Below are 144179 nucleotides of genomic sequence, written 5' to 3'. Positions count from 1 at the left end.
ACTGAATTCCTCCGTGTAATCGTCCTGACAGCTAGTATTTAGGAGAAATGGAACCTGATCGCGCATAAAAGAAATTGACGACAAAAACATTTCCGTCGGTCGACGTTGTTTGGTTATTAACTCAACCCTTGTCTCCGTGAAGCCGACATCGTCCGCAACGCACAAATTAGATGTTGAATAGAACTCTCTCCATTTACCGAGGCGGGTGCCGCTGAAATACCACTGAAGGAACTGGACACCCTCCACGACAATACAGTCACTTAACTGTACATTGTTCAACGCCTGAATATTTATTCCCTTAACTGCTGAGGCACAATTGCAGCAGAGTGCGCCACCTAGAATATTCACTGAAGTAAGTCATCCAGGCTTTGTTGACAGAACCTTCAAAGCTCAAAGACTGTACCGACTAAAACGACAAGGTTGAAGATGCACTGAAACGTCACCATTTATGAATTACCCCCCAAGGCTCATACCAGCATGACTTGGAGAGGAAGCAGTGGTAAATTCATTGAGTGGTGAAGCGGTCTTGATGGGCAAAGAGTTGTACTCGAGCCCTCCACCTTTTATTTTACAATTTTGAAAAATGTTGATTATCGCATTGACCAGACTTGTGCTCATTCCTTCAGTTGTTTCCGAAACTGGCGTTTGCTAAAGATCGAATATCATTCTCAGACTGTGGTCAACAAAGAGCTTCTCGTACAACTGATCTCCCTGTCCAACAATCTTCAGAGATCTGTGAACATATACTCCAAAATCTCTTTGTTCCTGTACACCACTCGGAATCCTCACTTCTATTGTCTCAACTCCCCAAATTCATTACCACTTATTTGTCTGGCTTCAATTCTATTCGCCATTTTTCACTTCCACCGGATTGACACATCACTGCGGTCCCTGATATTATTCATCACAGTCAACTACATGACCAATTGTTGAATCGTCTGTAAACTTCTAAACATGACTCCTCCAACTAAGTTTGAATTATTGATCTACATCAGGAAACAGTGGTACTCCACTGGAAAAAGGCATTCAAGCATGATTCATTGCTGGATGGGATGAACACCTGCAATAACAACAGAATCGGACCCTTGCTATCATTTGTAAACATGATGGCAACTCTGCAGGTTGGTCTCCTGACTGATTCCTTCTCACATCGGGGAGTGGTGAATGACCTGCCCACACTGTGACTGAACAATTGAGTTCACATTTCAGCGGGTAATTGAATCCCTTCCTACAGACCCCGCCCCCATGGACCTGACTTCATGGAGGCGTGGGTATCCTTGTGTCTATTTAATTTGGATAATCAGCTGAATTTGAGACCATGCTGAGACGATTCGCAATTTTCCCCGTCATCCACGCATCTTTTTTTTATCCTTCCTTATTCTCCCACGGAGTGTGGCCATCATAGTCTGAACAACATTTGTTGTTCATTCTTAAATCTCCTTGAACTGAGTCAGAGGGAACTTATGGGTGAACCGTACTATTGTTGGTCTGGAGTTATATGTTGGCAGGTCTCATTAAGGACAGCAGATTTCCCTTTTGAAGGGACATGAATAAATGGGTTTTCCGCAAAATAAAACTTTTTGTCACTCTTCCTCTGAGCGGGTTTATATTCCAGATTTTATTCATCGAATCTAACTACGAGCAGCTGCCATGCTCCAGTCTCCAAGGGTTGCTCGCCCAAATATCGCCATTACATTTGCAGATGACACAAAGATTGGTGGAATAGCAGAAAGCATAGGGGACTGTCAAAGAATGAAGGAGAATATAGATACGGCAGTTGAGCGGAGAAGTGGTAGATTGAGATGAATCCAGGCAAATGTGAGTTGATGCATTTTGGGAAGTCTACTTCGAGAGCCAAGTATACGGTAAACGGAAGAGCCTTGGGTAAAATTGCTGAGCAGAGAGATGTTGGAGTTCAGCTTCTTTGTACCCTGGAGGTGGCTGCACAGGTGGATCGAGTGGACAAGAAGGCAGATGGCATGCTTTCATCGGACCAGGCATTGAGTGTAAGAGCTGGAAGGTCATGATAAAATTGGACAAGATTTTGGTTCAACGGCATTTAGAATGCTGTGTACAGTTCTGGTTGCCAAATTACCAAAACGATGTGGACGTTTAGGAGAGGGTGCAGAGAAAGATTATGAGAATGTTGCCTAGTATGGAAGATGATAGCTCTGAAGAGAGGTTGAGTAGGTTACGTTTGTTTTCATTAGATAAAACGAGATTGAGGGGGACCTGATTGACGTCTACAAAATCATAAAAGGTAGAGCCAGGGTGCATAGAGATAAGCTTTTTTCCAAGGTGAGGGATTCAATAATGAGAGGTCACGTGTTAAAGGTGAAAGTTGAAAAGTCTAAGAGAGACAGTCATTGGAAGAATATTACACCGAGGGTGATAGGTGCCTGGAACGTGTTACCAGCAGAGGTATTAGACGCAGGCACGGTAGATTCATTTCAGGTGTGCCTGGACAGATGCATGTGTTGGAAGAGTGCAGAGGGATACAGATCCTTTGGAATTGGGTGATAGGTTTAGACAATGGATTTGGATCAGCTCAGGCTTCGACGTCTTAAGGGCGTGTTCCTGGTCTGTAAATTTTCTCTGTTCTTTGTTCTTCTTTATTCACTACTCTGTCAGCTTCATGCTACATTGCTGCATCTCAGAGAATTATATTGTCAATTCTAATTATCACAGAGGGAATGAGAATATGACATGTGGCTGTGTCGGAATGAAAGTGATGTACGCTGGTCTGAAGTGTTTACTGGGAGCAAGAGGCTGATGTGGAGACGATGTGATCAAAAACAGCTCTTACTGTCAAAGTAACAAAACAGCGCATTAGATTAGATTAGATTACAGTGTGGAAACAGGCCCTTCGGCCCAACAAGTCCACACCGCCCCGCCGAAGCGCAACCCACCCATACCCCTACATTTACCCCTTACCTAACACTACGGGCAATTTAGCATAGCCAATTCACCTGACCAGCACATCTTTGGACTGTGGGAGGAAACCGGAGCACCCGGAGGAAACCCACGCAGACACGGGGAGAATGTGCAAACTCCACATAGTCAGTCACCTGAGGCGGGAATTGAACCCGGGTCTCTGGCGCTGTGAGGCAGCAGTGCTAACCACTGTGCCACCGTGCCGCCCGTAAGGAAAATTTAAGAGAATGCTTTCAATTGATCGACTCTCGCTGAAGGGTCCAGCACGCTTCAGCTGAGCCAATCTATAGTGCGGGTTAATGCTGGTGTTGTATCCTAATACAACAATTATGCTCTTCCTCCCCGCCTTTGACCAGGAGCACTCCCAGCTTTGGCATTTCTTGCGCCTCTGTGCCGTCATAGAAGAACCATGTGCTCACCTTCAAGCCAATCAATCCATTACGATACCGTAGTTGTGAGATCAATTCTCATGTAGCAGCTTTTACCACATGCACCAGAGATTATTAGAATATCAGGCTGTGGAAAAGGACACAGGGCAGCACTGAGGAAAAGAAAATTTATTCGAAAATACTTCTGTCTGTGGACTTCTACATCATTTATTTCACTTGCTCAATTAGCTCTGTCTTGTCTATTTTGTGCAGTTCTGCAATTCGCATGATAGCATGGCTATGATAGCACTGGAAATGATGCAGGACAGATTTACCAGGATATTGTCTGGGTAGAAGAGTTTCAGTTATGAAGAGAAATTGGACAGACTGGAGGCGTTTTTCTTAGTGTCGACGAGATTGAGAGGAAACATGATTGAAATGTATAAAATAATCAGGAATATGGATGGTGTACACTGAAATCAATGTTTCTCTTTGATGGTGAGATCGGTCATGGAGGGGGGGCAGGGTGGCATAGGTTTAAGGATAGAAGAGGAAAGATTTGAGTGAATGTGCAGACAAATGTTTTGAAACAGCGGTTGGTTGAAATCTAGAACTCAGTGCATGCAAAGGTTGCAGAGGCAGAAATCCTCAGAACTTTCAGAAGTTTTCAGATATGAATTTGTGATGCCAAGACATACAAGGCTATAGGCCACGTAATTTAAAAAAGGTGTTCGGATAGTTGAGCGAATGTTAATTTCCAGTATTAACAAATAGGCTTCTTTTTGCATAGAATTCCTGGTTAGTACCACCGCCTGTCACTGCGTGAGGTCGGGTTCAATTCGCTTCCAAGGCAGGCACTTGTATTTTGGGAGGGCTCAGTGGGTAGAACTGCGCCTTTCAGCCCCAGAAACCCGTCTTCAATTCATATCTTCTTTGACTGAATGTGTGGAATTTGCACACTCCTCTCTCTCTCTCCCGTGTGAGTTTCCTCTGGCTGCTCCGATTCCTTCCCATAGTGCAAAGGTGTGCAATTCAGGTAAATGGCAAACAAAATCTGAATGGACTGTAAGTGCTGTAAATAAGAGACAAAATTCAGTATTGCAGCTCGGGGAAAACACAATGACCATTTCGGATCAACAGACCCTTCCTCGGAACTGATTTTAATTCGCAATGTTAACCCTGATTTCTCTCCACTGATGCTGCCTGATTTCACTGAGCTTTTGGAGTAATTTCTATTTTTGTAGGTGGATCATAAATGCGGGTTTAGAAAGATAGAGTGGGGGAGTGTGAATTTCTTCCACGGCACAGAGCAGACTCAACTGGCCAAATGGTTTCTGTCCGAACTGTGTCGAATTCCATTAACTCTGAATCTATAAGTTTTTGTCCTTCTTTTAGTCTTTGGTTTTCACATCTCCCCTGTCATGTGAATTGCAGAGCAGGACAATCGACATTTCGGGCATAAGCCACCTACAAACTGTTACCACCTGACGCCTGGAAGATGAAAGCCTCATATTCTGACTTGGGACCCTGCAACCACACGGGATAAATGTGGATTTCAGTGGCTTCCTCATTTCCCCTCCACTCACATTATCACAGTCTGAAACATCCAACTCAGTACCACTCTCCGGGCCTATTCATCTCTCCCCCTCTGACTTATCACCTTCTCCCCGCCTCCATCCACCATTTGCTTTCCCAGCTACCTTGCACCCAACCCCAACCCCCTCCCAATTATCTCTCAGTCCCCATCCACAAGCCTCATTCCTGATGAAAGATTTATGCCAGAAACATCGATTCTCCCGCTCCATGGATGGTGCCTGACCTGCTGTAAGTTTCCAGCACGACACTATCGCCATGGCGAAGATAGACGAGCTCAGCTCACGCTCTTTATCTGGGAGCGGAGAAGGCTGAGTGAGGAAGTGATTAAGGTGCACATTAAAGGGATCGGTACGTGTGATAGGAATAAACTTCTTATGGGAAGAGTTAACAACCAGGCATCTCCGTTAAACGCAAGGGAGAGGACTTTCAGAGGAGATATAGGAAGAACGTTTTCACTCTGAGAGTGTTGTATAATTGGAACTCACTGTTTGAACGTGTGGTAAAGCTATGAGTCATCAAAACAATTCAGGAGTATTGAGCCGAATACTTGAGAAGCGAGAGCACGCATGGATAAGGACCAGGTACTGGAAAGTGGGGTGAAGATAAACAGATGTCTGATGAAAAATCCCAACACTGCACAGAAAATACAGAGCATGAAAGCATGGGAAGGTTAAAGGCATGGAAACTACTGGCAATCTGTTACAAGGGGTCTGCGGAATGCTACATTCATCAAAGGATCAGTGGGGCAGGATGGGGCCGCTGTGGCAGGATGGGATAAGAATAGTGGAATGCTTCTACACCAATTGGCAGAGTCAGACTGAGGCTGAAAGGTTACTATGGCAGGCTGAGATAATAACAATGAGTAAAGTCAGCCTCGCCTACTAAATATCATCATGGCAGTTTGGGAAACATCGTGACAGTACATACTTAGGACATGACTTTAAATAATTAATTGATAGTAGAGTCAGCCTGCTTGAGACACTTGTAGCAGGATATGACATTAAATATCTAATTAGTAGTTAATAGAGTCAGTTTGGGACAGGAAAACATTGTGATAGATGGGGTAGGTAAATATCTAATCATGACAGGTTAGTCGGGGATGGAGGTTCATTGAGCACAGGTAGCAGTAGAATACTTAATAGTGACAGTAGAATAATATTAAGTAGAATTAGGAAAAACCATAGTGGCAGAAGTAAAACGATAATGGGAATTAGCACCATTGGTTTATTGTATAGCTGGAGTGAGGTAATTCTGACTAACACAGTTGGCATTCTGATAAGCTAACAAGACATGATTAAACAAAAGGTATAATGTGATGGAGTTTAATTCAGATACATGTGAGGTGTTCAATTTTGGGAAAGCAAATCTTAGCAGGCCGTATACGCTTAATGGTAAGACCCTAGGGTGTGTTGCTGAAAAAAGAGACCTTGGAGTGGAGGTTCATAGCTCCTTGAAAGTGGAGTCGCAGGTAGATAGGATAGTGAAGAAGGCATCTGGTCTGCTTTCCTTTTTTGGTCAGAGTGCTGAGTGCAGGAGTTGGGAGGTCATGTTGCGGCTGTACAGGACATTGGTTAGGCCACTGTTGCAATATTGCGTGCAACTTTGGTGTCTTTCCGATCGGAAAGATGTTGTGAAACTTGTAAGGGTTCAGAAAGATTTACACGGATGTTGTCAGGGCTGGAGAACTTGAGCTATGAGGAGAAGTTGAACAGGCTGGGGCTGTTTTTCCTGGAGCTTTGGAAGCTGAGGGGTGACCTTATAGAGGTTTACAAATTTATGAGGGGCATGGAAAGGATAAATAGACAAAATATTTTCCCTGGGGTCGGGGAGTCCAGAAATAGAGGGTATAGGTTTAGTGTGAGAGGGGTAAGATATGAAAGAAACCTAAGGGGCAACTTTTTCACACAGAGGGTGGTACGTGAATGGAATGAGCTGGCAGAGGATGTGGTGGAGGCTCGTACAATTGCAACATTTGAGAGGCATGTCTATAGGAAGGGTATGGAGGGATATGGGCCGGGTGCTTGCAGGTGGGACTAGATTGGGTTGGGATATCTGGTCGGCATGGACAAGTTGGACAGCAGTGTCTGTTTCCATGCTGCACATCACAATGACTCTATGACTCTATGCCATGGACCCTGAGGTTCGGGCGAGTCAAAACTTTGCTTTCTGACTGTCACTGTTTTTGTTTGCAAATAAAAGATCTACTCCTTGAAAAACTCTCCGCATCACCTGGTGATAGTCGGCATTTTCTCTACGACAACTGCAACTTTGGGTGCAGTACAATTGTGGTGAGTGCAGCTCTGTGGCGCAATGAAAAGCGTGTTAGATTTCTACACATTTGGTAACTTTGCTATTCAATGTTTGTGGGTTTGAACCGCACTAGAATTGGAGTTTAGTTCAGTTTTCAGCTGAATCATTGAGTGTTGTGCTGATTCATCGCCAATTCCTGTCGTCTGGAGTTCTCATCCCTGCTACCGGCCAGAGGAAATTCATTACCTTCTTGGTTATAAGTTTTTACGGAATCATATCGTTTGAAACATGATCAGATCAGAATCAGATGCTCATCCGCAAAACTTGCAAATTTCGTGCAGAACCCCACTGTGCAACGTGTTCTTTGATGTCGGAATGGTGAAGATTATTGATGAATGCAATATGTTTCATGTTACCTGTATGAACAGAAATTTTCGTTTGCTTAACTGTCTTTATCCCGTTGTACGACAGGTTGCTGTGGATGAGCTGGGCAAAGACATTGACGTGTTTGGTCAGCCATGATCATGTCAAACGGCGGGTAGACAGTGAGAGAATTAATCCCACGCTGTTGGTCTCAATTTTCTCACACACCAGTTCGTCAGCGAACTGAGCTAACCGACTTCCACTCAATGCAGAGCTAAACCAAACAGCTCATTGCATTTGCATTATATAATACTTCATGTAGAATGAGCTGCTGCACCTTCCAACTCCATTAGCTCTTCTTACACTTAACATTTTCAGTTGCAGATGTTATGCAATTTCTTTCCTATGAATGTAAACCACTTCCAGAGTGTTTCCCTTTTGCACCCCCATTCAGGCAGCCCAGAATCACTGACGCTGTTTAATTCACTCGTTGTGTGCCTGCTCGAATATTCTGGAATCACTCCTAAAATGTTTTTATTTCTGAAAATTCATCTCCGATTTCAATAACTCTCAGAATATAAAATGCCTAATCCAAACTTATTTATCGTTCCCCGCTGGGTTTGAAGTTCTAACGTCCAGTTTCCACTCACGTAAACGAGGAAATTTCCCTCATATTTACTCTCAAGATCTTCACATCAGCTGGATAACCTCTATTCGGACACAACTAAGTCTTTCCTGATTTCTCCCGCATTATTCTTTATCTATGCCGTCATCCTATTAACCGCCTCTTTTCGATTCTAGTGGCTTTATCTCCAAGGAAACCTCATTTCCTTCGTTGCTAACCACATGGTACCATGGCCGTGTCATTCCTAACGTCTGTATAGTCCAGTAAACACTGCCCGTGTCTTTCATCATGTATTTATATCCCTGCAAATTTCAACCTGAGAAAGGATGCTGGGTCCAATTCAATGCATGAAAACTCACCACTAAGCTGTGCAATCTTATTACCGACACAGGAAAGGTGGAAGCAATTTCAATTACAGCTGAATGGATTAGTTGCAACAGAATCGGGTCAAATCCCAGTCACATACATGACTGTTGTTCTTATAGTCATTTCTTCTCTACGTGTGCTGAAGTAACACAGTGAGGGATCAATTACTATTGCCAGTCATACATAAGGGGGCGTATGAAATGCTGAAGTTGTGAGACCAGAGCAGTTTTTATTGACATAGGCCATTCATTGTTCGAATATCAGTCTTAGGAATTAGACAGAGAACGATTTTGAGCGAAATTTTAGCAGGGAGGTTTACCCCATGACGTTACAGCAATTTGTGTGGTTACTTTGTTGTATACCTCATTTGGGTGTTTTGCATCATTGAGGATTTTGAAGTTGACCCCCCGATACAAAAGTTCCGTGCTTTTGCACCATTATACAAAAGATGCAGTACAATAACACTCAACGCTGTTTCAGTCTACTTGTACATATATTGACCCCTAGAAACAATTTGCTACATTTCCGCTCATATGGATCTTTTCATTACATTGGCTTCTGTTCTTCACGGAATCCGATTCAGCAGATCTTGTCACTGAGTCATTTCTTTGCATGTGTTCAGATCATGTGAGCAGAATATCACAGTCCATAACCCAGAAGGCAGACCATACTCAGGACACCGTACTCTGCTCTTGATCATTTCATGAACACCAGGAAGAAATGTCTTCAAAATTTACTCATCTGTTTTTCAGAAGCAAGATAAACAATTCCAGGTTTCTGCTTTTGTTGTCACACGGACCAACATTGTAAATGCTGGAACCAATTGTGACTGTCCGCTCTCCCACATCCTTTTTCTCCCCAGGAGGTATTAAGATGATGGTCTGAATCGGATTCTTCTAAAAAGAAGAATCTTTTTATCCATTGATTTCTGGTTTATAGGCCCAGCAGGCACCCGCTGAGTCTCTCTGTTAGCGCTGACCACAGCGGTTTCTGGCAGTGCTCAGCTTTGTGGAGCTTGTACCTTCGAGGATGACATCAAAAGATATTCACTGTTACTGTGTGGTACTCTACCAATGGAGGCAGCTCAGTCCGCTGGGATAGGACAAACAGCACCATCCCGCATGGGGAAATTCTGCAGTGTGTTCTGCGGATCAGATACAGTGAACTTTATCATTCAGATCATACCAGAGTGAGAGCTCTCGAAAAGTCTAATTGGTCACTGGTATCTGTGTCAGCTCGGGAGTTACAAAATATTGGTTAAAGCGGAAACACTGGATTTTGGATCAGGTTTCAAGTGTTTTCGTGTGGCGGGAAGCAGAAAAAGATACACTGTGAAGAGATTGGGATCTGACTACAGGAGCAGCAAATAGGTTGTACAGCGCAGAGGAGAGCTTTGAAGTATTAAATTCTGGTTGATGGGCTGATCATGCTTTCACTTGGCCACGCTGCTACAGAAGATAATATGTCAGTGTCTCTCAGCGTTGTGATGTCACAGGCAAATATCACCGTTACACTGCTGGAAATTCCTTTTTCCAATGTGAGGGCAGTCTGTGTGTAAAATAGCTGAAATATTGAACCCTTTCTCAGAAATAATTCCACTCCATCTCAGTGTGTTGTATTGTCTCCTTTCCACTTTACCTGTCATTGTGCCTGCACTGAAATTGATTTGCTCCTTCTGTGTGTCTTTTACTGTTTGGGTGATAAGATGCAGTTGTACTGATCCACGTTCTGACAGAATATCGCACTTCACTTCAGCCCACCCTAACTTCGGTATCTGGTACCATTCCCGTTGTCTGGGTGTTAAGTGCTCGTCTCAGATCCAGCCTGCCCTCACGCAAAATAAACGCAAAACTCAGTCACACTGTGATCACTGCAATCCAGGGGAATCTTCACTCCCATGTCATCGATTATTCCTAGGAGAAAGTTAGGACTGAAGATGCTGGAGATCAGAGTCGTGAGTGTTGTGCTGGAAAAGCACAGCAGGTCAGTCAGCATCTGAGGAGCAGGAGACTCCACGTTTCAAGCATAAGCCCTTCACAAGGAATAAGGCTTGTGAATCAGGACTGAGAGATAATTGTTAGGGGTGTGGGGTTTGGGGGATGAAGCTGGGAAAGCGATAGTTGGATGAAGGTGAGGGAGAAAATGATGGTTCAGAAGAAGCAGTGATGGAATGGGTCCAGAAGGCGGTGCCAAGTTTGTGGCCTGGGACATGGGGGAAGGGAAATGAGGAAACTGTTCATATCCACACTTATCCCGTGAAGTGAAAGAGCCCGAAGGCGGAAAATACGGCGTTCCTCCTTCAGGTATTGGGTGGTTACGGTTTGGCGGTGAAGGAGGCCCAGGACCTGTACATCTTTGATGGAGTGGGAGGGGGAGTTGAATTGTTCAGTCACGGGATGGTGAGGTTGCTGGGTGCAGATGTCCCAGACATGTTCTCTGAAATGATCTGCAAGAAGGCGTCCTGTCTCCCTGATGTAGAGGAGATTACACTGTGTGCAATTGATGCAGTACATGACATTGGAAGCGGTATACGTGAATTTCTAACGGATGTGGAAGGATCCCTTGGGGTTAGGACGGAAATGCGTGAAGTGGTGTGGGCGCTGGTTTTACCCTTCCTGCGGTGGCAGGAAAAGATGCCAGTAGTGGGGTGTGGGCATATTGGGGGTTGTAGACCTGACAAGGGGTTCGTTGAGGGAATTTCTTTTTCCTAATGCTGATAGGGGTGTGGAGGGAAATATATATCTGATGGTGGGGTCTGTTTGGAGATGGCAGAAGTGGTGGAGTATGATATGTTTTATGCGGAGGTTGGTCAGGTTAAAGTTGAGGACCATGGAGTTCTGTCCTTGTTGTGGGAGGGGTGGGGTTTGAGGGCAGTGGTGAGTGAAGTGGAGCAGATGCACTGGAAGGGGAGAGGGAATTTGCGATTATGGAAGAAGGAGACCAACTGGGACTTTCTGAGGTGGAATTGGTCTTCCTGGGAAAAAATGTGGTAGGGACGGAGGAATTGTGAAAAAGGGATGGCGATTTTACACGAGGTGGGGTGGGAGGAGGTGTAGTATTGGTAGCTGTGGGAGTCGGTGGGCTTGTAGTATATGTCTGTCATGAGTCATTCGCTGGAGACGGTGATGGACAGGTCTGAGAAGGCGAGGGAATTTGCTAAGAAGATCCAGGTGAATTTGAGGTCAGGGTGAAAGGTGCTGGTAACGTTGGTGAACTGTTCAAACTCCTCCTGGGAGCACAAAGTGGTACCAATGCTTTCATCAATGTAGCGGAGGAACAAGTGGAGTGAGGTGCCAATGTAACTGCGAAAGATGAATAATGCCACACATCTGACAAACAGGCAGGCACAGCTAGGTCACATGCGGGTGCACATGGCTACCCCTTTGGTTTGGAGGAAGTAGGATTATTGGACAGAAACGTTGTTGAGGGTGAGGACCAGTTCAAACAGGTGGATGAGGGTGCCGGTGGAAGGGTACTAGTTGGGCTGCGGTGAGATGAAGAAACAGAAGGCTTGGAGACTTTCGTAATGGCAGATGGATGTGTACAGCGACTGGATGTCCAACGTGAAAATGACGCGTTGTGGGCCAGGAAATCAAATGTCTTCGAGGAGGAGAAGTGCATAGGTGGTGTAACAAATGTAGGTGGGGATTTCCTGGACTGGGGAGACAGGAAGGTGTTGAGGTTGGAAGAGATGAGTTGGGTCGGACAGGCGCAGGATGAGAGAACAGGTCTTGGGAAGGAGGCAGAATCAGGTAGTGCGCGGTTCATGGAAAATGAGGTTGGAGGCTGTGGACGGAGATTCCCCAGATGGATATAATTCAATGATTGCTGGGATGGAGATCACAGCACCATTCAAGTGGATCTAGTGCAGGGATCCAGTAAGATGGCTGGGGATCTAGTCCAATGATCACTGGGATCAAGACCAGTGAAGGAAAGGATCCAGTTGGACTGGTGCAGTGATCAAGTGGATCTAGTGCAGGGATCCAGCACAATGACTGGGGATCGAGTTAAACGATCGCTGTGATCATGTCCAGCGAGGTAAGGGACCCAGTTGGACCCGTGCAGTGATCACGTGGAACTAGCGCAGGGATCCAGTACAATGACTGGGGGTCTAGTTAACTGAGAACTGGGATCATGTCCAGTGAGGGAAGGGATCCAGTTTGAGTGGTGCAGTGATCAGTGAATCTAGCGCAGGAATCCTATACAATGACTGGGGGATCTAGTTCAATGATTGCTGGGATCAAGTCCAGCGAGGATGTTATCCAATTGAGCCGGTGCAGTGATCAAGTGGATCTAGTGCATGGATCCAGTATTATGGCTGGATTGATCTAGTTCAAAGATTGCTGGGATCAAGTCCAGTGAAAGAAGGGATCCAGTTGGACCGGTGCAGTGATCAAGTGGATCTAGCGCAGGAATCCAGTACAATGACTAGGTGATCTCGTTCAATGATCGCCAGGATCATGTCCAGTGAGGGAAGGGATCCAGTTGGACTGGTGCAGTGATCGAGTAGATCCAGTGCAGGAATCCAGTACAATGACTAGGTGATCTAGTTCAATGATCGCCAGGATCATGTCCAGTGAGGGAGGGATCCAGTTGGACCGGTGCAGTGATCAAGTGGATCTAATGCAAGGATTCAATTCAATGACTGGAGATCAAGTAAAATGATAGCTGGGATCATGTCCAGCAAGGGAAGTGATCCAGTTTGATTGGAGCAGTGATCAATTGGATCTTGTGCAGGGATCCAGTACGATGACTGGAGAGATCTAGTCCAATGATAGCTGGGATCATGTCCACCGAGTGAAGGGGTCCAGTTTGAATGGTGCAGTGATCAAGTGGATCTAGTGCAAGGATCCAGTACAATGACTGGAGTGATCTAGTTCAATGATCGCTGGGATCAAGTCCAATGAGGGAAGGGATCCAGTTGGACTGGTGCAGTAATCAAGTGGTCCTAGCGCAGGGATCCAGTACAATGACTGGAGGACAGAGTTCAATGATCGCTGGAGTCAAGTCCAACGAGGAAAGGGATCCAGTTGAACCGGTGCAGTGATCAAGTGGATCTCGTGCATCGATCCAGAACAATGACTGGGGATCTACTTCAATGATCGCTGGGATCATGTCCAGCGAGGGAAGGGATCCACTTTGAATGGTGCAGTGTTCAAGTGGATCATGCACAGGTATGCAGTATGCTGACTGGAGGGATATAGTCCATTGATTGCTGGGATCATGTCCAGCGAGGGAAGGGATGCAGTTTGAATGGTGCAATGATCAAGTGGATCTAGTGCAGGGATCCAGTACCATGACTGGGGATCTAGTTCAATGATCGCTGGGATCAAGTCCAGCGAGGGAAGGATCCAGTTCGAACAGTGCAGTGATCAGGCGGATCTAGTGCAAGGATCCAGTATGATGACTGGAGTGATCTAGTTCAAAGATTGCTGGGAACAAGTCCAGATGAGTGAAGAGATCCAGTTGGACCGGTGCAGTGATCAAGTGGATCTAGCACAGGGATCCTATACAATGACTGGGGGATCTAGTTCAATGATCGCTGGGATCATGTCCAGCGAGGGAAGGGTTCCAGTTTAAATGGTGCAGTGAACAAGTGGATCTAGTGCATGGATCCAGTACAATAACTGGCGATCTAGTTCAATGTCCAGTGAGGGAGGGATCCGATTGGACCGGTGCAGTGATCAAGTGCATCTAGTGCAGGGATCCAGTATGATGACTGGGTCATCTAGTTAAATGATAGCTCGAATCATGTCCAGCGAGGAAGGGACCCAGTTTGATTGGTGCAGTGATGAAGTGGATCGAGTGCAGGGATCCAGTACAATGACTGGGGATCTAATCCAATGATCGCTGGGATCATGTCCAGCGAGGGAAGAGATCCATTATGACCGGTGCAGTGATCAATTGACAGTCAACATGACCCCCTCACTCTCACTCCATCATCGTCGCCCTGACCCCCTTAATCTCACTTCATCACTGTCACCCAGACCCCGACATTCTCATTCCATCACCGTCAACCTGAGCCCCTCACACTCACTCCATCGTCTTCACCCTTATCCCTTCATACTCTCTCCATCACAGTCAACCTGACCCACTCACTCTCACTCCATCACCGTCAAACTGACCCACTCACACTAACTCATTCACCTTCACACTGACCACCTCACACTCACTCCATCACCATCAAACTGAGCCTCTTAATCTCACTCCATCATCTTTACCCTTACCCAGTCACTCTCACTTCATTACCGTCACCCTGACCGCTCACACTCACTCCATCACCGTCACACTGATCCACTCACACTCACTCCATCACTGTCACCCTGACCCCCTCACACTCACTCAATCACCGTCACCCCGAACAACTCACACTCACTCCATCACCGTCAACAAGACCCCTCACAATCACTCCATCACCGTCACCCTGACCCCCTCACTCTCACTCTGTCACCGTCAACTTGACCCTCTCACACTCACCACATCACCGTCAACTTGACCCTTTCACACTCACTCCATCGCCGTCACACTGATCCCCTCATACTCACTCCATCACCGTCACCCTGAACCACTCACACTCGCTCCATCACCGTCAATCTGACCACGTCACACTAATCCATCACTGTCACGCTGATCCCCTCACACTAACTCCATCACCGTCACCCTTGCCCCGTCACTCTCACTCCATCACCGTCATGCTGAACCCCTCACACTCACTCCATCACTGTCACCCTGACTACCTCACTCTCACTCCATCTCCGTCACACTGACCCCGTCATTCACACTCCATCGAAATCACCCGGACCAACTCACTCTCACTCCATCACTGTCAATCTGAAACCCTCACACTCATTCCATCACACTCACGCTGATCCCATCACACTCACTCCATCACTGTCACCCTGAAACCCTCACACTCACTCCATCACCGTCAGACTGAAACCCTCGCACTCACTGCATCATCCTCACCTTTACCCCTCACATTCACTCCATCACCATCACCCTGACCCCTGCACATTCATTCCACCGCCGTCACCCTGACGCCCTCACACTCACTTCTTCACCATCACCCTGACCCCCTCAAACTCAATCCATCACGGTCACTCTGACCCCCTCATACTCACTCCATCACTGTCAAACTGACCCCCTCACACTCCCTCTATTACTGTCACTCTGACCCCATCTCACCCATTCCATCACCGTCAACCTGACCCCCTGACACACACTCCATCACCGTCACCCTGAACCCCTCACACTTTCGCCATCACGGTCACTCTGACCTCCTCACACTCACTCCATCACCGACACACTGAACCACTCACACTCACTCCGTCACCGTCACCCTGACCCACTCGCACTCACTCCATCACCCTCATCATGACACTTAATCTCACTCCATCACCATCATCTTGACCCTCTCACACTCACTCCATCACCGTCACCCTGACTACCTCACACTCACTCTTTCACTGTCACCATGACCCTCTCACACTCACACCATCACTGTCACCCTGAACCTCACACATTCACTCCATCACCGTCACAGTGAATCCCTCACACTCACTGCCTCACCCTCACCATAACCCCCTCATATTCACTCCATCACCATCACCCTGACCCCCGCACACTCATTCCACCACCGTCACCCTGACACCCTCACACTCACTCCTTCACCGTCACCCTGACCCCCTCACACTCACTCCATCACCGTCACCCTGACCCCCTCACACTCACTCCATCACCGTCACACTGACCCAATGACACTCACTGCATCACCGTCATCCTGAACCCCTCACACTCACTCCATCACCGTCACCCTGAACCAATCGCACTCACTCCATCATCCTCACCATGACCCTCTCACACTCACTCCATCACCGTTACCCTGACACCCTCACACTCAATCTATCCCTGTCACCCTGACCCCCTCACACTCACTCCATCACCATCACCCTGCCCCGCTCAAACTCACTCAATCACCGTCACATTGACCCCCTCACACTCACTCCATCACTGTCTCCCTGAACCCATCACACTTACTACATCACTGTCACCCTGAGCCCCTCACACTCTCTCCATCACAGTCACTCTGACCCCCTCATTCTCACTCAATCATCCTCACCCTGACCCCCTCACACTCACTCCATCACCGACACCCAGACACTCTCACACTCACTCCATCACCGTCACCCTGCCCCGCTCAAATTCACTCAATCACCGTCACACTGACCCCCTCACACTCACTCCATCACTGTCTCCCTGAACCTCTCACACTTACTACATCACTGTTACCCTGACCCCCTCACACTCTCTCCATCACCATCACACTGACTGACTCACACGACACAATCTCGGTCACCCTGACACCTTCAAACGCACTCCATCACCGTCAAACTGACACCCTGATACTCACTGCATCACCGTCACCCTGACCCAATCGCACTCACTCCATCACCCTCATCGTGACCCTCTCACACTCACTCCATCACTAACACCTGACAGCCTCACACTCACACCATGGCCGTCATCCTGACTCTCTCACACTCTCTCCTACACCGTCACACTCATCCTCGCACACGCACTTCAATGCCGTTACCCTGACACCCTCACACTCACTCCATCACTGTCACCCTAACCGCCTCACTCTCACTCCATGACCGTGACCATGACACTCTCACACTCACACCATCAACCTCACCCTGACCCCCTCACACTCACTCCATTACCGTCACACTGAACCCTCACACTCACTCCATCACTGTCTCCCTGAATCCCTCACACTCACTACATCCTGTCACCCTGACCCCGTCACACTCACTCCATCACCCTCAACCTGACCCAATCTCATCCACTACATCACCGTCACCCTGCTCCCCTCACACTCACTCCATCACTGTCACCCTGTCCCCCTCACACTCTCTGCATCACAATCAATCTGACCCCCTCAACTCACTCCATACCCGTCACTCTGATCCCCTCACACTCACTGAATCATCCTCACTCTGACCCTCATATTCACTCTATCACCAACTCCCCGAAACCCTCACACTCACTCCATCACCGACACCCTGAACCACTCACACTCACTCCATCACCGTCACCCTGAATCGCTCACACTCACTCCATCACCGTCACCCTGAAACCCTCACACTCACTCCATCACCCTCACCCTGATCCCGTCACACTCACTCCATCACTGTCACCCTGAAACCCTCACACTCACTCCATCACCGTCACACTGAACCCCTCACACTCACTCCATCACTGTCACCCTGTCCCCCTCACACTCTCTGCATCACAGTCAATCTGACCCCCTCAACTCACTCCATACCCGTCACTCTGATCCCCTCACACTCACTGAATCATCCTCACTCTGACCCTCATATTCACTCTATCACCAACTCCCCGAAACCCTCACACTCACTCCATCACCGACACCCTGAACCACTCACACTCACTCCATCACCGTCACCCTGAATCGCTCACACTCACTCCATCACCGTCACACTGAAACCCTCACACTCACTCCATCACTGTCACCCTGAAACCCTCACACTCACTCCATCACCGTCACACTGAACCCCTCACACTCACTGCATCACCCTCACCTTTGCCCCATCACATTTAGACCATCACTATCACGCTCACCCCATCACACTCACTCCATCATCGTCACCCTGACCGCCTCACACTCACTCCATCACAGACACCCTGAACCACTCACAGTCACTCGTTCACCGTCGCATTGACCTGCTCGCACTCACTCCGTCACCCTCATCATGACCCTCCCACACTCACACCATCACCGTCCCACTGACACTCTCATACTCACTCCACCACCGTCACCCTGACCCTCTCACACTCACTCCATCACAGTCCCCCTGACATTCTCATGCTCATTCCATCACCATGTTTTAAAAAATTCTCAAGGTCAGGTTCGTAGGAGAGTAGTCTGACACAGAACAAACGACCAAGAGGCGAGACTGCTAGAATATGGGCATTTTATTCCCCGCAGCGTCGCACAACGGGTCTGGCTTATACTCACTCTACATGTTACAAAAACTGGGAGCCGTCAGTTCTCGTAGAGCGGTTGCCAACAACCCACGCTCGGCGGTTAAACGTAACCCCGGAGCAGACTCACCGAACTGGAGACTTTTCCGGCTGATATACTCTTTTCCAGATATAAACATTCATGTGAACAGCAGAAAAACACATTCCATTCTGGTTACATACAGATAATAACAGCAGAGCAAGGCTAAAAAACACATTCCATTCTGGTTACATACAGATAAGAAGATTCACACGGGACTAAGCAACACCTCCATTCCGGTTAGATTCACACATGTATTGGGACATAATTTTTAACCGTTTCACCACATTCCACTGCTTGGAATTTTACACCACATTCCACTGCTTGGCCCAATACATGTGTTACATTATGCTTAATTCAGTTCAATTCGTTTCAGTTAATTTCAGTTCAGTCAATTCAGTGTAATTCAATTCAGCTCAGTTCAGGTCTGTTCAGTTCAATTCAATTGTGTTCAATTCAGTTCCGTCCATTTCAATTCAATTTAGCTCAGTTCCATTTTGTTCCGTTCAATTTGATTCACTTCAGTTCCACTCAGTTCAGTTCAGTTCAATCCCATTCAATTCTGTTAACTCCGCTTCAGCCTTTTGGACATGCCCACATCCTCCGCTGTACCCCAGGCAAGGGGTTCTTCGGCAGGACTGGGATCCTTTCTCAAACAAACTGCCACGTACATGCCCACATCCATGCCATCCCGGGACGGTCGGGACCTCCACAGTTTGTTCTTCTGGTTTCTTAGTCGTTTTCCAAAACATTGTTCTGTATCAAAATCTCTCCTCAATTGCGATTGACCCTGCTCGACTACGCCAAATGTTTTAAAAAATTCTCAAGGTCAGGTTCGTAGGAGAGTAGTCTGACACAGAACAAACGACCAAGAGGCGAGACTGCTAGAATATGGGCATTTTATTCCCCGCAGCGTCGCACAACGGGTCTGGCTTATACTCACTCTACATGTTACAAAAACTGGGAGCCGTCAGTTCTCGTAGAGCGGTTGCCAACAACCCACGCTCGGCGGTTAAACGTAACCCCGGAGCAGACTCACCGAACTGGAGACTTTTCCGGCTGATATACTCTTTTCCAGATATAAACATTCATGTGAACAGCAGAAAAAACACATTCCATTCTGGTTACATACAGATAATAACAGCAGAGCAAGGCTAAAAAACACATTCCATTCTGGTTACATACAGATAAGAAGATTCACACGGGACTAAGCAACACCTCCATTCCGGTTAGATTCACACATGTATTGGGACATAATTTTTAACCGTTTCACCACATTCCACTGCTTGGAATTTTACACCACACACCATCACCCTGAAACCCTCACAGTCACTTCATGACCATCACACTGAACTCCTCACACTCATTGCATCACACTCACCTCTACCCCCACACATTCACTCCATCACCGACACCCTGACACTCTCACTCACTCCATCACCGTCACCCTGACCCACCCTCACTCACTCCATCACCGCCACCCTGACCCCCTCACACTTACTCAATCACAGTCACGTTGACCCCCTCACACTCATTCCATCACTGTCACCCTGAACACACTCGCACTCAATCCATCATCCTCATCTCCACTCACTCCATCACTGTTCCCCTGACCCCCTCACACTCACTCCATCACCGTCACCCGGACCCCTTCACACTCACTCTATCACTGTCACCGTGACCCTCTCACACTCACTCCATCACAGTCACCTTGAAACCCTCACACTCACTCCATCACACTCACGCTGATCCCATCACACTCACTCCATCACACGCACGCTGATCCCATCACACTCACTCCATCACTGTCAGACTGAATCCTTCACACTCACTGCATCACCCTCACCTTTGCCCCCTCACATTCACTCCATCACCATCACCCTGAGCACCTCACATTCATTCCACCGCCGTCACCCTGACCCCCTCACACTCACTCCTTCACCATCACCCTGACCCGCTCAAACTCACTCAATCACCGTCACGCTCACGCCCTCACACTCACTCCATCACCGTCACCCTGACCCCCTCACACTCACTGCATCACTGTCACTCTGACCCCATGTCATCCATTCCTTCACCGTCACCCTGACGCGCTGACACACACTCCATCACCGTCACCCTGACCCCCTCACACTTTTGCCATCACGGTCACTCTGACCCCCTCATACGCACTCCATCACTGTCACTCTGACACCATCTCACCCATTCCATCACCGTCAACCTGACCCCCTGACACACACTCCATCACCGTCACCCTGAACCCCTCACACGTTCGCCATCACGGTCACTCTGACCCCCTCACACTCACTTCATCACCGACACCCTGACACTCTCACACTCACTCCATCACCGACACCCTTAACCACTCACACTCACCCCATCACCCTCATCGTGACTCTCTCACACTCACTCCATCACCGTCCCCCTGACATTCTCATGCTCATTCCATCACCGTCACCCTGACCCTCTCACACTCACTCCATCACCGTCACGCTGACCTCCTCACATTCACTTCATCACTGTCACTGTGACCCTCTCACACTCCCTCCATCACTGTCACCCTGAAATCCTCACATTCACTCCATCACACTCACCCTGATCCCCTCACACTCATTCCATCACCATCAGCCTGACGCTCACACTCACTCCATCACTGTCACCGTGACCCTCTCACACTCACTCCATCACTGTTACCCTGAACCCCTCACACTCACTGCATCACCCTCACCTTTACCCCCTCACATTCACTCCAGCACCGTCACCCTGACCCCCTCACACTCACTCCATCACCATCACGCTGACCCCCTCACACTCACTCCGGAACCGTGACACTGACCCTCTCACCACTCAGTCCACCACCGTTACCCTATCCCCCTCACACTCACTCCATCACTGTCACCCTGACCCACTCAAAGTCAAGGCTGAAACTTTATTGCTGGAACAGCACAGCAGGTCAGGCAGCATCTAGGGAACAGAAGATTCGACGTTTCGGGCACATGCCCTTCTTCAGGAATGAGCAGAGAGTGTTCAGCAGGAGAAGATAAAAGGTAGGGAGGAGGGGCGTTGGAAATGTGATAGGTGGAAAGAGGTCAAGGTGAGGGTGATAGGTCGGAGTAGGGTGGAGGCGGAGAGGTCAAGAAGAAGACTGCAGGTCAGGAAGGCGGTGCCGGGCTGGAGGGATTCGGCTGAGATAAGGTGGGGGGAGGGGGGATGAAGAAACTGGTGAAGTCCAAGTTCATCCCCTGTGGTTGGAGGGTTCCCAGTCGGAAGATAAGACGCTCCTCCTCCGACCGTCGCGTTGTTGTGGTTTGGCGGTGGATGAGTCCAATGACCTGCATATCCTCGGTGGAGTGGGAGGGGGAGTTGAAATGCTGTGCTACAGGGTGATTGGGTTGGTTCGTCCGGGTGGACCAGAGGTGCTCTCTGAATTGCTCCGCAAGTAGGAGGCCTGTCTCCCCAATATAGAGGAGGCCACACCGGCTGCAGCGGATGCAGTAGATAATGTGGGTGGAGGTGCAGGTGAATCTGTGGCGGATATGGAAGTTTCCTTTGGGGCCTTGGAGAGAAGTGAGGGGGGGAGGTGTGGGCGCAAGTGTTGCACCTCCTGCGGTTGCAAGGGAAGGTGCCGGGAGTGGAGGTTGGGTTGGTGGGGGGTATGGATCTGACAAGGGAGTCGCGGAGGGAGTGGTCTCTAAGGAAAGCTGATAGTGGAGGGGAGGGAAATATATCCTTGGTGGTGGGGTCCGTTTGGAGGTGGCGGAAGTGACGGCGGATGATGCGCTGTACATGGAGATTGGTGGGGTGGTAGGTGAGGACCAGTGGGGTTCTGTCCTGGTGGCGGTTGGAGGGGCGGGGCTCAAGGGCGGAGGAGCGGGAAGTGGAGGAGATGCGGTGGAGGGCATCGTCGATCACGTCGGGGGGGAAATTGGGGTCCTTGAAGAAGGAGGCCGTCTGTGTTGTGCGTATTTTGAACTGGTCCTCCTGGGAGCAGATGCGGCGGAGACGAAGGAATTGGGAGAATGGGATGGCGTTTTTACAGGGGGCGGGGTGGGAGGAGGTGTAGTCCAGGTAGCTGTGGGAGTCGGTCGGTTTGTAGTAGATGTCCGTGTTGATTCGGTCGTATGAGATAGAAACAGAAAGGTCTAGGAAGGGGAGGGAGGAGTCCGAGACTGTCCAGGTGAATTTGAGGTCGGGGTGGAAGGTGTTAGTGTAGTGGATGAACTGTTCAACCTCCTCGTGGGAGCACGAGGTAGCGCCGATACAGTCATCAATGTAGCGGAGGAAAAGATGGGGGGGTGGGGCCAGTGTAGTTGCGGAAGATGGATTGTTCCACATACCCTACGAAGAGGCAGGCATAGCTGGGGCCCATGCGGGTGCCCATGGCTACTCCTTTTGTTTGGAGAAAGTGGGAGGATTGGAAAGAAAAGTTGTTCAGGGTGAGGACCAGTTCAGTCAGTCGAAGGAGGGTGTACCAGTTCAGTCAGTCGAAGGAGGGTGTGCACCACTCAAACTCACTCAATCACCATCAACCGGATCCCCTCACAATCACTAAATCACCGTCACACTGACCCCTCACACTCACTCCATCACTGTGTCCCTGACCCCCTCACACTTACACCATCACTGTCACACTGACCCCCTCACACTCTCTCCATCAGAGTCACTCTGAACTCTTCATACTCACTCAATCATCCTCCCCTGACCCCCCCACACTCACTCCATCACCGACACCCTGACACTCTCACACTCACTCCATCACCGACACACTGAACCACTCACACTCACTCCATCACGATCAAACTGACCCCCTCACATTCACACCATCACAGTCTCGCTGACTCCCTGACACTCACTCCATCCCCGTCACCCTGACCACTCACATTCGCTCCATGACTGACACTCTGACCACATTTCATGCAATCCATCACCGACAACCTGACCCCCTCACACTTACTCCATCACGGTCACACTGACCCCCTGACACTCACTGCATCACCGTCATCCTGTTCCCCTCACTCTCACTCCATCACCATTAATCTGACCCCCTCACATTCACTCCATCCCCGTCACTCTGATTCCCTCACACTCACTCCATCATCCTCACTCTGAACCCCTCACACTCACTCCATCACTGACACCCTGACACTCTCACTCACTCCATCACCGTCACCCTGACCCATTCACACTCACTCCATCACCGTCACCCTGACCCCCTCACACTCACTCCATCACCATCACCTGGACCCCTTCACACTCACTCTATCACTGTCACCGTGACCCTCTCACACTCACTCCATCACTGTCACCCTGAAACCTTCACACTCACTCCATCACACTCACGCTGATCCTATTACACTCATTGCATCAATGTCACCCTGAAACCCTCACACTCACTCCATCACCGTCAGACTGAATCAGTCACACTCACTGCATCACCCTCACCTTTGCCCCCTCACATTCACTCCATCACCATCACCCTGAGCCCCTAACACTCATTCCACCGCCGTCACCCTGACCCCCTCACACTCACTCTTTCACCATCACCCTGACCCCCTCAAACTCACTCCATCACCATCACACTCACACCCTCATACTCATTCCATCACCGTCACCCTGACCACCTCACACTCACTCCATCACTGTCACTCTGACCCTATCTCATCCATTCCATCACCGTCACCCTGACGCCCTGACACACACTCCATCACCGTCACCCTGAACCCCTCACACTCACTCCATCACAGTCACTCTGACCCCCTCATACTCACTCCATCACCAACAACCTGAACCACACACACTCACTCCGTCGCCATCACCCTGACCCACTCGCACTCACTCCATCACCCTCATCGTGACCCTCTCACACTCACTCCATCACCATCACCTTGACCCTCTCACACTCATTCCATCACCGTCACCCTGACCCCCTCACACTCACTCCATCATTGTCACACTGACCATCTCGCACTCACTCCATCACTGTCAACCTGACCTCCTCACACTCACTCTCTCAGTGTCATCTGTACCCCTCACTTTCACTCCATCACTGTCACCCTGACCACTTCACACTCACTCCATCCCCGACACACTGACGGCCTCATACTCACTCCATCACCGTCACCCTGACTCCCTCACTCTCACTCAATCACTGTCACCCTGGCCCACTCACACTCACTCCATCATTGTCACTCTTAACCCGTCACACTCACTCCATCACCGTCTCTCTTAACCCCTCACACTCACTCCATCCATGTCACACTTAACCCCTCACTCTATCAATGTCTCCCTGACACCCTCACACTCACTTCATCACCGTCACCCTATCCCCCTGACACTCTCTACATCACCGTCACACTGACCCTCTCACACTCACTCGATCTCTGTCACCCTCACCCCCTCACACTCACTCGGTCACTGTCACTCTACCCCCCTGACATTCACTCCATCACCGCCACCCTGACGCCCTCATACTCATTCCATTTCAGTCACCCTGGCCCCTAATAATCACTCCATCACTGTCAGCCTGATCCACTCACACTCACATCAGCGCAGTCACTCTGACCCCTCACACTCATTCAATCACCGTGAACCCTGACCTGGCACTCTCACTCTATCACAGTCACCCTGACCCCCCCACACTCACTTCATCACAGTCACCCTGACTCCCTCACACTCAATTCATCACCGTCACCATGAAACCCACACATTCACTCCATCACCGTCACACTGGCCCACTCGCACTCATTACATCACTCTCACCCTGACACCCTCACACTCACTCCATCACAGTCATCCTGACCACGTCACACTCACTCCATCGCCGACACACTGACCTCCTCACACTCACTCCATCACTGTTACCCTGACCCCCTCGCACTCACTCCATCACCGTCACCCTGATCCCCTCAGACTCACTCCATCACCATCACACTAACACCTCACACTCACTCCATCACTTTCACCCTGACCCCCTCACACTTACTCCATCATTGTGACCCTGACAGTCTCACACTCACTCCATCAACGTCACCCTGAAACCCTCACACTCACTCCATCACCGGCACACTGATCCGCTCACATTTACTCTCTCAACGTCACCCTGAACCCCTCACACTCACTCCATCACTGTCACCCTGACCACATCACACTCAGTCCATCACCGGCACACTGACCCTTTCACACTCACTCTCTCAACGTCACCCTGAACCCCTCACACCCACTCCATCACTGTCACCCTGACCACTTCACACTCACTCCATCCCTAACACACTGACGGCCTCATACTCACTCCATCACCGTCGGCCTGACTCCCTCACTTTCACTCAATCACTGTCACCCTGGCCCACTCACACTCACTCCATCATTGTCACTCTTAACACCTCACACTCACTCCATCACCGTCACCCTGAACCCCTCACACCCACTCCATCACTGTCACCCTGACCACTTCACACTCACTCCATCCCTAACACACTGACGGCCTCATACTCACTCCATAACCGTCGGCCTGACTCCCTCACTTTCACTCAATCACTGTCACCCTGGCCCACTCACACTCACTCCATCATTGTCACACTTAACGCCTCACACTCACTCCATCAATGTCTCCCTGACCCCCTCACACTCAATTCATCACTGTCACCCTATCCCCTTCACACTCTCTACATCACTGTCACACTGATACACTCACACACACTCCATCGGCGTCACATTGACCCTCTCTCAATCACTCGATCTCTGTCACCCTCACCCCCTCACACTCGGTCACTGTCACCCTAACCCCCTCACACTCACTCCATCACCGCCACCCTGACACCCTCAAACTCACTCCATTTCAGTCACCCTGGCCCCTCACACTCACTCCATCAGTCAGCCTGACCCCCTTACACTCACTCTATCACTGTCATCCTGACTGCCTCACACTCACTCCATCACCGTCACATTGATCCCCTCACACTCACTCCATCACCGTCATCCTGACCGCCTCACACTCACTCCCTCACCGTCATCCTGACCGCCTCACATGCACTCCCTCACCGTCACCTTGACTCCCTTACACTCACTCCATTACTGTCACCCTGACCACTTCACACTCACTCCATCACCAACACACTCACTACGTTACACTCACTCCATCACCATCACCCTGACACCCTCACACTCACTCCATCATCGTTACCCTGATCCTCTCACACTCACTCCATCACTGTAACCCTGACTCGTTCACACTCAATCCATCACTGACACACTGGCCACCTCACACTCACTCCATCACGATCAAACTGACCCCCTCACACTGACTCCATCACCATCACCCTGACTCCCTCACATGCACTCCATTACTGTCACCCTGACCCCCTCACACTCACTCCATCACCATCAAACTGACCCCCTCTCACTCACTCCATCTCCGTCACTCTGACACCCTCACAATCTCTCCATGATCATCACCCTGATCCCCTCACAATCACTCCATCACCATCACCCTGCCCCCTCACTCTCATATGTCACACACTGCCCCACACCACCCTCACTGTCTCGTTCACCACCACTCACTCCACCACCATCACTCACACTGCCCCACACCACACCCAACTTCACGCTCACCACCTCACACTCCACCACCATCACATACACTGCCCCACACCACCCCTTCCGTCACGCTCACCCCCTTACACTCCACCACATCACACACACTGCCCCACACCACCCCCACCGTCACGCTCACCCCCTCACACTCCACCACCATCACACACACTGCCCCACACCACCAGCACTGTCAAGCTCACCCCCTCACACTCCACCACGCTCACACACACTGCCCTACACCTCCCCCACCGTCACGCTCACCACCTCACAATCCGTCACCATCACACACACTGCCCCACCCCACCCTCACGGTGATTCTCACCCCCTCACACTCCACCACCCTCACACACACTGCCCCACACCTCCCCACTGTCACACTCACCCCCACACCATCTACCAACATCGCACGCACTGCCCCACACCAACCTCACCGTCACGCTCACCCCCACACTCTCTACCAAACTCACACACACTGCGCCACACCATCCCCACCGTCACGTTCCCACCACACACTCCACCACCAACACACGACTACCCCACTTCACCCTGACCGTCACACTCACCACCACGCACTCCAGCAGCATCACACACACTGCCCCACACCACCCTCACCGTCACTCTCACCCCCTCACACTCCACAACCATCACACACACTGTCCAACACCACCCTCACCGTCACACTCACCACCACCCACTCCACTACCCTCACACACACTGCCCCACACTTCCCCCAACGTCACGCTCACCCCCACACACTCCACCACCATCATACACACTGCCCCACACCTCCCTCACTGTCACGCTCATTCGCACACACTCCACCACCCTCACACACACTGCCCCAAACCACCCCCACCCTCACACTCAACCCCACACACTCCACCACCATCATACACACTGCCCCACACCACCCTCACCGTCACGCTCACCACCACACACTCCACCACCCACAGACACACTACCCAACACCACCCCCACCGTCACGCTCACCCCCTCACACTCCACCACCATCACACACACTGCCCCACACCACCAGCACTGTCAAGCTCACCCCCTCACACTCCACCACCCTCACACACACTGCCCTACACCTCCCCCACCGTCACGCTCACCACCTCACAATCCGTCACCATCACACACACTGCCCCACCCCACCCTCACGGTGATTCTCACCACCTCACACTCCACCACCCTCACACACACTGCCCCACAACACCCTCACCGTCACGCTGACCACCACACACTCTACCACCATCATACACACTGCCCCACACCTCCCTCACCATCACGCCCATCCCCACACATTCCACCACCCTCACACATACTGCCCCAAACCATCCCCAGCCTCACACTCAACCCCACACACTCCACCACCATCGCACGCACTGCCCCACACCACCCCCACCGTCACGCTCACCCCATCACACTCCCCTACCTTCACATTCACTCTACTGCACAGTCATCCGCCATCACACTCACTCCACCACACAATGCCCCACTGTCATGCTCACTCACCCTGCACAAAGCCTCACCATCAGACTAACTGAAATACACTGTTCCCCACTGTAACATTCACTCCCGCACACACAGCACCATCCTCATTCTCAGACCCCTTGCATTCCTCCCACTACCACGCTCATTCCCTCACACATTCCCCCAGCATCCCGCTCACTATCCCACACAATCCCCCACTATCACGCTCACTCCCTCGCACACTCCCCCAGCATCACGCTCACTCTCCCACACAATCCCCCAACATCACAATCACTCCCTCGCACACTCCCCCATCATCCCGCTCACTCTCCCACACAATCCACACCATCACGCTCACCCCCACACACTGCACCACACCACCCTCACCTTCACGCTCACCTCCACATAATCCCGCATTCTCCCACACACTCCCCTACCGTCGCGTTCACTCTCCTGCACAGTCGCCCAGCATCACACTCACTCCCACACACATTCCCCCACTATCACGCTCACTATCCCACTGAATCCCCCACTATCACGCTCACTCCCTCGCACACTCCCCCAGCATCACGCTCACTCTCCCACACAATCCCCCAACATCACAATCACTCCCTCGCACACTCCCCCATCATCCCGCTCACTCTCCCACACAATCCACACCATCACGCTCACCCCCACACACTGCACCACACCACCCTCACCTTCACGCTCACCTCCACATAATCCCGCATTCTCCCACACACTCCCCTACCGTCGCGTTCACTCTCCTGCACAGTCGCCCAGCATCACACTCACTCCCACACACATTCCCCCACTATCACGCTCACTATCCCACTGAATCCCCCACTATCACGCTCACTCCCTCGCACACTCCCCCAGCATCACGCTCACTCTCCCACACAATCCCCCAACATCACAATCACTCCCTCGCACACTCCCCCATCATCCCGCTCACTCTCCCACACAATCCCCACCATCACGCTCACCCCCACACACTGCACCACACCACCCTCACCTTCACGCTCACCTCCACATAATCCCGCATTCTCCCACACACTCCCCTACCGTCGCGTTCACTCTCCTGCACAGTCGCCCAGCATCACACTCACTCCCCCACACATTCCCCCACTATCACGCTCACTCCCTCGCATACTCCCCCAGCATCACGCTCACACGCCCACGCAGTCTCCCACTATCACACACCTCACACACATTAAACTGAGCTCCTGCCTGTGACTACTGACCCAGTTGATCCCCTCTAAATGGCCTTTATCCCATCCCCATTCTATTCCCTGAGTAACCGACAGTATGTCCCACACAATGTGTTCTGTTTGTGATATCCTGTTGTACCAGTCTCAGCCACAGCCTACGGTGCCACTCCACCTGTTACCCGCTAGTAACGGCTCGTGTTCTCACACCCACGATATCCCTGAGCAATGGCGTTTGGCCCAAGCTCCGTACAGTTGCCCTGGCAATGGCCTGATATGTCGTCCCCATCTCTGTTCCCTAACTTCGGACTGAAGAGCGACAACACTCTTCTGTTCCCCCAGCACCTAAGGATTCGATGAAGACAGTAACATTGGGAGGTTATGATGGCAAGATGGAGGGAGAGTGAATGAGATTGGGTAAGGCAAGGGCAGTGGAATTGAGTGTATAAATGGGAAAAGGAGAGAGAAATAGCGGCGCAGTGTGAGAGTGGGAGGGATAAATAGAGTGAGAGGGACGAAGGGAGCAAGGTGAATTCTGCTGAGAGCCAAGTTAGATTGGGAGACCCAGCAGGAAAAGTAAGGACAGAGGGAGTTAAACCCAGCTCCTGAGCTCAGGGCGCGGTGCCCTCCCATTCCCTGAGGACCGGGACTGAGGCGGCCTCTCTCCAGCTCAGCTTCTCCAACACACAGACACACAACAACATCGGTCACTCTGCTGCTCGTCACACTTTAATGAACATTTTTATTGTTTACAAATGGAAGTGATGGCAACAGTCAGTGGGATGGTGCCTTTTCTCACAGGCCCGTAAGTTGTGAAAAACATTGAAATGTTTCCCTGGAACACCCCTGTGGGATAAGGTTGGACAAACCAGCGCTACCCTCAGTCTGTTACCATAGAGACAGGCTGCTCCATCGATGAAACACTGAACTGAAATGAGAAAATCCCGGGTGGATTGATTAATGAGGGAATTTGATGGATGGATGGATTTGGGTGAAGGGATATTTCAGCACATTCTTCAGCTGCTGCCTGAACTTAGCCTGGGTCACGGCATAAATCGCAGTGTTTGTGCAGCAACTGAGGAGCTGCAGCATGAAGCCCAATTCCTGCACAAAGGGATGGAGAAACACAGACCCATACCCAATCCAATACATCCTGCCCCATACAGAATACAGCATTAACGTTGACCATAACAGGATGAAATTGGCCGAGATCACAAACAGTAAAATGATGGATTTTTTTCGGTTTCTCATTTCAGTGTCAGACTGAGTCTCCCCATTGGTGTGAGCGCGGAGTCTCCTGCGGGCTCTGCTGGTCACTAAAATGTGTCTGACGGTGAGAACATTGAGCAGCAGAATCAGGAGAAATGGGACACACGGGGTTAGAATGTGGTGGAGGAACTCGATTGTGACCCAGACAATGGAGACTGCAACAACGGCTGTTCCTTTACAAAACCAGGGGCCGTTCCTCAGCGAATACCGAGCCGTGAGCATAAAATACCAGAAAATGTTCTTTAAACAGCTCAGCACAGTCACTGCTCCCAGAACCACAGCCGCCGTTTTCTCACTGCAATATTTACTTTTCAGCCTCTGGCAACAAATGGCCACAAACCGATCAAAGGTGAAAGTGACGGTGAACCAGACAGAACAGTCAGTGGCTGCATAAAGCAGGACGGCGTGGATATTACACACGGGGACCGAGTCCATCAGGAAATAAAACCGTTCCCAATAAACAATGGGAATGCGTCTCAGTATCAGGTCGAGGATAATGACCAGGAGATCCGCCGCTGCCATGGCCCCCAGGTAACGTCTGACACATGGAGACAATCCACAATCTTTATAAAGCAGGACGTAGATGGTCACTACGTTAACTGTGAGTAAGGAAAACAAACCTATTATCCATCAGCCTGGAGGCAAAGGGACCCGTTCGATCGGGGACCCAGTGAGATTTTCAAAAGTGTCCCTGTATTCAGGGATTTATTAAAATAATTGGAGCTGGAAGCACAAATGGGAAGGTCGGAATTATTGATGAAAATGTGACATGAAAGACAAGAAACCCTCCCTCTCCAAACACACAGAGACACGTCCATAAGGACAGATGGTTTCTAGAACATTCCCACACACTCGATCACTCGCGAGCAGACACAGGTCACTCCTTCCCAGTTCCTAATATGGAGGGTGGAAACGTTGCTGTCCTGAAGGATTCTCTCCCAGTTTCCTGAAGACAAACGGAATTTGGTTATTCCTGTATTTTGTTCTAAATTGTCGTCGATCCTGTGTCGTGGAGAAATGTAAACGCAGGGAAAACGTATTCACCCTTTTAACTGCCTGAGGGTCCTTCGGAACAGTGTCTCCTTCTCTCTAGAACGGGATATTTTCCCTCGGGATCTTAACTTTTGTTCAGTTCACTGACGTCCGGCCGTTCACAAACAATGTCAGGGATGGAACGTTCCGGGGAATGTCAGTTATAGAATGCCGGGGAAAGAACGTTCCGGGGAATGTCAGTTATAGAATGTCGGGGACAGAACATTCCGGGGAATGGCAGTTATAGAATGTCGGGGACAGAACGTTCCGGGGAATGTCAGTTATAGAATGTTGGGGACAGAACATTCCGGGGAACGGCTGTTATAGAATGTCGGGGACAGAACGTTCCGGGGAATGTCAGTTATAGAATGTCAGGGACAGAACATTTCGGGGAATGTCAGTTACAGAATGTCGGGGACGGAACTTTCCGGGGAATGTCAGTTATAGAATGTCGGGGACGGACCTTTCCGGGGAATGGCAGTTATAGAATGTCGGGACGGAACTTTCCGGGGAATGTCAGTTTTCGAATGTCGGGGACAGAACGTTCCGGGGAACCCCCTTACCTGTCCATCACCTTTCCGCCCTTCCCATCCCACCAACATGACGTACTGTGCCTGGGCACACTGTAACATTAATGGGGTGAGTGACGGAGGGTCCAATCACAGGAATGGGAACTAAAGGCATTGCCAGATCAGCTGAAATGGTTAGATATACCACACTCTCAATGCACCTCACAGAATCAGCCCAGACACCATCAACCCAGTGGAGATACCTGTTCACCGTGGAACACTGCAGACCAGGCTAGTGTGCTGATCAGTACAACCCAGCAATCTGTCCAGATTCATCCATTGCACTGGTCAATACAATCCAGCGATCTATCCAGAGTGGAACACTGCGCAGACCACAGCAGTGCATTGATCTATAAACACAGACCATATATCTGTCCAGCACCGAGAGCTGTGCAGACCACAGCAATGCATTGACCTATAAACCCGGACTAGATATCTGACCAACACCGGGAGAAGTGCAGACCACATCTGTGCATTAATCTATAAAGCCGGACGAGATATCTGTCCATCACCGGGAGCTGTGCCGACCACAGCAGGGCACTAATGTGTGAACCTTAAACAAATATCCATCCAGCATGGGGAGATGCACAGACCACATCATTGCAGTATCTATAAACCTCAAACAGAATGAATGACCAGCACAGCGACCTATGCAGTGATCACCCGTGAATTAATTTGCAAACCTGGAGCAGTCACCCTCCAAGTGAGTAGGACTGTGTACACCACCCCAGTACATTGATCTGCAAACCATGAGCAGTTACCCTCCCAGCATGTAGGACTGTTTACACCAACCCAATGCATTGTTCTGTAACCCAGGAGCAGTTACCCTCCCAGCATGTAGGACTGTTTTCCCCACCCCAGTGCATTGATCTGTCAACCAGGAGCAGTTAACCTCCCAGCATGTAGGACTGTTTACACCACCCCAGTGCATTGATCTGTGAACTAGGAGCAGTTAACCTCCCAGCATGTAGAGCTTTGAACACCACCCAAGTACATTGATCTGTAACCAAGGGGCATTTACACTCCCAGCATGTAGGACTGTATACCCCACCCCAGTGTATTGATCTGTAAACCAGGAGCAGTTACCCTCCCAGCATGTAGGACTGTGTACACCACCCCAGTGCATTGATCTGTAAACCAGGAGCAGTTAACCTCCCAGCATGTAGGACTGTGTACACCACCCCAGTGCATTGATCTGTAAACCAGGAGCAGTTATCCTCCCAGCATGTAGGACCGTTTACCGTACCCCAGTGCATTGATTTGTAAACATGGAGCAGATACCCCCCTCCAGCATGTAGGACTGTGTACACCACCCCAGTCCATTGATCTGTAAACCAGGAGCAGTTACCCTTCCTGCATGCAGGACTGTGTACCCTACCCCAGTGCATTGATTTGTAAACATGGAGCAGATACCCCCCTCCAGCATGTACGACTGTGTACACCACCCCAGTGCATTGATCTGTAACCCAGGAGACGTTACACTCCCAGCATGTAGGACTGTTTACACCACCCCAGTGCATTGATCTGTGAACTAGGAGCAGTTAACCTCCCAGCATGTAGAGCTGTGCACACCACCCAAGTACATTGATCTGTAACCAAGGGGCATTTACACTCCCAGCATGTAGGACTGTATACCCCACCCCAGTGCATTGATCTGTAAACCAGGAGCAGTTACCCTCCCAGCATGTAGGACTGTGTACACCACCCCAGTGCATGGATCTATTATCCAGGAGCGGTTAGCCTCCCAGCATGTAGGACGTTGCACGCGATCCCAGTACACTTATCACGAAACAGGGAGCAGTTACCCTCGCAGCAAGTAGGACAGTGTACCCTACCCTAGTGCATTGATCTGTAAACCAGGAGCAGTTACACTCCCAGAATGTTGGACTGTGTACACCACCCCAGTGCATTGATCTGTAACCCAGGAGAAGTTAACCTCCCAGCATGTAGGACTGTGTACACCACCCCAGTGCATTGATCTGTAAACTAGGAGCAGTTACCCTCCCAGCATGTAGGAATGTGTACACCATCCGTGTGCATTGATCTCTAATCCAGGAGCAGTTACCCTTCCTCCATGCAGGACTGTGTACCGTACCCCAGTGCATTGATTTGTAAACATGGAGCAGATACCCCCCTCCAGCATGTAGGACTGTGTACAACACCCCAGTCCATTGATCTGTAAACCAGGAGCAGTTACCCTTCCTGCATGCAGGACTGTGTACCCTACCCCAGTGCATTGATTTGTAAACATGGAGCAGATACACCCCTCCAGCATGTAGGACTGTGTACACCACCCCAGTGCATTGATCTGTAACCCAGGAGACGTTACACTCCCAGCATGTAGGATTGTGTACACCACCCCAGTGCATTGATCTGTAAACCAGGAGCAGTTACCCTCCCAGCATGTAGGACTGTGTACACCACCACAGTGCATTGATCTGTAAACTAGGAGCAGTTATCCTCCCAGCATGTAGGACTGTGTACACTACGCCAGTGTATTGATCTGTAAACCAGGAGCACTTACCCTTCCTGCATGCAGGACTGTGTACCCTACCCCAGTGCATTTATTTGTAAACTAGGAGCAGTTACCCTCCCAGCATGTAGGACTGTGTACACTACCCCAGTGCATTGATCTGTAAACCAGGAGCACTTACCCTTCCTGCATGCAGGACTGTGTGCCCTACCCCAGTGCATTGATTTGTAAACATGGAGCAGATACCCCCCTCCAGCATGTAGGACTGTGTACACCACCCCAGTGCATTGATCTGTAAGCCAGGAGCAGTTACCCTCCCAGCATGTAGGACTGTGTACACCACCCCAGTCCATTGATCTGTAAACATGGAGCAGTTACCCTCCCAGCATGTAGGACTGTGTACACCACCCCAGTCCATTGATCTGTAAACATGGAGCAGTTACCCTCCCAGCATGGAGGACTGTGTACACCAACCCAGTCCATTGATCTGTAAAACAGGAGCACTTACCCTTCCTGCATGCAGGACTGTGTACCCTACCCCACTGCATTCATCTGTAAACCAGGAGCAGTTGCACTCCCAGCATGTAGAACTGTGTACACCACCCCAGTGCATTGATCTGTAAACCAGGAGCAGTTACCCTCCCAGCATGTAGGACTGTGTACACCACCGCAGTGCATTGATCTGTAAACTAGGAGCAGTTACCCTCCCAGCATGTAGGACTGTGTACACTACCCCAGTGCATTGATCTGTAAACCAGGAGCACTTACCCTTCCTGCATGCAGGACTGTGTGCCCTACCCCAGTGCATTGATTTGTAAACATGGAGCAGATACCCCCCTCCAGCATGTACGACTGTGTACACCACCCCAGTGCATTGATCTGTAAGCCAGGAGCAGTTACCCTCCCAGCATGTAGGACTGTGTACACCACCCCAGTCCATTGATCTGTAAAACAGGAGCACTTACCCTTCCTGCATGCAGGACTGTGTACCCTACCCCACTGCATTCATCTGTAAACCAGGAGCAGTTACCCTCCCAGCATGTAGAACTGTGTACACCACCCCAGTGCATTGATCTGTAAACCAGGAGCAATTACCCTTCCTGCATGTAGAGCTGTGTACACCATCCCTGTGCATTGTTCTGTCAACCAGGAACAGGTTCACTCTCAGACTGTAGGACTGTGTACCCCACCCCAGAGCATTAGTCTGTAAACCAGGAGCAGTTACCATTCCAGCATGCAGGACTGTGTACACCACCCCAGTGCATTGATCTCTAAACCAGAAGCAGTTACCCTCCCAGCATGTAGGACTGTGTACCCCACCCCAGTGCATTGATCTGTAAACGAGGAGCAGTTACCTTCCCAGCATGTAGGGCTGTGTACCCCACCCCAGAGCATTGATCTGTAACACAGGAGCAGTTACCCTCCCAGCATGTAGGACTGTGTACCCCACCCAAGGGCATTGATCTGTAAACCAGGAGCAGTTACCCTTCATGCATGTAGAGCTGTGTACACCATCCCAGTGCAATGCTCAGTTACACTGTGTTAGATCACTTCCCAGCGTGGGGAAACTTGCAGCCCATGCTGGAAGTGACGGGATGTACAGCTCCCATCCATTTACAGCTCCATATCTCCATTGTGCCATGAGAAGGGGGTGCTGTGGGAGTGAACATCACTGTCAGAGAGAGATGGCGCGGGAATGAGTTTAAATATCACCACATGGGAGGGGTTTGGGAAATAGACAGAGAGGGCGAGACTGAGAGACAGTTTCATGGAAGAATGTGTTCCCAGGTTGCCGAATGCTGATAGGTCGACACTTTGATAGCATCCTGTAACATGAGTCTGTCTTCCCAGGAAAGATGCGAAAAAGGTGTGAGGTCAGATGATGGAGAGTTTTGGATAAGTATTTTTCTACAGCTTTGTAAATGTAGTCCTTCATGGCTAGAGATACACACCATCACCCAGATGCCCCTGGATATTCCGTGATCCTTGACACTGATGTCATCTTTAAAAGCCCAATGGGCACAAGATTGAGCTTTCTCAGCTTGGAGCTGCCCTGCATAGTTTACCCCGAGCTAGTACAGAGGGGGAGAATTCTCTTCCCAGAGGGGGCGACACCACCAGACCCACTGAGCATAGTCTAAACTCACCACACAGCTCAGTGCAGTATCTGCAGTCTGAAGAAATGTCCAGCAATACAGGACAAGCATCAATAACTTTCCCCGCTCTGTCAGGATAAGGGTCACCATATTGTCTTTGCTTCCTCACACTCACTGTATATCTGTTATAGCACCGACCCCGAGCAAGGCTCATGGTCCACCACTGTCACTGCCGCATGCTGCACCTTCTCTCTCTGTCTCTGTCTCTCTGTCTCTATCTCTCTCTCCCTCTCTCTCCCCCCGTCGCTCCACGTCACCCCCACACTAATAGCACTGCATGGATTCAACACTGTGGACTGACTCCCTCCAGTCACCTCACCATGACCTCCTCCCCACCTACACTAACCTAACAGCAGGACCACCCATTCCCACCCTCCCTCCCTCCCCTTCTCCCATTCCTGGAGAAACAGCCTGGAATAGGAAAGAAAGGGCCAAGCCGGGTGATGGAGTGCCCGATATCCCACCATGTGGGGAGGACCCTGGTACGAGTCGGAGAGGACAGGGACACCTCATGTGGAGATTCTGAAACACCCACGTCCCACCGACCGAGTAAGGAGCAATGTTCAGTGAAGGGTAATTCTCACTTTAAACCCACTGGCAGCTCCGTTTCCCCCGGCACAACTTACAAGCCATGGCCCTGATGCCATCTTCCTTTTGTGTTGAGCTGGTACAAATGGAATTTCCACGGTCTCGGTGGGCAGGAGGGTGGACTCACAACGTCACCCCCACCTCCCAGGAAGGGAGCACCGAGACTCCCTCCTACACCTCCCCCTGTAAACAGCTCAGATACTGAAACTAATCAGTGATAGTTATTGCCCTCCCCACTTGTCCTGACATCTTCATCAATCTGTGCTCATATACATGCAGCGCCCTCTGTTCCTGCATCCCCTTTATAATGGCACAGCCTGTTTTAAACTGTCTTTCCTTGTCTTTCCTACCACAGTCCATCACCTCACACTGCTCTGCATTGATCCCCATCTGCCATAAACCTGAACATTACACCAACGTGTGATTGTCCTTTTAGAGTTCCACACTGTCCTCCATCGACTTCAGAGTTCTTCCAGGTTGGGTGCCATCTACAAACATTGAGATTGTTATAGCGTCACAGACCCCATGAAATAACTGAAATCCTGCCCCACATGCACGAGTGTGAGCAAGTGAAATATGGATATATTCCTATGGACAAAGTCGAATAATGACATGCTGTCAATAGAGCAACAAAAGTCCTGACACACACCAGACGGAGCAAATGAAATATTGACAAACCACAGAGCAAAAGAAATCCGGATAGGTCCCACTTATCAATATTCATCAGGGTATAATGTGATGAAGTTGAAAGTGTGTACTATACCTTCAAGAGAGAGGGAATGCTATTTTGAACTGAGAGCTTACAAGCACCTCTGGTATGAGATGATAGCAGACCCAGACACAGTATATTGTTATAGAGCTGGAGTCGGGTAATCAGCAGTTCAGAGAAAGAGGGTCCCAGAGTTGTGCATAGTTAATGTCAAATGTTCACTTTCAGAATGAAAAAATAAATTGATGTTTTTATTTAAATAGTGGAATTTGGCAGACATGTCCCTCATATTTTAACAGTTTACGAGGCGAATTGAGCATTTATTTATGTTTCATTTAAATTACCAGATGAGCTTCACGCCGTGTCCTCACCATCCCCGTGTGTGTATCTGTACGTCTCTGTGTGGGGCAGGTCTGGCTGTCTCTGTGGTGCTTCAAGTGATGCAATGTCACCCTCTGCTGGCCTCCACACGCCACTGCACAGGCATTGGCAGAGGGTGAATACCAACAGGAATGGGGAGGGAGAGGGCAGCTGCTCACAGCACCATCCAAACTGATATCTTATCCATGGACTGATCTAAATATCCTTTAAACATTGTCCCTGCTTTCACCAATTCCTCTGGAAGTTCATTCCACACACAAGCCAGCTTCTGTCTAACATAATTACCTCTCACGACTTTCATAAATCTTTTTTCCTCGCACATTAAAAATCCCTCAGTTTTGAATTCTCAATCCTAGAGAAAAGACATCAGCCCTTCAGCTTCTCTGTACCCCTCATTATTTTATAAATCTCTGTAAAGTTACTGCTTAATCTCATATTCTTCAGTGAAAAAAATCCCAGCCTATCCAGCCTCTCCTCAGAGCTCACTCCCTCCTTTCCCAGCAACAACCAGGTTAATCTCTTCTCAATCATCTCCAGCTTAATAATATCAACGTCAGTAATATCAAAGTGAATAGTCAAGGTGTTTTCTAAGGGTACGGGGAGTCCAGAACTAGAGGACATAGGCTTAAAGTGAGAGGGGAAACATTTAAAAGTGACCTAAGGGTGACCTTTAAAAGTGACCTTTTTCACCCAGAGGGTAGTGTTCCTCTGGAATGAGCAGGCAGGACGACCAGACTGGACACAGTATTCCAGAAGAGGTTTCACCAATGTCCTATACAACCCCAAGATGACGTCCCAATTCCGATACTCAAAGATCTGTCCTATGAACACATGTGTGTTAAACACCTTCTTAACCACGCTATCTATATGAGATGCAAATTTTAAAGAATTAAACCTGACGGCCTAGGTTTCTGTACTACAGGACTGCCAAAGGCTCTACTTTTAATTGTATAGGTCCTGCTGTTGTTTGATTTACCAAACCCAGTACCTCGCATGAATCCAAACTAAACTCCATCAGTCATCCCTCAGCCCAGTGAGTAATATTACTGTCACTTCCCCGTCCCCCTTCAATTTTCAAACACTCGGCCGTCTCCAGGATGCCTACACACTCCGTCCTTGATTTTCACAAAAACCCTGAGCTTGGGTTGCCTTGTATGGTTAGGGGGAGGAGGGACAGATTGCACACCCAGTCAGTGGGGAGGAGAGGCTGGACAGTAATCAGCGGCCTGGTGTCATTTCATGGTTTTAGGAAAAGGAGAGTCGCACGTGAGAGTTGGGTAAGAGTGATCGGTGTTTTGGGGTCAGAAATTAAGCTCTTCCTTCGTCTCTGGTGTTCAGTAATAAAGATCTATTTGAGACCCTTCATTGGGCAGACTGTGTCTGCAGGATTACTTTCCTTAATATTGCATATTACAGATAATAGCAATTAAAGATGCTTATCGTTAATTTCGATGGCACAGCACGTACACTCAATATCCTACAGTTGAGACAAATATCTTGCATTTGTTTAATAATACAAAGTGTTGTTTGTAATTCAGTAATGGTCACCTGATTATAATAAATCCACACCAAGCTGAAAGTGGGCACTAAAATATGACCCAAAATCTGGGTATGGTAGTGTGGTGGGTAGTGTCCCTGTCTCTGAACCAAAGCTCTGGATTTGATTCCAATTCCTGAACTAGTGTGGTAGTGTTCCTAGCTCTGGGCTCGAAGGCCTGGATTCAAGTCCTGCCTATTGCAGAGGTATGTCACAGCATGTCAGGACAGTCTGATGAACAAACACGTAGGAGAAAACTGTTACAGCTTTATGGGTATTGCTGAGTGATGCTCGTGTCCCGACCTCCGGGCACAAAGGTCCAGGTGTAAAGCCCACAGAATTGTCTCAGGATACATCTGAACAAATTGATTAAAATGGATTCAGAATTGTGACTTTATGGAGAAGGAAGAGATGTCAGTATTGCATTTCAGAATTTAGGCCCAGGATGACTGAAAGTACAGCCATTCGTGTTGATTGGGGTCACATTTTGCAGCAGTAAAGGTTTATAAAATCAAAATGGCCATGGATAGAGTGAGTCGTCAGGGGTTTTTCCCCAGGTTAGGGGCGTCCAAAACTAGAGGACATTGGTGGAAAGTGAGAGGGGAAAGATTTTGAGGAGGCCTGAAGGGCACCATTTCACCATTGTGCGTATGGAATGAGCTGCCAGAGGAAGTGGTGGAGGCTGGTACAACTACAGCATCTGGGTACTGAGAGCCCTGGCGAGCTTTTCCAGGAATTTCTGTATTTTTTTTAAAAATGCATTCAGTTTAACACAGGTTTTCTGAATAAATTAAACATTTTATTTTTTAATGATGCAGGGAAATATAAATTTTATCTTCAAATTGACCGAGATCATTTTCTGCGAAGGGTATGGCTGTGTATGACTGCAGCAATGATGCACCTACATGGAACAGGGAATGTGATGGAGACATAGTTTGGATAATGTACAAGGAGACCTCACATGGTCCAGTTTGGGAGAGAATGACATTACTGCGTCATTCAACTCAGAGAGAGAGAAAATGTCATCTGCCCGAGAAGGAACGGCCGATTGCACTCTTTCTCCTTCATTGTCCCTCATCACAGCAATGCGTGCGAGCTTAAAAAACCTCTACAGTCATCGTTACCATTCTTATTTTTATGGAATCCCTGCAGTGTTGAAACAGGCCCTTCGACCCAACAAGTCCATACCAACCTTCCCAACCCATTTCCCTATATTTACCCCTGACTATTGCACATAACCTAGAAACCCCTGAATACTACGGACCATTTAGCGTGACCAATCCACAGAACATACACAGTTTGTGACAGGAAACTTGATCACCCATTAGAAGCTCACACAGACAAGGGGAGAATGTGCAAACTCCACACAGACAGTCACCCAAGGCTGGAATCGACCCTAAGTCCCTCATGCTGTGAGGCAGCAGTGCTAACCACCATGCTAGCCTTTGGGTGATCCCTAACCAGAATTCACTGGAATCTACTCACTGCCTAAAACAAAGGGAATTCAGCCAAATCAAAACTCTACCAGGATGAAATCCCATTGCTAGTAGCTTGTGTGAGTACGATGTCTTCAGAAGCAGAATAACGTTTTGGACAATCGCACAATTTTATCCTTTGTCATGAGTTCCAATAATATTTGGACCAAGTTCTTTCAAGGTAAAATTGCAGAGAGTGTGTGTGTGTGTGTGTGTGTGTGTGTGTGTGTGTGTGTGTGTGTGTGTGTGTGTGTGTGTGTGTGTGTGTGTGTGTGTGTGTGTGTGTGTGTGTGTGTGTGTGTGTGTGTGTGTGTGTGTGTGTGTGTGTAAGTATTGATTATATACTTGCAATACCCAAACAGTTTGCCATTCATGTTTCCATCATTGTTTGTGTAACATTGCTCTGGATCATAAACATGTTGTTTTCGCAGATTAAAGAAACTATCCTGACTTGTCCCTAAAACTGACCCTGACCCAGTCTGATACCGATATGTTCGTTTATATCACCGACCTGGTTGCATTTAACATCTGTTGTGAGCAGTGGAGGAGTGGGGCTAGAAAACAAAACAGTGACCCAAAAAGCTGGGCAACTATAAACCGGTGAGCCTGATGCCAGCGGTGGGTAAGTTGTTGGAGGAGATTCTGGGGGATAGCATTTACATACATTTGAGAAGGCAAGGGCTGATCGGGGTAGACAACGTGGCTTTCTGCATGGGAAATCATGTCTCATTAATTTAATTGAGTTTTTTGAAGAGGTAATAAAGAAGATTGATGAAGACAGTTTGGTTGACATTGTCTATATGGACTTCAGCAAGGTGTTCATTTAAAGAACAAAGAGCAAAGAAAATTTACAGCCCAGGAACAGGCCCTTCGCCCTCCAAGCCTGAGCCGATCCAAATGTACTGTCTAAATCTGTCGGTCAACTCCTAAGCATATGTACCCCTCTGCTCCCCACCTACTCATGCATCTGTCCAGACGCATCTTAATGAATCTACTGTGCCTGCCTCTACCACCTCTGCTAGCAACGTGTTCCAAACGCTGACCTCCCTCTGTGTGAAGTACTTACCGCGTGTATCCCCCTTAAACATTCCACCCCTCACTTTGAAAGCACGACCTCTCGTTATGAATCCTTGACCCTGGGAAAAATGCTTGTCTCTGTCCACCCTGTCTATACCCTTCATGATTTTGCAAACTTCAATCAGGTCCCCCCCGCCCCCTCTCCTTTTTTCTAGTGAACGCTAGTATTTCATTCTGATTGGTAGACAGATTAGTAAATTTCAGTCATATGGGATACAGAAGAAGCTAGACACAATTGGCTTGAAGAAAGCGGGATATTTTTCAGACTGGAGGCTTGTCAGCAGCAGTGTGCTGCAAGAATCAGTACTGAGTTCACTGCATTTCATCATATATGTAAAGATTTAGATGTGAATATTGGGGCCGTAGTTAGTAAGTTTACAGATTACATCAGAAATGTGGTGTCGTGGATTATCTCAGAGTACGACGAGATCACAAATAGATGGGACAAAGGGGCAAGGAGTGACAGATGAAGTTTTCATTTGGATAAAGACGAGGTTTTGCAATTTGAGAAGGCAAATCAGGGCAGAAATTATACACTTAATGGTAAGGTCCTCCGGAGTGTTGTGGAACAAAGGGACCTAGGGCTGCAGGTACATTGTTCCTTGAAAGTGGAGTCGCAGGTAGACAGAGTGGTGCAGAACCCATTTGGCACATTTGCCTTAATCAGTCAGAGCATTGAGTATAGGAGTTGTGGTGGTAGGTTGTATCTGTACAGGATACTGGTGAGGCCAATTTAAGAATACTGCGTCCAACTCGGTTTTCTGCAGAAATGACTTACACGGATGTTCCAGGTCTGGAGGTTTGAGCTTCAGGGAAAGACTGATTAGTTTGAGCTGTTTCCACCTGGAGTGTCAGAGGTTCAGGGGTGACATTGTAGAGGTTTATAAAACCATCAGGGGCATGGATATTCTGAACATCCACGTTCTGCTTTCCAGGATAGTGGAGTCAAGAACAGGAGAGCATAGGTTGGAGGGGCATGGGCGAATTATTTAGAAGAGTCCTGAAGTTAAATGTTTCACACACAGAGTGTTGTGTGCACAGAAAGTGCTGTCAGAGGAAGTAGTGAAGGTGGTTACAATCGCACATTTAAAAAATATTTGAAAGAGGAGGGATATTGGCCAAATGCTGACAAATGGGACGGGATCAGATTTGATATCTGATCGGAGCGAACAGATTGGATGAACGGGTCTGTTTCAGTTCTGCATGACTCTCTGATTCTATAAGAGGGACGACGAAAAATTCTGAAAGGGCCATTCAAGTCGGAATTCTCTTCACTGGAAGTTTATCATGTCTCTAAGTTCACATTGATTGAAAGCTGGGTTAGGTAAATATTTGACAGAGAAATGAGTCATGCACAATGGGATGCATACAGGGAAGTGGGGTTGATCAGCCACAATCTTAGTGCCTTGTGGAGAAGGCTCAAAGTATCTAATGACCCACTCCTGCTCTTCAGTCCCATGTTTCTGTGTTCCATTCAGCCCTTCATACCTGCTAGACAGGGACAGTTGGAGACTACGTACTCCTATAATCTGATGCAAAGAAACAGAGGAGACCATTCAGCCTCTCAAGACTGTCCCACACGCTTTGAGGTGATTTGGGAAATGTAATTGGAAAACACAGACTGGGTATAAAAGAGGCCTCATCTCTCTTTGCAGAGATACCCCTCTCTGAAACTTGTGCTTCATTTGTCGGTCATGTTGTAGACCCAGATTCACTGAGAATGCAGCCCCTATACCGCATCCAGCGATGGTTCACAAAATCCTCTGGGCATCCTGAATGCAAAATTCAATAACAAACATTCATTAAAATAATTCCCACTGACTTTCCAATAACAGAATGTGAGTACATAAGAAACATGGGCAAGTCGTTCACTCCCCAAGCCTACCTTGTCCTTCACTAAGATTGTGACTGATCTGCTTTCGGTCTGAAATCCTCTTTAATGCCCACTTCCTCATAGCCCTCACCTCTCTGACAGGTCAAAGTCTATCTACCTCATCTCGCTCCCCGAACACTCTTGAGAACAGAAATCCTGACATTCAATACCACCTGTTTGAAGAAAACACTTGCTGCTCCTATATCATGGCTTATTGATATGAACAAAAGAGGTGGACACAAGGGTTTAGGTAAAAATGACTGCACCTGATATCAGGTTGACTTCTGTTGACATCAAGGAGCTTAACAAAACTGGACTTAATGGGAATCAGAGTAAACTCTCCAGTGTTTGGAGTCAAGGAAGATGTTCATCATCTCAGTCCTGGGTCACCTCTGTGGGAGATCCTCAGGGTAGCTTCCTCTTCACAAACGTCTTCAGCTGCTTCATCCATGTTTTCCCGCCACCACCCCCATCCTCACCCTCCCCACCATAAGATCAGAAGTGGGTATGGTCACTGAAGATTCCACAATGTTCAGAACATTTTATGCCCTGTCAGCTCCTGAAGTGGTCTGTGTCCATGTGCAGCAAAACCCAGACTCCATTGAGACTTGTGCTGTTAAAGTGTCTGTAACATTCATGTAAAAGCACTGCCTGACACTGCATATTGCCACAGTAAAATAAGAGTTCATTCAGCACATAACGTTGGTTTCACAGGAATATGAGGAAGCCATTCAGCCCATTGAAATTATTGGAGAAGAAGTGGGACAGCCGATTCAATGGCTGCAGCCTATTACTCACAAAGAGAAGGAGTCTAATTTGATGGGCCACACCAGAGCCCCACGAAAATATGTGAAGGCGGTAGCATAGATTCTAATTAGATTAGATTACTTACAATGTGGAAACAGGCCCTTTGGCCCAACAAGTCCACACCGCCCCGCCGAAGCACAACCCACCCATACCCCTACATTTACCCCTTACCTAACACTACAGGCAATTTAGCATGGCCAATTCACCTGACCTGCACATCTTTTGGATTGTGGGAGGAAACCGGAGCACCCGGAGGAAACCCACGCAGACACGGGGAGAACATGCAAACTCCACACAGTCAGTCGCCTGAGGCAGGAATTGAACCCGGGTCTCTGGCGCTGTGAGGCAGCAGTGCTAACCACTGTGCCACCGTGCTGCCCATTTAACAAAAAAAGTTTTCTTATTTTAAAGGAAATGTAAACTGTCTGTTCCAGATGCAATGTGACTGGTCAAACTACTCGGTGGTAAGCAAAACACCTTCTACTTAAACACGAAAGATGAAATAAAACCAAAGAAAGAGGAATTTAGAATAACGTAATTCTATTGGAAAGCTTAACAGAATCATAGATCTAGGAACAATTACTAATGAATTAGTCCAACATAGAAAATTCCTATAAACACAGCTCTTAGCAAAAAGGAAAATTCAGGAATTGAAAACAGCATCAAGAGAAAATTCAGAGAGTAGCAGCCAGGAGACACTCCCTGAAGCTTCCAACTCTGTGGTGATCCCTATAGTTTCTGATGTTACTGAGAAACCAAAACCCAGTGATCTTAATCTGTGAGAAATGGCCACACCCATTCAGGATGCATTAAAATAAACCCAGGGCCTTGCTAGCTGTTTCCTCAAGTGGTCTGAACTATCCTGCTTGGTAAAAATCTTTTAATCTCTCTCTTAAAAGAAACCAGGACAAAATAGCCTCTTAAAGATGCAGCATTGTCACACTTGACGGCAGATCGAACTGTCAAACAGGAACCAGGGCTAACCCAGTCAGGCCCCTGTCCTTGTCAAATCGGACGAGGAAGAAGCCAGTCAGTCCCTTGAGCCACTTACACAGGAATAGTAAGAGGCCATTCCCACCTCAGTGCACTTACACGGGGGCAGAATGAGGGAATTTATGCTGATTCCTGATGAATGTCTTATGCCCGAAACATCGGTTCTCCTGCTTCTCGGATGATGCTGCTTTTCCAGCAATCGACTCTCTACTCTGATCTCCAGCATCTGCAATCCTCACTGTCTCCTAATTGATGCTCTAACATGATGAACAAGTGGAGCAGAGGCTGCACAGACAGACTGCTCCACGTTGTCCCTCCTGGCTCCATTGCTCATGATACACACGTGGGACTTTAACATGGTTTTCTAGCGTGAGCAGGGAAGCCATATGTCTTGTATGAAGTCTCAAGAAGGCATATTTCATCTCCGAGAAGCCAGCCTGGTGTTCTCTATGTCGCGCGGAAGCTGATGGGAAAAGCTACCTGTTTCAGATGGAAGGTATTGTGGCTGCTGTTGGGGATTGTGAGCAACCTGATGTTCAGTCCGGATTCACACGCCGACTGCACAATAACGTGTGGAGAGTTAATTCAGGCATATAAACTATTAGGAAAGCCACGTTAGACTGATGAATGAACTCACTAAGTTCAAATAATGCTGATCTTGTTCATATTGATCTTGTCTAGTGCACGTCCTGTTCATTGTAACCTGTGTGCCTTACTCTGTTCAAGTCTATTTCCACCCTGTGATCTGCCTGTCCATGCTTCCTATGATCTGCCTCCACTGCTCATAAATAAAGTGTTTCCCTGTACTGAGGTACACGTGGCAATAAATCAAACCAATCAATCCTGGGTAAAGTATGGAATTTCTCTCCCTGTCAATGTCTCTTTTGGAAATAAGTGATCGCTGCCACTCCTCGTGTTTCAGCATCACCATTTCTTCGTCTCTCACAGCTCTACAGATTAAACACTCAGCTTCTTCACTTTATTCTCATGATACCATCACACATGTCTGTGGTAAGGAGATCATCCCTTACAAAGGAGATCAAATCTGTAGAGAGTGCCTCAGCAAGGCTCTACAACAGCCGGAACATGGCTTTACTTATGTACTCGAATCATCTTACAATGAAGGACAGGATACCATTGTCTGCACCTATTACTTACACAGGGTTTGATTCGGAGCAGTCAGCATAAACTTGTGAGTGGGAGATCATGCTTCCCAAATTTCCAAGAGTCCTTTGATGAAGTGACCAAGAAGGTTGGTGTGGGCAGAGCAGTAAATGTAGTCTCTATGGATTTCAGTAAGGACTTTGATAAGTTTCCACATGGCAGGCTGCTCTGGAAGTTTTAATCACGTGGAATGCTGGGGGATTTGGCCAATTGGATACACAGTTGGCCTGTTGGTAGGAAGCAGAGAGTTGAGTGGAAGGATGCTTGTTAGACTGAAGGCTGGGTCCATAGTTGTTTGTTATCTATGATTTTGTTGAGAATGTACAAGCCATGATTAGTAAGTTTGCAGATGAAACTAAAATAAATGGTAGCGTGATCAATGAGGAAGTTTATCAGAAATTGCAGCAGGCCCTTTATCAGGTGGGCAAGTGGGCCAAGAAATGGCAAATGGAATTTAGTATAGAAGTGTGAGGTCTTGCATTTTGGAATCTCAAATCAAGGTGGGAGTTCCATGCTGCATGGGAGCAACCTACGGGGTATAGTGGGCAGAGAGACCTTAGCGTTCAGGTGCACGGTTCCCTGAGAGTGGAGTCTCAGGTAGACAGGGCAGTGAAAAAGGCATTTGGGACACTGGCCTTCATAAGGCAGGACATTGAGTATAGAAGTTGGGAACTTATGTTGCAGTCACACAGGACTTTGGTAAGGCCGCACTTGGATTATTGTGTTCAGTATTGTCATCTTGTTATAGGGAGGATGTTATGAAATTAGAAAGAGTGCAGAAGAAATTTACAAGGACGTTGCCAGTACCCAATGGTTTGAGTTATAGGGCGAGGTTGGACAAGCTAGGACCTTTTGTTTAGAGTGTAGGAGACTGAGGGGGAAACCTTATAAATCTGTAGAAGATCATGAGGAATATGGATAGGGTGAATGCTGTCAGTCTTTTCCGAGGTTTAGAAAATCGAGGACGAGAGCGGATCAGTTTAAGGTTAAAGGGGAAGGAATAAAAGGGAACCTGAGGGGCAACTTCTTTACAGAGGATGGTGCGCGGATGAGCTGCCCGCATATGTGGCTGAGGGGGTACATTAACAACATTTCAAAAGCATTTGGATAAATATGTGAATCAGAAAGGACTGGAAGGATATGAGCCAACTGCAGGGAAATGGGGTTAACGTGGATGGACATTTACAAAGTGGAGTCAAACCCCTCTGTTAATTAAAACCAAAGCCCCAGAAAAGCTCGCCTCACTTCGTAATCTGTTAAAATATGAGTGGCACAGACCTCCTACATTCCACTATATAAACAAACATTAGCAAGTTATTTTCTTAACTTTAATAGTGAACACTAAACAACAACTATTCACAAATACAAGCCCCTCTTGTCTTAGCTACTTACTATCTGACTCCAACTTGTAACAATATGCTGTTCCAACAACCCACATATTAAACATTACAATCTCAAGACACACTGTCTCCATCTTCCCCGCTGTGTTCACTCTTCCAGCTGCTGGTCTCCCTGGGTCATGTTTTGTTTACTGCAAGTAGGTTTGACATGCCCATGTATCTTTGATAGGGTGTGTTTGAGAAGGCCAGTTAGCACTTCTGCTCGACAGCAGTTACTCTTTTGTTAGATAGCAGTGGCTGTCCCTCTAGTGTTCAAAATGCTGGATTTATATATTCCCCATGATATAATAATTCACATAATTTGATTGCTTTCCAGTTGTCCAAACAATAATATTCATAAACTGTTGGCTTCTGGTATCCTGGGCGTTAGTTAAACTCTTTGGTTGTATTTGAATTGTTGTCAAAACAGCAACCAAAACTCAGCTATCCATTTCCTAACTAATTGTTACATGTGGAACAGGCTGACCTTTAGCTGGCATCTATGGCTGTACTTTCTATTCAGCAAAACCCATTCTGTCTTAAAGTGACCTGACATGCTTTTGGCTTCATAACACCTCCCCACTTCAGGAAAAGAAAACATGAACCAGCAGAATGAAAAGTCGGTGTCATTTCTTTTCTTCTAATTCTTAATCCCATTATTATGAAATACAAAAGTATTCATCTCAGCTATACCATGCATATTAATTCTGCATACATATATAACACTGCAATAAGTCAAATCTTATCTCAACTTTTTCCTTTAAATCCGCGATAACGCATCTGCTATCACATTTTAGGATCAACAGCATGTACATTTTGTAAGTTTAAAGTCGGTAAGATAAGACTCCAATGAAATGGTCTTGTATTCTGGTCTTTAAATATTCCAGAAAATGCGAGAGGTTTGTCGTTGTCCACGACCATCTCCGACAATTCCTTTGTCTTATAAACATTAAACATTATTGTCAGTCCAGAGCAAAACTTAATCATTCTTTTTCAATAATGGAGATTTTCTATTTTTTTTTTCTGGTTGATAGAGTTTTTTCGACAAGTAGCCAATTGGCCATTCAATTCCATGGTCATTTTTCTGTATCATTACATCTCCGACCACTATATCGTGAGCATCAAACACAATTATCAAAGGGTTTCAAAATATTTGGTGTAGCTAAAACTGGTGCAGTGATTAATCCTGCTTTAAAATTCTCAAATGCTTTCTGCCATTGTTCTGTCTACCACAATTCTGTGTTCTTCTTAAATAAATCCATCAGTGGTGCCAATATGCTGCTGAAGTTTGGAACAAACTTCCGATAGAATCCACTAAATTCCAAATATCATGCACCTCTTTCTTCAAGGATGGTCGTGGAAATACCTCAAAGCGCTTCGTCTTTGTGTTTCATGGGGTCAATCTTTCATGTCCAATGTAATGTCCTGAGAACGTCCTCTCTGCCTTCGTGAATTCTGTTTTCTTAAAGTTTATTACCAAGTATGCTTCTTGTAATCTTTCAACATGCTCTGCCAACTGTAACATGTGAGCTTTCAATCACTTGCTCAAGATCACTACATTATACAGATAAATTGCACAATTTGTTCATCTGGCCGCAACTCGATTCCTGAGTCTTAAATGTGGCTGGAGCATTATTCATTAACATGACATACTCGATAAAGTTTTTGTCATATCCGGTATCTTTACCAGATAGTTTAACTGACTCAACATTTTTTTAATTTGAAATGGGCCACGAAACCTGGCTTTGAAGGGATTTTCTACCACTGGTGGCAATACTAATACGTCATCCTCACAGGAAATCGTCAAAGTTTCAGAGTTTTTTATCTGCCACCTGCTTCACTCTATACTGTGCCCTCTTCCGGTGCTGTTTAGCTAACTCACCTACTTCATCTAATCTCTCCCTCAACTCACATACATAATCCAAGTCTGAGTTATCTGGCTTTGGTCCTGTTAATTTATATTTGATTAATTTCAAAGGACTTCTCACTTCATGTAAGAATATTAACTCAAAGGAAGTAAACTGAGTAGATTTATTTGGGGCGTCTCCGATGGCAAGCAAGTTAATGGAACACCTTGATCCCAATCATTCAGGCAATCTTGACAGTACGTTGTTAACATGCTCTTCAGTGTCTGATGCTAACTTTCCAAGGCTCCCTGGTATTCAGGATGGGACGCCCTTGATTTGAAGTGCTGTATGCCTAAGCTATCCATGACTTCCTTAAAGAGCTGAGCGGTAAAGAGAGACCCTGGGTCTGACTGCATTTCTCTGGGTAGCCCACAGCAAGTAAAGAAAGCTGCCAACTCCTCCACCTCCCTGTTTGCCTTAACACTCCAATAATAGAATTGCCTCTGACAATCTGGTGGACAGATCCATTATGGACAGCAAATATTGGTTTCCACTTTTATTTTAGAAAGGGCAGCTATACAATTAATCATAACCCACGTGAAAGGTTATTCAAATGCAAGAATTGGCAACAAAGGTGCTGGTTTTAATACTGCCTGTGACTTACCTACGATTTGGCATGCATGATGTACAACAAAAATTAACCACGTCCTTGTGCATTCCAGGCCACTAGAAATGCTTCCGCACCTTAGCCTGAGTCTTCTGTACACCTAGGTGACCACCTGCAGTTAGTTCTTGTGCTAACCATAATGCTGTATGCTTCTGGTAACACAATCTGGTGCACTTCAGTCCATTTCCCTTCTGCACTGACCTATCGTGGTCTCTGTTTTAATATTAGGATTCTATCTTGAAGTTAATAATATTCGACAATACATTCTGATTCCTTCTCTCCCCCCCCTCTCTCTCTCTCTGTGTTTATATGTTCTACGTCCATTAGCCTTTCGGTATTAAACACCACTGCCTGACCCTCTGCCTGTTCAGGTTTTTCCGCACCAAACAGGGTGTCAGGTAACTGAACATCGACTCCTTTGTTTATTTCTTTCATTTTTCCTTCCTGCTGTAAATTACGACAGTGGGATCTTGTTACTACACTGTCTGGAAAAATCCCTGTTTTTTTTAAACTCCCCAGCTCCTTAGTATTCCTTTGCCTTCTCCACCACAAGGGGTGCCTCTCCCGTCTTGGATCCCAACTACAAGAACAAACTGTATTCTTGGAACTGACACTGTCGCTCACTGTCATTGTTCCTTTCCCAAACTTGATTTGGCACTCCAACCTGATGTTACACAAGGGAATGCTTAATTTCAGTCCCCATTCCACAAATTATCACGCCCTTGAATAATATGTCACAAAGAGTGATAATACTTCAATCTCTTACTATGAGAGGCCGAGAGAAAGTGAGGACGGCAGACGCTGGCGATCAGAGTCGAAAAGTGTGGGGCTGGAAAAACACAGTAGGTCAGGCAGCATCCGAGAGCTAGGAGAGTTGAAGTTTCAGGCATAAATCCTTCATCAGGAAAGTGGGGGGTAAGGGAGGGGCAAGTGGACTGAGAAATAAATAGGAGTGTGGGGCTGGAGCTGGATGGATGGGACCTTGGAAGGCGATAAGTAGATGCAGGTGGGGTGTGATGGTGATAGTTTGGAGAGGAGGGTGAAGTGGAAAGGTGGTAGGACAGATGGAAACTTCAAACTATACAGCATTAACATCAAATTCACCAATTTCCAAATCTCCCTTCCCTAACTTCCTCACAGATCCAACCGTTCAAATTACCACCGCCCTCTTGAACTGTTCTAATTGTCCATCTTTCTTCCCAACTATCGACTCCACCTTCCACTCCGACATGTCACTATCACTCCCACCTACATCTTCCTATCGCTCTCCCAGTGACCCTCCCGCAAGTCCTGCTCCTACCCTCCTATTTATCTTTCAGCCCCCTCCTCCCTCCCCCACCCCCCGCCACAATCCTGACGATGGGTTTATACCTGATATTTCGACTGTCCTGCTCTTCGTATGCTGCTTGATCTATTGTGCGTTTCTGGCACCTCACTTCTCAACTATTAGAGACTGAGCAGATCCCGTATCTCACAAAATTATCATTTATTGTCCTCCCTCCTCCCTCCCCCCAACACCTTCTGAGTAAACTTTATCCACAGAGGCGAATTCTTTATAGTGACCAGACACTGACTCTATACCTAGGCTGTACAGTCTCCTGTAGCTCCTTGGAGATTTGGGGTCTTCTTTACCAGGTTTACTAATGCCACTGGCTTAACCTCTTTTACCGTATCTTTTCCCAAAGTGTCTTCCTTCAACGCCCAGCACGGTGTGTCCCAGCTTACTGCAGTGAAAACACCTTTTCCCAGTGCCCTTCTTAAACCATCGGCACTGTAATTCTATGTGTTCCACTCCCTTATAGTGAGAACACATGAGGCTTTTCACCACTTTTCAACCCCCTTGAGCTTATTTTTCACCTGTGGTAAACTATTACCAATGTGCTTTACTCTATGTTTTGCAGTGTAGGATGTCCTCTTCTCCCAATTTCTATCCCTCACAGGATGGAAATCTTCCCAGAAGCTAAATTTCATCTCATGCACCAATGCATATTTACCTGCCATTTCTACCGCGCTTCTCACTTCTTGACCTTTCTGTTAATTCACATGAATTCTTACCATCTCTAGAAGTGAGTCTTTAAACTCCTCCAGCAGAAGAATCTCCCTTCGAGCCTCACAGGTCTTATCCATTTTTATGGCCGTCACCCATCTATCAAAATGACTGTGTTTAATTCTATCAAACTCAACATAAGTCTGACCTGATTCTCTCTCTATTTTTCTGAACCTCTGTCTATATTCTTCTGGTACTAATGCACAAACACTCAAAATAGTTAGATTTACATCTGCATAATCTCTTGAGCCGTCATCTGACAGCGCTGCACATACATCAATAACTGTGCCCACCAGCTTAGTCTGAACTAGCATTACCCACAAGTTCACTGGACACGCCATCTACTGAGCCATTTTTTCAAACAAAATAAAAGAGGTTTTGATTTTTTTTCACTGAAATCTGGCAAGGTATTAACATAGTTGTATACATCCCTACGTTCTCCTTTCATCTCCATCCTGTTAATTTAACTTTCTTGTCTACTTCCCAACTTCTGAATTTCACATTCGCTCTCTCTTTCTTTATCCTCTCTTTCTATTTCTTCTCTCTCTGTTTCCGTCTCTTTCTTTATCTTCTAACTCCAGTTGCCATATTTGCAATTTAAGTTTTTTCTAACTCTACTGTACTTGTCTCTTTCTCTGATACACCAAAGTGCTTGACCAACTCCATTATAATTTCAGATTTCTTTTGTCCCTGGTTAAACCCAATTCCAACCTATTTGCTAATTCTAAATATATTCCTTCTTCTTTCTTTGTAAACTTCCTTGGCAAATTTGGGAATCTCTTTAGTAATGTTAAAAGCCATTTCTCTCACTTTTAATTTAACCAACCACAAGTTAACAAAATTAAATGAATTTTCCTACCAGTTTTATTTGAAGATCTCGGTCACTAATTGCCAAGTGTTGGAATTTGCTGGGGCCTTTTGTACCCCAAATCTGTTTAATTCTGTCCAAATCCCATACGGCAAAGCCCCAAACTGCAATGACATCAATGTCGAACCCCTCTGTTGATTAAAACCACACACCCAGAAAAGCTCACGTCACATCGTAATCTGTTAAAACATGCGAACTCCCAAATTCCACTAATAAAAGTAAAATAGCAGTTTATATGTTTGCAAGTTAGCTCGTTGTGCTTGAAGGTTTGTTTTCAGATGTTTCGACACCACGACTCGGTAACGTCGTCAATGAGAGTCTTCGCTGAAGCACTGGTGGTAAGTCCCACCTCTCTATTTATAGGTTTTGGTTTTTATGGTGGGTGATGTCATTTCCAGTCCTTTTGTTTTACAAGAGAAGGTAGATAGGACCTAAATTTATGTGTTTATTGTTGGACTTCTGGTTGGAATGCCATTCCTCTAAGAACGTCTTTGCGTGTCTTGGGATGTGTGTGCATTTTTCCCCAATCAAAGTGGTGCCTTTCTTTGCCTGTACGTATGGAACATAGTGGAAATGTCGTGTCTTTTGGTGGCCAGTCGGTGTTCATGTATCCTGTTAGCACGACAACAGGACCATTTCAATGGCGGAAAAATAATGTTATACACAGTGTTTAATCAATGTGTATGTGTAGGTAAGTAACATTTTTCATATGTGCACAACAGTCTAAATGAACAACGGAGGTACAGCCAGCGAAAAATGATGCACATACCAGCACATGATGTATAAAATTTATAAAACATTATTTGATGCTCATCTAAAGTGATATGTTCCGCTTCTCTCAATGTTCCCTTCTTTTCTGGAATTCTCGACTCTAATCTCTCATTCTTGTCAGGATGTGTGTCATAAATTCATGCTTCTGCTGTCCCAACTTATTTCAGTTAATCCAATTTCTACCGGGAATTCAACATATTGGTCTTCTGGGTTCTTTCCAAAATTAGTGTCTGTCATATCATTGGAGATAAAAATTCTGCCATCAGACCCAGCATTTGAACACATTCCCCTGTTGTACATGCACTACACAAAGGACCACCGCACACAGGCAATGGCAAAATATTGAGGGATGTACATCTAAACCTTTCAATAATCAAGTTTTCTCATTTTTCACATTTCCTAATCTATATCCTCTCTCTCGTTTTCTCTTTGTATCTAGTTAAGAAATTTACCAATTTCCTTCTCTCAAAACTCCTCCTTTTGGTTTATATCTATTTCTCTCTTCTTGATGTAATGTGATTATAATTGAACAATGTAACGACAATGACATGTGGGGGGTTCTGGCCAGAGTTAATTGGTAGGGGAGCCGATCAGGAAAGACCATGGAGCAGCAATGGCAGGAGTTTCTGGGGATAATTCGGAGGATATCAGAAATTCATCCCAAAGGAAATGAAACATACTCATGGGAGGACAAGGCAGCCATGAGTGATTAGGCATCAAAACAAAAGAGGAAACATACAATGTGGTGAAGATGATTGGAATTCATTGGCTCTGAAACTACATAAGGCTGGCGTCACTGACACTACAGAGCTCTGAATCATGGTCAGGAAGAGATACAGAGGGAAACACATTCACCTCAAATACAGAAGATGGCATTACTGAAGGAAAATTGCAGATGAATTAAATAATTGCATTAAAATCAGTTAAATGCTTTTGTAGAATGTGTCAGATTGAAAGCATGACACGGGGAGAGACCCTCAGCAGATCGAGAGTATGAAAATGGAAGTATTTCCACATCAGAAACCAGAGTAGGTCACTGAGTACAGGGATGATGGGTGAATGGGTCTCAGTGAGAATTGGGGAACAGACAGCAGAATTGCACTGCAGATATCTCATGTGGGTGAACATGTCAGGGTGAGAACCATGTGAACCTAAACCTGATGCTAACTCATTAAAGCTACCACACTTGACCAACAGATCTGATAGAAGCTCTGCAGTCCTGCCACATTCAGTCATAAATGGTGATGGAAGATTTAACAAATGACTGGAGGAGAGGATTCCATAAGTATCCCCATACTGCATAACAGAACTGCCCTGTACACCAGTGTAAAACACAAGGATGTCGTATCTGCACCATTCTCAGCCAGAAGTGTTGAGTGGATGATCCACCTCACTCTCGTCATGATGCCCACAGAATCACAGATGCCAGTCTTCAACCAATTCGCTTCACTGCACGTGACATGAAGTACACATTAGATAGAACAAAGGCAATGGGCCCTGACACCATTCCTGCAATAGGACAAGCCGTGTCCCTGGGGAAGCTGTTTCATTCCAGCTCCAACTCTGACACCTACCTGGCAATGTGTAAAGTTTACTCAGCTATGTCCAGTCCCCTAAGAGGAGTATAATTACAATCTGACCAATTCCCACTCCCTCAATCCAATCACGATAGTCGCATTGGCGGGAGTTCTTTTTGACAGAGCTGTCAAGCAGCACAGAAATAACCTGCTTAATATGGTTTCTCATAGGTCCACATTTGGAGATGGTGCTGTTGTGGAAATGTCACTGGATTACTAATTCAGAGCAGGATAATGCTCTGGCAGCTGGTGCAAATAACAAATAATTGAAAAAAATATTAAGATGCAAAATCTGGCATCAGTAACAGTGACCTTGAAGCCAATGTCGAATGTAAACACCAATTTCTTTCCTCAATGTACTTTCAGGAATTGAGTCTCCCGTGCTTTCCTGGTCTGGCCTAAACGTGACTCCAGACACAGAGACATGTGATAAACTGTTCAATGGTTTCTGAATCGGCCAATCAAGACACTCTATTGTCTCAAACTGCTTTGAGTTTTTAAAGGATAAACCTGGACAGAATTCCCAGCCCCAGCCGGTATCGGAAAAGGGAACAGGAAACACAGGCCTGTTGACGCTGCAGAGACCTCCTTCCTAACATCTGAGAGCTTGTGGAAACATTTACAGAGATTTCCCACAGACGGTACAGAAACATCGGGAAAGGAGTAGGCCATTCAACACATTGAGCCTTCCTCACTGTCGTTCATGTTCAAACATCTCCACAATGCATTTATCCCACACAATGAATATATCCATTAATGTGATGAACCTTGGGAAGCTATAAAATAGGAAGTGCAGTAGTCCCTTTTTTCTGTCGAGTTTGCTACACAATTCAATATAATGATGGCTGGCCCTTTATTTCCACACCATTCTCCTGCTCTCCCCTCATCCCTTTACTGCCTCTAAGTCCTTATTTATATTCAGTGCCTTGACTTCCAGGTTCGGGCGCATTCGCCAGGTTCACCAGTCTCTGAGTGCAGACATTTATGCTCACCTCATGCAGAATGGCCTATCTGGACCTAATACTGTGGCCCCTTGTTTTAAACACCATTGCCTGGGGAATTATCATCCGTGCTTCCAATCTGTCACACCCTGTCAGAGTTTTATATATCTCACTGAGATCTCCACTCATTTTCCTCAACTCCATGGAATACAGGCCCAGTCGCCCCAAACTCTGCTCCCACAATAAGCCTGTAATCCCAGAGATCAAAAAAGAGAAAATTCTGGAAAATCTCATCAATTCTGGCAGCATCTGTAAGGAGAGAAAAGAGCTGACATTTCGAGTCTAACTGACCCTTTGATAAAGGGTCAGTTAGACTCGAAACGTCAGCTCTTTTCTCTCCTTGCAGATGCTGCCAGACTTGCTGAGATTTTCCAGCATTTTCCCTTTTCTGGTTTCAGATTCCAGCATCTGCAATAATTTGCTTTTAATCCCAGATATCAGTCTGGTCATCCTTCACTGCTCTCCTTCAATGTCAGGTTTGCCCTTTATGAGGTACGGAGATCAAAACTGCACACAATACTACATAATATTTGAGATGGGTTCTCACCAACGCCCTGTAGAGCTGCAGTAAGGCACCCTTACTCCTGGATTCAAATCACCCTGAAATGAAGGTCAGCATGCCATTTACCTTCCTAATTGCTTTCTGTTCCTGCAATATTGCTTTCAGTACTATTCTACAGGGATTTCCAGATCTTTTGCAATGTTGCAGCTCACCGCTTGGTGGGTCTATATATACTGGTCAGGGTGTCAATGCCATTCACAGTATTTACTTCTGGGTTCAGAACTCACTGCACTGCAGGGACCTCGGAGAGCTGCGCAGAAGGAAACAACAAAAAGGAGCAGGCGTCCCTTTGTAGGTCAACATGTTTCAAACAATCCATTTTTAAACGATAGGCTTCCAGTCTATTGTTTCTACTAAAGGGCACACCGTCACCTCTACCCACCTTGCTCTCCATCTGCCACGTATATACCCATTCACTCCACTTGCCTTAGTCAGCGAGAAGCTTTTGTGCAACCTCCTCACTCACTCACAATCCAACATCCATTAGTGCTGTCAGCAGGTTGGGATATATTGTATTTGATTCCCGCAGCCAAATGTTTAATGGGTATTGTGAACAGTTGAGACCCGAGCACCGATCCCTGTGATACCTCAGCAACCTTATTCTGTTAAAAAAAAATGTTGTTTTTCAATTTATTTATTTCGTGAATTTGGGTGTGACTGGCTGAGCCAGCATTTATTGCCTGTCCCTGGTTGCTCTTAAGAAAGTGGTGGTGAGCTGCCTTGTTGAACCGTTGCAATCCACTGTGGATTCAGTGATAGTAGCACCATTGAATTTCAAGGGGCAGTGGTTAGATTGTATTTTAGTGGTGATGGTCACGGTCTGGCATTTGTGTGTCCTGAAGATTACTTGCCACTTGTCAGCCTGAATACTGACCAGATCTTGTCACATTTGGACATGGGCTGATTCAGTATCTGAGGAGCCATAAATGTTGCTGAACATGGTGCAATCATTGGCGAACATCCCCACTTTTGACCTTTTAGTAGAGGGAAGGACATTGATAAAGCAGCCATGAATATGTTTGGGCCTAGGCCACTGCCCGAAGGACTCCGACAGACTTGTCCTGGAGCTGAGTTCACTGCCCTTTATCAACCAAAACCATCTTCCTATGTGTCAGGTTTGATTCTAACCAGCGGCGAGTTTTTCGCTAGTGCCCATTGATTCCAGTTTTGCTAACACACCTTGATGCCACACTTGGTCAACTGCAGTCTTGTTTCAAAGGGCTGTCACTCTCATTCCACCTCTGGAATTCAGCTCTTTTTTCCATGTTTGAACCAAGGCAATGAGGTCGGGAGCTGAGTGACACTGGTGGAGCCGAAACTGGCTCTCATTGACCAGGTTATTGCTGAGCAGGTGCTGCTTGAAAGCATGGACACCTTCCATTACTTTACTGATGATCGAGATTAGACTGATGGGCTGGTAATTAGCCGGATTGGATTTGTTCTGCTTTGTCTGTATAGGCGATACTTGGGTAATTTTCCACTTAATTGGGGAAATGTCATTATTGAAATAATATTGGAACAGCTTAGCTAGGACAGTGACAAGTTCTACAGCACACGATTTCAGGACTATTCATGCCAGAATGTTGTCAGCATGTGTCCCCTTTGGGTATCCAGTGTCTCCAACCGTTTCTGGATATCGTGTGGAGTGAACCAAATTGGCTGATGACTGATAACTGAATTGCTGAGCACCACTGAAGTAGGCCGAGATGGACTGCTGTGAATGCATCAACTTCATCTTTTGCACTGAAGTGATCGGCTATTCCAGCATTAAGGATGGGGATACTTGTAGAATCTCCTCCTTCAATGACTTGTTTAATTGTCCATAACTATTCTCAACTAGAAGTGGAAGGACTGCAGAGCTTAGATCTGAACCGTTGCTTGTGGGATCACGTATCTCTGACTATCACTTACTGATTATGCCAATTGGCACGTGAGTAGTCCTGGTTGGTAGCTTCTTGTTGACACCTCTTTTTCAGGTATGTCTGGTGCTGCTCCTACCCTCCAACACTCTCTATTGATCCAAGGTTATTTCTCTGGCTTGATGGTAATTGTTGTGAGGGGGTATGCTAGGCCTTGAGGTTATGGGGGAGTACAATTCTGCTGCTATTGCTGACCGATAGCACCTATGGAAACTCAGACTTTAGCTTTTAGGTCTGTTTAAGTCTGTCTTATTTAGCACGGTGATAGTGCCACTCAAAATTATGGAGGTTATTCTCAATGTGAAGGTGGGACTTTGTCGATACAATCACTCTGCGCTGGTCAATCTAACCAATACTGTCATGGACAGATTCTTCTGCAACTGGCAGATTAATAAGGATGTGGCCAAGGATGTATTTTCCTCTTGTTTGTTCCTTCACCAGCTGCCACAGACCCAGTTTCGCAGTTATATCCTTTCGGACCCGAACAGCTCGATTAGTAATGCTGCTGTCGAGTCACTCTTCGTGGACATTGAAATCCCATCACCCAGAGTACATTTTGCGCCCTTGCCACGCTCAGTGCTTCCTCCAAGTATTGGTAAGCATGGAGAAGTACTGATTCGTCAGTTGAGAGAGGCTGGTACATGGTAATCAGCAGGAGGTTTCCTTTATCATGTGTAAACTAACACCATGAGACTTCGTAGGATACAGAATCACTCTTGAGGACTACGAGAGCAATTCCCTTCCAACTGTAGCCCTCTGTGCCGCCTCATCTGCTGTGTCCGTCCTGCTGGTGAGACAGGAGATATCTGGGGAAGGTGATGGGAAGTCTGGGACATGGTCCTGCTCACAGAATCATACCTTACAGAAAATGTCAGGCTTTTGCTTGACGAATTGGTTTATTTCTATTCACTGTTTCCTGCCAGCTGTCCCATTCTAGAAACATGTCCATATATTCGCCCCAATTCACTAAGATTTGATTTTGCAAACTGGGCTTGGAGCTTTACCAAAACAAAATTCTGAAAATCCAAATGTTTTACACCCATTGCTTCTATTTCATTTGTCTCCCAGTCTGTTTCTCAAAAATAATTCCCATTTCATAAATCTATGTTAGTGTTTTCTATGATTATTACTTCATCCCTAATAATTTCTCATGAATCATTTATTTACTATGTTTTATGTTCCATGTATTATATCGTTTTCTATACCAGACTTGGTTTTCCTAGTATTGTTAGAAAGTTCAGCAAAGACAGAACTGAAGTAGCTGTTTCATAGTTCTGCCATTTCCCTGTTCCCCATTCTTCATTCTCTGGTTTCAGACTGTAAGGAAGCTGCACTTGTTTTCTGTTATTTCTCACATTGACATAATTTGACAAGCTATTACAATTCAGTCTTAAAACCCTCATGAATATACTCTTCATAAACACATCAATTCCTGCCTTAGCTGCTCAATAATTGACCTTGTATAGCCACGCACTCACAGGAGTATATATTCTGTACTGTCAGAAATACGGCTGACAGAAATAAAATAGTCCCACTTTCCTACACCAGGCCCATAGCCAGGAATGATATGACTCGTTCAAGCACTTTTTAATGGTTGTGAGGATACCCGTGATAACTCTCCTTTCAAGAAGTACATTCCTGATCCCAACATCCTCTGGGTGAAAAATAACAAACTTTAAATGCTCACTAAACTTCAAACCCTTCACGATAAAAGTGTGCTCGTTTGTTCTTGACACTCTGACGAAAAGGAACAGCTGCTGTCTATCCACTCTGTCCATGCCCCTCATAATCTTATCTTTGTTAATCACATCCCCCTCTGTCTTCTCTGCTCCAAAATAAACAAACCGACCTTATCCAGCCTCTCTCCACAGCTGATATGCTCCATCCCAGGGAACCTCCTGGTGAATCTCTGCACCCCCTCCAGTACAATCACATTCTTGCTGTAATGTGGTTCTCAGAACTACACACAGCATTCCATCTTGGCCTGCCAGAAGACCTGCATAACACTTATAATGTACGCCCCAATTAATAAATGCGACACCCAAGGTCAGTGAACAGTTAGTGTCCACCAATAATCAAGGGGGCAATCTGTGTTATAAGCTGGAGAACACTGAGAGATTGTGACATGAGAGCTTCTCGTGCGTTTTACTTGGGAGAAGGAGGAGGCCGCTACAGAATTCGAGTTCTTTGAGGACGTAACGAGAAAAGTTGATGAGGGTCGAGCTGTGGATGTGGTGCATATGTACTTCAGCAAGGCATTTGATAAGGTTCCCCATGGCAGGCTCATTGCGAAGGTCAGGAGGAATGGGATACAGGGGAACTGAGCTGTCTGGATACAGAATTGGCTGGCCAACCGATGCCAGCAAGTGGTAGTAGAGGGAAAATATTCTGCCTGGACGTCAGTGGTCAGTGGTGTTCCAAAGAGATCTGTCCTTGGGCCTCTACTGTTTTATTACTGTAATTTTTATTAATGACTTGGATGAGCTGATTGAGGGATGGGTCAGTAAGTTTGCAGACGACACAAAGGTTGGAGGTGTCGTTGACAGAAAAGAGTGCTGTTGTAGGCTGCAGCGGGACATTTACAGGATGCAGAGATGGCCTGAGAGGTGGCAGATGGAGTTCAACCTGGATAAATGCAAGATGATGCATTTTGGAAGGTCGAATTTGAAAGCTGAATACAGGATTAAGGATAGGATTCTTGGCAGTGTGGAGGAACAGAGGGGCCTTGGTGTGCAGGTACATAGATCCCTTAAAATGGTCACCCAAGTGGACAGGGTTGTTAAGAAAGCATATGGTGTTTTGGCTGACATTAATGGGGGATAGAGTTTCTTGGTCCGAATTTGCTAGGTCCTACATTTCTCTGAATCCACTGGCTTACTACAACACTTGGCATTTTTTCTAAGCTGCTTCATTTGATCGAATTGGTAGATGGGGGGATGTGAATGTGATAGGTCAGAGAGGAGGGTGGAGTGGATAGGTGGGAAGGAAGAATGACAAATAGGAACATTCTGGATGGCGGTGTTGGAAGGTTGGACTGGGATAAGGTGGGATTTGGGGAAATGGGGAAATTGATGAAATCCACATTGATCACTTGTGGCTGAAGGGACCCACGGGGTACGATGAGTCTTTCTTCCTCCATTCTCAGGTGGTTAGGGTTTGGTGATGGAGGAGGCCCAGGACTTGCATGTCCTTGGTGGAGCGGGAGGGGGAGTTAACGTGTTTAGCCATAAGGTGGTGAGGTTGGCCAGTGTGGCTGTACCAGACATGGTCTCTGAAATGATCCTGTGGCCCCAATGTAGAGAAGATCACATTGGGTTTAATGGATGCAGTAGATGAAGCGTCCTGTCTCCCTTCATTACCTTTCACTTTCAACCCCTCTTCATCTACCTCTCACCTTCCAGGATTCCTCCCCCTACCATATACCCCTCCCATTTATCTCTTACCCCACCCCCGGTCCACAAGCCTCTTTCCTAATGAAGAACTAATGCCTGAAACGTCGATTCTCATGCCACTAATATGCTGCCAAACCAGCTGTGATTTTCCAGCAGCACATTCGTCGACTCTGACTTTCAACATCTGCAGTCCCCACTTTCTCCTCACAGCTTCATGTCTTGCATGACTCAGATTCATAATGGTTACTTCAAATAAAACAAAAACCGTTGTGTACACAAACATCATAAAACCAGCAGAGACAGCACCGTGCTTCATTGTCGAGCACTGCTGCCTAAAAACAACAGGGACGCCTATTTGATTCCAATCTCGGATGACTTTGTGGAGTTTGCAGATTCTCCCCGTGTCCGGGTGGGTTTCCTTGGGTACTCCGGTTCTCTCCCACAGTCCAAAGATGTGCAGGTCAAATTAATTGACCATATTAAACTGCCAATAGCGGTAGGTGCATTAATCAGAGGGTAACCGGTTTGGGTGGGTTACTCTTTGGAGGGTTGATGTGGACTTTTTGGCCCGAAGGGCCTTTTTGCATACTGTAGGGAACCTAATCTCAAAAAAAAGTTGCGGTCACTTTTCCCAAAAGGTCGTTTACAGCAAGGTTTTTAATTAGCTCTTCTGATCATTCAACACCAATTCCTAAAAAAAAAAATGATTTCGACCTCGGTGATTTCGACCCCACATGCTCATGAAATTCTATTTTCCCAGCATTAGCGTTCAATTGGGTTAACATAGCTTAGATATAATTTAGACAACACATTATTACTGCAGTCCCCACAAACGTGTATATCCCATTCCCTGCTTTATAACACGTCCAACGTTTGTAATGCTGCTTTCACTTTAATATATAACTCCCATCAATGTTTGCTTCTCATTGCTGTTTCTGAGCTCCACCTTTCAGAATTCATTGAAACCTCAGTGAAGTTAGTTCAGGGGAGACTAATGGTAGAAATAATCTCGCCACATCATTTATGATCTTCTCAAGCTTTATTCTGAGATTTTCTCCAGATCTCCCGTTATGCTGGTGAAGTAGAGAAGGAAAATGAGTTTTCAACAATGCTGTGTATTCCCCGCGACAGCTGAGCCTGCTCTAACCTGGGTGGGAACCTTACAGCAGGCTGGTAAACTGTTGCTGCTACTGTACAGGTGCTTAGTGAGATCATACCTGGAGTACTGTGTACAGATTTAATCTCCTCACTGAGGAAAAGATATTGTTACATTGGAAGCAGTTCTGCGATGGTTCCCTCAACTGATTCGTGTAAGAAGCTGTTAGTTTATAAGGAAAGAATGGTCACGTTGATCCAATAAACATTGGACTTTACAAGAATGAAAGATGATCTTATTTTTACATAGATGACCAGAAGGCGTGAGCAACCGAAGCCAATTACACACATAATGGAGAAATCCATGCCATTCTCCAGCCTGTTACACAGGAACAATACAAGGATATTCAGGCTTTCAACACTGTGACACCAAAACAGGACGAGGCTATTCAGACCCTGGGGCCTGATATGCAGTTAAAGAAGGAGGCCAATCAGCCCCTCGAGCCTGTAACACTAGACCCAGAGTAGACCATAACGGACCAGTATCCTATTACACAGTAATTGGATCAGTCCATTCAGCCCCGTCAAGTCTGTTACACAGGAAATGGAAGAGGCCACACAGTGACTGGAGATTGTTATGCTGGGATAACAGGAGGCCATTCAGCCCCACTGAGCCTGTTGCAAGTGAATTGGATAAGGATACAATCTATCTGAGACTTCTCTTACGAGAAAGGCGGAGGTAATTCAGGCACGTGTCTGTTGTAAGGGAGCCGGATAAGACCAATCATAGAGGACCTCGGTCTCATGTCAGGGGTGCGTGAGGAGACCATTCAGTTTCTCCAGCCTGTTACGGAGGAATATGAGAAGTACCATTATCCCCCACCTCTCTACCACATCAACAGGAGGAGGTTATTCTGGCCTAGGAGATGACAACATAGGAACACCCGAAAGACGTCAGCCCATAGAGTTTGTACACCAGCAGGATGATGAGTCCATTCAGCCACACATGGCTCTTACACAGAAATTGGAGCAGATCTCTTAACGCCTTGTGCCTGTTAAACTGGAATTCAAAGAAAACGTAAAGGTTTTCGAAAGGGAAGATCTTATAATAATGGTATACATTAGAGAGTAAAGTTTAACGATAAACTATAGTAATTTAAGGCAAATTGTTAGAATCCATTGTTCAGGACATTTGCAAATTTACACCACACTCCGTCAGAGTCAGCATAGTTTTACGAAGGCTAAATCATGTTTGAATTGTTTGCTTGAGTTATTTAAAGATGTCAAAACACGGTGGATAGTGGGAATTCTGGAGATGGACTATATCTGGTCTTCCAGAAGGGATTGGATATATCGTTTGTCCAAAGAGTAAGCAGTAAAAGCAGAAAACATGGGTTTAGGAGTAATTTATTAGCTTGGATGGAGGATTTCTGAACCAACAAAATGCAGTCAGATGTCTTTTTCTTTTGACAAATGTACCTTTGTAGATTTCAGTACTCATGCCTTAACTATTTGTCATCGACCCGGTTGACAGATAGAAAATACGATAACCAATTTTTCAGATCACACTAACGTCGGTGGAAAATTACTTCGGAATGAGGATGTATGAGTTTTAAAAATGAATATTGAAAGGCTGTTTAAATAGGCTAACATTTGGCAAAGAAAGTTAAAGTGGATAACTTTGAAATTATTCAATTTGGCCAGCGAAATAGAAAGACAAATTATTATCTGAATGGAGAGAAACTTTAAAGTGTTCAGGTGCAGAGGGCTCTCTGCGTTCACGTGCATTTCTGAGAAAACGTGCATGCAGATACAGCAAGTAATGGGAAATGCAAGCGTAGTTTCAGTTTTTATTCGGAAAAGGATAGAGTAGAAAGGTAGGGAGTGTTGCTGTAGCTACGCAAGACATTAGTGAAGCTGCAACTGGAGTACCGTTTGGGTGAGGAAGGATGCATTTGCATTGGAGGTAATTCAGAAGAGGTTCATTAGATTGATTCCAGAGATAAGGGAAGAAGAGAGATTGAGCAAATCCGGCCTGTACTCTAACGTTTATAATAGTGAAAGGAGATAACATTGAGATCTGTAAGATGCTAAAAGTAATTGAAAGCGTAGATGTGGAGTGGATATTTTTTCATGTGTCGCAATATACAACAAGAGACCAGAAGATTGGAGATGGCAGGAAAGTGGAACAGAGGCCGTGATGAGGTCAGCCATGATTGTATTCAGTGGTGGAGCAGGCTGGAGCGGCTGAATTACTGACTGATGTTCCTTGTTCTTATTTAGCCCTTCGAATGTGTTACAAAGGAATGGGAGAGGACTGGTTATAAAACAGGAAGCAGGCACTCCGCATAAATCAGTCTAAATCAGTTTGACAGAACGTCACCAGTGATGCCGACATACTGGGAGATGATGGATATGTCACCCAGTACTGCCTGGAATGTTCCGGATCATAGAAGCTGAATAAAACTGTGACCCTAACAGCCATTAACAGCACCGTTATGCCCCTGGTGTGAAGCTGCAGGTCGTTTTGAAGGAGGTGACACCGCTCTGTGACCAGCTCCTTGTTCAGTCAGGCCCCCTCACACTCTGCTCCTAGGTTAAGTGGAGCTTGGGAAGCTGTTCCTGGAAAACCCTGGGTGGATAGAGCAGATCCCTTTCCCCACACACACTCACTCCGTGGTTTCAGAGCTTCCCCTCTCTGAAGCCTCTGCTCCATTTAGTGTTCATGTTACTGACCCAGATGCTGTAACTACAGACCAAGGCTCCAGCCAGATTTGAATCAGCAAATCATCAGGTCTCCCTGCATGTCTGAGGCAGCTCACAGCACAACCTCCAGTAAACCATCCCCTACCCCTCCACTAACTTTCTAATAACAGGAGTCAGTCAGACGCCCCTGAGCTACGAGAGTTATGGATCAGACGAGACCCCCATAAAGTATTTTAAGCTGGTTGCTCCAGCCCAAACCTTTCCTTATTTTAACCGTAGATATGCAGTGTGAAGCAAAATACAATCTATTCAAACGCTTTAGTGAAAAGTCAATCAAACAAAATAACAATTGGGTTAGTTTATATATTGGAACACATACACAAACAATCGATGCCGTACCTTCCTGGTACACACCACATGGCACAAAGGAAAACTCAAATACAGATTCTTACGTGCAGTTTTCCAATCCAGAAAGAAATTACATTAGAAGAGGTCTCAGAGAGAAGAGCAGCTGGGGATCATGCATTGAAACTTGCATCCTTTCTGTGACCCCAAGCAGCCGCTGAATGCTGCAGCTAAACACAAAACGAGTAGACCTGGTCTCGGAGAGCTGGCCGCTGCCCTTTTATTGTTACCATCGTTTTAATAAAACCAAAAGGCCTCCTCAGATATTTACTTCAGTCGTTCTCAGGCAGCAGTTCGGCATCACTGCCTTTAAGACCTGTCTTCAAAAACGACCAAGAGAAAATAACCGTTTTAAAGTGACAGTATCGTCAAGCCTCCCCCTTTGAAAAAAATGAACCATTGATATATAACTGTAGCTTCATTTTAAGCCCCTTATTCTTTCTCTATTAGTAGACTAAAATACATTTGTATGACATTGACACTAAGCACGCAAACATTCACAACTCCATTCTATTTCAGTCAGTTTACTCCCGCCACAGAATACCTCTGTCTTTCTTCATTCACGTCTCGACAACTTGGCAGCAAGTACAATTTCTTGTCCTGTCACCTGCATAACTTCCAAATTGAATGGCAACAATAGTAACCTCTATCTGAACAGACTGGAAGTATTCTCCCTAAATTTGTCTGAAAACTAATAGACGTTATGATCAGTAAGTAGATTTTGCTCAGGCATGCTATTGACAATGTAATTGCTGAAATGTTGCAACGATAACACCAAGCTCAAGGCCACCTTCCCAATTATGAAGTATTTTTGTTGATGGTTTCACCGGAAACTCGAACCACACGTTATATAATGGAGCACTTCTCATCTCTCTCATTGTCCTTCTAAATGACGTATCTCCTTATGTCTCAGAATAAAAGAATTATATGCTTCTGCACCTGTTAATGCTGTAAACTCTTTACCTGCTCCTCCTGGCCTACAACCAGTAAACCTTACGCTCACAGGTATATTTTTTAAGAAGTTCTCGCACATCCTTCTCAATCCTTCAGAGAAACCAATCTTTGATTTATGTGCCAACTTGTCTTCATCAGTCATTGCAGCTTCTAATCTTGCCATTGTAACTCTCTTCTCTTCCAAATGAGCTCTCACGACTCAGGAAGTGAATATTTGAACTACTCCCAAGTAAAAATCTCTCAAAGAATGTAATAGGTTTGCTCTGCTTTTACTGCCCTTATCTACCTTTCAAAATTACTTTGACTGACTTTTTCAAACTCAATGTATGTTTAAGCCTTTTTTTAGATTCTTGAAACGCTGTCTGTAGGCTTCTGACATAAGCTCATATGCACTTCAGATGGCTTTCTTCACCTTCTCATAACTCTCCCCCCTCGTCAAGATACCTTCCTTGAAATCGATGCAAATACCTCAACCCTGATACCTATTAGCTATGTTTGGATCAACTAAATCCACATAGTCACTGGACACTGCATTCGTTTATCAACTTTCTGAAATAAAATTAAAAAGGCATCTACATCCTTCTCATCAAATGTCGGCAATGCCTGGATATATTGAAACAGATCCACATCAGGTCTTTGGCTACCATCGGGTTGCTCATCCTCACTATTCTGCTCATTTCACCCTACTGTCTACCTTCATCTCCGCCTTCGAAGTCGACTGTTCTCTCTAATTGCTAAACGAATGGATAAATGTATGGTTATCCACTTTGGTGGCAAGAACAGGAAGGAAGTGTATTACGTAAATAGAGTCAAGTTAGGCAAAGGGGCAGTACAAAGAGATCTGGGTGTTCTTGTACACCAGTCAATGAAGTCTTCGAGGAGAAAGTGAGGACTGCAGATGCTGGAGATCAGAGCTGAAAGTGTGCTGCTGGAAAAGCGCAGCAGGTCAGACAGCATCCAAGGAGCAGGAGAATCGATGTTTCAGGCATGAGCCCTTCGGCCCTCATGCCCGAAACATCGATTCTCCTGCTCCTTGGATGCTGCCTGACCTGCTGCGCTTTTCCAGCAACACATTTTCAGCACCAGTCAGTGAAGGCAAGCATGCAGGTACAGCAGGTAGTGAAAAAGCTAATAACATGATGGCCTTCATAACAAGAGGGATTGAGTATAGAAGCAAAGAGGTTCTTCTCAAACTGTACAGGGCCCTGGTAAGACCGCACTTGGAATATTGTGTGCAATTCTGGTCTCCAAATTTAAGGAAAGACATTCTGGCTATTGAGGGAGTGCAGCGTAGGTTCACGAGGTCAATTCTTGGAATAGCGGGACAATATTATATTGAAAGATTGGAGCGACTGGGCTTGTATACCCTTGGGTTTAGAAGACTGAGAGGGGATCTGATTGAGACATATTAAAGATTGAGACAGATTATTAAAGGATTGGATACTCTGGACGCAAGAAGCATGTTTCTGCTGATGGGTGAGTCTCGAACCAGAGGACACAGCTTAAAAATAAGGGGTAGGCCATATAGGATAGAGATGAGGAGAAACTTCTTCACCCAGAGAGTGGCGGTTGTGCGGAATGCTCTGCCCCAGAAGACAGTGGAGGCCCAGTCTGTGGATTCGTTTAAGAAACAGCTCTCAAGGATAGTGGAATCAAGGGTTATGGGGATAAGGCAGGAACAGAATTCTGATTGAGGATTATCAGCCATGATCATAACGAATAGTGGTGTAGGCTCGAAGGGCAGAATGGCCTACTCCGGCACCTATTACCTATTGTCAATTATCTATTGTCTAATATCTTTTGAGGTTGACACTCTCTCCCTTTCTGTTTTTCTTCTTTCTATTTCTTTCTTTTTTCTTCCTCTCCTTCATTTTCAAATCTACTTTTAATCTTATTTTACACTGTTTTAATTCGTTTTCATGTTCAAGCTGCCTCATCTGCAATTGAATTCTAGCCATTTCTAAAGACTCTGATGATGTTTCTACCAAAAATTAAATGCCAAGCTACAGCTGTAATTATCGCTCCTTTTCTCACAGACCCACACAAACCTAACTCCAGCCTGTCTGCCAATTCTAACAGCTTTGCCTTGCTCACCTTTTGTAAAGTCTCCAACTTCACTTCTTCCACACTCAGATAACTCTCAGAGACAGAAGAACCATTAGCAACAAAGCACTGTTCAAACCAACTGAATACAACACTCTGAACAAAAGTTGCTAACAACTACCCAGACGCCGCCTTTGAGCCTAACAGTTTCCATGAGCACATTCTCCCCATGCCCGTGTGGTTTTCCTCTGGGTGCTCCGTTTTCCTTCCATAGCCCAAAGATGTGCAGATTAGGTGAATTAGTCATGTTAAATTGCCTGTTCAGGGATGTGTAGATTAGTTACATTAGTCGGGGTGAATATGGAGTACTATTGTAGAGGAATGGGTCTGGGAGGTCCTCGGTGGTTGGTGTGGACATTTTGGGCCAGATGGCCTGTGTCCACACTGTTGGGATTCTACACCTGAACCCAATTTCGAATTATCGCTTTCGAAGCGATATTACAGAATTTTATGAGACACACATCTGATACACACAGCGGGGGAAGACTTCTATCTCCATTGGACAAGTATAAGGTGTGTGTGTGTGTGTGTGTGTGTGTGTGTGTGTGTGTGTGTGTGTGTGTGTGTGTGTGTGTGTGTGTGTGTGTGTGTGTGTGTGTGTGTGTGTGTGTGTGTGTGTGTGTGTGTGTGTGTGTGTGTGTGTGTGTGTGTGTGTGTGTGAGAGAGAGAGAGAGAGAGAGAGAGATGGGGGATTGTCGTGCATTTGGGATGGTTGAATGTAAGAGAAAATACACTGAAAGTAAACCAGGTTAAATATAAACAGCTGTCAGGGATTTGGATAATTGACACAGAGAGACTGAGGAACGTTTCATGGACAGATGAGCTAACTGCTCATGAATATCAAAATAAAGACATTGTCAGACACAATAGCGATATAGATCAGCATGCATAGGAATGTCAGATTGATGGGTTTTTGGCATGAGTTCGAAGGTTTCAATCCGTGAGTGACAGCAGCAGATTGTTGTTATCAGTAAGTCTGTACTTCACAGCTCAAGGTTCAAACAGCAGGTGGGTAAAGCCAGTAAAGAACATTCTGGAGCAGTGAGTAGTTAAATTTAATAATTGTCAGGGCATGGTGTCAGGAATCAACTCATGGCCAAAGGGATCACCAAACTTTTGATTCGTCTGTGTCAACCACCATCTGCAAGTTCTCATCCAAGCCGCTCACCACCCTGACTTGGAATTATACTGGTGTTCTTTAACAGTCGTTCGGTCAGGATCCTAGAATGCCCTCCCTAATGTCATTGTGGGTCAACCCACAGCAAGTAGACTGCAGCGATTCAAGAGGCCAGCTCACCATCACCTTCTCAAGGGCATCTTGGAATGGGCTATTAAAGCGGGCCAGCCAGCGATGCCCAATTCCCTCAAATGAATAAAAAAAAAGGTATTGGGACGGCATTGACTCGCGGAGTACCATCAAGGAAATGGAGTTTGTAAACATAATAGAGGGCACTATCCTCCATACTCCCAATATTTAAATAGCAAGGGCAGTGAGACAATGGGTCACATCTGAAAGCGAGTAGGTCAACATAGAGACCCATGAGTAACACTGCCAGAATCAAGGAGGGAGCCAGTAATTGAAGAAGTTCCCTGATGCAGTTAGTAGTGGTCTGATAAGTGAATATTTGTATTCAGAGACTCAGCATGAACAATAATAGTGGCAAGAAATGAAGACCACATGAGAGAACAGTAACGCAGTCATAACTGGTTTATAGAAAAAAAAAACGTAACAGGATGGTGAGACTTACCAGGAACACAAACGATAGACAGGAGAAGATAATAAAAATGCAGACTAATCCGAAGGACATATTAGATCCGCGATGATAATGACAAAAAAGCATAATTTGTAGAAAAAGACCAAACATAATCAGATAAACTCCTGTCCATTGTTGGAACATTCCAGTCCAATGTTATCAGATTCTGATCCATTGTTGGAACATTCCAGTCCAATGTTCTCAGATTCTGATCTATTGTTGAAACGTTCCAATCTAATGTTCTCGAATTATGATCTCTCCTCGCCTTCTCCATCGAGGGCTGCAGATCTCTGCTCGTGCTGTCGGTGATGGATCCGCTCACACTTTGAGATAACACTTTGAACGGTGCCCATTTATTGTTAAACGATGGGAACTCTCCACTGGGATAATTATAATCCATGCTGACTGATATTAATCAAGGTCACCGAACAAATAGGCTCAGATAACCCCTTCTTACATAACATTTCATGTCATAATCAAAGGCAATATTTGCTCAGCCGCAATGGAATGGATGAGGGTTACTGACGGACGGACCTTAAATCTTACCTTTATATTTACTTTTTCTTTGTATATGGGAGTGTTGGCAGAGCACTGCAGGACTGTGTATGCCCCGCTTTGTTCAGAAATGATACAGGATAAAATATCAGACCAGCTGCATAAAATGTCTGGTGAGGAATTTTTTGGATACATTAACTCAAGGAAGAAAGTGAGGATTGCAGATGCTGGAGATCAGAGTCGGGAATGTGCTGCTGGAAAAGCACAGCAGATCAGGCAGCATCAGAGGAGTATCGGAGTTTCTTGTGTAAGCCCTTCACCAGGAATGAGACTTGTGGCCCAAGGAAACTGAGAAATAAATAGGAAAAGGATGGGGTTGGGGAAGGTAGCTGATAATGTGATAGGTAGATGAAGTTGGGATTGGAGAGGAGAGTGGAGCAGATAGATGGGAAGGAAGATGGAAAAGTAGGATAGGTCATGGGGGCGGTGCTGATTTTGAAAGTTGTATCTGGGATAACATGCGGGTTGGGGAATTGAGAAAACTGGTGAAATCCACATTGCGCCCATGTGGTTGCAGTGTCGCAAGGCAGAAAATGAGTCTTTCCTCCTCCAGGCGTCGGGTTGTTAAAGTTTGGCGGGGGAGGAGTCCCAGGACCTGCAAGTCTATGGCTGAGTGGGAGGGGCAAGTTAAAGTGTGCAGCCACGGGGTGGTGGGGTTCGTTGGTGCGGGAGCACCAGCAATGTTCTCTGAAGTGTTCTGCACATTGGCTTCCTGTCTCCCCAATGTAGAGGATACATCAGGAGCAATGTATACTGTAGGCGATGTGTGTGTAAGTGCAGGTAAAACTGCAAAGGATGTGGAAGGATCCTTCGAGGTCTTGGACGGAGATGACTGGGGAGGTGAGAATGCAGGTTTTCCAATTCTTGCAGTGGCAGGGGAAGGTGCCAGGAGTGGATGGGGGTTGGTGGGTGGCGTGGACCTGACAAGGGAGTCGCGACGGGAATGTACTTTATGGAACACAGATTGGGGTGGGGAGGGAAATATATCTCTGATGGTGGGGTCTGTTTGTAGGTGGCGCAAATGGGGCAGGAGAGTGTGTTGTATGTGGAGATTTGGTGGGATATTAGGTGAGGAACAGGGTGTTCTTTCCCTTTTGCGTTGGAAGGGGTGGGATTCGAAGGCAGAGGTGCGGGAAGTGGATGTGATGCTCTGGGTGGTATCGTCGACCATGTGGGAGGGGAAACTGCAGTCTTTGAAGAAGAAGGCTATCTGGGATATACACCGCCTTCAGAGTATGGTGCTCGTAAAGCACAACAAGTCAGGCAGCATCCAAGGAGCAGGAAATTCTACTTTTGCCCGCAACATCAATTGTCCTGCTCCTCAGATGCTGCCTGACGTGCTGTGCTTTTCCAGCACCACACTCTTGACTCTAATCTCCCGCATCTGCTATACTCATTTTCACCTACACGTTAGGTTAAGCCACTTCTGTAATATTGCCTTTAATTCTGTCTCACTGCTATCGGGAAGAGGTTGTTAAACTTGAAAGCGTACAGAAAAGATTTCCAAGTATGTTGACAATGTTGGGTAGGGTGGTGGAGGCGAGTGATGTTGAGCTACACGGAGAGTATGAATGGGCTAGGGCTATGTTCCCTGGTGCGTTAGTTCTGAGGAGTGACCTTACTAAGGTTTATCGTGTTGAATTCCGATGGTCCAGGGTGAGCAAATCCAAAGGCCAGGGAAATAGGCAGAACAGTTATTCACATTGAAACTGGACAATTATACATGGGCCATCACTTTGCTGAACTATGGAGGTAGACTGATGAGTGGGACTGGCCGGAGGAGTCAGAATTTGGAGGGTCCAATCACATGATTGTGAACAAAAATAAAGGTTTGCCATATCAGCTGAAAGAATCAGTTAGATCACATTCTCAATCCCCCTCACAGAACCAGACCAGACACCATAAACTCAGAGGAGATATTTGTTCAGCATGGAGCACTGCACAGACAAGGCTAGTGTACTCCTCAACACCACCCTGCAATCGGTCCAGAGTGGAATACTGTGCAGACTTCAGTAGTGCTTGCTCTATAAACCCAGATGAGACATGTGTTCAGCAGGGAGAACTGTGAAGACCGGACTGGTGTACTGTGCATCACAGCCCAAAATCTACATGGAGTGGAAAGGTATGTAGACCACAGCAGTGCATTGATGAATAAACCCAGATGAGATATATGACCAGGGTGTGGAACTGTGTAAGCCACGCCAGTACATTTCTCAGAACACTGTGTTAGGACGCTGGCTAACATAGGGAAACTTGCAACCCATGCTTGAAGTGACAGGATGTGCAGCTCCCATCCATTTACCCATATTTCCAATGTGCCGTGACACAGGGGTGCTGTGAGTGTGAACATCACTGCCAGGGACAGATGGCGGGGCAATCAGTTTAAGTATCAACAAATAGGAGCGTTGGGGAATAGACAGAGAGTGGGAGACTGAGAGACAATGTCATGGAAGGATGTGTTCCCAGGTTTCTGAATGGTGAGGTGAAGACATTCCGACAGTATCCTGCAATGTGAGCCATGTTTCCTGGAATGATGGGTGAATGGGTGAATGAGATCAGATGATGGTGTGTATTGGATGAACATTTGTTCTGCAGCTTTGTAAGTGGGAGTAGCGTCAGCAGAGCCTTCGACTCATTAGATTGAATCGAACAATATTTTGTCTCAGTGACATTTTCACTGAGTATGACAGATGGAGTGTCTGCATGAGACCGAACTAGTTTGCTGGTGCTAACTTATCAAACTACCCTCATTAGCTACCTACCCCACCCCATGGCGTCCCTCGCATTCAATGCCAGCTCGATCTTTCTTCATGGCTGGAGGCAATCACGAAAGTCCGCATGGCCCGAGATTTTCCGTGATCCCTGACACTGGTGCCATCTTCAAAAGGTCAATGGGCACACAGTTGAGCTTTCTCAGTTTGGAGCTGTTCTGCATAGTTTACCGTGAGCATGGCAGATAAGGGGCAATTACACCACGGTTTGTCAACAGGAGCACGGAGCTCCCGGTGGATGGGCTAGTACAGAGGGGGACCATTCTCTTCCCAGAGGGGCCCACACCACCAGACTCACCGAACATTGTCTGAGCTCACCACCCTGCTCAGTGTCGTAACTGTGGTCTGAAGAAATGTCCAGCAACACAGGGCAAGCATCAATAACCTTACCCGCTCTGTCAGGATAAGGCTCACTGTATTCGATCTGCTCCCTCACACTCACTGTATATCTGTTTGTCCTGTTTGACCTATCCTCGAACAAGGCTCATGCTCCATCACTCTCACTACTGTTTGCAGACTCTCTCTCTCTCACTCTCTCTCTCTCTCGCTCAACTTTACCCCGCACATTAATAACACTGTATGGATACAACACTGTGGACTGACTCACTCCAGACAGACAGCAGGGCCACCCACTCCCACCCTCCCTCCCTCACTCCCTTTTTCAAATTCCAGACGAAGCCGCCTCGAATAGGACAGAAAGAGCTAACCCAGGTGCTGGGCTGCTCAATATCCGTTCCCTCACCACCTCCCATCCCCCATCATGTGGGGAGGACCCTGGTACGAGCCGGAGAGGACCGGGACGCCTCGTGTGGAGATTCTGAAACATCCACGTCCCACGAACCGAGTAAAGAGCAATGTTCAGTGAAGGGCAATTCTGACTTTAAACCTATTGGCAGTTCTGTTTCCTCCCGGCACAACTTAGAAACCGTGGCCCTGATGCTATTTCCCTTTTGTGTCGAGCTGGTACAAATGGAATCCCCACGGTCTTGGTGGGCAGGAGGGTGTGCTTACAACACATCATCACTACCACCTCCCAGGAAGGGAGCGCGGAGGCTCCCTCCTACATCTCCTCCTGTAAACAGGTCATATACTGAAAGTAATCTGTGATATTTACTGCTTTCTCCACTTGTCCTGACATCTTCAATAATATGTGCTCATATGCACCCAGCGCCCTCTATTCCTGCAGTCCTTCATAATGGTACAGAATGTTTTATATTGACTTTCAGAATTATTCCTACCAAGGTGCATCACCTCACAGTCTGCATTGATCTGATCTGCCATAAACCTGAATACTACACCAACGTGTCACTGTTCTGATGGATTTCGACACTGTCCTCCATAAACCTTATAATTATTCCAGGTTTAATATCTGCAAACTTTGAAATTGTCCTACAGTCACACTCCACGGAGAAATACTGACTCACTCACTATTTTGAGCAAGTGCAAAACTAAAACACTCCCTGAGGACAGACTTAAATACTGGCAAACACCAGACAGAATAATTGAAATATTACAGGGGGCAGGATAGGAGGAGGTGTAGTCCAGGTAGCTGTGGGAGTCGGTCGGTTTGTAGTAGATGTCCGTGTTGATTCGGTCGCCTGAGATAGAAATCAACACGGATAGAAATCAACCGAATCAACACGGACATCTATTACAAACCGAACGACTTCCACAGCTACCTGGACTAAACCTCCTCCCATCCTGCCCCCTGTAAAAACGCCATCCCATTCTCCCAATTCCTTCGACTCCGCCGCATCTGCTCCCAGGAGGACCAGTTCCAAAAACGCACAACCCAGATGGCCTCCTTCTTCAAGGACCGCAATTTCCCCCCCCGACGTGGTCGACGATGCCCTCCACCGCATCTCTTCCACTTTCCGCTCCTCCGCCCTTGAACCCCGCCCCTCCAACCGCCACCAGGACAGAACCCCACTGGTCCTCACCTACCACGCCACCAATCTCCATGCACAGCGCATCATCCGCCGTCATTTCCGCTACCTCCAAACGGACCCCACCACCAAGGATATATTTCACTCCCCTCCCCTATGAGCATTCCGTAAAGACCACTCCCTCCGTGATTCCCTCGTCAGATCCACACACCCCACCAACCCAACCTCCACTCCCGCACCTTCCCCTGCAACCACAGGAGGTGCAAGACTTGCGCCCACACCTCCCCCCTCACCTCCCTCCAAGACCCCAAAGGAAAATTCCATATCCGCCACAGATTCACCTGCAACTCCACACATATCATCTATTGCATCCTCTGCACCCGATGTGGCCTCCTCTATATTGGGGAGACAGGCCGGCTACTTGCGGAGCGTTTCAGAGAACACCTCTGGGACACCCGGACCAACCAACCCAACCACCCTGTAGCTCAACATTTCAATTCATCCTCCCACTCCACCAAGGATATGCAGGTCTTTGGACTACTCCATCGTCAGACCACAACAAAACGACGGTTGGAGGAAGAACGCCTCATCTTCCGCCTAGGAACCCTCCAACCACAAGGGATGAACTCGGATTTCACCAGTTTCCTCATTTCCCCTCCCCCTACCCTGTCTCAGTCAAATCCATCAAATTCAGCACCGCCTTCCTAACCTGAGATCTTCTTCCCGACCTCTCCGCCCCCACCCCAGTCTGACCTATCACCCTCACCTTGACCTCTTTCCACCTATCACATTTCCAACGCCCCTCCCCCAAGTCCCTCCTCCCTACCTTTTATCTTAGCCTGCTGGACAAACTTTCCTCATTCCTGAAGAAGGGCTTATGCCTGAAACGTCGATTCTCCTGTTCCCTGGATGCTGCCCGACCTGCTGCGCTTTTCCAGCAACACATTTCCAGCTTATACATTTAATGTTAAGTCCCTGGGGAGTGTTGCTCAACAAAGCGACCTTGGAGTGCAGGTTCATAGTACTTTGAAAGCGGAGTCGCAGGTATATATGATAGTGAAGAAGATGTTCGATTTGTTTGTCGTTGTTGGACAGTGCGTTGAATGTAGGAGTTGGAAGGTCATATTCCGACTGTACAGGACATTGCTTAGGCCACTATTGAATACTTCGTGCAATTACGGTCTCACTCTTCGAGGAAGGATGTGTGAAACCTGAAAGAATTCAGAACAGATTTGCAAAGATATTGCCAGGGTTGGATGTTTTGAGATTTATTGAGAGGCTGAATATGTCAGGGTTATTTTCCCTGGAGCATCAGCGGTTGAGAGGTGATCATACAGGTTTATATACTCACAAGTGGAACTGATAGTGTCAATAGCCAAAGTCGTTTCCCCAGTGTAGCACATTCCAAAGCTAGAGGACATAGGTTGATGTTCAGAGGGGAAAGACTTATACAGGGATCTAAGGAGCAGCGTTTTTAAAGAGAGGGTTCTTTATATGTAACGAGCTGCTAGAGGAAGTTGTGGAGGGGGGACAATTACAACATTTCAAAGGCATCTGGATGGGCACATGAATAGCAAGTGGTTCGGGGATATGGGCCAATGCGGGCAAATGGACCCACATTAATGTAGGACACCTGCTCAGTAGGGATGAGTCGGATAGAAGGGTCTGTTTCTATGTTGGACAGCTCTATGACACTATTTCTTTTGTAAAACTTTCTTAAAATTATCCACCGCCCTAAGGAAAGGACACCTGCCATTCAACATTATCTATACCCGTCATTGTTTGATAAACCTCTATAAGGTTGAAAAGGTCTCAACTTCCTACACTGCAGTGGAAAAGGTCCCAGTAGATCGAGTCTGTCCTTCTAACTTAAACACTCCATTCCCAGCAAAAACCCGGTAAATCTTTTCTGAACCATTTTAATAATATCCTCAATGTGACGGGGTAACCTGAACTGCACACAGTACTCCAGGAGAGACCTCACAAATGTCCTGCTCAACCTGAAATTAATGTTCCAGGTCCTGTACTGAAAAGTCTGAGCAAAGAAGGCCAGAAAGCCAAACTCCTATATACCCACGCTGCCTACACAGAATGCAATCGTCAAAGAAATATACCAGATCCCTAGATCCCTCTGCTCTCCAATGTTACCAGTGGCATAACATTTAATTGTGTATGTCCTCTCCCTGCTTGTTTTATCAAATTGTGATACCTTGCATTTATCGAAGTTAAACTCCATCTGCGACTCCTCAGCTCAATGAGTTATAGTACTGGGGAAGAAAGGCTGGAAAGTAATCTGCTGTCTTAAATCATTTCGTGGTTTTAAGCAGAGGACAGTCACACGTTACAGACGGGAAAGAGTGATTGGTGTTTTGATCCAGAAAGGATGCGCTTTCTTCAACTCTGATGTTCAGTGATAAGTATCTATTCCAGATCCTTTTTGGTGCAGTATGGGTCTGCAGGATGTATGTCTCTCATATTGCAGATATCACATAACAGCCACTTAAGGTGGAGACCATACCAAAACAGTTAAAGAACTTCATAGTTTATCAAGAAGGCAGAGCACATAAACTCAATATCGTACATTTGAGGTGAGTACCTTTCATCTGATGAAAAATGTAATTCTTTTAACTGTGTAATTCAGTAAATTGAACCAAATTTTAATTCATCCATATCGAGCTGAAAGCTGATATTTAAAATGTGACCCAAAATCTGGGCATGGTTTAATTCTTGTGTAGTGGGTAACGCCCATGCCTCTGAGCCAGAGCTCTGGGCTATATTGCAATACCTGAACTTGCGTGGTAATGTCTCTTACTCTGGATCAGAAGGTCTGGATTCAAGTCCTGTCTGTCACGGAGGTATGTCCCAGTATTTCAAACAGGCTGATGAATAAACAAGTGGGGGTAGTGTCCCTACCTCTGAGCTCAAAAGTCTAGATTCAAATCCCACAGAGATGTTTCATAATGTGGCTGAACAAGTTAATTAAATGATTTTAGAGTTGTGATGTGTTGGAGAAGGAAGAGGTGCCAGTATTGAATTTCAGAACTTAGGCCGAGGTTGACAGAAAGCACAGCCACTCGTGTTGTTTGGAGTCACATTTGCACATTCTAGAGGTTTATAAAATCTTGAAGAGCATGGGTAGGGTGAACAGTCAGAGTCTTTACCCAGTGCAGGGAAGTCCAAAACTAGAATACGTAGATTTAAGGTGAGATGGACAAGATTTAAAAGGAGGTAAAAACAATGACTGCAGATGCTGGAAACCAGATTCTGGATTTAAAAGGAACCTAAGAGGACTATTTTCACACAGAGGGTGGTTCGTGTATACAATGAGCTGCCATACGTAGTGGTGGAAGCTGTTACAATTACAACATTTAAAAAGTCATCTAGATGGGGACATGAATTGTAAAGGTTTAGAGGGATATTGAACAAATGGTGGAAAATGAAAATAAGTTATTTTAAGACATGCAGTTATCACGCAAGATTTGGACTATGTTTCTATGCTGTGCAACTCTCGGAATCATCGATCCAATTTGTAAAGCTATATTTTTAATCGTATGTAACCTTCTTCACCTTCCACTATATAACTAATCTTGGTGTCAGCTGTAAACTTGCTCACCATGCCTTCTATAATTCTCATCTACATCATTGCTACAAATGACAACCAAAAGTGGATCCAGCACCAATCCATGTGGAACGCTGCCTCCAGTCCCAAAGACAACCCTCCTCCACCACCCTCTGCCTCCTGCCAATAATCCGAAACAAACACTTATGCAAACAGACATACAGAGAAACAGACACAGTTCTGTGTTTAAGACAGGGATAGATACATTCTGATTGATAAGCGGAGCAAGTGTTACAATGAAAATGTGGGAGAATTTTGTTGGGCCACATGCCAGCCATGACCGAACAGCAGAATAAGACTCGATAGAATAAACACTATAGTTCTGCACCAATGTCATATGCTCAGTGGTTTAGGCTATCTGAAAGTTCGACCCAAAAGAGCAATGGAGGGTAATTTGGTAAGAACTTTACCGAACAGAGTAAATGGGAATGTGGGATAGGTTTGAGGGGCTTAATGGTCTATGTCTTTCCTATTGGTTATGCCTTCATTTTTGTTAAAAAGAGAAGCTGATTGTGAGGTTCATACATTTAAAATTTAGATGTTCTACCATTTAATATTGAGATAAGGATGTTCCCATCTCCTTAGGGTTGAGCTGTCTGTGGTATTCGCAATTCTGGATTGGTGGTGCTGGAAGACCACAGCAGTTATTCACAACCTGTGTATTCACAACCCCAGGGAACAGTGAAGACTGGGACATAGTGTCATAGAGTCATAGAAATGTACAGCACGGAAACAGACCCTTCGGTCCAACCCATCCATGCTGACGAGATATCCCAACTCAATCTAGTCCCACATGCCAACACCTGGCTTATATCCCTCCAAACCCCTGCTATTCATATAGCCATTCAGATGCCTTTTAAATGTTGCGATTGTACCAGGCTCCATCACTTCCTCTGGCAGCTCATTCCATACAAATACCGCCATCTGCCGTTTAGGTCTCTTTTACATCTTTCTCCCCTCACCTGATATTTATGCTCTCCTGTACTGGACTCCCCCACCTAGGGAAACGACTTTGTCTATTTATCCTATCCATGTCCCTCATGATTTTTCAAACCTCCATAAGCTCACCCCTCAGCCTCCGATGCTCCAGGGAAATCAGCCCTAGCGTATTTAACCTCTTCCTATAGCTCTAATCCTCCAATCTTGGCAACATCCTTGTAAATCTTTTCTGAACCCTTTCAAGTTTCAAAACATTCTTTTCGATAGGAAGGAGACAGGATTACATGCAATATTCCAACAATAGCCTAACCAAAGTCCTGTACAGCTGCAACATGACCTCCCAACCCCTGTACTCAATACCCTGACCGATAAGGGAAACCATACCAAACGCCTTCTTCACTATCCTATCCACCTGAGACTCCACTTTCAATGAGCTATGAACCTGCACTCCAAGGTCTCTTTGTTCAGCAACACTCCCTAGGACCTTACCATTAACTGTATAAGTCCTGCTAAGCTTTGCTTTCCCAACATGCAGCACCCCACATTTATCTAAATTAAACTCCATCTGCCACTTCTCAGACTATTGGCCCATCTGATCAAGATCTCATTGTTATCTGAGACAACCGTCTTTGTTGTCCACTACATCTCCAATTTTGATGTCATCTGCAAACTTACTAACTATACTTCTTATGCTCACATCTAAATCAGTTATGTAAATGACGAACAGTAGTGGGGGGTCATTGAAGATATTCAAGGCTCAACTTGACTGAACTTTGTTGGACAGGGGAGTCAGTGTTTATTGGGAATAGACAGGAAAGGGTTTTTCAGCCGCAAACAGACCAACCATGATCTGTATAAACTGACCAGCTGTCCAGAGCTCCTATCCCATGTTGTTCTCTCGCTGCACCCCTTGAGGCTGTAACAGAGGGAGACGAAGACCCCATTCAGCCAGTCAGTATCACTGCAATGAGGGAGGAGGAACCCCATTCTGCACCTCTAAGGAGATACCCGGGAATAGAATGAAGGTTTCAGTCACAGAGCAATAGAGGTATACTTCAACGAAACAGACCCTTTGGTCCAACTCATCCGTGCAAACCAGATGTCTACATTTGCCATCACTTCGCCCATATCCCTCTGACTCATTCTTTTCCATAAACCCATCTGGATGACTTTGAAATGGTGTAATTATACCAACCTTCAACACTTCCTCTGGCAGCTCATTCCACATACACACCATGCACTGTGTGAACAAGTTGCCCCTTAGATCCCTTATATATCTTGCCCCTCTCACCTTAGAACTATGCCCTGTCGTTCTGGACTCCCTTACCCAAGGAACAAGTCCTTGCCTATTTGCCCTATCAATACCCCTGGAGATTTTATAAACGTCTATAAGGTCACCGCTCAAAGAGAATAGTTTATTTTAATGTGTAGTGACTGCGGCAATTATTCAACACAGCAGCAACAACCAAGAATGAAATTAATGATGAGGATTATTGGTTGTATTGGTAAGGAGACGCATGTTAATCAGACTATAAGAAATCTCCCCCCTCCTCAGTGTCAAACCTCAAAATTGAGCACATTATTGATATTCTAGAATGATTCTATCGTTGCATCAGAAAGACAGCATGTTTGACCAGGTAGCGATACCCCCAAATGTTAGTCTATATTCTGTGCTAATCTCTTAAACTGTCAGTGATCAGGAACATTTACAGTATGAACCCTACCTGATTATCTGACAACTGGTCGAAAGGAGGATCACTGAGGTCAGAAACAAATCGTCAAACAGCTACACAGCATAGAAGGAGGCCATGCTACATTTCCAGACTGCTACACAGGAACAGGGAGTCCTGGTCAGCTACCAGGAAATACAAATTGGAGATAATTACTTATTTTCAGGTTGGAAAGCTGTCATTAGTGAAATTCCTCGGGGATCAGTGTGAGTTTATCAACGGTTTGCAATCTCTAATAATGATTTGGATGACGGGGCTGAATGGATTGGAGATGAATTTGCCAATACACAAGGATCGTCATTCAATTAGACGTCAAGTCGAGACACAGTGTCTGCAATAGGATACAGATCGGGGAGGATCGTGAGCAAACCTTCAGCAAAAAAAAAGTATGTACAATGTGGGTGATGGGAAGTTTGTTTTTTGGACGAAGCATGATGCAACAGTAAGTTATGTAACTGGAGTCAGAATGCCAAACGCGGTGCTACAAAGGGATTTGCGTGTCTTGGTACATAAATCGCAACAAGTTAGCCTGTAGATGCAGCATGTTATTTGGAAAATAAATGGAATGATACTTTTTCTTGATAAAGAGTATTGGGCCTGATCTGAAGGATGTTTTGCTGCATCTGTACAGGCCGATGTTGAGACGGCATCTAATGATCTGGGTGTTGTTGTAATTCCACTGAAGTGAAAACCAAATTGGTTTTGAAATGTTTCAGAGATGTTTCTCTTTACTCGTTTTTGCGATGAAGGCATTGTGTTATGAACGATTCGGAGTTTAGGCCTGAGAAATATTCTTATTGACCACTCAAGATTTGGAGGTGGTGAATACCTGATGAATATTTTATCTTCTATGGGAGAATAGGACTGGGGAGCTAATTTAAGAATAAGGTGCATTCATTGAAATGCAGATATTGTGAAGACATTACAAGTTGTATTATACAAATCTAGTGGCGCTATTTGTTCTGAAAGAAATGGCTGGGTGTCCAACAGCAGCAGTGACGTACCTACATGGAGCAGGGACTGTGATGGAGTCGTACAGTTCAGTCACTGTTCAAATAGACCTCATTTCGTCCAGTTTGGGGTAGGATAACGTCATTGTGTGATTTAGCTCAAGGAGGAAGAAAATGCAACCTTCCTGAGAAGGAACATCCTGTTGCTCCCTCTCTCTCTGTGTTCCTCTTCCCAGCAATGTGTATGAGCTGAAAACTCTTCAGTCATCTTTACCAGTCGAGGATTCACTGGAATCACCCCACTACCTGAAGTAAAGGGAAGTCAGCTAAATCCTTCTATTCCAGGAAACAATCCCATTGCCAGTAGCTTGGAAGAGCAGAATAGCTATATAAGCTGAATGATATTTGGAACAATCATTCGCGTTTCCTTTCGTCATGACTTCGATTAATGTTTGGGGACAGTTCTTTCAAGTTAAAATTCTGCAGAGATTTTATATTTTTCACTTTGTCATTAAACCTGTGCATGTGTCAGTATTTTTAGAGAGGGAAACATCGACGCACAGATTTGCAATATTCAAACCGTTTGTCATTCATCTTTCCAGCGTAGTTTGAGTAACTTTGTTTCGGTCATAAACTTGCAAATTTTAGCAGATTAAAAATTCTGCCTGACTTGTTCCTAACCCTCACACGCTCTCAGACCTATATTGTTGGTCATATCACCAAGCCGCTTGCATTAACATTTGCAGTGAGCAGTGGAAGTGTGGGACGAGGAAGAGGAATAATGTCCTGAACTATCGATCAGTAAGCCTGACGTCATTGGTGGTCGTGTTGTTGGAAAGCATTGAGAGAGTCAGGATTTACATGTATTTGCACATGTAACACCTGATGAAGGATAGTCAACATGGCTTTGTGCATGGGAAATCATTTATAACAAAGTTGATTGCATTTTGTGAAGAGGTGACAAAGAAGATTGGTTATGGCAGTGTGGTAGACGCTGTCCATATAGACTTCAGCAAGGCTTTCGACAGGATTCCGCATGGCAGACAAGTTAGTAAGGTTAAGTCATAAATAGATCCAAGATAAGCTCGCCAAATGACTACAAAATTAGAGTGAAGCCAGGAGATAGAGGGTGGTAGATGACTGTTTTTCAGTCAGGAGGCATATAACCAATGATGTGCCACAAGGAACAGTGCTGAATCCACTGCTTTCCATTATTTATATAAATGATTTGAATGTGAATACTCGGATGTTTATTATGTTGACAGATGATATGAAAATTGGAGGTGCAGTGTCCAGCAAGGTTTATGTCAGAGTACAATTGGACCTCGATCAGATGGGCCAATGGACCAAGGAGTGACAGATGGAGTTAAATTTAGATAAATGTGGAGTGTTGCATTTTGGGAAGGTAAAACGGGTCAGGACATATACAATTAATGGTGAGGTCCTGGGGAATGTTGCCGAACAAAAGTGTGCAGGCTCATAGATTCTTGAAAGTGACGTCAGAGGTAGAAAGAGTGGTGAAAAAGCGGTTTGGTATGCTTGCCTTTATTGATCAGTTCATTGAGTATGCAAGTTGGGAGATCATGTTGCAACTGGGCAGGATGTTGGCGAGTCCGGATTTAGAATACTGTGTTGAAGTCAGTTCGCTTTGCTACAGGTAGGATGCTGTAAAAATTGAGAGGGTGCAGAAAAGATTTACAAGGATATTGCCGGACATGCAGTGATGAGCTACAGAGAGAGGCTGAGCAGACTGGTGCTTGTTTACTCTGGACCATCGGAGGCTGAGACTTGACATTATAGTGGTTTATAAAATCATGAAGAAAATGGATAATCTGAATAGCCAAGGTTTTTGTTTCAGGATGGGGAGTTCAAAACTATCGGACAAAGGCTAAAGGTGAGAGGAGAAAGATAGTAAAGGGAAAATATTTTCATGGAGATTGTGGTGTGTGTATGGAATGAGCTCTCAGAGAAAGTGATGGAGGCTGGTACAGTTACAACATTTAATAGGCATCTGGATACACATATTAATAGGAAGGTGTTAGAGGGATAAGAGCCTAATGCTAGCAAATAGGACTAGATCAGATTGGGATGTCTGAGTTATGTGGACAGGTCTCGGTGCTTTATGACACTGTAAGAGAGATGAACATAAATTCTAAAAGGACCTTTTGAGTGGGAATTATCTTCTCCAGTGGTATGTGGTGCCTCTTTGTTCAAATTTAACCAAAGCTGAGTTAGTTAAATATTTGACAGAGAAGTGAGTCACAGATAGTGGGATACCGACAGGAAAGTGGGGCTGAGACCATACCCTGATCAGCTACACTCTTAGTGCCTGGTAGAGAAATTTCATAGTGTCGAACGATCGAACTCTGCTCCTGTTCTGATGTTCCATTCAGACTCAACGACCTGCTCGACAGGAACAGGTGGAGGACACTTCCTGCTATAGCTCCCCTGAGTCTCTGGAAGAGCGAAATCTTGACATTCACTACCCTCTGTTTGAAGACATCACTGCCTGCTCCTACACCATGGCCTATCAATATGAGCGATATAATACAAGGGCCTACCAAAGAGCGACTGGCCCTGATATCAAGGCAGTATTTAATTGAAGATGACATCAAGGAGCCTGAATAAAATTGCACTTCATCAGAATCCATTGCAAACTCTCCAGTGTTTGGAGTCATTTACAGTACATTGGAACATGTTTATCATCTCAGCCGTGGGACATTTCTGCCGGAAATCCTCAGGGTAGCTACGTCAGCCCAGGCAAACCCAGTTTGTCAGCAAGGAATCCCTACTGTGAGGAAGCAGCCCGTTGTGTCCACATTAATCAGAAGTGGGGATATTTACTGTACGTTACACGATATTCACAAAGCTTCGTCATCCCTGACCTCCTGATGCAGTCTGTGTCCATGTGCAACACGACTGAGACAATGTTCCAGCCTGTGCTGTTAAACTGTCGGCAACATTCATGAAAGAGCGCTGCACATTTCCACAGTAAACGGAGGAGTTCACTCAGTCCCTCAATCTGGCTTCACAGGAATATGGAAAAGTCATTCAGCCCATCAAAGCTACTGGACAAAAAGAGGGACAGCCCATTCAGTTCCTCCTGCCGTTACACCGGAAGACAAGGAGTCTGCTCATGCCCACACATCACTTACAAGGGTCAGAACGTGACCATTGCACATCTGGAGTCGCTTACAAAGGAACATGAAGAGGTCATTCAGCTTCTCAAGTCACTAAATCAGGAAGCGGAAGGTGTCAGACATGGTCCAACATAACAAACAAATGGATCAGAGGCTGCACAGATGGATTGTTCCATGATATTCCTCGTGCTTCATTAGTCATAGTACATCTGTGTTATGTTAGCATGATTTTCTGGCAGTGGGACTGAAACGATTTTTTAAACCAGTTTGAAAGGCATCTTCCATCGCTGAGAGAGCAGACCTACATCCTATCTGAAAGTCAGAAGCTGTTGGAGAATAGCTAACGGTTTCAGAATGAAGGTATCGTGGCTGCTGACAGGATTGTGAACACTTGGAGTGGAGTGGAGTGTCACACAGTAACTGTGTAGTACAGTGTTCAGAGTTCATTCAGAGCCTTCACCTCTCTGTAAATAGAAAGGAGTTCTCTCCACAGGCATGTAAGCTATTGGGAATCGAGCATCCTTTGGAAAGTATGGAATTTCCCACCTTATCAATGGCTGTTTGGGACATAATAAGTGTTTGTCCATAACCATCAATTTTCAACTTCGTATTCTCTCACAGTGCTGCAAGTTAAACACATACTCACTGCACTCTCTCCTGATGGTACCATCATGCCAGGGGTCAATGTGGAGAAACTCCTTTGCCCTGTCTCGGTGACGTGGAGATCATTATTTATAAAACGGACTCAGTCTGTATACAATACCCCAAGTACTCTTTCAACAAAACACTACCATTTAGTAAGGTATATTTACTGTGGTGCTTCAAGTATTTTGCATGAAAGACCAGATATCATTTTCAGTTATAATTACTTCTGTCCCATAACGGACAATCTCCACAACTTTAGCAGGTTAATCAAAGATCATTTCCCAATCCTGAATCTATGCCGAATGTAATCATATCATTATGTTCCAAGTGTCTAGTTGTCACATTCCTTATAAAAGGATACAATTTTCTTTTCTCTCAGCTGACATCAAGCTATTTAGTTTTCTGTTTTCCCTCTCCGTCCTGTTTTAAATATTTAGCGGATCAATAGCCGCTTTCCAGTCTGCAGGATCCCTCCAAAATCCAACCAGCTTTGAAGAATAATCAGTAATTCTTTCACTAGCTCTGTTGCCACCTCCTCAATACTGTGGGATGTAGCTCATCAAATTCAACAACATACCAAGCTTCAATTCGAATAGATTTTTAAAGACATACACTTCATTAATTCTAATTTCGTTCATCCCCTCATTTGCACCAGGATCCCTGTTCCCTAGTATTTCTGGAAGTTAGTTTCTACACCTTCCTCCGTGGAGGCAGAACCAATGTAATCCTCTCAGCTACTGATATATCGGAGGACTGCCCTCCAAGCATGTCACTCACTTGCGCCTGGCAAGTTCCAGAATAAATCCAGTTCACTTCATGGTGAGTCTCAGCACAGTCCTGACCCTGCTGTGAGTTTACAGGCTATATTGAAGGAGGGGAAACAACTCAGTTACTAGCTCATTTTTGAAAGAAGGTGGTTTCACATTTTAGACTTGGAATGGGCCCATCTTAGACAAATGTTCCTGGAAAACCTCTGGAGGCTCATGCAGTGCCCTGCCCCTCCCCGTGTACAGAGCTTCACGTCTGTGTAGCCACGACTCCATGTGTTTACCATAGACCCAGAACACTCTGTAAATGCAGTGCTCATATCTCGTCCAGAGTGGGGTCACCATACCATTGGGTCTCTCTGAATGGAAGCGGCAGCTGATAACACAAACTTGAGAAAAGCGTCCACAGAACCTCCCTTTATTCTGTAATAACAGGAGAAGTCAAATCCCCACACACACGGTGCACCCATTCAGTGTTGAAAATGTTTCTGTTCTTAGCAGAAAAAAAACCAGTTACATCTCTGCACAAACCTACAATTACAGTTCCCTTCTTCAAAACAGTCATTTGACAATGTAACGTTCCGTTTCTTTGTATCTGAGCAACTGTAAGGGCAGCACCAGCATTGCCTATGGAGTTGATCATCAAACTCAGTGGAGAAAGACTGAGGGAATATAACTCAATATAAACAGGGACTAATCTGAATTGGCATGATATTCAGAAATATGGGAAAAGGGAAAATTTTAGTATAAGCTCCCATTTTAGTTTCCTTCTGGTTCACTACCAGTAGTCTCTGTGTTTGCTTTTCATTTCTCTCTCTCACTTTCTCGCTGGACATTTCTACATCCATTCAACTAACCTCCCCCTCACTCATCCGACTATCCCTGATAAAAAAATATTATTATTTCACAGTTACTTTCAGTTGTGATATAGGGTCACTAGATTCCAAACTTTATCTGTTTTGGTCTTCACAGCGGCTGCCATACTTGCTGAGATTCTCCAGCATTTTCAGATGCTGGAGAATTTTATTTCGGATCTGTATCATCCACAGTTCCTTGGTTTATTTCACCTTTAATGCTGCCATTTCAAAGGATGTCAGCATCACTGGTAAGGGCAGCATTTGTTATCCGTCACTAATTGCCGTTGACTGCGAGACCATTTGTCAAGACAATATGGAGCCAATCTTTTTTGTCACTCTTAATGTTTGGAAAAGAAACTATCAGTGAAATTATAAAATAAATCCTAATGGTTTATGGTTGTCGTTTGTAAAATGAGATTTCATCCCAATTGCTGGCATTCGAATTTAACTTCTGTCATCAGCTCTGGAAGGATTTGAAACAATGCATTTAAAGTCATAACTTGTGCCTTTGAATTACATGGCCAGTGACATTAGTACTCTGATATGAGGTCTCTATTATGAAATAGGTGGAGTGACAAGAAAAAGTTTGTGGTCAAAATATTTGTAACTGGAAGAGTGGTCATAAAAGAAATGGAGCCATAAAATCAGAAGTTAACAAGGAGGCAGATGCTGGCTAATTCAGCAACGGCATTGAGGCAGAGGTGGAGACTGGGGATATTATCGAGGTTGGTGTAGGCAGGTTTGATGGCAGAGAGAATATAGAGACATAAACAGTTCAGAGCAAATGGAAAACTCAAGGGTCGGAACAGTCTTGTTCATTCTTAGATGTCTATGAATGAGGAGTTAGAAATTGATGGAAATGAAGTGGAGTTTGTGACTGAAACTGAAGATAGCAGATTATAAGACCATAAGACCATAAGACATAGGAGTGGAAGTAAGGCCATTCGGCCCATCGAGTCCACTCCGCCATACAATCATGGCTGATTATGTACTTGTTAAATATAAATAACATAAATAGCAATAACCTTCGCCATCGTTTATCGAATTGACAGAGATAGGCTTACCAGGAACACCAATAATAGCGAGGATGGGATAGTAACCTGCCTGAATAATCATCAATATGGCTCGTATCCACGACTCTAACCATGGCTACTCCCGGGAAAGATAATAAAGACCATCAGATAAACTCTTGTCTATTGTTGTAACATTCCAGTCTAATGTTCTCAGATTCTGAGCCATTGTTGTAACATTCCAGTCTATTGTTCTAAGATTCTCTTCCTTTCCCTCTCCCTGTGGCTGTTGAGCCCACTCGTCTTGAGGATGACGCTGCCACTATATTATGGCATTACAAGTTGAATGAAACCCCTTACTAATAGAAGAGGGAAACCCGGTAATGACACAGTTAGGATCCATGGAGACTGACATCAGTCACAGTTACAAACAGCTCCAGTAAACCTTTTTCACTACAACCCTCATATCTCACCACAATACGTGGTCTGGTTGGGATGTTGACATCGCTGACTATTGGGCTAATAACACATCTCCAATTGTAAAATTAGAGGTGAGGCAGAGTGATGATGCTTTGTATGCACTAGCTCAATGATCCGACTATGTTTTGGCAGGATGGAAATTGCTGGGCTCCCAAGGCCGTCTGTGTCTGATCACCAGGCCTGCAGCATCATTTCGTTTTATTTATTTATATTTAACTTTGACATTATCTTACCATCATTTAACGGCTTAGGTGAGGCTAGGCGTTTTTGAGAGGCTCCTACAGTGGCATAGACGGTGTAGATACAGTCCATTCCTTATGGTCCTTGCAGCCGCAACCTTGTCCTGTGGTGTGATGATCAAACTCTCACAGAACCAGGATTCTTAGTTTTACCATTCACCAGTTATTGCTAGGGTCTCAGCAGGGTTGGAAGGGTGGAAATCTTTCCTGGCTGTTAGACACTCTCTCGGACATTTCTCTCAGAATTAGCTTTTGATCTTCTTTCCTCCTGGATTGGAGACATGCATATGAGACAATCTGTTTCCTGAATTTGTTTTTTGACATGTGCATGCTTATGGGATGTCACTATATTGGAGCAGTTACTGTAGAGTAGTTAAATAACCTATAATTCTTTTAGATTTTCCAGTATAATTAAGTTATTCCATGTTCCTCTTGTTCTATTTTAATAGATTGTGTTTTGCTTAAATTCAAATATTTTGACCAAACGAATTGTATCTGAAACACAGCACCTCACATTTACCTTTAAAATAAGAAAACGTTCGGGTCGAGACTACCTTCGCCATGTGTTGTGAGGGGCGGTCTGCTCGGGTCCATAGCAAAAAGGAAAGATTTTGACATTTTAATTGGAAAATTACTTAATGGACAACATGTTGCAGAAATACGGGCTTCCACAGTGGAATGCAAGGAGGTGAAGGTGTGATTGCTGTATCAGGATTTATGTTGCATATGCAATCCACCTCACAGATCCAGCCAAGATACGTGTAAACCCAGATGAGATATCTACTCAGCATGGAGCACTGTGTTGACTAGCCTCAGTACAACCCAGCAATCTGTCCAGGATGGAGCACTCGGTAGACCAGGCTCAGTATAATCCAGCAATCTGTCCAGGATGGAATACTGTACAGACAAAGGCTCAGTACGATCCAGCAATCTGTGCAAGATGGAGCACTGTACAGACCAGGCTCAGTATAATCCAGCAATATATCCAGGATGGAGCACTCTGCATGTCTCACCAGTCCATTAGCTATCTGTCCAATATCGAGAGCACTGCAGATCACATCGATGCATTGATTCAGAAACCCGGACGAAACTTTCAGTCCAGCATGGTGTGATATGCAGCCCACACCAATATATTGCTCTATAAACGTGAACAAAGAACCTGTTCAATATGGAGAGCTGTGCAGTGAAGAGCAGTGAATTGATCTGTAAACCTGAGCAGTTACCCTCCCCGCGTGTAGAGCTGTGGACACCACCCCATTGCATTGATCTGTAACACTGTATTGGATCCCTACCCAGTGCGGGGAAACTTGCAGCCCATGCTGAAAGTGACAGGATGTGAAGCTCCCATCCATTTACAGCTCCATATCTCCATTGTACCCAGGCAAGGAGGTGCTGTGGGTGTGAAAACCAATGCCAGAGAGAGATGGTGCGGGAATCTGTTCAAATTCCAACACACAAAAGGATTTTGGGAAGACGAGAAAGGAAGTTTGAGAGACAATTTCATGGAAAATCGCAGTTTTCAGAATGCTTAAACGAAGAGATTTCTACATAATCCTGCAACGTAAACCAGTATTCCCAGGAATGATGGGTGAATGGGATTTGGTGTGAGTTCAGATGATGGACGTTTGAATGAGCATTTGTTCTGCAGCTTTGTAACTGTGATTTGGCACAGCAGAGTGTATGAATCGTTGGGCTGAATGTAACAACAATTAATCTCAGTGACATTTTTATTGAGTGTGACACAGGGATTGTCTGCACGAGGTCGAGCGAGTTTCCTGGTGCTATCTTACCGAACTCACTTAATTAACTTCCCACCTGACGAAATGGTGTTCCTCTCATTCAAGGCCAGCTCGATTTTCCCACCAATCATGGCTGGAGGTACTAACCATCTCCCGGATATCCCTGGTTATACCGTCATCCCTGGCTCTGGTGCCACCTTCAAAAGGCCAATGGGCACACGGTTGAGCTATCTCAGTTCAGAGCTGCCCTTTACAGATTACCCCGAGCATGACAGATAAGAGGCAATTACACAACGATTTGTCGACAGGGATATTTGGATGGCCTAGTACAGAGGGGGACTATTCTCTTCTCAGAGGTGGTCACACCACCAGACACACCTAACATGATCTGAGCTCACCACCCAGCTCAGTGCAGTATCTGCGGTCTGAAGAAATGGCCATCAATACAGGACAAGCATCAATAACCTTCCCTGCTCTGTCAGGATAAGGGTCACCGTATTCTCTCTTCACCCTCACACTCACTGTATACCTGTTTCGCCCCTACCTCCAAACAAGGCCAATGCTCTACCACTTTCACTGCGGCATAACACACCTTCACCATCTCTCACTCGCTCTCTTTCTCTTACCTTTGCAATACCCCAACATGACAATAGAATGTTCGAGAGAATGCCGATTATGGACTGTTCCTGATAATCTTTCAAGTAATTCCCATTTTCAGGAAAATGTCAATGCTCAAGGAACAGCGTTGCATGTTTTTTCAACACAGAGACAATTCAAATCTATCACGAGACCATTGAGCCCTTCAAACATACTTCAAAATTTAACTAATCTGTGTGTAAGATGATTTTGTCTGAGAAAAGGATATAATTACATTGGAAGCATTTGAGAGATGTTTCACTTCACGTATTCCAGGGGTGAAGAGCTTATATTATGGAGGTTTTAACAGCTTAGACATGGAATGAGAGCTGATCCTATTGAAACATATGAAACCTTGAGGAGAGCGGATCAGGTAGATACCCACTGTGTGTTTGTATGGTCCAAACTTGTTATTATTGTCATAGAACCTCGACAGTCAGGAAGCAGGACATTCTGCCCATTGAATCCACACCTACCCACTGAACAGCATCCAACCCAGACCTGACCCCCATGTAACCCTTTATTTTCCATTACTAACCCATCTAACATACACAGCTTAGAATGGTCAAACCACTCTAAGCTGCACATCTTTGGACTGCGAGACGAAACTGGACCATTGGGATGAAACCCACACAGACACTGGGAGAACGTTCAAACTCCACATAGAGGGTTGCCCAGGGTTGGAATTGATCCCAACGTCTAGGTGAACTGAGGCATCAGTGCTAACCACAGATTCACCATGCTCCTCTGTTAGTTATAATAGTTACATACGTCTATATTATATTATATCGAGGCTGGCTTCGTCTGATTTTCCATAGACAGGTGAATCAGGGATAATGACGCATGGAGAGAAAAGTGCAGCTGGGACCACAATGAGATGAGCCACGACCTTATTTACTGGTGGAGTAGTGTCAAAGGACAGAAAGGCCCACTCGTATCTCTCAGCCCTCTGTTCTGATGCTCTATTCAGCCCTTCGGTCCTGTTAAAAAGGAGCAGATCGACACCACTCCAATGGTTATGTGTAGTTTAAGAAATGTACATGGAAATTCAAGGCTGGGTCAGGAAGTGACCCCTTTCCCAATCTCTGTTTCTAGGTTTCCGCTCTTTGTACGATCTGCTCCAGATGGGAGTCATGTTACACACCCACAGTCGCTGTGAATACAGCCTTCATACCCCACCCAGGGTTAACTCAAACAAATCGCCTGTTCTCCCTGAATGCAGCATTGTACAACACGACTTCTAGGCAAATAGCCAGTTACTTTCCAAAAGCATAACATGTGGAATTAATAAATAGGAACATAAGTAGGCCATTCCACCCCTCAATCTGGCCCTGTTATTTAATAAGAACATGGCTGATTTACTCCAGGGTTCAACTCCACTTTCTTGCCGACTCCTTGTATTCCTCCACACCTCTCTGGGTTCGGGAATTCCAGACATTCATTACCTTCTGAGAAAATACATCACTCTGCATCTCAGATTGACATCGATGTTCCACATTCGGTATTTATGTCCTCGAGTTCGAGATTCCCTTCAGGACAGGAAACAACTTCTTAACATTTACCTCCTCAAGCCCCTTCAGTGTCGTGTGCTTTTCAGCAGTATCACTCCTCATTCATTTCAACCCCAATGAATAATCGCCTCACCATTCAACTCTTTCATCCCAGGAAGCCGCCTAATGTTCCAACCTAGTTACTTGCTGCATCAGCATGCTGACTTTCTGTTTCATACACAGGAAGACTCCAATCTCTTTGTACTGCTCATTTTCTGGTAGTCCTCTCCATTAAATAACAGTCTGCCTTTTGATTCTCAGTGTCATCCACAAACTCGAATGCATATTGCACTCAGCTCCCGCCATCAGGCTATCAGGAGAGATTGTGAATAACTGATGTCACTGGACTTATATATTTGTGTACTCCAGCAGATATACCTTTATCATGAAGATCCATTAATCCTGACTCTCCGATTTCTATGTGTCAACCAATCATCATACCATGTTAATACATTATCCGTCATCCTACGTACTTCTGATGTGTAAGAACTTTTATTCTGTACTACCTTGTGGAAAATCCTTGGAAAGCCTGGTGTCTACCAATTCCCCTTTATCAATTCCAGTTGTTACATTCTCAGGCATCTACAAAAGTACTTTGCATGATTTTACAGGGCAAAGTATAATTTCCCTTTCACAAACCCACACTGACACTGTGTGAAACTTTTCTAAATGTCCATGCTGGCCAGGCTTTCCAAATTAAGCTCGTCCCATCTGCTTTCATTCGGCCAATATGCCTCTAAATGTTTCCCATTCATATGTTTGTCCAAATGAGTTTTAAATGTTGCTGCTGTACTGGCATCTACCACTCGTTCTCTGGCAGCTTAAACCTATGTCTACCATGGCTGAACTCCCTCATGCCATTGGAAAGATCTTGGCTATTCACCCTAACCATATCTCTCATGATTCTAGAAACGTTTACAATGTCACCACCCAACCTCCCACACTCCGTCTGTTACTAACTTCGAGAACAAGCATTTAAAGATAAGCATTGCAAATTTAAACAATATTAAACATGACAGGTAAACAAATCTCAGCCAAACCTCATATGGTGATTTTATTTCTCCATATTACAATACTAAGGCAGCATGAAACTCTTACTCGTGCCATTAAGAAGTCAAACACCTGAATCCCTTTGTCTAAAGGGGGTGATTATCTCGACAGTGAAAACGTATCGATGGCCAGATCTATATAATGCCACATAGTCAACATTCTCCCTCCTGGCCTCCCTATTACCTTGTCTGGTTGTGTCTTCTTTATTTTGCATTCAATAGAGAGAACCCCTTCCCCCATTCACAGCTTAATTTAAACCCATTTTACATCATCCAATCTTACTCTACTTCTAAAAGCCCGTTTATCTTTGCCACGCCCACGTTGCCCTGTCACCCATCCTCCCCCTCTGGCAAGGGAATAATAATCCCAGTTTCCAATCCTTTTCAGTTCTGAAGAAGTGTCACACTGGGCTTGAAATGCTAACGCTGTTCGTCTGTCTCTGCAGATGCTGACAGACCTGGTGAGTTTCTCCAGAAATGAATAGCCACAGAACAAATTTTCACTAAAACAAATAACTATGAATACTGTAAATAAAAATACAAAAATTGCTGGAGAAACTGTGAGCTTTGTAGAGGGTAACTGGACTTGAAAGTTTAACTCTGTATTCACTCCAGAAGATGCTGCAACATTTTCAGTAAGTTCGTCAGCAATTTCTGTTTTTGGACAATTTCCAAAGAAGATTGTCAAAGATGCTCAAACATTCTGTCCAGCATGGAGCGTCGTACACTGGGGCCTGAACAATAATGCATGGTGCACACGTTCCTTGACTCTGAAACTGCATAAGTCTGGCATCACTGACACTACAGAGCTCTTAATCATGATCAGCGAGAAAAAACAGATGGAAATACATTCACTTCAAATACAGAAGTTGACATTGTGGAAAAGAAACGATTTAGACTACTATCTTAAATGGATTGAGTTAAAGTAACAAATTGGAGGCATGACACCAGCGAGATGCCCTCAGCAGAATGAGAATAGGAAACTGGTAGTGTTACCGCATCAGAAATCAGATCAGGTCACTGAATACAGGGCTGATGCCAAAGTCGGAATCACATGCACCTAAACCTGTTGACAACCCATTAAAGCTACCACACTTGACTGTTTGCATTCCAAACAGCAGAAGTAACTTCTGATGGAGAGGGGGAAATGATCCCAAGGCGAACAGATCGGATCTAAGCTCTGTCATCCAGCTAAATCCAAGCATAAATGTCGATGAACTATTAAACAATTTACTGGAGGAGAGGACTCCATAAATATCCTCATCCTAAATATCGGAACAACTCTGTACGTCAGTGAAAAAAAGTCAAGGATATGGTGTCTGCATTATCCTCAGCCAGAGGTGTTGAGTGGATGATCCAAATCACCCTCGCCATGATGCCCACAGACTCACAGATGCCAGTGATCAAGCAATTCGATTTGTTGTATGTGACATGAAGAAGCAGCTGAACACAGTAGATACGACAAAGGCAATGGGCCCTGACTCCATTCCTGCAATAAGACTGAAGACTTGTGCTGCACAACAAGCCGTGTCCTTGGGGAAGCTGTTATATTCCAGCTCCAACTCTGACAACACCCTGGCAATGCGAAAAATTACTCAGCTAAGTCCAGTCCCTGAAGAGGAGAATAATTACAATCTGACCAATTACCACCTCGAAGTCCCATCACAGCAGTCAAATTGGTGAGAATTATTTTTGACTGAACTGTCAAGTAGCACCGAAATAATCGGTCAGTGTGGTTTCTGATAGTTCCCCATATGGAGATGCTGCTGTTGTGGGAATATAGTTGGATTACTAATCCAGACCAGGATAATACTTTGGCAGCTTGTGGAAGTTAAAATTAATTAATAAAATATCGAGACGTAAAATCTGGTGTCAGTAATTGTGATGTTGTGTCCAACGTTGATTGTAAACATCGATCTCCTTCTCCAATGTACCTTCAGGAACTGATTCTCTCGTGCTTTCCTAGTCTGGCCTAAAGGTGACTCCAGACGCACAGACATGTGGTAAACTCCTCAATGGTCTCTGAATCGGCCAAGTAAGACACTCAATTGCATCAAACTGCTCTGAGGTCTTAAAGGATAAAACCGGACAGAACACCTGATACCAGCCTCGTTATCAGAAAAAGGAACGGGAAACACAGTCCTGTTGACCCTGCAGAGGCCTCCTTCCTAACATCTGAGAGCATGTGACAACATTTACGGACCTTTCCCACAGACTGTACACAAACATCGGGAAAGGAGGAGGTCATTCAATACATTGAGCTTTCCCCATGCTAGTTCATGGCCGAATATCTCCTCAATGCAGTGTTCCTTACACAATGTTCATATCCCAAAATATGTTGAAACACTGTGAAATATAGAACGAGAACTTATGTAGTGCTTTCGGCCCATCACGTTTGCTCCTCTATTCAATATATAGGCAGTTATCTGATGACGCTTGTTTATTAAGTACGATTTGACTGCAATGGGATTCATGAACCGTTTACTATAAAGTGAACTATCATCACTGCTTCCAATCTGTCTCACACTGTCAGAGTTTGATATATGTCAATGAGATCTCCATCATCTTCCTAAGCCCCATGAAGTACATGCCCAGTCACCCCAAACTCTGCTCCCAAAACATGCTTGTCATCCCAGAGATCAGTCTGGTCATCCTTCACTGCTCTCACTCAATGTCAGGTTTGTCCTTTATTCGGCAAGGAGACCAAAACTGGAAACAATACTGCACAATGTTCGAGCTGGGGGTCCCACTAAGGCCCTGTACGGCTGCAGTAAATGACCCTTAGTCCTGTATTCAAATCCCCCTGAAGTGAAGGTGAATACACTAATTATCGACCTACTTGCTTTCTGCTCCTGCAATATTGCTTTCCGTGATTGCTGTACTGGGAGATGCAGATTCATTTCTATGTTACAGCTCCCCAGTTGCTGGGTCTATGTACACTGGTCAGCGTGCCAATGCCATTCCCAGTATTGACTTCTGGCTTCAGAACTCACTGCCCTACATGTACTCGGAGGGGTGCACAGAAATAAAACAAAAATGCAGCTTAATTTCCTTTATAGAGCAACATTATCAACCACGCCCTTTTCAAATGAGAGGCTGCCATTGTCTTGTTCCCATCAAAGTGCACAACATCTCATCTCTCCCATTGATCTCCATCCATCACGTACTTGCCCAGTCGCTCCAATTGTCTCAATCACCTTGGAGCCTTTTTTACATCCTCCTCATCCAACTCACAAGCTGACATTGTTTAGTAATGTCATCAGACTTGGGAATATTGCTTTTGAGCTCCTCAATTAAAGATATGATGTGTATTGGGAATAGCTGGATGCCAAATCTTGATCCTTATTATATCATCCAAGCCTTACATTAAAAAAAGCATGGTTTTATTCCTACTCATTGCTTCCTGCCAGCTCTCCCATTCTAAAACCATGACCATATATTATCCCCAGTCCCACAGGATTCGAATTTGCACAAAAGGCTTCGTGCTTTATCAAAAATCTTTCTGTGATACCAACCATATTGCATTGATACCATCTCCATAATTTTGCTAAAAGCCATTTTCTCAAATATGATTCCCATTTCATAAATCTCTATTGACTTTGTCCCTGCCCATTAATTTCATTCCAATATTTTTCTATAAAACTGTTGAGTTGCTAATTTAGTTGCTATTCCGTTCTTCTCACCACACTAGATTTTCCTGGTATTTCTAGGAGGTTTTCTTGTTTTTTTTCTTCTGTGAAGGCATAACTGAAGTATTTGCTCCATAGTTCTGTTCTGTCCCTGTCTTCAATTATCCGGTAACAGACTGTAAGAAAGCTGCAACTTTTTCCCTTAATTTTGCAATTGTCATATTTTCAGAAGATATCACAAATTCTTTCTTATATACTTTGATAAGATATTCTTCAGAAACCCATCAATTCCTATCTTAAGCGACTCAACCATTGTCCTCTCACATCTATTCTTTAACAGAAGCACAGTTTCTCTACCATCAGAAATACAGCAGGGTCTACATTAGGCCCACCTTCCGACACAAGACCCGTAGCTATGAATCTTACGGTATTTCAAGTGCACAGCCATGTATTTTGTAATGGTTTTGAGGTTACCATGACAACCCCCCTCTCAACAGTGCATTCCAGACCCCAACACACTCTGGGTGAAAAATAGTCCTCAAATCCTCACTAAACCTCAAAACCTTCACTTTCAAAGTGTGGCCCTTTGACTAATAGGAACAGCTGCTGTCTATGCACCCTGTCCGCGTCCCTCATAATCTTATCCTTCTGATTCACGTCTCCAAAGTAAACAACCCGAGCTTATCCAGCCTCTCTCCGTAGCTGATATAGTCCATCCCAGGGAACATCCTTGTGAATCTCCTCTGCACCCCCTCCACTACAATCAGATCCTTCCTGTAATGAGGCTCCCAGAACTACACACAGTATTCTATCTTGGCCTAACCAAAGTTCTGCATAGCTCTTATAATCTATGTTTCAATATATAAAGGTTGTGTTTACGCTCCCCTATGCTTTCCCAAATTGTGCAATAACCTGTCCAGTCACCTTCAGGGTAGTGTGGAGAAACAACGGCTGAGCTTCCTAGTGTGCTGTCATTCATTGAGTCCTCCCCTGTCTGGTTTCTTCTTGCAAAGTTCATCACCTCGTATTTATCATGGTTACATCCGATCTGCCATTCATCCACCCATCTGACCACTGCATCTGTATCTTCATGAAACATAAGCCTTCCTCCTCACTGCCAACCACCCGGCCAATCTTCGTATCAAACACAAATTTACTTATGACATCACCACCCCTCGTCCATATTCACAGCTGCATCCTTTATGATAAGGTTTAAAATCACAAAACATCAGCTTGCAGTCCAACAGTTTTATTTGGAGGCATGAGCTTTCGAAGTGCTGCTTCTTCATCAGGTGTTGTGCGTTTTGATGAAGCGCTTCGAAAGCTAGTGCCGCCAAATAAATCTTTTGGACTATAAACTTATGCTATGCAATTTTTAGCTTTGTCCACTCCAGTCCAACACCAACACACGCGAATCAGAAATAATAAGAGACACAGCACTGATCCCTGAGGTACACCATTGGACACTAGCCTCCAATCACATAAACAGCCTTTTCTCACCACCCTCTGTCTCCTACCACTAAAGTTGATTTGGATGCAACTTGGCAAGTCACTAATGAGTCCTACCTGTTCCCTGGTTATTCTGTTCCGCTGGAGACACTTGTAGAATATCTGGAGATTCTCCCTAATCTTGCCTGCGAGTAGATTTCCATGCCTCTGTGTTAGTTAGTCCCCTACAAGGGATAAATTTCCTCCTTTTCCCATTCTTAACTGGTCTGTCCCAGATCCTGCTATTATTTGCCTTGAATGTGGAATAGACAGTGAGGGAAGCGTTCTGTTAATTTCCAACTTGTCATAGATTTTGCGATTTTTCTAAATTTCACTGTGACCCACCTCCCATTGTTTGAAATTCGAGAGAACACAGGCCGAGTTTCCTCATCAGGCAATCTCACCATCTGAAGGATTAATCTGGAGAATGTCTATTGCACATCCTCTGTGGTCAGTATATTCTTTCTGAGATTCGGTCACCAAAACTGCACACAATACTCCATGTACAGTCCGACCAACACGCTGTGAAACTGCTTCAACATGTCTTTCATCAATGTTTTGACTCTCTTAAATGAAGGCGAACCAAACTTTAACTTTCCACTTACATATATTTCTTCACATACCCTTCACATTTATTGCATTTACGAACTCACTGAGATCTAATAGAAACCTTCCGAAAATCCAACGAATGCCACTTCTACTGATTCCCCACTATCTGTGCTGTAAGGAACAACTTCGAACAATTCCGAAGTTTATCAAGTGTGATTTCTATATCGGAAATGCATGTTGATTCTCGCCATTGTTGCTGTTAATTTCTAAATAATAAAAATCTCATCCCGTGTATGGATTCCAACAGTTTCCATACAGATGTAAAGGTAATTGGTCCACAGTACTCCACACTATGTCTTCTTCCCTTTGTAGCTGTTTAGATCCCTTCCATTCATCTACAGTGCTTGGTTCACGTTTATCCACAATAGTTTCCGGTCTCTGCAGAATGTACAGGAAAATAAAACACAGTCATCGACAGTGCAATTAATACTACCATTGGTGATTTATTTCCGACATTTTGATAGGAAGTACATATGTTTCGTCAGACTTAGCAATGCTCAATCCAGCTCCATGTTCAAATACTATCTTGTTACTGATAAGAATTGACTTTATGTCTTTAGCTGCAGATGTCCGATATGATCACTTGGGATTTCTGGGTGACTTCCTGGATATTGTTCCATTTAGACAGATGCAAAGTAACTGGTTATTTTCTTGGCCATTTCCCTGTTCTCCACAATAACCTCTCTTCTCCCGATTACAAATTTCCACGTTTGACCTTGTTTTAATTTTGTTTCCGTTGAAATATATAGATCGTAGATTGGTCAGTCTTTGTGCTCCTGTTTGTTAGCATGCTTGATCGTTTTTTGATTTCCTTATCAGTTTCATGGCCGTCCTTTCCTGGATCGTTAATTTCTGAGAATTCTCAGGTTTCCACAATATTCGGAATTCTTCTGAAGTCACTTCCTATTATTAATATATTTTCTAATTTGTTATGTTAACCATCATTGAGTCACTTTCTCACACTTTGGTGTTTTCACCTGAAATAAATAGACGTATTTTTTCAGACTTCGCAGTATTTCTAAAAACTCCTGGTCCTGACCAGATATATTCAGGAACATTGCAGGAGGATAGAGAAGAAATTGCGGGAGCCCTGCTTGGCTCTTTTCTTTCATCGCTGGCCAACATGCTGAGCGCATATTCAAGAAAGGCTACAAAGATAAACCTGGGGACTAAAGATCAGCAAACCTAAAATCTAGTGGGTAGGTTACCTGAGAAGATTCGGAGAGATTGGATATACCTGCATTTGGAAAGATTGGATGTGATTGAGAGTAAGATTAGAATGGTGCTGGAAAAGCAGAAGAGGTCATGATGCATCCGAAGAGCAGGGAAATCGATGTTTCGGGCGAAAGTCCTTCATCAAAGTCAGCACGGAAGTTTGTGCATGGGATATCATGACTCATAAATTTTGTTGGAGCTCTTTAATGAAGGGACCAGTAAAGTTGAGGAGGTCCCGGTGCTATACGTAGTCTAGATGGATTCTAGTAAGGCCTTCAATAAAGTTCCACATTGTGTGCTGCTCTGGAAGGTTAGATCGCATGGAATTGAGGAGGAACTGGCAAATTCGATACAAAATTGCCTTGATGATAGGAAGCAGAGGGTAATACTGGAAGAATTCTGGACAGACTGGAGGCCTGTGACTAGTGGAATGCCTTAGGTGTTGGTGCTGGGACCACTACATATTACATATATGTATGATTTAGATGAAAATGTACAGGCATGATCTGTAATTTGGAAGGCGACAGTAAAATTGGCAGCATCATGGAGAGTGAGGAAGTGATTCTGAAATTTCAGATATTACAGCAGTATTTTGATCAGCTGGGGAAATGGGCTGAGACATGGCAAATGGATTTTAATATATATCAGTGTAAGTTTTGCATTTTAGAAAGTCAAATCAAGTTTGGAGTTTCATGGTGAATTGTTGGGTCCTAAAGAGTGTAGTGGAACAGAGGGACCTTGGAATTCAGGTGCATGGCTCTCTGAAAGTTGATTCAGAGGTAGACAGTGAAGAAAGCTTTTGTCACACTGGCGTTAATCAGTGTATTTCACTGATTACCGAAATTAGGGAGTTATGTTGTAATTATACAGGATGCTGGTGAGGCCATGGTGGTAGCGATATTCAATTTTGTTCACTTTGCGATGGAAGGGTGTTATTAAATTGGAAATAGTGCAGAAGAAATTCACAAGCAAGTTGCAAACAACTCAATAGTCTGAGTTATAGGGAGAGGTTGGGCAACCTAGGAGTTTTAACTTTTGTATGCATGAGACATTAAGGGGAAATCTGGTAGAAGTGTATAAAATCATGGGAAGGATGGACAGAGTGAATGCACCCAGTCTTTTTTCCCAGGGTTAGGCAATCACGGACTGCAGGGCATCAGTTTAACGTCAGAGAGAAAAGAATAAAAGGGAACCTGAGCAGCAACTTTTTTATACACTGGGGCTGGTATGCATTTGGAATGAGGTGCCAGCGGAAGATGTTGAGATGGGTACATTCACAACATTTAAAAAGCATTTGGACAAATAAATGCTCAGGAAACGATTAGAAGGATATGGGGCAATAGCAGGGAAGTGGGGTTAGCGTGGATGGACATTTTGGTGGGAATGTACCAGTTCGAGCGGAAGGGTCTATCTCCATGCTGTCGGACTCTATGACTCTAATAACCATTGCCTATCTCCCACTGAATGTTAAATTGTACTATCCCAATTTACTGGAGCTATCTTGACACTCTAGCCTCCACTCTTCCATGATGTTTATTCAGAATGATTAAGCGTGATATGCAGACACCGTGTAAAATGCACCTTATTAATGTCACTATTCCTTAAATGCTGCTTCAGACTAAGGTTAATAATTCTTCCTTCTGACCACACAATATCAAATCCAAAATAACCTGCTCTCTAGTTTGCTTCACAACATACTCTTCAACCTAGCTCATATACACTTACAGAATTTATTTTTCACAGCCTGAGCAGTCACTTAGTTAATACAGTTTAGATGCAACTTCAGACCATCCAATAAGACTACGGTATACACATTACTTGCCTCACTAATTTCCAGTATATTATGTTCAGATTTTCTGCCACCGTTTTGGGCTCGATATATAACACACCAATATTTGCTTCTCCTTGCTACCTGCAAGCTCTATTTAAAATGATTCTGTGGAAGCTGAGGGACAGTTCTGTGTCATTATTAGTGATAGACTTGGACAAGACATTCGGGGAGGCTCACCTAGGCGCTGAGATTATCTGAAAAAATGTACCACACTACAGGACAAACAACAATATCCTCCTCGCTCTGTCAAGATACGAGTTACCATATACTCTCTGCTCCTTCACACGCACTCTATATCGGTGATGACACCTGGCCCCGAACATGGTTCATGCTCTATCGCCAAATAAGGCTTAGGTTCTACCACTCTCACTGTTGAATTCATAAACTTTCTTCCTCAATTTCTCTGTCACCTACGCAATATCCGCCACACCAGCAATACTACATGGATTCTAAATTGTGGACTGACTCATTCCAGACACCTCACAACTCCCCCCACAGACAGCAGCACTAACAGCTGGGTCACCCATTCCCACTTTCCCTCCCTCCCTTTCTCCCATTCCAGGAGAAACAGCCTGGAATAGGGCAGAAAGGGCCAAGCCTGGTGGTGGAGAGCCTGATATCCGTTCCCTCATCTCCTCCCCCTGCCATGTGGGGTAGGTCTCTGAAAGTGCTGAAGAGGACCAGAATGCCTCATATGGAGTTTCTGAAACATCCATGTCCCACCGACCGATTAAGGAGCAATGTTCAGTGAAAGACAATTCTCACTTTAATTCCACTGGCAGTTCCAACAACAGTCCTTTCATTTCCAATTTAAAAAAAACACAGATACCTCACTGCACAGAGATGCAGACACAGAATACACAGAGGTATTGCTAAACACTCCAATATACAAACACAGACAATACCTACAAGGAGATAGGTATACACACAGGCAGAAACACACAGAGACATATACTGTCACATAAAAATAGACAGAAACACAGATGGAAACACAGACGGAAATACAGACAGATGTAGACACGCAAACACACAGATAACAAGCACATGGACCCCCCCCCCCCCCCCCGCCCACACACACACACATATATATGAACACATACACACACACACTATATATATATATATATAAATATATATATATATATATTTAAAGACACTCACATACAGGCACACACGCAGACACACACACACGCAGACACAAAGAGGCACAGACACTAGTGTCATTCAGACACAAATCGATATGTTTTTGATTTATAAGGGGATCAAGGATTCTAGGGAGAAGGCAGAAGAATGAGGTCGAGGTGCATATAAGAAATTATTGAAGCGAATTTTAGGCTCGATAGGATGAATGGCCTCAATCTGGTTATTTCCTTAATGCTCCTGCGGTATTATGCTATCAGGCATTCTCTTCCTGAGACAGCAGCAGAGGTTGGGTGTGATACATATTTGGTTTGAACGAGTCAGTGGGAATGTGGGCTAGGTTTGGAGTCCGGAATGGTTTATCTTTATTCCTAATTATTCTGTCCTTATGTCGGAAAAGAGGTGGTGATTTGTTGTTCAGTTAACACTGCCTTAAAATAACAGGGCCACAAGGATATAAGCACGTCTTTTTCCCTTTATTGTTGTGCTACCTGTGGTGTCCTCATCCTCAGGGAGCAGTGAAGACTCGGTTATTGAAGATTTTCAAGGTTCAGCTCGAATGATCTTTGCTGGACAGAAGGGTCAGTGTTTATTGGGAACAGACAGGAAATGGATGGTCAGACACAATTGAATCGGCCATGAGCATTCTGTATGGTCAGCCAAATGGCCAACTGCTGTCCCTATCCAATGTGTTGTTCCCTCAATCCACCCTCAAGACTGTTACAGAGATATACTGCTGTCCCTACCCAATGTGTTGTTCCCTCATTCCAGCCCTCAATACAGTTAGAGGGTTGGGGACCATCCCATTCAGTGAGACAGAATCTTTACAAGGAGACCATTCTGCCCCTCTAAGGAATTACACGGGAATATAAAATGAAGTAATTCAGCTCGTTCAGTACATCATACAGCCCAGGATGAAGACATTCAACCTGCCTGAATGGTTACACAGGAAGAAGGAAGCTGTCGCTAACAGGAAAAAAGAGAATAGAGACAAATGTTTATTTTCAGATTGCAAAGCTGTAACTGATGCAGTGCCTCAGAAATCATTGTGGGGTCATCAATGACCAATAATCTGTATCAAAGATCTCGGGGGAGGGGAGGGAATGGCTTGGAGCTCAATTAACTCATACACCAAGATAGTCATTCAATGTATCGTCAAATGGAGGTAGTGAGTCTACAATGTGATATAGACAGGGAAGGTTTGTGAGCAAACCTTAGCAGAAATTACATAAGGTAAATTGTCTATTTTGGCATGAAGGATGAAACAATGGTAAACAATTTAAATGGAGAGAGATTGCAGAACTCTATGTTCCATGTTCTGGGGACATGAATCATATGAGGTCATTCTACAGATGCAGCAAGTGAGTTGGGTGGTAGGTGGAAGGATGCTGTTTGATGGCAGGAATATTTAACTGCACCTGTACAGGGCATTGCTGAGACCACACCTGATGTACTGTGTGCAGGATTGATCCCCTAACGTAAAATGAAAGGATATAATTCTTTTCGAAGATTTTAGAAGAAGTTTCCCTTTACTCATTCCTGGAATGCCGACCTTTTGTTATGGGGAATTATCAGTTTTGATCTTAGCTGAGAAATAGTATTGAACCATCCATTACTTTCTGAAAAGTGTATCAACTGGATGCATATTATCTCTTGTCAGGGAGTCTAAAGATAGAGAATAAATTTTAAGAAAAAGATGTATTGATATTAACACACATTCTATGAAGACACCTACCAATATTTACAACTTACACAGACACATGTCAGCATTTCATCAAATTTAAAAGTGGGGGTATTTTTTGCGATTGAAAGGAATGACGCACTTGCATGTAATCTATAATCGGGTTTTCCAGAGAATGTTCCTGAAGAGCACACATGGCCCAGTTTGGTGTTCAGTTGACATTATTGTCTGTTCCAACACAGCGAAGGAGAAAAATGTTCCCTGCCTGAGAAGCAGCAGCCGATTGATCCCTCTCTCTTATTTTGCTCTATCCGATAGCAATGTGTGAGATCAGAAACTCCCTGAGTTATGTTTACCACTTGTGAAGGATTCCTGGTGAGGATTCATTGGAATCTCTCCACTGCCTGAATCAAAGTGATTTCAGCCAAATCCAACTGTTCCAGAAAGAGATCCCACTAACAGTAGCTTTAGTGAGTACAATAACTTCAGTGGCAGAATAACATTTGGGGCACTCTATCACTTTACCATTTGTTATGAGTTCAACTTCCTGATTCTCATATTTTTCTAGAAAATGACCTACTCTGTGACCTATTTCATTGGCCACATCACGAAACTCGTTGCATTGAAGACTGGTGTAACCAGTGGAGGAGTGGGACTGGAAAAGGAAACATTGATCCTCCAACATTGGCTGGAACACAAACAGAAATTCTCAAAGGGCTGATCAAGTGGAAATTCCCTTCCTCGGAAGTCTGTGGTGTTTGGATATTTAAAGTTGTATTTGGTGACATTTGACAGACAAGTGAATTTACGAAAATGGTATACAGACAGGAAAATGCTACTGAGACCACAATCACATCACCCATGATCTTTGTGCATGGTGGAGCCGTGACAAAGTATTTAATGGCCCACTCCTGCTGCTCAGTCCTATGTTCCTATGTTCCATTCAACCCCTCACCGTTCCTGCAAGGAGCAGATGGAGGCCACTTCCTCCATACACCTGGTCCATAGTAACACAGGATATCATTCATTCCCTCCAGACTGTCACACATGGTTTGGTGTGGGTTGGAAAATATTATTGGAAAATCGCGGCTGGGTTCGAAGAACGCCTCTGGTTTCTTTACAGAGTGTCTCCTCTCTGCAACTTGTGCTTCATTTGTTGGTCATGTTGTAGACCCAAATTCACTGGGAATACAGTCCCCATACCTCACCTAGAGATGACTCAGAATACTTTATTCTCTCTAATTGCAACATTCAATAACAGAAAATTCAGGAAAATTACAACCATTAACTTTGTAATTACAGAGTATGAGAACATAAGGAACAGGATCGATAATTTGGACGATCAAGCCATTGTATACAATCATAGCTGATCTACTCATTAATTCCTCATTAATGCTGAATTCTTCACACCCCTTAGCTCTCTGACAGTTCAAAAATCAATCTACCACTTACTTAAATACTCTCACTGTTGGGGCTCCCATAACTCTCTAGCCCAGATAATTCCAGATAGTGATTACCCTCTGTGAGAGGCAAACGCTTCCTAAAAATACACCGTCACCTATTGATATGACCAAGAGATGAACACAGGGGCTCAGGAAAGAGTGAATGGCTTTGATATCAAGGCAGTATTTGATTGAGAAGGGAAACGGAATAATCTACATATTTCAGCAGAATGGGATTCATTCCCACTTGTCTTGGTCTTTCAGAGCACAATGAAAGATGTTTGTGGTCAATGGCCAACAATCCTCTCAGTGCCGGGACATCTCTGCAGGAGATCCTCCGGTTAAACTCCTCAGCACAAACATCTTCAGTTGCTCCATCAATTTCTTTTCCCATCATAAGATCACAAGTGGGGATGATGTCTGAAGATCACACAATGTGCATTTTGTTCCCCATCAGCTCCTTAACCATTCTGTGTCCATGTGCAGCAAGACGCGGGCAACGTTCATGTTTGTGCTGTGAAAGTGTCGATAACGTTCATGTAACATCTCGGTCAGACACTGCACATTTCCACAGGTAAAAGAGGAGCTTATTCAGCATCTTAAGCTGGTTACACACTGATATGTGGAAACCATTCATTCCGTGGAAATTACTGAACAGGAATAGGGACATCCCATTCAATCCTCCTGCCTGTTCCACAGGAAGAGAAGGGGTCTGGTCAGTACATCGAGCTGTTAAACAGGAACAGGCAGAGTCCAATTAAGACCCTTAAACCTGATCCATGAGACCACGAGGAGGCTATTCAGACCCACAAGATACTTATACAGTAACAGGAGGGTATCATTGACACTCCAACATGGCAACCCAATGAAACCGAGACTGCACTGATAGAGGGCACTATGGTGTTAATCATGGTTCCATTGTTTGGAGAACGTGTGCTAATTTAACACGATTTGCTGGCAGTGAGGAGGGATGCCAAATGTTTTGTGTCAAGTCTCAAGGAGGCATCTTCCATCTCCGAGAAGACACACCCATGTTCTCCACTGAGGTCAGATGTTGCAAGGAAGAGTTAACTCGTTTATAATGAAGGTCTTGTGGCTCCTGTCGGGATTATGAATAACATGACTTTCATTGCAGGATCACACACTAGTTGAACTACATTAATATTTGGAGAGTTTATTCAAAAGCCTGAACCCTCTCTCTCTTTCTCTCTCTCTCGCTGTCTCAATCAAAATAGGGAGTGCGTGCAGTTTGGTGGAACGTTTGTAGAGGCTCTTAAACGATCGAGAGTCATGTAACCCGAGTGACAAAAATGTCATGGAATTCATTTCTGTATCAGTGCCTGTTTAGAACATCATGTGTGATTGTTCATCTCCCTTAAGGTTCAATGCAATCACTTCTTATTCTCTCACTGAGCGTCACTCACTGCTCATGGTGCCATCATCCCAGGGATTAGTCTGGTGCAACTTCAGAGAAAGTCTATCCACAGTACCCCAAATACTGCCTCAAAAACAGTCAGGGATGATCGCAATAATCATTTTCTCTCACTTAGACATCGCCATTTCTTTCCTGTGGCAAGTAAAAGCCATTTCTTCTCTCTGCACTACGTCTGTCATGGAATTCATAAGTCCCTTACATTCGTACGTCAGCATCAATAAAGCTAGCACCAGCGATGCCTATGGAGATATGCAACACTCTCCGGGAGAACTTCAATGAGATTCAATACACCCAAAATAGGGGATGATCACTTACCTGAATAGAAATGAGCTGTCGGAAAACAGGAAAGAGGCAGAGGAAGGGAGCTATCTTTACATTTGGTCTTCTCTCACAGAATGTATGCAGCCCTGGTGAGGCCATCATGTTATGCTGATCTTGAACTGAGTGGCTGGTTCAACTGTTCCACAGGACAGTAAAGAGTTAAACACATTGCTGGGGGTTTGTAGTGTTACAACACAGGAGCAATTCTCCTGCTTAATTAAACCAGAAACAGAGTAAAGATTTATCCCATGCAGTAATGTGTGATAATTCTAGAGTCCAAAACTATTAAAAGTAAAAATTAACAACTTTATTCTTAAAGTATAACAGAGAATAATAAACGAACTACTGTTTACAACTTCTTCCTCTAACCGATCTTTTACCTTCCCCCTCCACAATGTTAGTCTGATAATACGGCGAATGAAGATTTACAAAGCAAAACTTCTATCCTCAAAACCAGGAAGCTTTCGGTTCTTCTCCATATTCCTGGTTTTTTTCATCTTGGGGATTCTGCTCCAGCAGTTGCTAATCAATAAAAGTACCCTTAAGAGAGCTATTTTTCAGGCAGTCTTTGCATGCTAGTAGCTTGCTAGTTCTCCTCTCAACTGTTCAATTTTCCACTGTCTTGTACCCCCAAACCATTCGACTGTGTCATTGGCCTTTACGATTGTCAGTATACTAAATTCAAACTTGATTAGAGGTGGGTATTTAGGGGTATAATTTAAAGAGTTTTTCTGAATTTGTTTTTGGCTCGAGACAATGAGCTAATCGACTTTTCATTCAAAGGTGACATTATATCTATTTTTCAGAGCACATGGTGCTGACAGGTAGTTACTACTGGCTTTTAATTCTCTTAAAGGAACAGTACACCCACATGTTCATTACAGAAGTTACACGGAAACCTGACGAGGGAAGCATGAGATATTCTGTTGTTCTAAATTATGTGTCAATGGCTTGACCATCATAAACTGTCTTCCCATATGTACAGATAACAAGTTAAACATCAGCAAGAGCAATTATTTAGTGGTTAGAAGGAACTTAAAACTGTTGCATCCGGATTATACAAAGTCACAAATCATGGCTTATTCAGAAGTTCACTGAGACTGAGGACGAGACTGGGATACCATGATGGTGGTATTGGACACGATTGGTGGGTGGGGAGGACATGGAGATGTATATCTGAGAAGGAGAAAATGAATTATGGAGTTTGAGAACAGTCTGGTTCCATCTCGCATATCAGTGAGTAATTTATAAATAGTACTTTGTTAGTTATAATTTCTAAGGAAAGGAATTTTTGTTTGGAAATGAAGACATTGACTTCCACTTTCTAAAAGTTATATATCATGAACAGAAATTCAGATCAACCCGGTTTAGTAGACAAATATAACGACTTACCAGGAACACCAACTATCGCGAGGATGGGATAGTAAGCACCTTGAATAATCCAAAGGATATACTTGATCCGCAATGTTAATGATGTCCAAGGCTGAGAAACATAGTAAAGACCCGAGTAGAAATTCCTGCCCATTGTTGGAACATTCCAGTCTAATGTTCTCAGATTATGATCCATTGTTGTACCATTCCTGGCTAATGTTCTCTGATTCTGATCCATTGTTGGAACAATCCAATCCTAGGTGCTCAGATTTTGAACAAGTATTGTAATGTTCCAGTCTGATGTTCGCAGATTCTGATGTCTTCACCCCCTCTCACTCGAGCTGATGATCCCTGTTAGTGCTGTCAGTGATGCTCCTACTCATACTATGGAATAACACATTTACAGAGCCCATTTATCATTCAATGATGTAAAATCTCCACTGGGATAATTAGGATCCACAGAGATTGACATTAATCACAGTCACTGAACAAATAACTCCAGTTAACCTCTTTCATTTCAATATTAATTTTATTATAAATCAAAACAACGTTTACAATTTACACATTTGGGATGAGATATGTGGGGGTGACTAAAGGAAGGAATATTGGAGATGGAAGCGTGATTGTATGCAATCATTCAATGTGCCTTGGATATGGGAGTAATTTCAAAGAATTGTCAGAACATAAACTGTTTCTCCGTTTATGAATGGAAACATAAAGTCTGTAACTACTGATCAGTGATTATAATGTCAGTAAAATATGGAGGGAACTTTTCTAGTCCATAATCAGACAGGAAAATGTGCCCACAACAACATGAGTTACAACAGACAAATGGCATGGATATGTTAACAGAGAATATGATGTGTCACACAATTCAGATGGTTATTCGAAAGATCAGAGAGGGCCGGTGAGGGTCTTGCTGTTAATGTTGCCGATGTTAATCAAATGTGATTAAGTACCATTCACTGGATTTCAATTGCAGTGTGATTATAGTATTGGAGACACGGCTGCTGAGACTGGAGGGAGGGAACATGATATTTCCCAGTCATCTGTATTGGAATGCTACTCTTTATAAATCATATGGAGATAAATTCCAGGGTACATTTCCAATGAAGAATAAAGAGTGCCAATATTAACCAAGCAACCAGAAGACATTGGAGCAGAAATTTGTCCATTCAGCGCATTGCACCTGCTCCGCCATTCAATGATGGCAGTTAATCTTCTCATCCCCATTCTCTCGCTTTCTATCTGTAACCCTTGATCAACTTTGCAATTAACAACCTATCTGTCTCACTCTTAAATATACTCAATGGCCTTGCCTCGACAGCCTTCTGTAGCAGAGACTTCCATATATTTACCACTCTCTGGCTGAAGAGGTTCCATCTTACCTTTGTTCTAAACGGTCTCCTACCATTGTCTCCAATCGTCTCTCCTACCATTGGAAATTAATTTCCAATATCAACTCTGTCCAGGTCATTAAAATATTCTGTAAGTTTCAATTAGACCTCCCAGTATCATTCTGAATTCTATTAAATATAGATGCAGAGCCCTCAGATGTTCTTCATATGTTAAGCTTTTCATTCCTGGGACTATTCGCATGATTCTCCTTGGAAAACGTTCCAGGGCCAGTACATCCTTTCTGAGATTGGGGACCCAAAACTGTGCACGATCATCTAGATGTGCCCTGACCAAAGCCTTTTAGCGCTTCAGAAGTACATCCCTGCATTTATATTCAAGCCCTCTTGAAATAAATCCCATAATTGTATCTACCTTCATAACTACTGACAAGCTGAAAGTTTACCTTTCGAGACTCCTGGACTAGAACTCCCTCGTCTTCTTGCGCTTCAGTCTTCTGAACTTGCTCGCTATTCTTCATGCCTGTATTCTTCCTGGCAAAGTGCATGACGTCACACTTTCCCACGTTATACTCCACCTGCCACTTCTTTGTGCACTCCCCCAACCTGTGAAAATCCTTCAGCAGGAGAAAGTGAAGATCGCAGATGCTGGAGACCAGAGGCAAAACGTGTGGTGCTACAAATGCACAGCCAGTCAAGCAGCATTCGAGGAGCAGGAGATTCGACGTTACAGCATAAAGTCTTCATCAGGAATGAGGGGGGTGGGTGAAATGGGGCTGAGAGATAAATGAGAGGGGCTGGGGCTGTGAGGAAGTTAGCTTGGAAGGTGATAGCTGGATGAAGATGGGTGGTGATAGTGATAGGTCACAGTGGAAGGTTAAGTGGACAGATAGGAAGGAAGATGGACTGGTAGTTCATTTAAACAGGGTGGTGCTGATTTGGAGGGTTAGTTCTGGGATAAGGTGGTGGGAAGGGATAAAAGGAAATTGGTGAATTTGCCCTTGATACCGTGTGGTTAGAGGGTCCCAAGGCGGAAGATTATGAATTTTCCCTCCAGACGACTGCTGGGTAGATTTTGGCAGTGGATGCGGCCAAAAACTTTCATGTCCTTGGTGCAGTGGGAGGGAGAGTTGAAGTATTCAAGCACAGGGAAGTGGGGTTGTTGGAGAGGAGACCAGGAGCAATAGACAGAGTAGGTGAAGTGTTTCGAATCATAGGATGTACATTGCCTGATGTAGAAAGATCCTTTGGAGCCTTGGATGGAGGTGAGGAGGGAGGTGTTGACACAGGTTTGATACCCCTTGTAGTGGCAAAGAAGGTGTCAGGAGTGGAAGGTGGTTGGTAGGGCTGGGGGGCATGAAGGGAATGGTCTCTACAGACTGCTGCTGGGGTTGGGAGGGAAGTAAATCTCAGGTGGTGGAGTCTGACTCTTAGTGGTGGAAATGTCTGAGGGTGATGCGTTGTATCCTGAGGTTGATGGGATGGAAGGCGAGCACCAGATGGGTCCTATCCCTGTTGCAGTTTGGAATGTTGGAGTGCAATGGTGGAGGTGTGGGAAGTTGAGGAGATGCGCTAGAGCACCCTCCTGCAGCTAAATCACCTCTTCAATGCTACCTGTCCCTCTATCTACTTTTGCACTGTTTGAAAACTTAGCAAGAATCCCCTCAGTTCCTTCATGTAAACCATTAATGCACAAAATGAATAGTTGTGTTCCCAACACTGAGTCTTGTGGAACACCACTTGTCCCTGCCTGCCATCCCGAGAAGGACACATTTATCCCTACTCTCTGCTTTCTGTCAGACAGCCATGCTTCTCTCCATGCTCGCAGCTTGCCTCTAACACCATGGGCACTTATCTTTCGCAATAGCCTTCTGTGTGGGACGCTGTCAAGGGATTATTGAGGGACAAATGGATAACATCTACTAGTTCTCCTTGGTCTAATCTGTTCGTTACTCACTCAAATTATTCTAGCAGGTTTGTTAGGCCTGATCTCCCGTTGATGAAACCATGCTGACTATGTCGTACTTGATGAAAGACCTCCAAGTATTCAGACATCCCATCCTTCAGATGGATTCCAGGATGTTACCCACAACTAAGATTAGGCTAATCAGTCTGTAATGTTCCATCTTCTGCCTAACTCCCTTATTAAACGGAGTGTCATGTTAGACATTTTCCAACCATTTGGCCCTTTCCTGATTTTAGTCATTCCTGAAAGATTACCAGTTACGCTTGCACTACCTCTCCAGCTATATCTCTTACAATGCTGGGGTGTAGTCCACCTGGTCCAGGTGATTTATCCGCATTCAGGCCATTCAGTTCTCTAACATGTTCTTCCTGATGATAGCCACCATACTCAACTCTGACCCCTCACTCTGTACATTTTTTGGGGAAATTACTCATTTCTTCCACCATGAAGACTGATGCAAAGTTCGTCATTCGTTTCGTTGTTTCCACTACTGCCTCTCCAACATCATTTTCCAGTGGCCCATATTCACTTTTACTTCTCTTTTGCACTTTATATATCTAATGAACCTCTTACAGTCTCCTTTATATAACTTGTTAGCTGATTCCTACATTAATATTTTCCCTCCTTTTTCCTTACCTTCTGTTGATCGTTGTAAATGTCCCAATTCTCTAGTTTCCCACTGCCCTTCACCACATCATATGCTTGTTCTTTTGCCTCTATGCAGTCACTGGCTTCCTTTGTCAGCCCTGGTTGCCTCATCCTCCCTGTACCATGCCTCTATTCCTCAGCATGAATCTCTGCAGTGTCTCCTGAATTAATCTTGGAATCTCATGCCATTGCTGCTCCCCTGCCTTTCCTGCTGGACCCCTTTCCCGGTCAATCCTCCCCAGCTTCTCCCTTATGCCTCTGTCGTTGTCTTTATTCAGCTGAAATACTGTTACCTCTGATAATATCTTCTCTCTCTCAAATTGCAGAATACATTCAACCATGTTCTGTTCACTGCTTCCGAAGTTTCCCTTCACCTTAAGCTCCCTTATCTAGCCTGCGTCATTAGATCCAGTATCGTCTGTCCCGAGGGGGCTCTACCACAAGCTTCTGCAAAAAAAGACATCTTGTAGACATTCCTGTAATTTCTTTTCTTGCGATCCACTACCAACCTGATTTTCCCAGTCTGCCTGCAAATCGAAATCACCCACGATCACTGTACTTTGCATTTCCTACACATCTTGTCTATCTCCTGGTGTATCTTCTGCCAAAGCTCCTGACTATTCTTTGGAGCCCTGTACAAGACTTCAACTGTGATTGTCTTACATTTGTGGTTCCTCAGTTCCACCCACGCAGATTCTACATTATCTGACCTTACTTCCTTTTTGCTGTTGATTTAATTTCATTTCTTACTAATAATGCATATTCACCCCCTCTGCCCACCTGCCTATCTTTGCAATAGGACAAATGTCCTTAAATATCCTGATCCCCTTGCAGCCACTTGTCCGTGATGCCCATCACCTCAAACCTGCCAATTTCAATCTGTGCCACAAGCTGATTTACCTTATTCCTTGTACAGCATGCATTCAGATATAATATGGTCAGGCCTGTATTAACTGTACCTCCTGTCATGCCATTTATTTGACCAGTTTGCCTGAAGTTTGATTGTTAAACATTTCCAGATGCTCTATCCTATTTGTGTTTGTGCTGGAGATTTTATTAACCTCTCCTGAGTTCTGTCCTTTTACCTCCTCTTTTAATTCAGCTTTTCTATTTAAACCCTGTAACTGAACCCCCACCACACACACATACACACACACACACACACACATACACACACACACACACACACACACACACACACACACACACACACACACACACACACACACACACACACACACACACACACACACACACACACACACACACACACACACACACACACACACACATTCCTCATCAGTTTAAAGCTATGTCTACAGTCCTAGTTAGGATTCACTCGGACTCCGGTCCCAGCACAGTTCAGATGGTGACTGTCCCATCAGAACAGGTCTTTTCTTCCTCCGTAATAAAATGAATTTATTTCACACAAAACACAGAGACAAAATAACCTTTTCTGTACATACCAAAATATTAAAACTACAAAAAGACAAGGTTGTTAAAATACACTTACTATGTGGTGCTATATAAATTGAAATGTGAATTACAAAACCATGAAAATGATGTGCGAACTTTGTCAATCATTATTTGACCCGCAGCTAAGATCCTGATTTCCCGTCTGTCAGTACTCCCCATCACTGAGATTCTCTTGCCCTGACTCTCACATGTCAAGAGGGGTTACAAGTTGATGGTGGCCCAGAATATTTAAATTAATCCACCTTCTCTCTGGAGCCAATCTATTGGTTTATTGGATTCTGATTAGCTGTCAGCAACTCAGCTCTGTGATGACATTGGTGATAAATCATCTGGATTACAGCCAGTATCACAGGGTATGGCACCAGACAAAACGTTTGCAGTCGCCGGGAGTTTCGAAATGAAATTCTGTGTATTTCTCCACATGCTGCATCCTGATAACTTTACACTCGTCTGACATCCGTTGCTCTCACACATTCTGTTGCTCCGTTTTCTCGCCAGTCTGTTTATCTCACTTCACTTTCTTTCTCTCTCTTAATTCCTCTCTCTCCCTCTCAGTCTATCTCCGATCATTCTCTTTATTTTCAAATGGTCAAGTTGGAGAGCTCATGGACGCATGGTGGGCTGATTGGCCTCCTCTGTGCTGTATTAATTCTGAATTTCTCTGACCCACAATAAACACTTTAGGTTTCTGGAGAGACAAACGGATCCACTGAAGGACACATCGCACAATTAACCGTTATCTCTTCCTGTTTTCTGACATGCAGCGATCTCGAAATATCTGTGCAAACAAACAGACTCCTCACATTAACATCAGCACACTTCAGACTGCTAGGTCCACCGTGTTCAGTACCTCTGCCTGCTTGCAGTTGGACGTAGCTGTACTGATATTAATCCACAACTCCTCCTCACTCACTGTTCCTGTGGACCTATTGCTGTCGTTCCCACACCCCTTACCCCGTCCCCACACCCCCACTCCCACCCACCGCCACTACACACGCCACCACACTCCTAAGCGACAATGACAAACCTGCTGCTAGGACATTGCTGCCAGTTCAGGTCTGTCTGTCCTTCTTGCGTCAGTCCTACCCATCTGGGAATCCCAATGATTCACATATTGGAGATTGCTGCCAGTTGAGGTTCAACCCGTCCTTCTTGTGTGTAGGTCCTACCGACCTGGGAATCCCAATGATCCACAAATCGAAGATTGCTGCCAGTTCAGGACCATCCCGTCCTTCTTGTGTATAACCTATCGACCCGGGAATCCCAATGATCCACATATCAGAAGTGCTTCCTCTCCGACCAGCTCTTTGGCAGTGTATTGAATTGTGCTATCTTCCTATTTCTAATCTCACTCACACGTGACATATTCTAATGTCTCCAAAATTCAAATGTCCTTTCAGCATAACTCAATCAAGGCAGTTTCTTTAAAGTGGATAGATGATAATAAAAAAAACTGTCAGTGTGACGTCAGGAATGTGAGACCACTGAATCAGTCTAATGACCAGAGGATCTGATATCTATCCCCGCCACCAAACCTATTTGACAAGGCATACATATTGACCATCTGTTTGCAGATGAACGAGGATAAATGGAAGATTAGAAAATGTAAGAGCAGATGAATATCATTCAACCTGTTTACTCAGCTTTGCTATTTAATTGGATTCTAGTTGTTATGTGCCTTTCAAAGGCAGCATCTTTACCCAGAATCCCCAGCGGGTCAGAAAGTTCCCAGTGTCGTTGCGTGCACAGTCCTGTGAAGGGAGTATCCAGTGCCAGGCAATAGGGTGTGGGGAGTCCCAGGGGTGGCACAAGGAAAGACTGCATGTAGTGACGATGAAAGAGATGGAGTGGGTATCCAGGGACACTGCACTCACACAAGTGGCCGGGCAAGATTCCGAAACAACGAGAGAAACCCGCGAAGCACGACTGCTTTTACAAAAATCTGTCACATTTGCTGCATTTCTCCATCGAACAAAAGCAAAAATACTCTAGTTGGTAGAAATCTGAAGGAAATACAGATACGAACTGTGGAGAGAGAAAAGAGTTATTGTTCCCAATCCAGACACAGAACGAATGTACAAAGTCCACACAGACAGGGCCCAGAGATTGGATTTGAATCCGAGTCCCCAGCACTGTGAGGCAGCATTGTTGTGTCACCATGCAGCCCAATGATGGATAATTGGGGATAGTATAGTTAGAGGCTTAGATATTGTTCTCCGTGATCGGGATTGAAAGTCCTGAAGCTTGCATTGTTTACCTGGTGCTCGGGTTTGGGATATCTCATCTTGGTTGCAGAACTTGGAGCGGGAGGGGAATGATCCAGTGTTCGGGGACAGTGTAAGTACCAACGACTGGACAAACAAATAATAATAAGAAGAGCGACGGGTAATACAGAATTGAACTACTATATCAGAATGCATGCAGTATAAGAATAAGGTAAACACGCTTGTGACTCATGCACAAATTGGCTGGTACGACAGCGTGGGCTTTACAGTGATATCCCTGCAGGAGGATCAGGATTGGGAGCTGAATATTCAAGGATATTCATCCTGCTGAAAGAATACGCAGGTGGGCAGAGAGATAGAGTTGTTTCATTATTAAGAAAGGAATTGAGTTAATGATCAATAATAAGAAATAAAGTAAGGTCAGATGATGTAGAATCTGTGTCGGTAGAATTGAGGAATCAAAGGTGAAAAAATGCAGTATGCACAGGGAGTTGGGGTGCAAGATACACCAGGAGGTGGAACGATCTGCAGGAAAGGTAAAATTACAGTGACCATGTGGGATTTTATTTTGCAGGTTGACTGGGAATTCAGGTTGGTAGCGCTTCACAAGAAAAGGAATTTGTAAAATGTCTATGAGATGGCTTCTTGGAGCAGCTTGTGTCGGCAGAGTAGATGAGGGGAGCTTAAGGTAAAGGATATTATAGGAGGCAATGATCATAATATGATTGAATTTACTCAAAGTTTGTGCGAAGATTTGTAGCTCGGGTGCTCGTTGCTGTGGTTCTGTTCGCTGAGCTGGAAGTTTTTGTTGCAAACGTTTCGTCCCCTGGCTGGGCGATATCATCAGTGCTTGGGAGCCTCCTACTTTCATAGTTTAGGACTTGGTCTGTGTGTGTGGCTTTCCTGTATACCCTTGTAGTGAATTCTTCGTTCGGTGTTCTCTGTATCAAGCCACACACACAGACCAAGTCCTAAACTATGAAAGTAACCACCCCAACACACACAAACGAAGCTGCATCAGGACACTATTCAAAAGGGCCAAACACACTGCAGTACACCAGAACTGCAAAAAGAAGAAGAGGAACACCTATACAAGGTATTCGCCAAAAACGGATACCCGCGCAACTTCATCAACAGATGCCTAAGAGAAACACCACGGAACGAGGACATACCACAACCAAAAGGACTAGCCACACTACCATACATCAGGAGCATCTCGGAACTCACAGCCAGAGTACTGCGACCCCTAGGACTCATAACGGCACACAAACCAACAGCCACGCTCAGACAACAACTCACCAGAACGAAGGACCCGATACCCAACATGAGCAAGACGAATGTAGTGTACAAAATACCATGCAAGGACTGCACTAAATACTATATAGGACAAACAGGAAGACAGCTAACAATCCGCATACATGAACATCAACTAGCCACGAAACGACACGACCAGCTATCCTTAGTAGCCACACACGCAGACAACAAGCAACATGAATTCGACTGGGACAACACTACTATCATAGGGCAAGCCAGACAGAGAACAGCCAGGGAATTCCTAGAGGCATGGCATTCATCCACAAACTCCATCAACAAACACATCGACCTGGACCCAATATACCAACCACTACAGCGGACAGCTGAAACTGACAACTGGAAGCGGCAGGGACAGACCACTATAAACGATGGAGGAAACATCAAAGAAGCGCTTCGCAGGAGGCTCCCAAGCACTGATGATGTCGCCTAGCCAGGGGACGAAACGTTTGCAACAAAAACTTCCACTCGGCGAACAGAACCACTGCATTGAATTTACTCTGCAATTTCAGATGGAGAAGTTAGAATCAGAAGCAACCATATTACAGCTGAATAAAGACAATTACAGAGACATGAGGGAGGAGCTGGGTATAATTGACTGGGAGACGGGCCCAGCAGGAAAGATAGTGCAACAGCAATGACAGGAAATCAGGTATAGCATAAAAGCAAAAGATAAAGGATATAACGTGGCATCGTGCAGTGGGAAACCTGAGGATTGGGAAGCTTACAAAGGCAAAGCAGAGTGCAAACAAAACAAAATAAGGAGGGAGATTATTAAATATGGGGGTAAGCTAGCTAGTAATGTAAAAGAGGACTGTAATAGTTTCTTTCGATATATAAAGTACAAAAGAGCGGCAAAAGTGAACAATGGACCACTGGAAAATGATACTGGAGGGATAGCAGTGGGGAACGAGAAAATGGTCAAGGAACTGAATAAATACCTTGCATCAGCTTTCACGGTGGAAAACACGAGTAATTCCTAAAACATTCAAGAGATTGAGGGGCCAGAGCTGAGTGTGATGGCCACCACTATTGAGACCATGCCAGGAAAAATTGAATAACACGAAGGTGGTTAAATAACCTTGACCAGATGCACCACATTCCAGTGTTATAAGGGATATAGCTGTAGAGGGAGTGGAGGCAGTCGTGTTTATCTTGCAGGAACCAGTTAAGTAAGGAACGATCCCAGTGCACTGGAAACACACTAACGTGACACCCCTTTTTAACAAGGGAGTAAAGAAAAACACAAAAAAACTCTACAATGAATAGCTTAACCTCGACCATAGGTAAGATCCTCGAATCCATTGTGAAGGATGAGATTTCGGAATACTTGGAAGTATTCGGTAAAACATTGCAAAGTCGCAATTGTTTCATCAAGGGAAGTTCATGCGTGATAAACCTGTTGGAATTCTTTGAAGAGAAAATAAGCAGGCTTGACCAAGCACAGCAATGATAGTAGATGTGCACCTGGATCTCAAGAAGACCTTTGACAAGGTGGAACATAGGAGATGTCTGAGTACGTTTACAGAGACATGAGGGAGGAGCTGGGTATAATTGACTGGGAGAAGGGCCAAGCAGGAAAGGCAGTGCAACAGCAATGACAGGAGACTTTTGGATTTTTGTTAGAGGCAAGGTAGTGCCGTTGTTAGAAGCTTGGGTGTCTGGCAGAAAGCAGAGAGTGGGGATGAAATGGTCGTTATCATGATGGCAGCCCAAGTGGTGTTCCACAGGCTCAGTGTTGGAATGGTAACTTTTTACTCGTTATGCTAACAATCTAGATGAGGGAAACGAAAACATTCTGGCTAAGTTTGCAGATGATGAAAAGATAGGCAAAAGGACAGGTCGTATTGAGGAGGCAGAGAGGCAAAAGAAGGATTTCAACATGTAAAGAGATTGGCAAATGCATTCCAGTGTTGGAAAGTGTGAAGTCGTGAACTTTGGTACAAAGAATAGAGGCATGGTCTATTTTCTAAATTGGGAGAAAGTTCAGAAATCTGAAGTGCAAATGCACTTGCGAGGACTCGTGCAGGGTTCTCTCAAGGTAAGCTTGCAGATTGAGGCAGTAGTTAGGAGTGCAATAGCATTTATTATTGATGACATTTATTACGAGAGGAAGTGATTATAAAACCGGTTGCATACGGCTCTGGTGAGAGCACATTTGGAGTATTGTGTCTAACTTTGAGCCCGTATCTCAGGAAGAATGCACTGGCCTTGGAGTGTGTTCACAGGATCTTCACGAGAATGGTCGTAGGAATAAAAACCTTATCATATGAGGTATGTTTGAGGAGTCTGGGTCTATACTCAATAAAGTTTAGAAGAATGAAAGGAATTGTAACTGAAGCATGCAAAATACTGAATGACCTGGATAGAGGAGATGTTGATAGATGTTTCCATTGGACGAGGACCCGAGAGCACAGTCTTAGATGAAAGGGAACACCCTTTAGAACAGTGATAAGGAGAAATGTCTTTAACCAGAGAATGGCCAATTATTGAAATTTATTGCCAGAGAAGGCAGTGGGGCCAGGTCATTGATAATATTTGAGAAGGAGGTCGATTAGTATTGATTATCCAGGGGATCAATGATTACAAACAGAAGGTCGGAGAATGGGTCAGAGAAAACAGTCAGCGATGATTGTATGGTGGTGCAGACTCGATGGGCTTACTGGCCTAATGTCTGCTCCTATGTCTTATCGACTTATGGTGTATACCTCAAGGAGGCACCCTCCAGGTCTGAGAAGATAGATCATGTCCTTCATGAATGTCAGTAGCTGGAGGGAACAGTTAACTGTTTTAGAATGAAGGTATTGTGGCTGCTGTCAGGGTGGTGGATAATATGATATTCAGTGCAGGATCACACACTCACTGCACTGTATTAATGTGGAGAGAGTTTATTCAAACCCTGGACGTCTCTGTCTCTCTAAATCACCGTGGAGAGTGCGGGTTGGGGTTGCAGGGCGTAACGTCCTCCCAGGCACTTAAACTATCCAGCATTATGCATCCTGAGTGAAATAATAGTCATGGAAACTACGACCTTCTCATTGTCTGTTTAGGATATAAGGAGTGATTGTCGATCCCACTCAGTGTTCAATGCAATTACCTCGTATTCTCTCACAGCGCTCCCGATCAACTTTCACTCACTCCTCGTGGTGCTATCATCACAGAGATTAATCTGGTGGAACCCCTGTTCATTCTCTTGAGGTAAGGAGCTCACGCCTTATAAAGGAGAGAAAGTCTGCCCACAATGCCCCAAATAGTGCCTGAACAACACTCTCAGGTTCGATCGCAATAATTCATTTCCCTCACTTAGCTGGGTCCGTTTCTTTTGTGTGAAATATGAAACTATTAATTTACGATGTACTGTCACTGATTAAACATTTAAAACATCCTTACATCTGTAGGTCAGCATCAATAAAGACAGCACAGGAGGTGCCTATCGAGATGGACATCACTCTCGGCGAGAGACTCAATCCATCTAAAACACTGAATGGCCGCCTACCTGAATGGAAATCAGATGCAGGAATTTAGAAGAGAGGCAGAGGAAGGAGGTATCTTTCCTTTTGATCTGCCCTTACGGGATGTGTGCAGACCTGATCAGGCCAGCATCTTATGCCTGACTTGAACTGAGTGTTCAGTTGCTCCACAGGAAGGTAAATAGTAAAACACAATGCTGTGAGTTTGCAGTTACACAGAGTCTTGACCAGGGAAGGATGACCCACTGCTTTCTCTAATGAACATGAGGCAAGCCGATATCAACAGATTATTATTCTGTGGCTCTAGATTATGAGCCAATAGTGTGACCACCATACACTGCCTTCCCATCTTTCAGATTTTGTGCAGAAAACAAGTTAAACATTTCAAGTGCAATTACTTTACAATGGACTCGTAGTAAGAAGGGTCTTGAAACAGCTGCATCCGGAATGAACAAATGCACAAATTATGGTTTATTCAGGCGTTGCACTGAGGCTGAGTAGGAGCCTGGACGTCATAACGGTGGTACCCGAAAGGATTGGTGAGTGCGGAGGGTATGGAGATGGAAATTGTGCAGGCGAAAATAAATCAAGGAAGTTGCGAACAGTCTGTTTCATCCTCACATATCGGTGAGCAATTTGTATTGAGTAATTGGCTAATTATAATTTCTAAGGAATGGAATCATTGATTGGAAATGAAAACGTTGATTGGCACTTTTCCAAAATTTACATATCATGAATATCAATTCAGTTCAGACCGTTTCACTAGAGGACAAATAGGAAGAGAGCTAACGATCCGCATCCATGAACACCAATTAGCCACGAAACGACACGACCACCTATCCTTAGTAGCCACGCAGAAGACAAGCAACATGAATTCGACTGGGACAACAGTACTATTATAGGACAAGCCAAACAGAGAACAGCGAGGGAATTCCTAGAGGCATGGCCCTCATTCACAGATTCAATTAATAAACACATCGACCTGGGCCCAATATCCCGACCACTGCAACGGACAGCTGGAACTGACAACAGGAAGCGGCAGATTCAAACCACTACAAATGCCGGAGGAAATATCACAGAAGCGCTTCACAGGAGGCTCCCAAGCACTAAGGATGTCACCTCTACAGGGGACGAAACGTCTGCAACATAAATTCCCAGCTCGGCGAACAGAACCACAACAACGAGCACCCGAGCTACAAATCTTCTGACAAAGTTTGAATTTCAGTCTAATGTTCACAGATTCTGATCCAGTGTTGGAACATTCCAGTCTAATGCCATCAGTTTCTGATCTCTCCTCAGCCTCTCTCTGAAGCAGCGGATCCCTGTTACTGGTGTGGGTGATGCTCACGCTCATACGATGTGATAAAACACTGAAAGCATTCCTTATTCATAGAAGAGAGACGTATAGGATCCATGGAGACTGATATAATCACAATTGCTGAATAAACAGCTCAGTTAATCCATTTTAATTCAATACTATTTCATTAAAATTCAAAATAACTTTGAGCATTAGTGCATTCTGAGTGCGATATGTGAGTGTGACTGAAGGAAGGACTGTTGAAGGTGGAAGATTGTTTGCGTGTAATCATTCAGTCTGCCTTGGATATGGAAATGATGCCAGAGGTTTAACAGAACATAAACATACTTCTCTGCTCTTACGTAGAGAAACAAATCATGTAACTACAGATCAGTCATTGCAATATTCAGATTGTTATTCCAGAATCAGAGAGGGCTGGTGTGGGTCATGTTGTTGATGTTATCGATGCTAAGAAACTGTGACGGTGTAACACTTTACTGGACTTCATTTACATTGTGATTATGACATTGGGGAAAAGAGAGAAGGTGGAGAGGATTCGGGGACATGGCTGCTCAGTCTGGGCGGAGGGACAATTATGTTCCCCAATCACTAGCATTGGAACTTTGCTCTTTATAACTCATACAAAGAACAGATTCGAGGATACAATGAGGTATTAACACAGACAATATTAATGAAATGCATTTATGCAAGACAAAATACAGGGAATAAATGATTTTCTATACAGACCGAAATATGCACACTACAAAGGGATAGGTTGTTAAAATACACACCTGATATGGAGCGATATAAATTGAAATGTGGATTACAAAACTATGGAAGTGATGTGAAATATTTATAAATCATTATTTGATCCACAGCTGAGATCCTGATTTCCCCTCCGTCAGTGTAATGGAAAATTAACAAAATTAACATTTTCTGTGAAACCTGAAAGAGAATGCTATGCTAAATTTCAAACTTTTCTGAACTTTGCTAATAGTCGAGGAGACAGCTTGTCTTTGCTGAACATTGTAAACATTCAACCTGTTCTGGCGAGCAGTCGAATTCATCAGAAAAGAAAAACATATAGACAGTTATTTCCACGGCAAAGGAATGAGAAAATAAGAACTCGAATGTTTCCCCGGCATTATTCTTGAGCGTGTGATAAGAATAGTTTACAGGAATGTGTGAATTTTGTTCAGGGTCCTTACAGAAAGCGTTTTTTGCCAAGTGTATTGGTTCCCTGCAGTGGTTAAAAATAAAGCTTTTTCTTTGCTCTTGATAGCTTCTGAGTTCAGTCAGTTTAATTTCCATGACAGTAAACGTGGAGACTCGTCCAGTATCCCGCGTTTAGGTAAGATTCTGAAGATTCCGAGAAGACGCAGGCGGCAGCGCCTTGACAGTCCTTGACATCATCTTGAGCACTGAAGTGTCCCCTTTGCGTGAGAGGATTGGGAATTTGTGGATTGCGCCAGAGTCGGGGGTTTAAATCGAATAGTGTCGGGGTAAGAGCCGTCGCGTTAATAATCCTATGTCGAGATGCATTCTAAGAGAATAAGTTAATCAGGAAGAGGGTTCAGTAAACTCTCTCACGGTATTCGAGCAAAACTCAAGGGAAAGGATTGCCGTTTCTAGAGTGGTTAAGAGACAGCAGGCTAAGGGTGGTTTTAGACTTGGAACCAACACAGGTTGAGTTTGATTCGCCAAAGACATACCGGTTTACAAAAACAAGGCATTGTGGTGGACGCACCCAATTCGAGAGGAGACCTCCAGAGGTAAAGGCAAGTCAAATGGAAAAGATAACGGTACCGCGAGAGAGCTGAACACTTTTCCAGTAACGCTGAAAATGGGCTTCAGCAAGACCAAACAAAAAGAGGGTTAACAGAGGACTAGGAATGGCCAACCAATAATACAGTATATATTAAATAATTATGGCCCAGAGTCTGTAAAGCAGTTAGAATTGTGGATCAAGGAATGTGGTTTTAGTAAAAGGCAATTGGAAATACTGAGGTCACGGTTGGAGGAAAGAGAGTCGGAGAAACGGAAGGGGAAAATAGAACCTAGGAATTGGAGTGCTTATAATATATGGAAGGCTGAGGCTGATATCAGTGAAAGGAAATCCCAAGTAAAAGACATATCAAATACGCATACAAACACTAGAGCACATGCAGACGTATGCAGAAAACAACCTAACGAAGCTGAACAGTGCCTTAAGTCTGTTTCAGATCCTGACATTGACCGCTACCCTCTGAGACCAATAGCCCCCGACGACATCTGCCTGGTGAAGATCTCAAGTTGGCGACCGCAGCCTCAGGGTCTGCTGAATCACTGATGGCATGGCATAACCCCAACCAACTGAAGGAAGAAGGCCAAAAGAAGGATACCCACAGGTAGGCATCCAGAGTCTGTCCGCGATCGCGCCATGATGGATGATGAGTCAGGCGGTGAGAGTATTGGCATAGGATCATCTTACCAGGTAGTTCTGCATGCACCAATGGTTGATGTTGCAGGTCCAGAAGGGTGCCCTGTGTGGGTCCACCGACCATGGACCATTAAACATTTCGGACGTGCTTCTGGGCAGTTGCCTGATCCACGTAAGATTGGAGGGAATAAGTTCACCGAAGAAGTGACGAAGTTCTGTACCGTGTTCCGTCCCACATTGCATGCGATGAGATGTCTCTTGGGACGAAAGCTGGGTGCTGATGTCACCAAAATCAAATATAACTGGCCAGCCGTAAACGTCCATGCCAGATCAACCTACCCACAAGCGGAAGAAAATGGAGACTTTAATGCTTTTGTTGCAGCGCTGGCAATCGCCTGTCAGTAGGCATTCCCAGTGCGAATGGACATGACCAAAACTGCAATGTGTTAACAAGGAGAAGGTGAGACAGTGTCCCAGTACTTTACGTGCCTCACTGAAGTCCATAACATCCATATTGGACTGACACCACCCGACGACATAATGGCAGAAGTCACTGCGTATGAGGAACACCTGAGGAACAGCTTCATCAATGGAATGAAGGACGAAATAGCGAAAAAGGTAAAATACACATGTATTACCTGGAACACGGGAAATCTGAATTCGATAGAACAACATGCGATACATGGTGAAAAACTGCTTACCCAGGGGAAGGACAGGTGGAAACTAAAGATAGGACAGCAACTGCATAAAGCTCAGCTTACTATGATGCAAATGGTCATCCAGCCGTTGGAAGGATGTGCTGCAGGAAAAGAGAGAGGCAGAGGGGAAGTTTGCGGAAGTGGAAGAGGAAGGGATCGTGGAAGAAGCACTGGCAGAGGTCGATCTGGCGGGTGCTTATTTTGTGAAGCAATGGATTACTGGGCATGACAGTGCCCGCACAGAAGGATTCAATCGGCCCTGGAGGCTGGGCAGCAGTGTGACTGGCAGAGGAAGACTGTGTTAGAGTTGGGCAGTCCACAAGGTACAGGTAAGCCTCTTTCCTTTATGTTTGGCAACGAAGACACGCTTATGCTAATCTCTTCTACTAACCTTTATTGGCCCTGAGACGTGTCCCATTTCGATATTGAGCACTGCGATTGCGAAGTGTGGACAATACGTTCATTATAACAACGATGCCTATAAGTCGATGCCTGCCTTTATGTTATGTGTGGAAGGTACACCTGTTACCTTTTTAGGTAAACACAGGGCCAGCATATTCAGTCATTAAATCAAGCCATTTCAGAGAGTCAACGCCAATAAAGTTGAGTGGAAGGTTCCTGAACTCAATGGGTGCATCAGGAGTTGTGCTACGAGAGAGATTTACGGCACCACTGCAGAACAGAATACCCGTTAAAACCTGAGGCTATAGCAGGAATTACGCCAGTCTTTGAATCCCCCTTTTCAGGCAATAACTCTGTTGTTCCGCCCACCTCAAATGTTCCTAACCCCTATACTATATTATGTTAAATTCCACCGGACAGTAAATGATTCTGTGTTGTGGGTTTCGCAAAGACCTTCTTAAGTGCACTGGTACACCCAGATCGTAAATTCTGATTTGCTTTTTTATTCAAAGAGAAATCATATACCTTCACATGACTTTGTCAAGGTTACTGTGAGTCCCCCACCATCGACACTGAGGCTCTACGCAGGAGACTGGAGACTTTTGTTTTAACCATGGGGTCAGCGCTTCTGCAGTGTGTAGATGATTGCTTGGTAGCAGCATAAACTACTAGGAGAAAGTGAGGACTGCAGATGCTGGAGATCAGAGCTGAAAAATGTGTTGCTGGAAAAGCACAGCTGGTTAGGCAGCATCAAAAGATCAGGAGAACCGACATTTCGGTGAGAGTGATAGACCGGAGAGGGGTGGGGGGCGGAGAGGTCAGGAAGAAAATTGCAGGTCAGGAAGGTGGTGCTGAGTTCGAGGGTTGGGATTGAGACAAGTAGGCAGAACGTTTCAGAGAACACCTCTGGGACACCCGCACCAACCAACCCAACCAACCCGTGGCTAAACACTTCAACTCCCTCTCCCACTCCACCAAGGACATGCAGGTCCTTGGCCTCCTCCACCGCCAGACCATGGCAACACGACGGCTGGAGGAAGAGCGCCTCATCTTCCGCCTAGGAACCCTCCACACACAAGGGATGAATCCAAACTTCTCTAGCTTCCTCATTCCCCTCCCCCACCTTGTCTCAATCCCAACCCTCGAACTCAACACCACCTTCCTGACCTGCGATTTTCTTCCTGACCTCTCCACCCCCACCCCCTTTCCAGCCCATCAACCTCACATTAACCTCTTTCCACCTATTGCCTTTCCAACGCCCCTCCCCAAGTCCCTCCTCCTGACCTTTTATCTTAGCCTGCTTGGCACACTTTCCTCATTCCTGAAGAAAAGCTGTTGCCCGAAACGTCGATTCGCCTGATCTTTGGATGTTGCCTGACCTGCTGTGCTTTTCCAGTACCACATTTTTCAGCAGCATAAACTACACCTACATTGAGGATTCCAAATCCAAACAAGCCTTTTGTACAAACGGTAGATGATAAGCGTGGTTGCATGGTATCTGCGCTGTTGCAGAATTATAGGGGAACGATTGAGGCCAGTAGCTTTTTTTTTCAGCTACACTAGACCCCGTAGCAGTATCCTTACTGATTTCCGAGTAAAAGACAGCGCACATGTGGTCAGCACGTTGGCTCAGATATAGACTATATTATTGGAGACGCCTGACATTACAATAAAGCGATGTTACGTCCTTAACCCTGCTAGCCTTCTCCCCACAGAAGGAGACGGAGACCCATATGATGTGTTTCTGTAAGTATTGACATTTGCAGCCTTTGATCAGACTTGCAGGATTCTCCACTTCAGAATCCGGATATGGAGGCTTTTGTGGATGGGTCAACATTCAGGAGCAAGGAGACTGTCCAGAAATGTGTTAGATATGCTGTAATGACTAACCACGAGCTAGCCAAAGTGTAATCATTCCTTTCTCATCATTTGCCTTGACTGAGGCATGTAAATTAGCTGAGGGAAGGCCAGTGAATATTTACACCGACAGCAGATATGCATTCGTGGTTGTACATGACTTTGGAACCCTTTAGAAACACAGGGACTTCTTGACCACCACCGGAAAGCCCATCACACACCGTGGTCTGATTTCTGACCTCCTGGAAGTGTTCCTACTGCCCAAATCAATTTCTGTATGTAAAAGTGAAGCCCCCACAAAAAATAACGATTCTATTTCTTAAGGCAATGCGAGGGCAGACACAGCAGCAAGGACGGCAGTCCAGCAGCCTCGAAGTGATCAGCTTGACATGTGTATGACAAAGATTTGCACCCCAACAGCAGACGTACGGGAATTACAGTCACAGGCAACGCTGGAGGAGAAGCATGAGTGGACAAGGGCAGTGTGCAGCATGAATGAAGGGGTGTGTTGTGGCCCTAATGGTAAAGCCTGTCTACCAAAACCATTATTTCCATTCTATGTCAAACTGACATACAGTAAGGACTATGTGTCAAAACGGGGAATGTACAATAGTATTTCGGTACACTGATACACTCAGGGATTTACGCATTAATCCCAGAAATATTGTGAACGATGTGTTATCTGTGCCACTAATAATGTGGGGAGGGGATTACAGATGAGACAGACAGCACCCCCCAATCCCAAAGACACTTCGAACATTTACAGATGGATTCCTTTGAACTAACTCCCAGCGGAGGGAATATATATTGTCTGATTATAGTTGACATGTTTTCCAAATTGGTTGGAAGCGTTCCCCAAGTCAAAACAGGATGCCAGTGTCTAGGCTTTTCTAACTGAAATTATTCCAAGATGGGGCATCCCTGAAAGCCTTTGTCGTGACAATGCGACACCTTTTGTCAATAATGCCTTGCAGCAGATCCGTGATTATTTGGAAATAAACATGAGACAACACTGCGCCTACCACCCAGCGAGCGGTGGGGCAGTGGAAAGAGAAAATGCTACCCTAAAACATATAAATGGACGAAATGTTGTGAGGAACTAGGGTTGAAATGGGCAAAGTTTTGCTAACGTATATGAGATCTAGGAGGAGAAGAAGAGCTAATCTTAGCCGGTTTTAGATTTTGTTTGGTAGGCCACCAATTACAGGAATGGGCCTATGACCTAAGGTAAGACAGATAACAGACCATTGTGAGGATGAGATGTTGTGTTACTGTGTAAAAATCTCTACACTTTTGTGTCAAGCATCGAATCAAGTGAAAGCGACACTACCCCAATTCAGCAGAGGGGAAGTTGCACGATCTGGAGACTAGATAGTGGTGAAAAAACCTCAGGAAGAAAAGCTAGAAGGCGAACAGGTGACTGGGACCGTTTGAAGTGCTCCTTCCAACACGGGCAGCTGTTAAGATCGCTGATGTATAGATATCTGGCTCTGTATTTTTTTTAAATGTTGTTTTGTACATTTCTTTTTAAATTCTGGCTCTGTTTTCTTTGTCCTTGTTTCCATAAAATGAAAAAAAAGGGAAATGTAAGGGGAAATTAATAAAATTAACATTTACTATGAAATCTGAAAGCGAATGCTATGCTACATTTAAAACATTTCCGAACGTTGCAAACACTTTGCTGAATTCTGCAGTTGCAAAGACAGCTTGTCTTTGCTGAACTTTGTAAACATTCAACCTGGACTGGCGAGCAGTCGAATTCAGCAGAAAAAGCTCAGGAAAACATAAAGACAGTTATGTCCACGGCAAGGGGATGAGAACATAAGAACTCGAATGTTTCCCAGCCCTTGTCCTTGAGCGTGTGATAAGAGCATAAAAGGAATACGTTAATTATGTTCAGTGCCCTTACACAAGGCGTTTTTGCCACGTGTATTGGCCCACTGTAGTGGGTAAAAATAAAGCTTTTTTTGCTCTTGTTAGCATCTGATTCCAGTCAGTTTAATTTCCACGACAGTCAGTGATCCATATGACTGAGATTCTCTGGACCAGTCTCTCACACAGTGGGGGCTGTCATCATTTCCTGCTGGTCTTGGAATAGTCTATTTTTAAAAATCCAACTTCTCTATGATACTAATCTATTGTCGAATGGATTTTGTTTAGCTGTTAGTAACTTAGCTCTGTAATATTATTGGGAATAAGTGATCTGGGCTGACAGCCAGTATCAGCACACAGCTCACATTGTATGATACCGTGACAAAGGGCTTGCAGTCCCGAAGTATTTCTAAATATACCTTCTAACTTCTGTCTGTCCATATCTATCCACCTTCAAGCCGTCTTTTGATCTATTTAACTTCACCCTCATCTAACACCTCTTCATCTCCCACTCAGTTAGTCGTTCCCTTTCTATTCTCTCTCAGTTTATCTCTCTTCACTTTCTTTCTCTCTGTTTATTTCTCTCTCACACAATTTATCTCCACATACTCTCTCTTGCTCCAATTGTGCCGTTGACGAGTTTGTGAGTCCACGATGGGCTGACTGACTCCCATTTGTGTTATAATAATTCCGCGGTTCTCTGACCCACAATAAGTACTTTCGGTGTCTGGACAGGCACACTGGTCCGGTGACAGGTACAGTGCACAATTACCATCATCTCTTCATGTTCTTCTCTGATGTGCAGCTGCCTTGACATGTCTATTCAAACAAAACAGACTGAATGGAATTCGAGCAGTTGGGATGACTTTCATCACCGTGCATTTCAATCAGGATTTAATGAAGGATGAGGTTCCACAATAACATAACAATGATAGCAAAACAGGACAACACAATGAATAACAGGTGAGTACAACATGTGGTTCCAAGTAGGCTTCATGATATTACCACGAAATTATCAATCCAGAAAATTGGCTTCTGTTCTGTGGACCGAGGTTCGAATCCCGCCACTGCAGATGTTGGAAATTCAATTCAATAATTTTAAAATATCCCTGGAATTAAGAATCTACCTATGAGAATGAAAGCGTTGCCGATTGTCAGAAAAATGCATCTGGGTCACTGATATCCTTCAATGAAGGAATTTTCCATTCCTCATCTGGACTGGCCGACCGTTGACTCCAGACCCAAAGCAATGTGATTGACTCTCAATCGCCCTCTGAAATGGTTTAGCGAGTCAGTCAGATGTGCAACAAAATCTCAAAGAAATGAAACCGGATGTATTGACCTGGATACCGGAAAAGTGAACGTTAGAAACGTCATTGTCGAACCTGCAAAGTCCTCCTTACTAACAATGAGTACTCGTGCCAAAATTGGGACAACTGTTTTACAGACCAATCAAGCAACAGCCTGACATAGGCATACTCACGGAAGTTTACCTTACAGATATAACCCAGACAGCACCATCACCCTCCCTGGATATTTCCTGTCCCAAAGGCAGGACCGATCTAGCACAGGAGGCAGCTCAATGCGATAAAGTCGGGCGGTCGATGCTCTGGGAGTCCCTGTAACCTGTAATCTCATAGACCCAGCATATCCCCCACTCAACAATTACCATCAAGCAAGAGGATTAAACCTGATTCAAAAGAGACTGCAGGAGGGCAAGCCAGGAGCAGAACCAGGCATACATAAAGAGAAAATGTTAATCTGCTGATACTTCCAAACAGAACTATTTGCATGCCAAATAGCATAAAATGCCAGGGACAGGCAGAGCTAAGCGACCCCAGAACCCACACATCAGATCTAAGCTCTGCAGTCCTGCGAATCTGATCGTGGATGGTCGTGGACGATTAAACAACTCACCGGAGCAGGACGCTCCACAAATATCCCCAACCTCAATGTTGGAGGAGCTCAGCACATCAGTGCAAAAGATAAGGCTGAAGATTTCACAGAATTCTTCAGTCAGAAGTTTCGAGTGGATGATCCACTCTGGTCTCCTCTGGTGGTCCCCATCATTACAGATAGCAGTCTTCAGCAAATTCAATTGACTGATATCAATAAAAGGTTGAAGGCACTGGATACTGCAAAGGCTATGGGCCCTGATAGCATGCTGACAATCGTCCTGAAGGCTTGTGCTCCAGAACTTCCCGCTCCCTTAGCCGAGCTGTTCTAGTATGGTTACAAACAAACAATGGGGAAAAAAAACTGCTCAAGTGTGTTCTGTACATAACAAGCAGGACGAAGTCAACCCCGCCAAATACCACCTCATCAGTCTACTCCCCATTGTCAGTAAAGTGATGGAATGGGACATCAACAGTGCTATCAAGCAGCAACTGCACAGCAATAACCTGCTCAGTGGCACCCAGTTTGGATTCCACCAGTGACACTCAACTCCTGACCACATTACAGCCTTGGTTCAAACATAGAAGAAAGAGCTGAATTCCCACTCTTGACATCAAGGCTACATTCTTTCAAACGTGGCTTCACGAAACCCGAGCAAAAACGGTATTGCGGGCAAATACTCCATTATTGGAGTCATACCTGATAGATAGGAAGATGGTCATTGTTGTTGGAAGTCAGTCATCTCAACTCCAGAACATCTCTGCAGTAGTCCTTCAGGATAATATGGATGTAGGTTTGCTCACTGAACTGGAAGTTTCACTATCAGACATTTCATCAACACACAAGACAACACCTTCAGTGACTCTCCGGATGAATCCTAGATCAAAGCATCTTCAGCTGCTTCATCAATGACCTTCCCTCCATCATAACGTCAGACGTGGGGATATTCGACAATGACTGCACAATGTTCAGCACCATTCACAAATGATAAGATACCGGAAGCAGTCCATGACAAAGTGCAACAAGATCTGTCCTTCTCCATGCTTGGGCTGACAAGTGGCAAGTAACTTGCGCACCACACAGATGCCAGACAATGACCATCACCAATAAGAAACAATATAACAACTTAGTATTTGCAGCATTATCATCACTCAGTTCCCCATTATCAATATCCTGGGGTTTATAATTGATTAGAAACTCAACTCGACTCACCACATAAATGTAAGAGCAGATCAGAGGCGAGGAATACTGCGCGAGTAACTTACCTCCTGACTTCCTAAAGCCTGTCGATCATCTTAAAGGCACAAGTCAGGAATGAGATGTTATTTTCCCACTACATGAATGAGTGCAGACCCAACAAGACAAAAAAAGCTTGACACCATCCAAGACAAAACAGTCCATTTGATTGGCATCATATCCACAAGCATTCACTCCCTCCACCACGGTCGCTCAGTAGCAGAAGTATGTACTATCTACAAGACACAATGCAGAAATTCCCCAAATACCCTCAGACAGCATCTTCCAATCCCACGAACACTTACATTAGAATGACAAGGCCAGCATACGTATGGGAATGCCACCACCTGTAAAGTCCCTGCCAAACCAATCAACATCCTTATGGGGAAATATATCGCCGTTCCTTCACTGTTGCTGGTAAAAACCCTGGAATTCCCTCCTTCATAGCATTGTGAGTCAACACACCGCAGATGGACTGCAGTGGTTCAAGAAGGCAGTTCAACACCACTTTCCTAAGGGGGCAATGAGGGGCGGACAAGAAATGGTGGGCCCATCCAGCGATGCCCGCAACCAAAAAAGATTTATAAAAAATAGTTCCAAGTGGAGCTTCTCAATGGGACAGGTTATCTGATTTGAGCATGGACAGGAAAGCAGTGTTTCTTATACAGAACATTATTAACGTTTCTGTTATTAGAAGGGTGTTCAATGTTCGATAACTTATTGTTGCTGAGTGCTGTGATAAATTGCAATTGTTTTGTTAAATTCAACAATACTGGCGTAACAGGATCCATCCTTCGAAAATACCAGACTGAAAATGGCAATCATTTGAGAGACAGTGTACTCCCGCCAGATGAGACTCACAGATAGCTGTGTATATTCAAAGTTTAATAGACTACTGGCCGACACTGAATCCTCCCATCGTCCATATCACAGGGGTTAGCATTGAACAGAACGTGAAGTCAAATCAACATACAAATACAAGGGTTAGAAGAGCTGCTCAGAGACTTACAATTCTGCACTGAATAATAGACCACATGACCATAAGAGCATGAGATATTGCTATAGATTGAGGCCATTCATCCCATTCCTTCTCTGTGAAATTGTGCCATTTTGTCATAGTCTCTATGACTACTGGACATATCTTCTACACACTGACTGTCTCAATCTTTGCAGTAATCAATCAGTTTCTATCAGATGCCTCGCCTCCCATTCTTCTAAATTCCATCGAGTACACACACTGCCGCTCATGCCAAGCCACCATCCCCAGGATGGATCACCTCCAACACCAGCTGATCTTGCCCCAGAGATAGTGCCTAAAATAGCTCCCAATATTCCAAATGCTGTCTGACCATTGCCCATTACATTCTCAGCGGCATGTCTCCTCTCTTGTATTCTAGGTCCCTTGAAATGAATGCTAACATTGTATTTGCTTTCCTAACTGCCAATTGAACCTGCACAATAGCCATAACGGAGGACGAGTGCTTCAAAATTCTTTTTGTGCTTCAGATTTAAAGGATCCTTTTAGAACATAGTGTCTGCCTCTAGTCCACCTATCAAAGTGCATAATCTCACACGATCCCATATTATATTCCAGCAACCACGTGTTTGCCCACGGTCCTAAACTGTCCAAGCTTTTCTGCAGTCTCCTCACTTCATGAATATCGCCTGCTCATCCAACCATCATTGTATCATCTCCAAACGTAGCAAAAATGCCCTCAGGTCCTTTGGTCAGGTGGTTCATGTGAATGGCACTTCCTGACTCCCTAAGAACTGTCCACAGCACTCAAGGTGGTTGACTCCATTCAGGTTCAAGCAGTGAGTTGACTGGAATTATACCTGTAACATCTTCACTCCCTGCACCACTGACACCCGGTAGGAGCACACCCTGCCCCCGAATTGTTGTGAATTACCCGGTTATGGTGACAAAGGACTTGATGGCGCACAATCTCATTCTAATGATGTCACTCTGTCTCAACACTAACTGTGTGCTGCTCACAACAACCAATGTCACTGTGTGTTGATGATGACGGAGAGAGGTGGTGGAGGGAATGTCTATGATGAATGACTGTCAGCATGAAAACTGCCCTGACAGCCTCGGATGTACCTGTGCCCGCTGTCACCACTGCAGACATGATCAGTCTTCCTGCAGGTCAAGTCAAGGAAAGCGACAGGCCTGGAGAGTGTTCCCGGCTGAGCACCACCTTCAGTCTCCCAGCCTAACCTGCTCTCCTATAATGTGCGGACTGATGTAACGGGTCCACAATGGATGCCATATACCTGCCCTGCCCTCATCCCTGGGACATCAGGACAATAAGGATCCCTACATCAGACTCCTGGTCATTGACTACAGCTCCACCTTCAACATCATTATCCCCTCCAGACTTATCTCAATACTCTGTGACCTTGATCACGGCTCCACCCTCTTCAACAGGATCCCTGGTTTCTGACACACAGGCGACAATCTGTGAAGATAGGTATCTGCACATTCTCCACAATAAAACTCAACACTGGAACTCCTGAAGGATGTGTTCTCGGCCCCCTATTGTACTCCCCGTGCACCCACAGCAGTGTCCTCAGCCCCCTTCTGTACTCCCTATATATCCACGCTCTGCCATCAGCCCCCTACTGTACTCCTTTTACACACATAGCTGTGCCCTTAGCCCCCTACTGTACTCCCTGTACACCCACGGCTCTGCCCTCAGCCCCCTACTGTACTCCCTGTACACCCACGGCTCTGCCCTCAGCCCCCTACTGTACTCCCTGTACATCCACGGCTCTGCCTTCAGCCCCCTACTGTACTTCTTGTACACACATGTCTGTGCCCTCAGTCCCCTACTGTACTCCTTGTACTTCCACGACTGTGCTCTCAGCCCCCTCCTGTACTCCCTGTACTCCTATGGTTGTGTCCTCAGCCCCCTATTGTACTCCCTGTACTCCCATGGTTGCGTCCTCAGCCCCCACTATACTCCTGTACTCCCATGGCTGTGTCCTCAGCCCTCTACTGTACTCCCTGTACTCCCATGGCTGTGTCCTCAGCCCTCTACTGTACTCCCTGTACATCCATGGCTGTGTCCTCAGCCCCCACTATACTCCTGTACTCCCATGACTGTGTCCCCAGCCCTCTACTGTACTCCTTGTACTCCCATGACTGTGTCCTCAGCCCCCTACTGTACACCCTGTACTCCCATGGTTGTGTCCTCAGCTCCCTACTGTACTCATGTACTCCCATGGCTGTGTCCTCAGCCCCCTACTGTATGCCCTGTACACACGCAGCTGTGTTGTCAAATTCCAAACAACGCCAGCTACAAGTTCGCTGATGACATCACCAAGTCAGGAGGGATATCAAACAACGATGAGTCAGAATACAGAAAGGAGATCGAAGGCTTAGTGGCATGGTGTAATGATAATAACCTCTCTCTCAAATTCAGCAATAGTAAGGAACTGATCATTGACTTCAGAAAGAAAGGAGAGGAACACACCGTCATCGACATCAATGGTTGAGGGGCTGCAGAGCATCAACTCACTAAGAGTGACAATAACTGACAACATACTCTGGTTTTCTCACCTAAGTGTGACAGTCAAGAAGTTTAAACAACGCCTCTTATTCCTCAGGAGGCTCAGAAAATTCAGCATGCACTACTTCGACAGATACAACATTGTCTGGGTGCGTCACGGCTTCATACGGCAACACTCTGCCCAGGTCCATAAGAAACTACAATAGGTTGAGTGCATAGGCAATCTCCCAACCACTGACTCTATATACACGGCTCTTTGCCGCAGAAAGGCTGCCAACATCTAGAACATTAAACATAGAACATAGAACAGTACAGCACAGAACAGGCCCTTCAGCCCACGATGTTGCGCCGACAATTGATCTTCATGTACGCACCTTCAAATTTCTGTGACCATATGCATGTCCAGCAGTCTCCTAGATGTCCCCAATGACCTTGCTTCCACAATTGCTGCTGGCAACGCGTTCCATGCTCTCACAACTCTCTGTGTAAAGAACACGGCTCTGGCATCCCCTCTATACTTTCCTCCAACCAGCTTAAAACCCCTCGTGTTAGCCATTTCTGACCTGGGAAATAGTCTCTGGCTATGAACTCTATCTATGCCTCTCATTATCTTGTATACCTCAATTAGGTCCCCTCTTCTCCTCCTTTTCTCCAATGAACAAAGTCCGAGCTCAGTCAACCTCTCTTTATAAGATAAGCATCCTGGTAAACCTCCTCTGAACCCTCTCCAAAGCATCCACAGCTTTCCTACAATCGGGCGACCAGAACTGGATGCAGTATTCCAAGTGTGGTCTAACCAAAGTTTTATAGAGCTGCAACAAGATCTCACGACTCTTAAACTCAATCCCCCTGTTAATGAAAGTCAAAACACCATATGCTTTCTGAACAACCCTGTCCACTTGGGTGGCCATTTTAAGGGCTCTATGTACCTGCACACAAATATCCCTCTGTTCCTATCCTTAATCCTGTACTCAGTTTTCAAAATCGACCTTCCAAAATGCATCACCTCGCATTTATCCAGGTTGAACTCCACCTGCCACCTCTCAGCCCATCTCTGCATCCTGTCAATGTCCAGCTGCAGACTACAACAGCCCTCTATACTGTCAATGACACCTCCAACTTTTGTGTTGTCTGCAAAATTGCTGACCCATCCTTCAATCCCCTCATCCAAGTCATTAATAAAAATTATTAACAGTAGAGGCCCAAGAACAGAGGGCACTCACTACTGACTTCCAGGCAGAATATTTCCCTTCTCCTACCTCTCGCTGTCTTCTGTTGGCCAGCCAATTCTGTATCCAGACAGCTAAGCTCCCCTGTATCCCATTCCTCCTGACCTTCTGGATGAGGCTACCAGGGGGAACCTTATCAAATGCCTTGCTGAAGTCCATATACACACATCCACAGCTCGACCCTCATCAACATTTCTAGTCACATGCTCAAATAACTCGATAAGGTTTGTGAGGCATGACCTGCCTCTCACAAAGCCGTGTTGAATACATTTAATCAAGCCATGCTCTTCCAGATGGTCATAAATCCTATTCCTCAGAATCCTTTCTAACACCTTGCAGAAGATAGACGTGAGACTTACTGGTGTGTAGTTGCCTGGGATTTCCCTATTTCCTTTCTTGAAGAGAGGAATTATATTTGCCTTTCTCCAGTCCTCAGGTACGACTCCAGTGGAGAGCGAAGATGAAAAGATCTTCGCAAGTGGCGAAGCAATTGCATTACTTGTTTCCCAAAGCAGCCGAGGACAAATCTGGTCCGGGCCTGGCGACTTGTCAATCTTAATGTTTGACAAACTTTTCAACACATCAGCTTCCTCTATCTCTATCCATTCCAGCATGCACACCTGCTCTTCAATGGTTTCATTCACTACAAAGTTCGTTTCTTTCGTAATGACAGAAGCAAAAATACTCATTTAGGGCTTCCCCTACCTCCTTGGACTCCACACACAAGTTACCTATGCTATCCCTGATTGGCCCTACTCTTTCATTGACCATTTTCTTATTCCTTACATGAGTATAAAATGTCTTTGTGTTCTCCCTAATCGGTTCTGCCAAGCCTTTCTCTTGCCTCCTCCTGGCTCCCTTAGACCATTTTTGAGCTCATTCCTCGCCTGCCTGTAATCCTCTAGAGCTGAGCTTGACCCTAGCTTCCTCCATCTTATGTAAGCTCTCTTCTTCCTTTTCACGTAGCTCCACCGCTATCCCGGATTACTGAGTAAAGGGGGAGAGGAAATAGTTAGAGCATTCACAGATATCTTTGTAGCATCCCTGAACACAACTGAGGTCCTGAAGGACTGGGAAGTTGTTGTTTAATTAGGGTAGCATGAATAATCCAGTTAATTATCGACCAGTGAGCCTGTCATCAGGGGTTGGGAGCTGCTAGAGAAGATACTGAGGGATTGGATTAAAATGGCCTTATCAGTGATAGGCAAGATGGTTAAGTGCAGGGAAGGTCATGTCTTACCAACTTAATAGAATTATTTGAGGAAGTGACAAAGTTGATTGATGGGGGGGTGGGGACTCTAGATGTCATGTATATGGATTTCAGGAAGGCGTTTAATATGTTTTCCCATGGTCGGGTTATGGGGAAAAGTGAAGTCACATGGGGTCCAGGGTGTGCTAGCTACATGGATAATGAAGTGGCTGGGCAACAGGGGACAGAGCGCAGTAAGGGAAGGCAGATTCTCAAAATGGAGAACTGTGACCAGTGGTGCTCCATTTAAGATGTTTCCAGAACGATACATGAATGGGCAGGGAGCAAAGGGATTCAGACCCTTAGAAAATAGGCAACCGAATTA

General features: G+C 45.2%; 1 pseudogene; it reads right to left on the bottom strand.

Annotated features, from left to right (window-relative positions):
* Positions 1 to 30816: 30816 nt before the first annotated feature.
* LOC148136363 (putative G protein-coupled receptor 139) lies at positions 30817 to 113929 on the bottom strand (annotated as a pseudogene).
* Between the last annotated feature and the right edge of the window lie 30250 nt (positions 113930 to 144179).

This window comes from Chiloscyllium plagiosum, unplaced genomic scaffold, assembly GCF_037043375.1.
Source record: "Chiloscyllium plagiosum isolate Xiang-an unplaced genomic scaffold, Cpla_swu_hap1 HiC_scaffold_46, whole genome shotgun sequence".
Classification (NCBI taxonomy): domain Eukaryota; kingdom Metazoa; phylum Chordata; class Chondrichthyes; order Orectolobiformes; family Hemiscylliidae; genus Chiloscyllium; species Chiloscyllium plagiosum.
This window is presented reverse-complemented; position numbering and strand designations above follow the sequence as displayed.